This window comes from Saccostrea echinata, unplaced genomic scaffold, assembly GCF_033153115.1.
Source record: "Saccostrea echinata isolate AGI-Se365-2 ecotype Australia unplaced genomic scaffold, CSIRO_AGI_Sech_v1 ptg000018l, whole genome shotgun sequence".
Lineage (NCBI taxonomy): Eukaryota > Metazoa > Mollusca > Bivalvia > Ostreida > Ostreidae > Saccostrea > Saccostrea echinata.
The window spans coordinates 3,033,040-3,177,218 of NW_026889767.1; the positions used below are offsets into that span (position 1 = coordinate 3,033,040).

General features: G+C 33.1%; 4 protein-coding genes, 1 long non-coding RNA gene and 2 pseudogenes across 5 annotated transcripts; 4 read left to right on the forward strand and 3 right to left on the reverse strand.

The window, feature by feature from the left end:
* Positions 1–15,075: 15,075 nt before the first annotated feature.
* On the reverse strand, positions 15,076–15,823 carry LOC133189497 (uncharacterized). The gene is made up of 2 exons (XR_009721486.1): positions 15,582–15,823; positions 15,076–15,142 (listed from the first exon to the last, which is right to left on the reverse strand). It is a non-coding gene; the product is annotated as an uncharacterized LOC133189497 (long non-coding RNA).
* Positions 15,824–17,142: 1,319 nt separating this feature from the next.
* LOC133189442 (serine-rich adhesin for platelets-like) lies at positions 17,143–49,362 on the forward strand. Its single transcript, XM_061324815.1, has 16 exons — positions 17,143–17,324; positions 19,144–19,236; positions 21,362–21,420; positions 22,010–22,069; positions 23,045–23,133; positions 24,892–24,957; positions 25,208–25,522; positions 26,556–26,948; positions 27,150–27,374; positions 32,173–32,292; positions 33,242–33,514; positions 35,105–35,239; positions 36,366–37,577; positions 39,863–39,892; positions 40,031–40,324; positions 48,713–49,362. The coding sequence occupies exons 1-16, from the start codon at positions 17,143–17,145 to the stop codon at positions 49,199–49,201; spliced, it is 4,035 nt and encodes a 1,344-aa protein (XP_061180799.1). The 3' UTR covers positions 49,202–49,362.
* A 2,768-nt stretch (positions 49,363–52,130) lies between these two features.
* LOC133189379 (hepatoma-derived growth factor-related protein 2-like) lies at positions 52,131–71,458 on the reverse strand. The gene is made up of 20 exons (XM_061324760.1): positions 71,145–71,458; positions 68,799–68,875; positions 67,537–67,672; positions 66,559–66,645; positions 66,008–66,058; positions 65,642–65,764; positions 64,305–64,521; positions 63,729–63,804; positions 63,345–63,434; positions 62,745–62,898; positions 61,825–62,166; positions 61,636–61,671; positions 61,225–61,340; positions 59,591–59,664; positions 58,773–58,843; positions 58,158–58,259; positions 57,623–57,724; positions 56,268–56,352; positions 54,356–55,059; positions 52,131–54,013 (listed from the first exon to the last, which is right to left on the reverse strand). The coding sequence occupies exons 1-20, from the start codon at positions 71,223–71,225 to the stop codon at positions 53,747–53,749; spliced, it is 2,991 nt and encodes a 996-aa protein (XP_061180744.1). The 5' UTR covers positions 71,226–71,458; the 3' UTR covers positions 52,131–53,746.
* A 152-nt stretch (positions 71,459–71,610) lies between these two features.
* LOC133189498 (guanosine-3',5'-bis(diphosphate) 3'-pyrophosphohydrolase MESH1-like) lies at positions 71,611–75,081 on the forward strand. The gene is made up of 4 exons (XM_061324855.1): positions 71,611–71,802; positions 73,078–73,133; positions 74,297–74,378; positions 74,722–75,081. Exons 1-4 carry the CDS (start codon positions 71,694–71,696, stop codon positions 75,006–75,008), a joined length of 534 nt encoding a protein of 177 aa, XP_061180839.1. The 5' UTR covers positions 71,611–71,693; the 3' UTR covers positions 75,009–75,081.
* Positions 75,082–83,434: 8,353 nt separating this feature from the next.
* On the reverse strand, positions 83,435–96,035 carry LOC133189391 (AN1-type zinc finger protein 5-like). Its single transcript, XM_061324772.1, has 6 exons — positions 95,896–96,035; positions 93,297–93,368; positions 92,551–92,800; positions 89,582–89,725; positions 87,355–87,447; positions 83,435–85,925 (listed from the first exon to the last, which is right to left on the reverse strand). The coding sequence occupies exons 3-6, from the start codon at positions 92,789–92,791 to the stop codon at positions 85,777–85,779; spliced, it is 627 nt and encodes a 208-aa protein (XP_061180756.1). The 5' UTR covers positions 92,792–92,800; positions 93,297–93,368; positions 95,896–96,035; the 3' UTR covers positions 83,435–85,776.
* A 12,165-nt stretch (positions 96,036–108,200) lies between these two features.
* Positions 108,201–120,140, forward strand: LOC133189394 (tripartite motif-containing protein 2-like; annotated as a pseudogene).
* An 8,928-nt stretch (positions 120,141–129,068) lies between these two features.
* Positions 129,069–131,074, forward strand: LOC133189387 (uncharacterized; annotated as a pseudogene).
* Positions 131,075–144,179: the final 13,105 nt, after the last annotated feature.

Genomic DNA, 144,179 nt, shown 5'->3' on the forward strand with positions numbered 1-144,179 from the left:
ACCTTTGTCTGCAACTGATATTTGTTTTGAAGTTAAGGTCAAGCCTAGGTGATATTTGCATTCACTGAAGGCTGGCATTTTAGAAAACACATGCTTCATTCATTTTTAAATATACATTTAATTGAGTTATTATAGATATGATGTTTTTTACTGCCTTATGTAAATACAAGGATACTATTTACAGATTGTTGGATAATTAGCAGTTGCTGTTGCTTATTCTTTATATATTTTGAAATTTTTTGGAATCAAGTAAAATTCTCATCCCCTAATCTGCACCCTTATATTTCTACCCCTTGGCGGGGCCCTTGCTGACTGGTCAGATTTCTAGTTGTTTTTTATAATTACCAGCAACAGTTAAAACATTTGTATGATATTCTTAACAAGCAGTTAGGAATGTTTTTCTAATGTTTTTTTAATTGGTTTCCCTTGATTCTCTAACTACCAGTTGTTTAGAATATTTTTTAACCTTCCAAGACTATGGCATAAACTTGCAGTGGATACCCTTAACAAATAGTTAATAAAATTAAGATGTATATTTTATATGTATTTTATATGTATATTTTAATTTAGATTTCAGCCCATTCATAGCTTCTCTTTTTTTTTTTATAAACTTTCATATGGTATTCTTAATATTAAGTACACTGTAGTTGTAAAGACCTGTTTTTAATTGTATCTTGATTGTCTTTCCTTGGTTCACCAACAACCGATTGTTAAGAATATTTCTTTTCATTTTATATTATAGTCTTAACATTCAGTTGTTAAGACCGATGTTCTTCCCAAATACTCGTAACTGTAATACATATGAACTTAAGAATGAAATTCTTAACAAATAGTTGTTAAGTTTTTCTTTTACGTTTTCTGAGTTTATTTCCCTTGTTATTCTAACAACCAGTTGTTAAGACTTTTTGTAATGGTTAAGGCTTATTCATGATATCTAAGATATTCTTAACAAGCAGTTGTTAGGGTTGAAAACAATTGTTTTATTTTCAACATTGCTTTCTTATTAACAAGCAGTTGTTAAGAAAATATCATGTACCTATTTCTGGTACTTTTTTTTAATATTGATGACTTTTTTCCTAATATTTCCTGGGTTTCCCAACCTTGGTTCTCTAACAACTAGTTGTTAAGAATATTTCCTTAAAACTTGAATGTGCTATACTTAACCAGTTTTGTTAATTGTCAATTTTTAACCTGGTTTTCTTGCAAATTTTAAAAGGATTTCATGGACCTACTTCTAGCATTCTTAACATGCAGTTGTTAAGACCTTTTTTCTGTTTGTTGATTTGTCTTTCCTTGGATTTCTAACAACCAGTTGTTAAAAATATTTTGTGAAATTCTTCTGGTATTCTTAACAAACAGTTGTTAAAATCTGTAAAGAAGTGTAACAGTTTCATTGTATTTTATTTAACAAGCAATTGAAGGAATGCCCTAAGATTATGTTTCGTGTTCTTAACAAACAGTTGTTAAGACTTGTCATATTTTTTAAACTATTATTTGATTTCCTTAACAAGCATTTGTTAAGAATTGGAAAATAAAATGTTTCAGATATGCATAGACTTCAGTTGTCTTTTTGTACTTAACAACTATACAGATATTTTGGTTATATGAAATGGATCAAGTTAAAATGGAAGGTGATTTAGATTGAATTTCGATGCTCTGCACAGTATTTTTTACAATGATCTTTTTTATCTCTTCAAAAAAACATTAGTGGTATTTTCTAAGACATTCTAGCCTTAACTTGCAGCATTTGAAGATATGTTTAAGACAGGATGCATTGCACCAAAAGTTTTGTCATATAAGTCTTATTTTTTTTTTAATTGTGTAAAATTAAACTTTGAGATGTATGTATACCCAGTAGTTCTTATGATCAGTCTAAAAATAAATTCTGTACAATGCCATGCGTTCTTGTACCTTCACGGATATTTAAACGAAAGGTCATTGAGGAGGAACAAATTTAGAAGAAAACTTTGGATACTCAGGTGAGCATTAGGTCTAATGTTCTGTATTAATCCAATTCTTTTGGTGCAAGGCAACATTTGCTGCATCGGTACCAATAAATTTGTAATTTAAACTGCTTACTGTAAATTTATTATTTTTAGCTTGTACAATATTGACGGAAATTTACTTCTGAACCAACTAGCATAAATTTGATTTAGCACATTTCTTACTGTTCTGTACTATATGTACAAGACATTTAGCATTGTAATTGAATTTGCAGAAGCTGCTTTCTGCCAAGGGCATCAAAAAGAATACACAGCCAAATTTAATAACAGAGTTGCTTTACTGCAGTTGGTAACCTGTAAATATCAAGACTTTTAACTTTACACATTTCAATGCATGATAGATGGCACTAAAAAGACAATTAGATTGTCTTTGATATTGCTTATATCATATTATTGCAACCATGTTGTTCCATTTTAAGAAATCAACATTTGAAGGATATTTTTGTCTTAAGTTCTATTGATTTTAGACTGCTTCATATCTTCCAAAACTTTCCTGACTTCTGAACACCTAGAGTAAGAATTTCATAAAGGTGAATATGAACTTGAATCCTCTACCAAATTGTAAATTTATGATATATGTTACCTGGGTCCAGAGTTCCATTCCTAGTAGTAAGAATAATCTGTTTCTTAGGACAAGCCCTCACTGCTCTATAGGACAATATCATTTTCAAGATGGAATGTTCTATCTACATTCCCAGATACTGAAGAGTTAATGTAGCCTTAAAAACATGTAATAGTCATGCATTTGTCAATGCGCATGACCTATTATTTGATGATTTTGACAGCAGTGAAATGTAGACTATACACATCGATAAATTCTGAAAAAAGAACGTTTAATCCTATAACAACTCCAAAAATGACGTCAGAATCTCGAATGTTTAGCATACTGAAAAGTCGCGTTTTTTTCCACATGAGAACATCGAAAAAGTGCTGTCAAAGGCCTCTTTGAAAAGATATTTCAAAGAAAATTTGCATGGAGGTAGAGTAAGAATGGTACAGTAAATCAGTAATTCCATATTTTATTTTTTTGCTTGGTTAATAAGCACGGTAATTTTATCTTAGGCGTTCATAAAATATTTTTATTTATATGATATAGATGGATTTTCGGTCCATTATATAGCTCTCCCCTATATTAAATAAAACATATTCTATATAAAACTGAAGTGTAACAATGCAGTTTTCCATAAATGTATCTTGAGTGTCAGGACTCTTACCGTTTACGAGTAAGACGTACAAAAGTCTTCCCCCGGACTTGTTTCTGTGCGTATTTTTTCATATCATTTCAACTTCGGCGATCCAAAACTCACTACTGCCTTTGACTTTCGACTCAAAAAAAAAATAAATCTGAGTTTCTTTGCTATGTACAATTTTATTTATTTTCCATGATTTAAAATTTTCGAACATATCGAGTTACGGCTGGGTCAGAACTACACCGGCGCCATTTTGGTTTTTACGAGAAAATATATTCGCTTAGTAGACCTCTCTTGAGCTTTAAACGTTCCCGCAAAATTGGTAAAAACACCTGACGAATTAATGCCAGCAAACTCTGTAACACCGTCCACTATTCTCCTGTTATTGTCAACTTTATGATTTTCTCACAGCAGCCTCTTTTTTACCCAATATTTTGCACGAGATTCGATAATAACATGTTATGTTTGACACACTCTTGAACCATCTCAGAACTATAGGAGCCCCTAAATATAACTTCATATGATAGACTGTAGTCTATGTAAACATTTTTCCAACTGGCAGTTGTGTCCGTTAGCTTGCATCCGAGTAATGAACAAAAGTTGACTTTAGAATTTTACTTCACTGAAATTGTGTCTCTTGTTACGTCATTTTCATGGTCAGTATGCTAGACATTCGAGATTCTGACGTCATTTTCGGAGTTATTACGTAATAAAAATTACAAAGTGACGTCACGATATGTATATTTTTGTGATCTGTCCAATGGTATCAAATTCAGTAATTTCCGTTAAAAGGTTAATATTTTATCAAAAAGTTTTCAGAACTTTTCAAATGCCCCTCGTATATGGGCAAGGATCAGCTATTTGTAAATAATAACGGCCGTCACTTTTGAAATTGAAATCAAGAAGAATATATATTTTTTGCAATTCAGAAAGTTGTATTTATACTTCTGTAATATAAAAGAGAAAGAATGAACAATTTAATCTTTTTATTTTAAGAAATAAAATTAATATTACCGAATTTGTGTAAAATTGTCCAACTTTTGCGCATGCTTATAAGAGATTTCCCAACCTATGTGTCAAAAATGCATTTTTTTTTTAAAAAAACTTAAATTAATACTTTTTTATATATGACTATTCTAAAAGATAGATGTTTACCTTACAATTATAGATAAAAATAATTACAACTAGATGAGATCTCGTTGCGAGCAACGAGTAGGTCTTCCGTCCGATTTTTCGATAAGATGAGATATGATTTTGACTATGATCTTTGTTAAAAGATAATAATATATAGACTTCCCTATCTAGATTTCCTTCTTTTGATTTATATAACATGATCAAAAAGCTATGTGACATGCTTTTGGCCCCTCTGAGCAGCTAGTTTGAGGGGTCAGCCCCTTTTTCTTCATATCAATTGAAAGGTCTTGTGATTTTGAAGACTTTTTGTTCAACAACTATTCAGAAAAATCCTTTCGTTGTGGAGATATGCTGAATGGAAATATCTAGGGGCCACCTCCCCAGGTCCTTAATGGGGCCGTTTGACAAAAATTGAAAGGGTGCATATTGTTTAGAACATTATTCTGACCATCTTTTGTTCAGTATTGCTTATCAAAATATTCTCCCTTTTCGAGATATAAAGCGTCAAAGATTTAGCATTCTGGCCCCTTTTGACCCCTTATTACGTAACATATGATCGGAATTTTATCATATATTGTTGTAAATTGTTAAGATAAGCATCTTTGTTTCAGTAATGTATTACAAATTATTGATCATTAAAGAATTAAAGATGAAAGACTTTTGGCCCCTCTGAGCCCCTAATTGGAGGGGTTAGCCCCTTCTTCTTGATATCAAATGAAAGGTCTTGTGATTTTGAAGACTTTTTGTTCAACAACTATTCAGAGATTTCCTTTCGTTGTGGAGATATACTGAATGGAAATATTTAGGGGCCACCCCTCCAAGTCCTTAATGGGGCCGTTTGACATAAATTGAAAGGATGCATATTGTTTAGAACATTATTCTGACCAACTTTTGTTCAGTATTGCTTTTCAAAATATTCTCCCTTTTCGAGATATAAAGCGTCAAAGATTTAGCATTCTGGCCCCTTTTGACCCCTTATTACGTAACATATGATCAGAATCTTATCATATATTGTTGTAAATCATTAAGATAAACATCTTTGCTTCAGTAATGTATTACAAATTATTGATCGTTAAAGAGTTAACGATGAAGACTTTTGGCCCCTCTGAGCCCCTAATTTGAGGGGTCAGTCCCTTTTTTTTTTATATCAAATAAAAGGTCTTTTGATTTTGAGGACTTTTTGTTCAACAACTATTCAGAGATTTCTTTTCGTTCTGGAGATATACTGAATTGAAATATTTAGGGGCCACCCCTCCAAGTCCTTAATGGGGCCGTTTGACATAAATTGAAAGGATGCATATTGTTTAGAACATTATTCTGACCAACTTTTGTTCAGTATTGCTTTTCAAAATATTCTCCCTTTTCGAGATATAAAGCGTCAAAGATTTAGCATTCTGGCCCCTTTTGACCCCTTATTACGTAACATATGATCAGAATCTTATCATATATTGTTGTAAATCATTAAGATAAACATCTTTGCTTCAGTAATGTATTACAAATTATTGATCGTTAAAGAGTTAACGATGAAGACTTTTGGCCCCTCTGAGCCCCTAATTTGAGGGGTCAGTCCCTTTTTTTTTTATATCAAATAAAAGGTCTTTTGATTTTGAGGACTTTTTGTTCAACAACTATTCAGAGATTTCTTTTCGTTCTGGAGATATACTGAATTGAAATATTTAGGGGCCACCCCTCCAAGTCCTTAATGGGGCCGTTTGACAAAAATTGAAAGGGTGCATATTGTTAAGAACATTATTCTGACCATCTTTTGTTCAGTATTGCTTATCAAAATATTCTCCCTTTTCGAGATATAAAGCATCAAAGATTTAGCATTCTGGCCCCTTTTGGCCCCTTATTACGTAACATAGGATCAAAATTTTAAAACATATAGTTGCAAATTGTTAAGACGAGCATTTTTGCTTCAGTAATTTATAACAAAATATTGATCGTTCAAGAGTTATACATAAAAGACTTTTGGCCCCTCTGAGCCCCTAATTTAAGGGATCAGCCCTTTTTTCTTGATATCAATTGAAAGGTCTTGTGATTTTAAAGACTTTTTGTTAAACAACTATTCAGAAATTTGTTTTCGTTTTCGAGATATGATGAATTGAAATATTTAGGGGCCAGCCCTTCAAGTCCTTAATGGGGCCGTTTTGCAAAAATTGAAAGGGTGCATATTGTTTAGAACATTATTCTGAACATCTTTTGTTCAATATTGCTTTTCAAAATATTCCCCCTTTTTGAGATATAAAGCATCAAAGATTTAGCATTCTGGCCCCTTTTGGCCCCTTATTACGTAACATAGGATCAAAATTTTAAAACATATAGTTGCAAATTGATAAATTAAACATTTTTGCTTCAGTAATTTATAACAAAATATTGATCGTTCAAGAGTTATACGTAAAAGACTTTTGGCCCCTCTGAGCCCCTAATTTGAGGGGTTAGCCCCTTTTTCTTGATATCAAATGAAAGGTCTTGTCATTTTACATATCTTTTGTAGTGTATGTTTTAACAAAATATTTACAGGTAAAAAGATATAAAAGAAAACGTGTCAAATTTTGCGAGATGTTTGTGAGCCTATTTTTCGAGCCCAGGCGAGCTTCAACGCCATTTGAGCTGGAAAGATATAGATGCCCAATTGCACATCTACAATCTTTCCTCTATCTTCACTGAAAATCTTAACTCAATAGCTTTAGTCGTTTAGGAGGAGTTTCCAGGACAAGCCGACCCTCTGAAAATCAGAAAATCGTCAATATCTCACGACCGGATGTGACGTCATCAAAAAACAAAAAAACCTATCAAGATCAATTTAATATCTTTTACATCTGAAAGTTTGGTGTAAATCGGTCTAGCCGTTTCTGAGAAATCGCGTGCACAAAATCGGTTGGAAGAAAAACAATAATAATAATAATAACTAGACTCTTGTTGCCATGGCAACAAAAAAGTCTTCCGTTCTTCTAAATCTGTAAGAATTTGCTTTTTTTCTGTGTAAAAAACATACATATCATATTTACTGTGAAAGAAAAAAAATTACTGGAAAAAAGGTCCTTTCAGTACTTAAGGTACTTTGATTTTCATTATCAATCTTGTATAATACATTTGGCACCTATAAGAGATATACGTATGTCATTAGCAATTTAAAAAAAAATTGTTTGCAATCATTTCTAAGACAAACAAACAGACGAACGAACACCGTACTATCATAAACTTCACTGTGTGTATGTTTTGGCATAATTGTGATGGTGTTATAAAAAAAATATAATGAATTAAGTTAGTATCACATTAAACGTAAAGTCACTGAGTTTTGTAAAGTTATAATATCAAGATTTGACAGCACAACTATAAGACAGATTATTCAATTACAGTAATTCTTCAGCAATCGATTGATTGATTATACGTATGTTGTTCAACGTCCCTCTCCAGAATTTTTCACTCACATGGAGACGCCACCACTCGCCGGTGGAGACTGCAAATTTTTGTCCTATACTTTGGCACTTATCGCAATTGAGCAGAGGGGAATCTTTTTTATGCCAGCACCTTCTGCGACAAGGGACCTCGATTTATACGATCTCATCCAAAGGACCGGTCTCCACGTCCCACAATCGAAGTTCATAATACCGAGATATTTTATTTTTTATTTTATTCTATTTTTTCACAAGTTTGTTGCATCAGATTTACTTAAAGATTATACTTCAAGATCATTTCGAACTCAGGCTACTTAATTGCAGTGCATATAGCGTCAAGTGATTTTGATTGACAGGTCAACACAGGTGCACTTCGTGTGATACTTTTTAAGCTGAAAATATACAGAATGTGACCATGACTGACTATGAAATCAGAAAACATTTAATAAAGAATGGGTGTGACCGATATATAACTAATTTTTGCTCTATGTAAATGGATAGGAGGATCGGGATTAAGAGGGAATCTCTCTCTCTCTCTCTCTCTCTCTCTCTCTCTCTCAGACGTAAATGGAACATTTCATAATGACAAATCTACCATTATAGAATATGAAATTCTGTATACATGTAAATGGTAATTATATTCACATATTCCAGATTTAAATCTAAAACGAATATATAATTCAAATGCCTAGCTGCACGAACGTCTCCAAATATTAATCAAGACGGGGGTGGGGGTGGGGGTGGGGGGAGGCTTCAAAGGAATTAGATAGTTTTATGTTTTATGAATTATAAGGAAAAGTACGGACGTCAGTTGCATGTACATGATTATATATCATTGCATAAAATTGTGTTCATTCAGGTATACTTATCCCACATATCAACAAACCTGTGCAAATTTTTTTTTTCATGGTTTTTTTTTCAAAAGAAACATTCAGCGTACCATTATTTCACACAGAATCGCGTTTTCACATATTTTTTTTTTCACTCTTTGAGTATTTGACAAGAATCCAAGAATCGTCTTTTCACATCTTTTATAATTCCTTGGGTATATAGAGTATAGATCATGTGTCATAAATAATTTAACTTTTTATCAAATATACATGTAATAACCAAATCTAATCTATAGATTGATTTTCTTTCTTTTAAGTGGCAGATATCAATTTATTTATAAAGGCTTTAAAACAGTACTGTATTACAATTTTCTATCGCTCAATTCCTTTTTGAGTGTATGTAATATTTTTTAATATCGAAAATAAAACTCGGAAATCGGGATAATTTCGCATTCAAATCATAGAGAATAATAAATCGTCTGCATTATAGAAGGCTTATAACTATCGTATTCTGAACTTACTATATGAGATAGATAAAATTGCATGCCTGTCCATCACTATAAATGTATATTCAGTGCTTATAATATATTTACTTGAATTAGGTACCTAGCATATATATTAATTTTTTTTTTAGATATATTCATGTTTAAATCAATTAACTGTCAATACAGACTTACACTACACTGGCAACTTTAAACTATACATGCACTGGAAGCGGTAACCAACGTACTCTTACATTTAGAAGAGTGAATATGGAACGTCTAAATATTTTGATATGGAGAGTGGAGAGTATATATGTCTCTGACGTCATCGATACTATTTCCGCCTTTACCTCGAAAGTTCTATTCTCACTTACAAGTCAGAGTTATCTTTCTTTGCCCATTGTTTACACACTAGGTAAATAGGGAAAATGACGGTACCGAAAATCTGCAAAATGTGGAATCTGATTTCAAAACAAATTATATATTTAGTATTTGTAGAAGAACCTCTGTTATACATAATAATATCTTGAAAAAATATTAAAAAACAAAAAAGTTGAAAATTTACTAAACACAAATTCACTTCCGGTTCGGACAGGAAGTACCGGAAACACACGAAAACAACTTCGAAACAAAGAGAATGTCATGATCTAATACTCCTGTAAATTTCACATCTTTACCTCAAACCGTTTCCGAGAAAAATTCCGGACAAAAGTCCATTTAAAAATTGGAAATTCGGCCGTAACTTCGGACCGGAAGTGAATTTTTCAAAAAACGGAATTTTATATAAACTTCATATATTAGCCTACTATCATGTGAAAAATTGTGAAAATCTATCCAACCATCTCTGAGTAATCGCGCTCACAAAATTTGGGAGGAATAATAATAATAATAATAATAATAATAATAAAAAGAAACAATACAATCACTATAAGTCTTCCGTTGTGAACGGAAGACTTAATAATAATAGGGAAAAAGAAACCGAACGAAAACAATAAGGTCTTCCTCATTAGCCCGAGAAAAATAGCCTTGAAAATGTATAACGGACGTTATGTCGGTCAACATGATGGGTTGACTTTAAACATTGAAATGTATGTAACTGTATAGAAAATATACGAATATTTTATGTTAGGTTTAACTTAAAATTATACTCAATAGGTGCTTTCCCATAACGTCTGCGTAAAGGATTTTAAAAATACTAAATTATCGCAAATTTAGCAAAGGTACACAGGTGTCGGTCAAATTTGTAAGGTCCGTAATCTAGGGCGTAAAATGACTTGCATATGCGATATATAGAACCAGTTCGTTTTTTCTATTAGTTTTACCACTCATTTGCAGAATACGTGAATCAAAAGTGACCATGATACAAATCAAAGTACTGTGAGTACTGATAGACGGTGGCATGAATAATTCTGTTTGTTTGTTTGTTTTAATTAAAACGTCCCTCTCGGGAATTTTTCACTCATAATGAGACGCCACCATTGCCATTGGTGGACTGCAAATTTTATATCTATACTCAGCACTCAGGGCCATTGTGCAGTGAGGGATCTGGCCAGCACTTAGTGCGACACGGGACGTCAGTTTAAAGGTCTCATCCGAAGGACCGGTCTCCACGTCCCGCAGTGGGATTCGAACCCGCGACTTAAGGATCGACTCCTTACTCCTTGACTCTAGAGCAAACGCTCTAATTACTGGCCACTGACATGAATGAATTAAATTAAATTAAATGATATGAGAATCTGTAAAATGATATGGAAATTATGAAAGTTTGCATTTCTTCATAATACATGTATTTGATGAGTTATTTTATATTTGCGTCAGTATGATGAGGACATGTATTACCGGTAATTGAAGTTGTTAAACAATTTATTGCATGAAATTTTCTACATTTATTTAGTTTTATTATAAAATAATGTTTGAAGAAAAAAAATGCGCTGAAATGCCAGAAACGAAAGCTTGATCATTTCAATCTTTTTTTCCCATTAATTAATCCTTAAAACAATTCATTTTACCCTAAATGTTGAATTAAGGGAATCAAAGGTTCTAATATATTCATGTGGTGACCGAACATATTTATTTTAAGATAGCTTTCTATACATGCAGGCGCTCTTCCAAGTTAGATGTGCATTTTTTTTTTTAGCAGAAATGTGTTTGAGATATTTGAGGAACAATTATTAAACCTATTGTGAGTTGCAGATATGAGCAAGTATCAGTAAATTCCGAATTCATTGTACCTTCTTTGCATAATTTGAAAATAATCTTATCAGCATACATTTCAGTGATATCAAGTATCAATGAAAAAGTTAAATTTTACAACAAAAAGTGTCATGAAATCGTGGTGCTTTGAAGTTAGAAATTGTGATTTTATAATTTAAAATCTTATACTCAGTGCTTAATTATCAAAGAAAAAGTCTCAGTAAGGCTTATCTGTGGTCCCCGGTTACTCGTCAAATTTCGAACATTTAATAAAATTTTTAAAAATTAAATTTTATCATTAACTAATGTCTTTATTATTTGAATCATCATCTAAGAATGACAAACAATAGATATAGGCAGCATACGAAGCTGCGCGTTGAAGGTAGGGTCCTTTGATTTTCATGAATATCAAAAGAAATCAGTGACAGGTACACACTTCAAAGCTTTCGTTAACACCGAGCACAGGTTTGTTCAGAGTCGAGTTTGAAATATAATGTGTATATTATATGTGTAAAGGTTGAGTGAAAATATCTTTGTTGAACAACCTTGTGCTCTATGTTTTCTAATTAAAAGTATTATGATTTTGAATCTCTTCGTTGACTTCATTTACATGCGATTAACCTCTTTATGACCTGTTTAGAATCATAGCAAGCCACGTGGATTTGTATCATAACGGGTAAATGCCCCCAGTAAACGTGCTAGTTCTCAGTTGAAACGTACTCAGTTTTATGTCGATCAGCATGGACTTGTTTGGTTCATCTTGTTACAGCTTTTATTGCCAAAGTTTTGTTAATAGAAAATTGTTTTGTAGATGATTGTGAATCTTGAACATATAATTCGTCTTTGAACGAAAAATATAATTCCAAGATCTTCTTTTTATAGTATCTAATCTAAATGTCTCCGCCCATTTCCATGTAATAGAGAAACCGTAGTCTGATCGGGGGAAAATGTTCCGGCATTTTTTAGTGCGATAGGTGTTAAAAATAGGCTTGTATTTTTTGATATGTTTAATTATTCATTATAAATACACAATGTTTTAATTAGAAATACGTCGTTATACCCAATGAAAACAATCAAAATACAGTACGCTAATATCTAACCGGTAAACCAAGGGTGTAAAAAGGGACCACACTACTATACTTAAGTAGAATACTCCTTTTGCTAATCTGGAGTAAAATTGAACTCACAATATTTTTTTAAACAAAAACTAACTTTTCTTAAAATATATGGTAAAAAGGGAAATGATGAATCACTTTTGGCGTTGTACGGTAGATTGTGCAACATAAATTATATGCTGAAAGATAATGAAATAGACTTTATTTTTGGATCCCCATTTTTGTCAAATTTCCAGTAATTTACTTATTTTTATAAGGTTGAAAGACTTCAAGAATTGTATAGTAGTTTTACCTTTTTGTTTGATATATATATCCCGAATTCTCATTGGTTGTCCCAAAATAAAATCGATCAAGGTCAGTAAACATGTAAACTGTATTGGTTTAATAATAATTATTTTATTTCCTAAGATGGTAAGGTATAATATGAAACCATTATCCATGAATATTTCCCCCCAGATTTTTTTTTTTACTTTTTATAAATTCTATTGAAATTTAACATTTACACAACGTAAAAAAGGCCGTGTGTACGAACTGACTTTTTTGCATTTGTTTCATGTTCAGCAAACGTTATGTACGAATTGACTTCTGTGGTTTGCATACGAATTGACTCCTTATATACGAATCAGTTTTTGTACGAATTAACATTAAGTCGGCGTAATTTAATGAATATTCATGAGGCGAGAAATATTAATATAACGGCAAATATAAGGAATTAAACTTTGCGCCCATCAACAAAATGTCATTGAAATAACTTGAGAACCATGTGCATTTTATTTTCGAACATCGAAACGACCCCACTTTCATTATTTTGTCTCTGCAAAAATCGCCGCTAGGGTCCCCGTGATTTTACACTGTTGTTTATTCATAGCCCAGACCAGCAGCAATAGCCTGTGGCTATAAATAGCCACCGTCTAAAAAAAGGAGGCAAAGTGGGTGAGTTTGTATTGTCGGTCAACATTTCTTAGTAGATAACAGGCGTCACGCTAATAACTACATAAGATTTATATAATATTTAATGATAAAATGGACAAGCCTTGTTCTCCAATGTGTTGAAATCTATAATTGTTATTTTTTGACACAAAAGTTAAGCATTTTTTTAGAACTATTACCTGATTACGATCATAGAGTTCGGCAGTTATATATTTTGACTAACATAAAATATACGGATGTGACAGTTTGACAGAAAACAATGTCAAACCTTAACTTCTGAAGCACAATGATTCGATTATGTAACATAAAAATTTTATGGACATATTTTTCGCTGTTTTGGTTATTAAAAAAAATTATTTTCTTTTCAGATGCCATGCTACCAGTTCCTTAATGATTTTCTTGGCTGATTGCCTGTTATGATTTGACCATTCTTAATCTGTGCTGATACCAATTTTTTTTCTTATCATGTTATTAAAGATAAAATTTTATCAGTAAACTTCAGTTGTGTGTTAACTGATTAATGAAGAACAAATAATAAATTTACTAAATAAAAATTACAAAGCCCGTAGAGAGTTAAAATGTAACTACCATGAAAAACCGTAACGGACGTTATATTGTAACATCCGTCACAGTGCTTAAAAAATTAATGAAAATACTTGCAGTAGTTTTAATTATTATAGTAATAGCAGAATGTTTGGATGTAGATATTTGACACACAAACTTCATTGCATATATGAAATCATGTGTATTCTTAAGAAAACTTACGAAATGCTTTAAAAATCAGCGTCAAGGTAACCTCCGTAACTAGCAAACCTTAGTTTGTCAATTTGTAAAATCCATTTTTGTCAAAAGGTCAAATATAACATCCGTTTATTAAACAGGATAAAAAATTGTTAAAGGAAGAAGTAATGTACCTTATTCTGCTTTTTTAAAATGAAAAACTAGTTTTATTTCCTCATGTAGTGAAAAAAAACACCGAAAACACGATTTCTTTGCTGAAAGTACTTAAAGAATGATGAAAATGCTACAGCAAGAGAATTTGACGTCACCTCCATCACGATTAATTGTGCCTTATTTATTTTACAGATAGGTCATAAAAAGCTGTCTAATTCATTCCAAGTGGAAGTGTGGTCAGATTCATGCATGTGGTGGTTTTTTAACGTTTCGAGGAGGGCGAAAAAACCTTCAAAATTCGCATTAAGTGTGTCAACATAACGCCCGTCACTTTTTGATCACCTATATTTGGATGCGATTTTCTTAAAAAATAAAAACACAACTATTTTTTTTTTTAATTCGTGAAGGTAGATATAAATATAGATGTTTACTAGAAAAAGTGTAAAAATATTGACACAATTTTTTTCACTGTGACGGCCGTTATTATTTACAAATAGCTGATCCTTGCCCATATATACATAAGAACATATATATATATATAAGTTTTATTTAGGTAAATATTCTTTGCCTTTATCTTCGAAACTTCAGTGACCTGGCAATCCATGCAGTCCGAAAATAACTTCACATTAAAAAAAAAATCATAAATGAATTGAATTTTTTTTTCTTTATACAAAAGGTTGTATGTTAGTTTGCCCTAAAATTTGTTCGCCCTTGACGCCGTTCGTCCTAATTCCCGTTCGCCCAGAGTCCGATCGCCCTAAAACTTGTTCGCAGAGGGTCCGTTCGCCTTATTTATATTGCAGAAAGTTGAATAATGAACCAATGGATTTTTTAAATAGATTATATGTACATTGGTATGTAATAGGGTTCGTTGAATAATTTAAAAACGCAGTTGATCCTTGCTTCATTGTTGTATTTTATTAAATAATAGTAACCATGGTAACAGTAGAGTAGTATAATATAGTAGACCCTGTAATAACAATAACAATTATTAGACAAGCTAAAAATACACATTTAACTCCATTATAGTATATCATCATTATAATAAATCTCATACTTTATAATTCATATTCTCTTTAAATTAAATTGATATAAAAATAATTACCACTTCTTTATCACAGATCAATTTATCATAAAAATAATTCCTTTATTAATTTAGTCATTTAAAAATAAAAAAAATCATAATAATTATCAAAATCATTATCTGATATTAAATAATTCTAAATCAAATAATCTTATGTGATTTCATATTGAACATTAACACAAATACAATTTCATGCATTGGACACAACACACATGAAATTTAATTCAACATAAAATATAGACATGCATGACAAATACTCAAAAATAAGTTCTGTCAACACATACATATAATGGAACAACACATAAACATAAAACACATAAATTACCTTTAATATGGTCAAAAGGTCTGGATTATATACTAGCTGTTACACATGTAGCTGTGACAGTCCTATAAGGAATGCATAACAATGAGTAATCTCCCTTAGCTGCTTTAAAAATCTTTAATAATAATAACTGCTTTATTTAATGAAAAATACCTATGCTTTTAAATTGAAAGAATTATTTAAATTATATGAAACAAAAGATAAAATTCCTAATTTTACTATTAATCACATTACAGTTATACAAGTTAATTATAAAAAATAGTTTTACAACTTTAGACTTATTTATTCATTTCACTCAGTCCTACATATATACAATTTAATCCTTGAATTAAGAGTGAAATGTCTGATAAAATATTTATACTGCTCATATACACAATCTTTCAAACTTGCATTCACCATTCAAACACCTTTTTCACTCACTTTCACTCAAACATACAAAATCACAATCATACATGAAAATAATATAAAGAACAGACCTGAAATTCTGGAATTAAACAATCAAAGAAAATAAACTGCTACTCCCCAAAAATGTATGAAATCAGGAACATCAAGACATCCTCTCAGTTTGAACACAAAGACTGGTATGACCAGTTCTAACCAAAAATACACTGCCCACAAAGAGATTTCCCTCCAAAAACCCCGACCAATGAAATCTCACTGATGGGTCACTTCATAGGTCACTGACCTCTCAAAGTTTATTACAATAAGGGAACTTATATTTATTAATACTAAAGTAATTCCTAAATAATTATATATTCTAAAGTATAATATACCTTAAATAAATAATAAATTCCTGAAATATAAATAAGTGAAATTAAATAAATTTCCTGTAAATAATAATGTCACAATTATTTTGTAGATGATAATACTAAACCTGTCAAATAAACACAAAATCTAAAATACTAAAACTATATACACTTTTCAAATATTTACACTTTACCACAGGTACAACAGACATATGCATGTGGTCACACTATAAATACCAGTCCCATCAAAACCCGACGGACCAACAGAAATTAACATCTCAGTCCTTTAATTGTTTTCAAAGCATAACGCAGATTGTATGATCCCCTAAATTACAGTGACGATATTAAGTATAATTAAACCAATTAAGCATGTAAAGAGCATAAATATCAAATTTGAATTATTTAATTAAGATTACGGTAAATAAAAAAAAGAATACTGTACATAGCAACATTTGAAAAAAAACCCCACCAATTTGTAAAATATTGAATAAAATTAATGATAAATGTTGATATTTACTACATGTATATATACTGAATATATAATAGGGCGAACGAGATATATGGCGAACAAGAATAATGGCGAACCTATACAAAATGTATATGACCTTAAACTATGCGCGAGGGAATATATCAGCGGGGGGGGGGTCTGAAAGCAATTATTTAATTTCACAATTACATATTAATTAATTACCTTGGTTTGAAAAAGTATTTAATTTCACATTGTATAAGCAAGTTAAAATTCGGGTGCTTTAAAAAGACGTGAGGTATCAAATAGTTAGGAAACGAATACCTACGACACCGCTTCATTGTAAACAAGTATGGCGACATGTGAGCGGGAGCCTACAGAGGATTTTTCATTCAGAGGAAAGAGACGTCGTTTAGATGAAGAAGTTTTAAAAATATCAATATGCAAACAGCAGTTTAAAAGATGGTGTAATTTCAAGATTAAAGTCAAATGTACACGCGACTCGGAAGGAATACAAATCCTGCTAGACCATTGGTAATTTGACAAAAGATATATCACAAACAGGTTGGGAACAATCGCCCAAATGGGATATAATAACCCGTCTGGGATAGAATATCCGAAATGAGATATAAATTTACAGTGCAAAAAAATGAAAATTTTTATTTTGGCTATAAATATCATAAATCCGCATCAAAATACTTTAAAAGAAATAACTTGACAAGCAAGTTTTTCTGCAACCCTAAGGGTTGTTAGATTGATCCCCAAGAAGTTTACGAACTTCCGAGGGATCAATCTCTTAAACAGTAGTCATACAGAAAAACTTGTTAACCAAAAGTTATTCCTTTATAAGTATCTTGATGCGGATTTTTGATATTTATAGCCTAGATAAAAATTTTAAATTTTTGCATTGTCAATTTATATCCCATTTGGGATATTATATCCCAAACTGGCTATTATATCCCATTTGGACAATTGGTCCCAACCTGACAAATGTTTGCAAATGAACAGGTCTAGGAAAATCACTATATTTAGCTATATAGCTAAATCTACCTATATAGCTTTATTTACCTATATAATATAGCTTTATTTAGCTATTTCAGAGTAAATTTCTGTTTTAAGAAAGCAGACAAAAAGTCGCATAATGAGGCAGTATTAGTTTTCAACTTTGAAATGGGCTGAAAACAATTCACCAAAAACCCACTTTTAAAAATGTTTCTTATTTTGTGCAATTGCAATCAAAGATCTAAAAGTTTTGGGGCTATGTATAACAGTTAATCTGTGAATAAGCAGCTACTTTAACAAAGAAAAGCAGTTTTGGTCAACAAGATAATTGATAGGTAATAATTCAGCACAATGCAAGGCAATCACACTTAGTCATGCCTCATCGCACTTCCAGTAATGGACAGCTATCCAAACAATAGAGATGCATTTTTTGGTTAAAAAGTGTTTAAAAGAGGTAGTGTTTTTACTATCTATGCCCTAGGTTGTTTTTATCAAACCTTTTTAAAAAAATATCAGCCATAATTTTCATGCGACTTTTTATTTGCTTTTCATAAAACAGAAACTTATTCTAGTAAAATAGCTAAATAAAGCTATATTATATAGGTAAATAAAGCTATATAGGTAAATTAAGCTATATAGCTAAATATAGTGATTTTCCTGGACCTGATGAATGTTTGACTGTCACATTTTATTGATAAATAAATATGCGTTTATATGAAGTAGTTACAACTAAACCAGAACTGGTAATACAATGTACCTAGGCTAGGTTATTTATTCTATATGGTCTGTCATGTTTTAATTTGCAATGTCTGACCCAAGCATATAATTTAAAGTAAATGGTCATGTCACCGGGTTCACAGGTGAGTGAAAGTCAGTCAATATACCGGGTCTTAAAAGCTCAGTGGTTAGAGCACTGGCAAGGTACGCCAGAGGCCCTGGGTTCGAGTCTAGGTTGAGACTTGATTTTTCGCTACCTATGACAGTTAAGCTTACTGCACATGAACTAGCAATATATAGGCAATGTATGATATATTGCATATGATAATATCTTGTTATATTGGCAAAAAGGGACGTACTAAAACACAGGGTTATGAGACAGTCTGTACAAAAGCATATACCAGTGCAATTTTGCTCAGATTGTCTCAAAGAACTCGGGCGTATCTAAAGAAAGGTCTTGAAGGAAAAAATAAATCCCACATGATTCCCACCAAGGAAAATAATTAAGTCCCATCAGTAACTATATATGTACAATATTTATATAGTTTTATCTAAAAACATACCTCTATAGATTATCATTGTTTAACATATGTGTAAACATGGTAAAGGAAAACCATTTTCATTATTTTCTTAGGTACAGGACTTTCCCAGATACGTCTATAGAGAGGGAAAATGGTGCAAAGAGAAAAGGGAGAGAGACCAGGCCTATGTCTACAGCAGGAAACGGGTAAAAAAAAAGAAATCTGGGTAGACCATTTTCTTAAATAATGGTAGGGGTGAAACTCTTTATCATGGTATTTTTTCATGTTTTGATAGGTTGTGCAAAATCTTCAGTTTGGTTTACTTTTTGGTAGGGATGTCAAATCGGTCAATATTTGAAAATCGGTTACTCGGACGATTTTCCGATCGAGTACCCGGGTACTCGGAAAAAGTGTACATGTAAAAGTTTGCTGATTTTATTGAGACCTTTTTACTCCATCGATGTTTTCTTTTGTTTATAATGCAAGTACATTAACATTGAGCCCAGCGAAAACAATTTTTGGTACTTAATTTATGTATCAAACAAACACAAAAGACATAATCAATTAATGCACCAATAATTATTACAAATGCTTTACAGTTCTTGTTTAGCAAGACAATTTAATCAACGGAAGAGAATTAGGACGCAACTTTGTAATGATTAGACTAGTGAGAGAATATCTCTGGGAACGGACGTTGTCATGATGGCTAGTCGTATATTATTTACATTTCGAAATGTTTTGGCTGTGATAACTTTAAAGTATGTTGATTTCTTGATATTTACAACTTCACTTGTTATACATAAATTATCCCACGTTTCCAACTGTTGATGCCCTGGCATACCCATCGTCGCAAGCCACGGGTTTTGTGTCCATTCTATTTCCACAAACCCGTGGCTGCCTCCTACCAAATTCTCTCGTTCTCGCGACTGAATCATTGAATATTTATTAAGTGACGCCAGATTTACCTTGACCAATGAAATCACTCTGTAGCAATTTTGGTATGCTTAAATGTGGCGCCCATAATGCTATGCGTGGCAGATTTATTGCAAAAAAAAGTACGATAGATCCTGAAGAACAGAGGTGAGTAACGAATATTCTAAAATACTTACAAGGTTTTACATTAAAATACAGGGTTTCGAATGTAGACGTTGTGTGAGAACGCTGAATAGCGTTACTCATTAAGAAAGGAAATTCGAACCGAAGTTGATGTACAGCTCGTGGCTCGTGGTTATGGTTACATCCAAATACAAGATAGACTGATCATTTTCATTGGTTCTGACTTGAAGCGTCAGATGTTATTCCATTGGTTGAATGTGTTATTAATATTCATGAGAATGAGAGAAATTTGTAGGAGACAGCCACGGGTTTGTGGAAATAGAATGGACACAAAACCTGTGGCTTGCGACGATGTGGCATACCCCACAAACTAAACAATGATTCCTTAAATATATGCCCCCCCCCTTTCCACCATATACGCTACTATGCACAGCTGACTTTAAACATTTTTTTAAATCATCGGTTATTTAAAATATTACTTCACTTTTGAATTGGTAGAGGTATTTCTATGTATGTCCGTTTTCGCTTCCGTACGCTAATTAGATAATCTGTCATAATTAAATGATGTTCATTGAAAACATTTTATTAAAGCCATCTAAAAATTAGGGTCACAAGAGGTGAGAATGGCTGTGTACAGTGTTAAGTGATTCATTACGTTAATTACTGTTTATTCATGTACACAGCCATAGGCGATAAGGGGTGTAAGTGACGCTAATTACTGTATAGACATGGACAATGCATATTTAAATCACATTTTTTGAGAAGTTTTTAATAAATATATGCGATTTGAAATATGAAAAAAATATACATCTGAGTAACCGAGTACCGATTTTAGTATTCGATACTCGGTCATTCGATCGAGTACCCGGTTAACCGGGTACTCGTTGACATCCCTACTTTCCAGCCAGGATTGTTATTTAGTCAGGTCTGGCATAGAGAAAAGCATGCTACTCAGCATAATTGAATTTTAAAAACATAAAATTTACATGTAGATTAAGTGACTGGATTTAGTGAAACAAAGCAGCAAACAATGTTGATTTTGTTTCTTTCTATCAAAATCTAGCTATTGTATAATAACTGTAAATAACTGTACAGTGACAAAATTATACATATCATATCTTGAAGGAGGTGCATCATTTCACCCCTAAAAAATGAATGTACAAGTGTATATGTACTAGCTAAGTTCTGAGAGCCTAAGGGTCAAATGGAAATTTAGAATGGCCAGGAACTTTGATGTTCTAAAACACAAACTTTTATCTTCTTAATATTATGTAGGACGCTGCCTAACACAGAAACGCAGAACAGTGAAGATGAAGATTGTGTTACATGTACCGGTAAGTAAATGTACTGTATTAATTACGTTACAATGATTAACAAGGGACTCCTGTATTAACAGTAAGTAAGTGGTCAGCATTTGACTTACTGTAAACCAACTTTAATTCACACGCGAGAAATATCCCCAAGTTTCGCGACCTACTTTAACTCGTGAATATTGATCTCCATGAACCATTTATTTTGCTTTGTATTTGTAGAGAATGTTTCCTCAATCACAGAAATTAATCGTTGCGAACTGATTTCAAACTGAAGAATCCTGAATAAAAGACAACGCGAATAATAGTTGGTTTACAGTATATAACCAAAACCTCCTTTGAGTTATCTATATAAGACTATGATAATGTCTCTGATTAATTTGTTTTTCAAACAGTAGTTATAATGGTCAGAGTCTAATATTTTGAAATATGAAGAAAATATTGTCAGGGAAAATTATGCTATTTGGAGTGTTTTGAACAATTACTGAATGTTTTAAATCACAACCATGGTTAAAATTAGAAAATTGTCTGTAATGGCTTCTAGCTTACTGCTTGTAGTTAACCCGTGAACACCGTACATGAAATTTTTCTAAAGTTGTGTTCTCTCTAGCAGGGTTATCACCAACAGAACATGTACAGACAGAGATAGATAGCATACCATTGAAGATGGAGGGTAAGGGTTTAAGGTTCATCGATACTCTAACAATATTTATACATTTATTGTTGAAGATACAAATGTACTAAGCATTTTAGAGATAGTTGACAAAGCGAGACAGCACTTGTTGATATTTCCAATAACTGAGGTAGTTATATCCCAATTTTGACCAAGCTAAGTAATTGAATAATAATTCTCTTCAAGAGAAAAAGATATCAAAGAGCATAGTACAACCATGGTGTTCAACTGTTTGGTGTAGCACAGATGAAGGCAATGGACATAACTCAGAAATGAAAATGTTCAGATACACAAATAAAGAACAACTCCAATTCATATGCTACCAGTTGAAAGGAATTTGAATAATGTTTGTTACATTTTAATTTCCTCACTGGACAATGTTTTTTGAATGCTGATATATCTCAGTGTATTTGTGTCTTACTTAAGCTCTACATGTACTTTGAGACATTTAGACACTCCGATTCATCAATTACTCTAGGGAAGATTTTGTGTTTGGCCGTGATCTGTTTATGTTTTGTTTGAATGCAAATTTAGTATGACTAAAATGAAAAGTGGGGGGGGGGGGTTGCATAGTATACAGTTAAGGTATACATATGTGTATCACTGAGGGAGTTGGCTGAAGGGAACTGGAATCTTGCTAACTCCCTCAAAGATATAATTTTTAACTCTTTATCATACCAATACAACTGGCCTGGGAATTAGCTTTCAAAGCAGGGATTAGCTCACTTGACTAACACACAGGGATTAGTCAATTCATGTTACATCAATAAAAAGTAAAGTCTAGAGGATTCACATTTAAGGATCTAATTTTATGTAGGGAAAAATCAGTAGACATAAATTAAATAGAAATAATGTTTTTTAAACATTTTGGAATTAGGGTCATAAATTTAGTTTGTTGAGAAACTAGACCATAAGAGGCAATCTTGATAGAGGATTACAAATTTTAGTCACTACTTCGACTGGTATCTTTTACAGTGGATGATGATATTGTAACTGAGGAACCAGAAAACACAGAGATTGAACGAGTACTAAGTCCGAGTGTGATGGTCACAGAAGATAATCTGGTACATGTACCTTTACTTCTAATTACATGTGTTTATGTTAAAGCATGAGTAGATATAAGAAAGAAAGTGAATGAAGCATTTCTTTGTTCTGCTAACATGTGTAGAATCATCTTTGTTAATTTTTTGTTCATTATACAATAAGTTCTATAGGGGTCTTCCTTTTGCCTGTCTTAAAACGGAGAATCAAATTCAGATCTAGGCCCTATACAGATTCAGATAGGATAAGTAATGTATTCCATAGCAGTTTCCATTATGCAAATTCAGTATTTATCCCAGATTTTATTTTAAAAATACAGGTTACGGATTGACTCTTTAATATTACGCTTCTGGATTATGTTCTGATTTTTGATTTTTTCTATGTCATATGAACGCTTAGAAATGATAGGGATTCATTTAAGTACTTTAACTCTTTACAACTTACTGAACTGTGACGCAACATACACTTAATGTTCATGTCATAGAAATATGATGTTACCTTTTCCCCGCAAGCACTTTATAGCGAGGTACAAGTTTCTCTAACGTTTAGCGTAAATAATTATGACGTAATATTTTAATAAGATTATAACCTTTCTTATTTTATGAGATTTTAGCAAGTGTAGATTAGAAGGGAATTGGCATTAAATTGAAGATTAAATGTACTTTTGAAAGTGCGTGATTGCGGGGAAACGGTATATGCGTGATTTTGCGTTAGAAATAGGAAACGGTATGTGCGTTAAAATGCGTGACTGCGGTGAAGAGGGTTAAAGACACAGATTAATTGCCAGATTATTTTTTATGTATGAGATATACTGACAAAACAGATAATAATGTAACGGTAAGAAATCAGTCATATCTTAATGTTTTCAGTTGTTCATTAGAAAATTAATCAAGGTATTGCCAACACAAAATTACTGAGGAAAAACTTACCGACAGATTATAAATTACTGAAAAACTGCAGAATAGGGTAAACCCCTTTATGTATTCATACACGTATACTGAAACGCAACAAGCAGTAATCTACAAATATTTGAATTTTTTATCAAATGATTTTCAAAAATGAATACAGTAAGGTAAAACTCGATTTAAAAACATCAGAGATTTGATAAAAATGTTGAATGGTTATCTTTAACTTTAGAAAGTAACACATGACTGTTAAAACACCCCCACCCCGGCCATTCAATTACAGCGTGCAAGACTGCCATGCACAACACTTGATTTTTACTATGCAATAGGTTTATCAATCTCGAGATCTGAGCGAAAAAAAAATATTCTTTGCCATTTTTAAATGTCTGTTTTTCAGATGATGAGGTCGAATTTTCTGTAGCCAAGCACAGTGTAGTAACCCTTGGACTTTCGGTCCAAGGACTATCATTCATGCTAATGATACGTAAGAGACTGTTGGGGTGTGATGTAAGCCTTGGAAAAGAAATGAGAATTTATTTTTCGGAACATTGCTGCATTACTTATGATAAACAGATACAAATCCTTCAAACCCCATATTATTGTCAAATGTTTTGTTAAACATGCAATTTTTGATTTCTATTAAGTGGACTCAAACATAACTTCCGGTAATAGTATGAAAATCATTCAGCCGTTAAATTACCGATATTTACAAAGTTGAAGATGTCCTTACTTTTTAGATACAAAATTATATCCTATATGTAATATTTCCCCCCAAAATAGGATGTTGCATTTCAGTATATATACAATGTAAAAACTCATGTTTGGTATATCAGCTACATAAATGTTTGTACATATATTTATGATTTTTTTTTCTAGAATAAAGAAATCAAAAAAGAAAAAATGTGGACTCAGAAATTCTGTTTTTTGTCAAACTGCAATCAGGTAAGGGATGAATTAATTGTCATTAATTGTGTAGATATATAAGCTGCTAAGATTGTGTAATTGAAGTTATCCAAATATCTGGAGAGAAAGTATTTGGAAACCCAAACTTTCAAAAGAAGATTCAATTATATTGTTGTATGTATCTCATAGGATATCTATTTTATACATGTAGGTTTGAAAAATATAATATCATAGTGACTTTCCAATCAATTTAAGTATGTTTTAATGTTTAGCATCATTATCCTTTCAGCGTGTTGTTCCAAGGCATGCTGAAGTCAAGAAGCTAAATGAAGCTGATCTGGGTAACAAGGTTGTGAATTTTACCATTGACGAAAACCCAGCAACATTCCGAGAATCGGTCTTCAGTGCATGCCCACAACTGAGGGAAGCAGGTGGATTCGAGTTGTTCCGAAGGAAAAGCACGTTTGGTTTAGAGAATATCTCCGAACCTCCTGGTGGGTTTACCACTTCATATTTGATGGAGAGAAATGAGCTTAATGGAATCGTCTGTTATGTTAGGCCAAGGAAGAGTATTTCAGTGAAATCAATTGAGTCTTGTCCAAGGGTGAGCTACATGTACACTAATGGAAAAATGCCAAAATGGATTTAAGTGTTTCTTGATAATTTTTAACATTATTTAATTTCAAAGTGTTTTATCATTTTACACTTTAAGAGCAGAGGTTGATTTTAATTCTTGATGCAATACAGTAAACATATTCAGGGCTCGACATTAACTTTTTCTCTACTTGTCCATTCAGACAAGTGACCAAGATATTTACTTGTCTGAACTTCAACTTCACTTGTCCAATTTATTTTTCAGTAAAGATCTAATACTGTCCACTTGTAAACTAAATTAAAGTCCATTACATGTGATTGATTCGTAATGTTATTGATAAATACAACAAAAACATAAAATCAAAATTTTATCTAGACTTTCTATCCTGACAACAACATAAATGTTCACAAATGAAACTGTCAACATCAAACAGAATCTTAACTTCATAACGTAACTTTCATGCCTTTGCAGTAGTATGCAATTAGTGAACTTCGATCCCGATTGAGTGTGAACTAAAATTACATAGCAATCCATATCGGGATCAAAGTTCGTTTTTATGTACTGCTTCCGTCTTTACCAATGAACTTTCAACATTCGTTCTTTTTATTATTAGAAGACTTCTTTACATTAAAATGCACTTGTCCAATTGGACAAGTGCCCAGCAATATTCACTTGTCCGTATTTTTTTTTCACTGTTACCAGACAAGCAGACAAGCGTTAATGTCGAGTCCTGATATTACAATTGGCTGTAAAACTTTCCTGTTTAGCATCTCGTGTAAAGCACAGCTTCTTCCAAATCATGTATATTTCTAAATGTCTTCCATATATATATATATATATACATATATATATATATATATATATATATATATATATATATATATATATATATATATATATATATATATATATATATATATATATATATCTTTATCAAGCAGATTTAGAAAAAAAATTAACTTGTTTATAAATCTATTTCCACCAAATATTGTACGAACTTAATTCAAAACATCTACAGTGTTTTATTTTCTTCCATTTTCAGAGAATACGGAATGACCTTAATTTTGCTCAAAAAATTCAAGTCCTAGACCTGCTGAAACAAGGCAGAAAGCAGACAGAAGTGGCCAGGCGCATGGGTTGTTCTCAGTCTGTGATTTCCTTAATTGCTTCCAGAGAAAAGGAGATCTACTCACATGGGAATAATTTAAATCCAAGTAGAAAACGCCTGCGACCCGGAAAAGCAGCAGACATGGAGGTTGCCCTTACAAATTGGTTTAAAAGCATTTACACCCCCGGAAAATACATTCCTAATTCTATAATAATGGAGCAGGCGGAACTGGAGGCAAGGAAGCTTGGAAACCTGTCTTTTAATCCTACCTCTGGCTGGCTCAATAGATGGAAACTACGGCATAATATACCCTCGACAGCCATCAAGGTTAGTTAGCACAATATACCCTCGACAGTGATCAAGGTTAACTATTCTTGTTAATAGCCAGAACAATATTAGGAAATTATTTTCAAGTTGTTCTGAAGAAAAAAAAAAGATTAAATATTTATAAATATTCTCATACAGTTGGTATTTATTATATGATAAATCTTTCAATAATTCAACATTTTTTTTTTTAATTTCTGCCAGAAAAAACGAGTAGATGCTCAGAACAAGTCAACCAATGAGGAAGAGGTTTCTGAACAGGAAGTTGAGGAAGAGGAAGTAGCTCCTGAAGACGCTGAAACTGAGGCTGTATCTCAAGATGATGACTCGAGATCTCAGAATGATGACTCAGTATGTCAGCGAGATGGGACCTTATCTCACAATGAGGACTCGAACCCTCATCAAGAGAATGGAATGAAGCAGACAGAAGTGAATAACTTTCTTTGTATTTTAATTTTTGCTTATTATCCCCAACAAAGTCAGCAGGGATATACATGTAGTAACATGCTTATGAGTTTATGAGTTCATGCGAAACCTTTGATCTGCTTTGCGATGCTTTTCTTTTAGCAGTTTTAGACAGATCTTGAAAGAGTATCAGGGCTCGACATTAACTTTTTAGGTCACCTGAGTCACTCAGGTGACCTATTGCTATCTCTTTTCGTCCTTCGTTGTTCGTCTTTTTCAGCTTCTTCTCTGGAACCAGCAAACCAATTTCAACCAATTTTGGCATATAGCATCTATGAGTGAAGGGGAACAAAATTGTGAAATTCGTGGCCCCTGTCCCCCTGGGGCCTGAGGGGTGGGGCCAAAACCATCAAAATTAATGCAATCTTTAAAAATCTTCTTCTTTACTCCAGGACATCATGCAGTTAAACTGTTGGCATGATTGTAATAAGCATTGAGCCCTCTACCAAATTGTGAAATTCATGGCCCCAGGGTCAGGGGTTCTGGTGCCAGGACGGGGCTATATAGATCATATAGTGAAAGTTCATTATTTCTTTGAAAATCTTCTTCTCTACTCCTGGGTATTATTGAAACAAATTGAATACATAGTTATGATAAGCAAGAGTGACTCTACCAAAATTGTGAAATTCATAGCCCCAGGGCCAGGGGTTCTGGTGCTAGGGCGGGGCTATATAGATCATATAGTGAAAGTTCATTATTTCTTTGAAAATCTTCTTCTCTACTCTTGGGTATTATTTAAAAAAATTAAATACAATTAAAAACAAATACATAGTTATGATAAGCAAGGATGCCTCTTCCAAAATTGTGAATTTCATGACCCCTGGATCAGAAGTTCTGATGTTAGGGCGGCCTCTATTTATTATATAGTGAAAATGCATAAATGCTTTAAAAATCTTTTCTGCACCTGGGCATATCAGAGGCAAAAAGAGTAAAAGTTTTAATAAGGAAGGGTATTTTTACCAGATTTTTAGCTCTTCTGAGCCAAAGGCTCGAAGAGCTAATGCTATGGCCATTTGTGCGGTGTGCGTAAACTTTTTAGAATATGGGCCATAACTCAAGAACCCCTTGGCCAATTATTGTCAAATTTGTCACAGGGTATCCTTGGCCCAAGGGCTCCCTTTTATACTAAAACTGGGGTTGTGACCCTTTAACAAGGGGAGATAATTAGGAAAATAGAAACAAAAGTACTGGTTGCTAAAAAATCTTCTTCTCAAGAACCACTGGGCAGATTATCACCAAACTGACACAAAAGGATGAGGATATGTTGTAGATTAAAATTTGCATGGGGATTTACCCTGGGGCAAAGGGCATGGTCTCAAGGTCACTTCAAAGTTGACCAAAAATTACATTTTATTAAAATGTTGATATTTTGCTTACTATAAGGACTAGGATCATCAAATCTTGTCAGTTGGTGCATCTAAGGACCTCATATCATGTTGACTCAAAAGTAGGTCATGGTGACCTACTTTTTAAATTTTGCGGCCATTCTTTTTCAAAATGATTTAGAGGTATATTTTGAACAATTTAAGGCCTATGATCATCAAACTTTGTCAGTTGATGCATCTTGGGTCCTCAAAGTATGTCAACTAAAAAGTAGGTCACCTTGACCTACTTTTTGAATTTTATGGCTAATCATTTTTAAAACAATTAAGGTCATTAATTCGAATACGGGGAGGCTTAGAATCATTAAATCTTGTAAGATGATGCATCTTGGGGCCATAAAACATATTTATTAAAAAGTAGGTCACAGTGACCTACTTTTTGAACTTTGCAGGCATTCGATTTCAAAGCGTTTTAGAGGCATAATTTGGACATTTTAAGTCCTATGATCATAAAACTTTGTAAGTTGATGCATCTTGGGTCTTCAAAAAAGGTCAACTGAAAAGTAGGTCACCGTGACCTACTTTTCAATTTATATGACTATAATTAAATATTTCAGGTAATAATTGGCTTAGAATCATCAAACTTTGTCAGTTGATGCATCTTGGGTCTTCGGAGTAGGTCGACTAAAAAGTATGTCACAGTGACCTCCTTTTGAAAATTTATGGCGTTAATTTAATATTTTGGGTACTAATTAGCTTAGAATCATCAAACTTTGTCAGTTGATGCATCTCGGGTCTTCAGAGTAGATCGACTAAAAAGTAGGTCACCGTGACCTACTTTTGAAAATTTATGGCTTTAATTAAATATTTCGGGTACTAATTGGCTTAGAATCATCAAACTTTGTCAGTTGATGCGTCATGGGTCTTTGGAGTAGGTCGACCAAAAAGTAGGTCACCGTGACATACTTTCGGAAAATTTATGGCTTTAATAAAATATTTTGGGTACTAATTGGCTTAGAATCATAAAACTTTGTCAGTTTATGCGTCATGGGTCCTCGGAGTACAACAACTGAAAAGTAAGTCACGTTGACCTACTTTTGAAAATTTATGGCTTTAATCAAATATTTCGGGTACTAATTGGCTTAGAATCATTAAACTTTGTCAGTTGATGCGTCTTGGGTCCTCGGAGTACAACAACTGAAAAGTAGGTCACGGTGACCTACTTTTGAAGTTTTATGGCTGTATTTAATATTTTCAGGAATTATTTGGCTTAGAATCGTCAAAATTTGTCAGTTGATGCATCTTTGGTCCCCGGAGTAGGTTGACTGAAAAGTAGGTCATTGTGACCTCCTTTTGAAAATTTATGGCTGTAATTAAATATTTTGGGTACTTATTGGCTAGAATCATCAAACTTTGTCAGTCGATGTATCTTTGGTCCTCGGAGTACAGCAACTGAAAAGTAGGTCAAGGTGACCTACTTTTGAAAATTTATGGCTTTAATTAAATATTACAGGTACTAATTGGCTTAGAATCATCAAACTTTGTCAGTTGATGCATCTTGGGTCCTTGGAGTAAAACAATTGAAAAGTAGGTCACTTTGACTTACTTATAAAATTTTATGATTATAATTTTAAAAAATACTTTAGGTATTAATTGGCTTAGAATCATCAAACTTAGTTGATGGGTCCTCAGAGAATGACAAGTGATAAGTAGGTCATCATGACCAACTCTCAGGTACTAATTGGCTTAGAATCATCTTGGGTTCTGAGAGTGTGAATTGGAATTTCAAGGGTTCATGTAAATATACAGGATACTTTGAGGCTTCAAATAGAAGTGATAGGTTGTACAGTTTATCAGAAGAGCGATTCAAGGCCCATGGGCCTCTTGTTGAACATCAAGACCATTTGGTCAAGTGTTCTGGTCCAGGCCAGGGCTCTATTAATTTGTATTCTACTGAGAGGAGTTATTCCCCTTTGCCATTTACTTGTGATAATTAATCACTGTAAATAATGTACTTGAAAGGTTAATAGAATAAGAGAATTATGCAAGAATTTTTATTGTATGATACAAAAATGTACTTTCATAATTTTAATGATCAGGTAGACTTGTAAGTAATAGATAAATAAAAATGAGACGAAAATAACTTGTCTTATTATTATAAATGTTCATCAAAGACCAAGAGAGGCCAATATAAGAGATTTCAATATGGAATTAAAAGAGTAGAGAAGCACTGATAGTTTGTTTATATACTGTCTGGTGAGAGTGATAAATGGGGAACAGATTAGAACCTAATGTATGAACTGTTGATGAATACTAGACTAATTATTTTGTTGATCCTGATCAACCTATTTTTCTTGCTTTTGAGCAACAAAGCTTCACCTTCAGTTCATTTTACACTCTATGGATCCTCTAAATTGTTGTGTTATACTCAGGTGACCGTTGAGGCCCTTGGGCCTCTTGTTTCTCTACTTGTCCATTCGAACAAGTGACCAAGACATTTACTTGTCCGAACTTCAACTTCACTTGTCTGAAATTTTTTCAATAAAGGTCTAATACTGTCGAGAACTAAAATAAAGTCCATTACACATGACATGTGCTTGATTGATTCGTGATGTTATTGATAAATACAACAAACACATAAAACAAAATTTTATCTAGGCTTTCTGTCCTGACAACAACATAAAAGTCCACAAGTGAACCTGTCAACATCAAACAGAATCCAAACTTTGTTAAGATCGTAAGTTCCATGCCTTTTCAGTAGTATGCAATTAGTGAACTTCGATCCTGATCGAATGTGAACTCAATTAATAGCGATCCCTATTGGGATCGAAGTCCGGTTTTTATGTACAGCTTCCGTCTTGAAACTACCGATTAACTTTCAACAGTTGGTTTTTAGAGACTCCTTTACATTAGAATGTATTTGTCCAATCGGACAAGTGCCCAGCAATATTCACTTGTCCGTAATTTTTTTTCACTGGTACCGGACAAGCGTTAATGTCGAGCCCTGAGTATTTTTTTAAAAAAAAATATGATATTAATGTATTAGAGTTTTACACTGTGTTTTTAACCCTTAGTCTTCAATAAATTTCCAAGCACAGCTGTGTTACTATGTAGGAATCTTTTAAAATTTCATCAAAAATTACCTAGTACATGTGTGAAGAAAGCTATTTCAGATTGGGGTAGTAGGGAGGGGGGGGGGGGGGGGGCTAAATCCAGATTTGAGGGGAATTGTCTGTGCATTTATTAAACATCTTGGTGGAAAGAAACTTCTAATTTGAATTATACCAAAAACTAAAATATTAAATTTTATTTATCATTTTGTTTATTTTCACCATGTAACATGAAACTGGCAGAAAATTCTGGGCTATCTTTTCGTGGGCCCATGTAAAAGCAGAAATGAACAGTTTCAGAAATCAGTGTGTTCATTTGTATGTTTTTAGGTTGCAGAGAAAGCAAGTGAGAAAGTCAGAAGTGATGGGATTGTGACAAAGGATTTGCCTGATAAAGGCAAGGAAACCACCACAACAAACAATTCAGTGGAAATTCCTGAGTACCCCAGGGTAAGATGGCATTCCATGTATAAAGGTGATAGCTGTCTATGGTGTAAAGGTGGTTTTAAAGAATATAATGTTTAAATATCTACAGTCAAACCTCATTATCTGAATACTTGTGTTCCCATGCAAATCACCAAATTATGAAACATCTGTATTATTAAAATATCCTTGGTATATCTACTGTAAATATAAAATGCTTCCCCAAATTTCATCTGCAAGATGAAGCATTATCATTATTAGTGTATGGATTGACAAAGGAGTAAGGCTCCACTTTAGGAAGCCTTCTTATATTTAGTGTAAAATCACTTGTTTTCATGGGATCAAATTTTTGTGCTTTATGGGTAAAAATACAGATTTGTGGGGATTTAATATTGTGTGATTGGTAGTCATACACATAGTGTAATTGTAATTTTAAAATTTCATGGAGGACGTGAATTTTTGGGTCTCTTCATACCACAATATCAAGAAAAAGTAAAACTCTTCGAAAATTTATGATTTCAAAGTATATGAAGAATAATCTTGATAGTTAGAATAGTTTTACAAAGATACATGTGTTAAGACTGTAGATATCTAAAAATAAAGGTTATTGATAAGGTAAGAGATATAAACACATTTTCTTGTGATGTGGAATCGTCGTTTGTACACGGGGCACCAAATAACAATTTTCATGAATTTCATGGGCCACTCTTACCGACAAGTTTACATCCTCACAAGTCATAAAATTGTCAGCATATCAGTATATCATACCTTCTGTATGTACACGTTACTGAGGAAATTATTTCCCCTTGAATCTGTATACTTTTGATTGCACAAGAACATTGTCCTCCATGAAATAAAATTATTCCACAGTATTTGCCTAGTTTTCTCTGCTGTATTTATCTAGCTAAGGAAATACAGGCTTTTTTAAAATTTTTAAAATTTTTTATTTAAAATGTATATTATTGTCTTTTAACAGACTCATAAACGTAATGACCTAAGCCTGAAAGATGAAATGCGTGTCATAGAACTTCTAGATCAGAAACTCTCGCAGACAAAAATTGCCAAACAATTAGGATGCTCGCAGTCCCTTATCTCCAGAATCGCTAACAGTAAGGATGAAGTCAGAGCACAGTTTCTGACTTCAGAGAATCTGAATCGGAGAAGGAAAAGGAATGGAAAAGCCCCGGACGTCGAAACTGTACTGTGGGCTTGGTATCAAAGTCTACTGGATCAGGAACCCGGAAAACAGGTCAGAGGTCAAAGGTTAAAGATTTTTCCTTTGTACTGTTTATTGACATGCATTTGCAGGGCTCTCGCACTACTTTGTAGGACGAGGACCGGGACGGTAAAAATTGGGAAAATTTAGGGATCCTTAAGGGAATTTTGGGAAAATCGTAATATATGAAAATCATTATACATTGGGGTTCTTGTGTTTGTTATCAATTAAATGTTCAGTTTTTATATACTCAGTATCTAATTGTATGTTCTTTTAATAATTTTGTGAGAAAATGACTATTGGGAAAATTAACATACTGAATGGGGGGAAAAGGTAAATTTTGTATTTGAATTGGGATTTGAGCCCTTGAATGGCCCCAAATATAGACAATTGAGAGCCCTGATTGATAGGATTATTCCAGAAAGCTTCAAAAAAAGCCCATTCAAATATTGTAAACAAGGGATGCTGTATGCATATTATACCATTTCAAGTTTTTTTCTCTATCTTTTACCTACAGTGTATCATTCAGGAATATACCTTCAATTCACAAATAAGAAAACAAGGCCAAAGAACAAAATACACACTTTATAGTAATAACTTCTTTCAAGGGGGGTTTGACTTCATATATATTTCATAGTTATACATATTCCTTTGCAAGGAAATAAATGCTTAGTATATGCCTTATTTGATAGAGTCTACATTAATGTAGAAAAGAATTGACAGAATTCAGAAGGTTTCATGATCAGAAAATCAATTTTTGGACTACTGATTTGGTGTGTGTGTTTTTCATGGTCCAAATCACTAAAACTTAAGGCAGATTTCAAACAAACAAAAATAAAATTCCTTGGAATGGCCCTACAGGGATTCACATTTGAAAGTATTGTTTATACACAAACTTGCAAATACAGCCAAACTTACAAATACAGTCAAAATATTGCTATTGCACACAAAATATTAAAAGTTTGAACTTCCTTTTATGATTGCTCATAATGGTTTAGTATTAAATAATCAACATTTTGGTTTAAAAGTCTGCAGAACTTTTGCATTTCCAATCATAGTGGCCCATGTACAAAGTACAGGTAAGTCTTTCGTGTCAGATTAATTTAATAGTAAGTCAGTTATTATGATAAAAAATTAAGAATAAAGACAAAGTCCAGAATCAGATGATCTTATGCCATGCAAGGCCGTAGAAAACGGGGAATTTTGCCGATATTTAGTATACTATAGTAATATAGCTACTATATGCTTGTGCCCCCTCGATAATAAATAACGTCTGATGACCTTTTTTATTTGCTTGTCCAACTGAAAATGTATGGTTGTGCCCCCTCAAAGTGAAATTGCTTCCTACGGGCCTGCCATGTATTCCCCTGTCAGCATGGATGATGCTTAGATCTAGGGGTACACATTGCCATACTTGCTTCGAATGCTACCACTAACGTGAGGTTTTTAGAGCAGGTCCATTTCCAAGTAACCGCAAGTCCTATCCAAGCAAAGTTTCATGAATATTGCATATAGGGATGTACACTACCTGAATATTCATTTATCATGAGGTTTTACCTTACTTATAGATAGAATTCGTTGAGATGAACTTCACAAAATCTAATTATCTATGTTTCTTTACAGATAACAAATGGAATGTTAAAGGATCAAGCAAAGAAGTTGGCAGATGAATTTGGAATGCCTTCATTTCCTGCAAGCTCGGGATGGCTTTACAGGTGGAAACACAGACATAACTTAGTGGTTCAGCCTTACAAGAAGGTAGATACAGTTCATATAGAATAAGCAAGCTTTAATTCTTTTCATATGCCATGGGAATGAGCAAATCTTAAAGGGTTTTTATCATGTCTCAAAACTTTTTGATTTGACAAAGTTTACATGCTATTAAAATCATATATTTAAAAATCTTTGCTAGAAAATTAATATTTTTGATGTTTCAGCGATTCAAAGTTTGAATTTCTCAATATGCATATTTTGATCGCCATTGTTACGTGCCATTGCTCTGACGTCATAGGTGTCAATCCAGATCAAGTGAAGTACTTATTGTGTATACAAAAAGGCTCTGAGTCATTTGTTGTGTCTATTAAACCTGTTAGAAAATAATTAAGAGATAATTGGATAATTGACAGCTAGTAAGGTATAATTTATGGATTTAGGATGCACAAATGTGCACAAAAAATGTTTTAGGAAGAAATTTTTTTTCCACATTTCCTGGACTTGGTCGAGAGATGTTCTGAATGCGATGGCATTTATCTTCATTCAGAACAATCGTTTATGCCCGATCGATCAGGATATTTTTTCTGTCCTATTAAATATTTTAAGGAAAGATACCTTTTAAAAAAATAATAAACAACAAACACGCATTTTTTAAAAGTCGCACAGAATCTAGTAGGAACGTTGTGAATTTCGTAATGGCGTACGGCGCCATTAAAGAAGTGTCATTTCTAATACATGATATTCACTGCTGGAACAGATAAAAGATATGCAGGATTTATTTATATATAATTAATTAAAATAATAATGAAGGAGAATTTAAAATTCCCATATTTACAATTTAGTGATAAAAACCCTTTAATCCTTTCATATGGAATATTAAGCAAACTTTGATCTTTTCATATAAAATAGGCAAACCTTAATCCTTCTAAATGGAATAAGCAAGACTTGATCTTTTCATATGGAATTTAAAGTTAACAGTTTTAACCATGTTTGCTTCTGTAGAACATCAAGGCCATGTTAATCAAGTTAGGTTACTGTAAACCAAGTATTATTTTTGTCATCTTTTAATCTTGATTCATCATTTTGCAATCGTTCCGTGACGATTAACTTTCATGACCGAGGAACAATCTACATTAATACACAGCAAAATAAATATTACTTTCATTTACAGACAAAAACAAAATCTCATGAGAAAAATAACTCAACACTGGAAAATCTCAATGACGAGACAGGGAATTCTATAACTGGAGCTTCAGGTCTACAATCAGAGGAAGAAGAAGACCAGGACGATGTGTCGAGTGAACTGCATGGTGAAAACAATAACACTGACAATCAATATCTGTCTCAGAATGTGGAACCCAATGTTGAGCTTCTTGCTACCCAACCTGAAAAAGATACCTCAGGATCATCTGCTGTGAATGTTCCTGACTCCAAAATGAATGAGAAGGTTGAAACACGTCCTCTTTTAGAAGCATCAGAAAAAGATACAAGTGCATCAAATATTCCAGAGAAAAATTCACATGAGAGTGATGTTAGGACTACTACACTGGACAAACAGTTGGAGACGCAGAAGTTGTTGGCGACAGCATTCTTGCATTCACTTAATATACTTGGACCCCAGACTTCTGGTCAAGGCAGTAGCTCACTTTCTCCACAGCTTAGCGGTTCAGCTCAGGAAATGGTTCGGAACATATTGGAACTATGTCAGGGTCCAACTCAAAATCCTTCTACTCCAACTAAAAACCAATCAGAGGAACCTAAATCTGTAGAAAGTTCGGTGGCTCCATCAGGGGTTAATACCAGTATGCCCTCTCCAAAACCATCAACAGTTGTATCAAGTGTTCAAAATTGTAGAGCAAATGAGACAGAAACATGTGGTATTGGACTTAGGACTCCTTCACAGACCCACATGTTGTCAGATTCAACATCTTTGGATGCTGGTATGTCTTCCATTGCACACGAACCATGTTCCTCATCATCAACATCCACAACTGCTTCAAAAACTACATCTAAAGATCAGGCAAACAATTCAGCAATAGCTTTCATGCCACCAGCAGTGTCTGAAATAGCATCATCATCCACCAATACTTCTTGTATTGATGGAACAGTAGGGATCGTATCTTCTACGTCGTCAAAGGCCCCCAAGAAACAAACCTCAACCACTAATGGTTTAAGTACCACATCAAAGTCCAAATCAAAATTGAAGAGTAAATCTACTCCTTTGTCAAATGTGCCGGAGGAGCCTTTGACTCCAAGGTATAGCACTCGTAAAAGGACCACGAATAAAATTGTACAGAAACTTGCCGAGGAGGAGAGCGAACCTGACTTGAATGATGACAGCGATAATGATCCTAACTGGGAGGAAACAGAGAGGAAGAAAAAGGTAAGTCCCTCATAAGCATGTCCTATGTGTGTGTGAGAGAGAGAGATAGAGAGACGGAGCTGCCAACCCTTAAAATTTTGGTGTAAGGCTTACGGATTGAGCGTCTTAAATACACCTTACTATTTCTGTATGCATTCTTCTGATTTCCAGTTCTCTTGTTTTAAAGTCTTAAGTTCCAAAACTTTCATAGCTGATCACTTTACAGTTGTACAAATGTAATAAAAAAAAATCATAGTCCTAACATTGTTTGCTTGTATTGTCATTGTCCACTGCCATACACATTTGCAATCTGAATCTTTTTAAAGTAAACGAAGTGGAGAAATCCATTCACTAATCATATATACATGAGATTTCTCTAGCGATTAAGGGCCTTAGTGACCTCTGAAACTCTATTTTACGATTTTTCTCTTTATGATGCTGGCAGCTCTGGAGAGGGAGAAAGATTGATTATCCCCTTGCAACAAAAATACTGTTTACCTTGTATGCAGGTTTTTTTTTTTGCCCCATTTAATTTTTGACGTTTCACACTTGTAAACAATTTTGATCCCTATTAAATTCACCCATACATACGTGTGTTAACCAAATAACACTTTTCCTCTGAATTTGCCCCCTTTAAATTTGTTCCACTTGAGACGAGGGCAAAATTGGGGGAGGGGGGGAATACTTATAGAGTGGGGGCAAAAATTCTTTGCAGACAGTAAGTACAGATTGTTTCTAAAAATAGCCAAAGTTTAATAGACTCTAGGTTTTATTTTCAAAGATTTTTACTTAATTTTGGAATATATATATAAGGGATGTCAATTTTATTCGGACAGCTTCGTCGAATAGTCGGAGGCTTTAGTCGAACGATAGACTAGTTATACAATATTTGATCTACGCTATCACCATTATACAACAAATTTCTGAATCTTAAACATCTACGTAGTACAATAAATACAGTACATCTATATTTATCCAATTTATTTGATTTCTAAATTAATATAATATTTATTGCACATTTTATCTAAATGCAGGATATCAAATGCTCGCACTTGTCCTTTATTTTCATAACGATAGTACATGTACCTGTTAATTGAAGCCATTTCTACGTGTCGTTTCAGTGACCTATGACTGGTAAACAATTAAAGTGTGTCTCTTATAAAAACAGAGAGAGCTTGCGTTAAATTTTAATTATGATAATTTGTGCAAATAATCAATACAATCTTAAAATGACTGCATGAATTTTAATTTCAAGTAAATGCAATTTACATGTATTTACAATTTTGTAACAGCTGTTTAATTATTCTTTATGAATAGTTGCATTATGTCAGATCTTATGGAATTGCAGGTTGAAACTTTATAATTTGAATCTACAAAACCAAACAATTCTTGAAAGTCCTCTCCATTTACAACAACAAGTGGTTGACAATCCTTGATAATCAAGTTTGTGATAGCAACATTTTTCTTTCTGGGTCTGCTTTTTTTTTTTGGAATTTTTTCGTCGAACTTACTTTAAAAAAGTCTCACTTGAAGACTGTGTTTACTACATGTATGATTGACGGATTCGGCATATGATACATCATATTTGATGTTCCACTGCAGAATACAAGTTTCACATAACCTTGATAACGTACTTTTAACTGTTTTTTCCATCCTGATATCTTTTAAACTATACCAAAAACTGTAGATTTTGGAGGCATATTTGCCGAACATAAATCGACATACAAATAATTTTCTTTGAACAGTTAAACCATACCGAGTTTTACTTACGAAAACACTGAACTGTATATAAATGAAATGGGTGAATCCAAGTTTATTACCTTGAATTTAAAATTTCTTTTAGGTAACACATTTTAACGAATAACCGACTAAAGAAATTTTAGTCGATAGTCGGTATGATCGAACGATAGTCGAGTACTCAAATATTCGTTGACATCCCTAATATATATACAGTCAAACCTTGTTCTCTTGAAATCAAATGGGCTGAGAAAAATCATTAAGATATCCTAGCTAGGATTCGAAATATCCAGGGTACAATACAATGTACTTAAAGAAAAAGTGGTTGGGGCTTCTAAATCACTGTAACATATCCGTAGCATTCGAGATATCGGTGTTTGAGATACCAAGATCAGTGTGTAAATTAAGATTTGAGGTGGTATATCGTTCCACAGTTGCATGTTTAATCTGCCTAGGGTAGTCATTAACTCTAATATAGTTTATATGAAATAATAATTATATACAGAATTTAAGTGATCTTTTGTTAACACATTAAAAAGATGGTTTAATAATTTATTTTATTTATACAGTCATCCCATGGCCACAGAAATCCCAAAGAGGTATGATTTAATTGTTTATTACTGACAAGAAAAAAAAAATTATATTTTTCATTTTTAGTTTCTTCTTCTCATAAACCTTAGATAACAAAAATTTTATGACATTCTGTGTGCTCCAGAGTTCTTGATCTTTTTGCCTAGGACACAGATTTGTCATCAGATTCTGATGACTTCATGGAATCGGAGGAAGACGAGGATGCTTTTGATGAAGATGAAGATTATGAAGATGAAGATTCTGCCCCTTCAAAAGAAGAGCGTTATACTGATGATTTCAAACGAAAAATAATCTTGTTTGCTGAAAGACATGGCAACACCAAAACTGCCATTAGATTTCACGTTTGCGAGGAAATGGTTTGGAAATGGAGAGAAGAGAAGGACACCCTGTTTTCCGTAAAAGGATCTTCATCAAATGATGCTCACACATCTGGGTCACAGGTAAGCGACATTACAGAAAAGTAATTAACGTTATCACATCTAGCTTCTAGGTATCTGTTAAAGCAACATCACAGTATGACAGTTAAGGGTCAGTTGTGATTTCACATGTGTGTTGAGTAATTGGGCATGAAATATGTCATATGTCATGATGTACAAATGTATATTATCTCATGGCCTAGGAAAGGGTGGGGGTGGTGCCCCCCCCCCCCCCCAAATAATTTTGCCGATATATAGATTACAGTAGAAGACATAGCCACCATATGCTTGTGCCCCCCTCAATAATAACATCTGATGCCTTTTTTTTACCTTTTTTTTTCTTTTTTGTGCTTGCCAAGGAATGTTTTATAGTTGATAGTGCCCCAATCTAATTAAAATTACCGTAGATGTTCCGAATCTGCTACCGCTTCTCAAACATCTAACAACATCCCACAAGAAAACATTGATGTAACCATCAATTGTCGCCCGGGAAATAAATAAAGTAAACAATGGAAATGAGTCTTGATCATCAAACCGCTTCGATATGTGTGAAAAAGGCATGCATCTAAATGATGGAGACGATAGTCGAGAATATTTTGAAAACTTATAGTCGGATGAAAATCGAACAAAAACGATACCCTTTTAAACTTTATCAATTCCTCAAGTAAATGTTGGCTGCATAAAATATAATTTGAAACCAGACACATGCATCACCTATTTTCAAAAATTTCTTTCACCTTAAGAATATAAAACACGAGCTGTGTAAAGTACGTTTTTATGCGATAAGTGAAATTCAATGTCCTAAAAAAAGGGACCTGTCGTTTTTTCGATAGTAAATGATAAGCAACTTTATATATTAAATATGAAAAACATATATATTTTTACAGATTCACTTAATGGAAGTAAATATATTGTGTATCTCGTAATTTATAAAGGGAAAGAACATTCTGATTAACAATCTTTTTAATGTTTAGAAAACATTTAATTCTGAATAACTTCTCCCACCTCAATCCCCATATACCAACACTTAAACTTATATGTATAGAGCAGCCCGGTCCTCCGGGCTGCAATTAGGGGTCACGTCAGACCGACCTTTCGATAATGAATAAACATAAAAATTTTGGCCAATCAGATTCAACCTTCTGTATATGATTCTAAAATTAGTTCCACGGCTACATCTTTACATTATTGATGCTCAGTAGATTGTTTTACGTTGAATTAAAGTAATTTTGGTGTAAATTGAACGTATAGTCTGCCAATCTGGCATTCTTACCTGAATAATGCAAACGAAAATGCACAAACTACATGTATACATCTATATATCCCGCACGTCACATTTATATATAGCACGGTCTTTACCATGCATATTTCGTTTACTACAAAACCCCTCAGGTGTTTAGATGTGGCAGTAAAAAAAGAAACGCATCCGAACTATAAGCCAAGATTTCAGAGATGGCGATTTCATTGAGTAATCGAAAGGTCGGTCTGAAATGACCCCTAATGGGATGTTGTTAGATGTTTGAGAAGCGGTAGCAGATTCGGAAAATCTAATTTTAATTAGATTGATAGTGCCCCCCCCCCCCCCCCCCCACTGAAAATGTATGGTTGTGCCCTCCCCTAATTGAAATTGTTTCCTACAGGCCTGTATCTTGAACCCCAAAACTAGAACAGTTATTGTTTCCACTTCAAAAAGAATACGACTAATATTTGTTATTTTCTTTAAGATATTGCCAGGGTCATTACTTGACAACCCTTTGACATTAAGACTTGAGTATTGGACCGTACATAATAAGAGATTGACTTGGGCTGCACTGCACTGTATTTTTTCCGTAATTTTTTGTTTTATCTCAAGGTTTATAAGAACATAACTGGTAATTTCTGAGACAGTATCAGCTTACAGCATTTATTGATGAGGATAAGTCAGATGCATTGCACCAAACCTTTTGTCATCTAAATCTATTTTTTTTTAGCTCACCTGAGCCAAAGGCTCAAGTGAGCTTTTCTGATCAAAATTTGTCCGTTGTCTGTCGTCATTGTCGTTGTTGTTGTAAACTTTTCACATTTTCATCTTCTTCTCAAGAACCACTGGGCCAAATTCAACCAAACTTGCAACAAAGCATCCTTGGGTAAAGGGGATTCAAGTTTCTTCAAATGAAGGGCCACGCCCTCTTTCAAGGGGAGATAATTAGGAATTAGTGAAAAAATAATGGCATCATTTAAAAATCTTCTTCTCAAGAACCACTGGGCCAGGAAAGATGAAACTTATGTGGAAACATCCTCAGGTAGTGTAGATTCAAATTTGTTCAAATCATGACCCCCAGGGGTAGGGTGGGGCCACAATGGGGGATCCAAGTTTTACATAGAAATATATAGGAAAATATCTTTAAAAATCTTCTTCTTAAGAACAGCAAAGCCAAGATTGGTCATATTTATACGGAAGCATCCTCAGGTAGTGTAGATTCAAATTTGTTCAAATCATGACCCCTGGTGGTAGGGTGGGGCCACAATGGGGGATCAAAGTTTTACATAGAAATATATAGGAAAATATCTTTAAAAATCTTCTTCTTAAGAACATCAAAGCCATGATTGGTCATATTTATATGAAAGCATCCTCACATAGTGAAGATTCAAGTTTGTTCAAATCATGACCCCCGGGGGTAGGGTGGGGCCACAATTGGGGATCAAAGTTTTACATAGAAATATATAGGAAAATATCTCTAAAAATCTTCTTCTTAAAAACAGTAAAGCCATGATTGGTCATATTTATATGGAAGCATCCTCAGGTAGTGAAGATTCAAATTTGTTCAAATAATAACCCCCGGGGTTGGGTGGGGCCACAATTGGGGATCAAAGTTTTACATAGAAATATATAGGAAAATATCGTTAAAAATCTTCTTCTTAAGAACAGTAAAGCCATGATTGGTCATATTTATATGGAAGCATCCTCAGATAGTGAAAATTCAAGTTTGTTCAAATCTTTACCCCGGGGATAGGTTGGGGCCACAATGGGTGATCAAAGTTTACAGAGGAATATATAGGAAAAAGTCTTTTTCTCAAGAACAGAAAAGCCATGATTAGTCAAATTGAAATGGAGGCATCTTTGGGTAGTGTAGAATGAAATTTGTTCAAATGAGGGTCCCCGGGGGTAGGGTGGGGCCACAATGGGGGATCCAATTTTTACAAATGAATATATGGGAAAAAAATCTGCTGCTCAAGAACAACAAAGCCATTTGTTATATTGATATGAAAGCATCATCAGGTAGTTTAAAATTCAACATCCCCCTCCCTGTAAACTTTTCAGTACTGTACTGATTTTTGCTTTTTTTCCTAGCCAATGTGCTCAGGTGAGCGATGTGGCCCATGGGCCTCTTGTTTGATTATGTGTTCCTTGGAGATATACCCAGTAGTTCTAGATCTTTTGATTGGTCTAAAGAATAAAACTCTCTAGATGCGTTCTTGTACCTTCACGGACATTTAAGCGAAAGGTCATTGACGAGGAACAATTCAGAAGAAACCTTCGGATTACTCAGGTGAGCATTAGGTCTTGTGTTCAATATAAAGCCTTCCTTAAAAAAAATATTTTTTGGAATTGCCGCCTAAGGGGTTTCAAACTCAGAAGAGAGGGATTTTTTTTTTTCTAATTTGAAGTTAAAATTGTTGATTAAAATCTCATAAACAATGAACACAATATTTTCTGACTTTTTGTAAAAAGTATTTCCCATTAATCAAGAACCCTGTTTTTGCTTAGATCTAATGCATGCTTAGTATTAAGTGTTTTGTTGGTGCCAAGATTTGAATAATTTTTTTTTTTTTTTTGAAATCTTATTTTTGGTCAATAAAATTTTTTAGAGGGGGTCATTTCATTGAGACAGGAGGCAATTCCAAACAAACAATGATTTTATTTTGCCTTAATCCAATCTTTTTTAGCTCACCTGAGCCAAAGGCTAAAGTGAGCTTTTCTGATCAAAATTTGTTCATTGGCTGTCACCGTCATTGTTGTCAATAGAAACTTTACAATTTCATCTTCTCCAGAATCCCTAGGCCAATCTAAACCAAACTTGGTACAAAGTATTATTTTGGTGCCCCAGGCATTATTTGCTGCATCTGGTGCCATAAATTATTTAATTTAAACTTTGCTTGTCGCTTAACATTAGATGGTAATCTTTAAACTTCAAGACCTCAACTTCAGACCTATTATAGTGTCGTTTTGATCCAAGATGGATGACATCAGTAAGACAATTAGACTGACCTTTGATATTGCCCTTATCATATTATTGCAGCCATTTTGTTGCATTATAAGAAAACCAACTTTTGAAGGATCTTTTTGTCTTTTTGTTAAACAATAGTACCTGCTAATTTCATTTGAGTTGATGTCAGAAGTATTTTGTACAAAAGACAAACTGGTCACATATTGTCAATGTTACATGTATTTTGGTATACCTATTGTTTTAAATTCTGGACACTATAAAAGCAAATTGTATGCAAGATGAAATTTGGCTATGTGCCCTTATGTACATGTAAAATGTATCCCCAGGGTTAGGCTAAATAGGCCCTGTTTGAAAATGCTTCATATATTTTCAAAAATTTTCTGGACTCCTGAGCACTTAGATGAAGAGTTTAATGAAGTTTGATTGTGAACTTGTAATCCTCTTCCAAATTTTAAAGTCATGTGTCACCTGGGTCCAGACTTTGGGGCCACGAATGCTGAGTTTTTCTTAAATCTGAGATTTCTCAGTGAATTTGAGTTTTTCTTACCAAACTATGCCAATTATGAAATATTTCCTCAATTTCACACTTGTCTTTTGAGTTTTTTTTATTCTCAGAACTTAGATTTTTCCAGATTTCCATTCCCAGATGCTGCTTTGTTGTCTGTAGCCTGAAAAACTTGTAATATTAATCTATTGTTTCATAATTTTGACAGTAGTGAAGTGTAGTCAAAACTTTTTATTTGTCACTTTTTCTTCTTTTTAGCCACAAATGACAGATGACGAGATAGAAATTGCCATATCGAGATTTAACCCATCATCTCAACGGAGAAGCTTTACCCCGAAATTCAAGCTGGAGGTCATTAAGTATGCCTTACAGCAGGGCAACAGGGCTGCACAACGAAAATTCAATATTGGTGAAGCATCAGTTCGTTATTGGAGGAAGCAGAAGAATAGTCTGGAAAACTGTAAAACAAACAAAAAGAGGCTCACACCTTGTCGAAGCACATGGCCAGATCTGGAAGCCTTGTTGAAAAGTTGGATTTTGGAACAGCGGGAGTGGGGAAATGTTCTCTCTATAAAATTACTATGTCAAAAGGCCTTGGAGTTTGCCGAGATGTTGAAAATTGAGGGATTTCGTGGATCTAGGGCCTGGGTGGTTAGGTTTCTGTCCAGGAACAAAATTTCATTAAGGTACATTAAAATGAGAAGAAGAAAGAAGATAGCTGGAGAAGATGACGAGGAAACTGAATGATGGAGACGTTTTTTACACATGTTTTGGATATGAATTTTCACAAAGATGAAACTTTGGATTTTATCTTGATTGACAATGTTTTGGGGCAAATTACTTGTAAATGTCTATAAAAAAGTCAGTTTTTCATTTTAAAAAGGTAATGAGGGGCTACCACACATTCTGTTTATGATTTAATTGACGTGTTTACTAGATGAAAATACATGAATATTGTGAAATAATATATAATTATGTAATGTCATTTCTGGTATATCAGTCAACACCATTTACTGATCACTTTTGTGTAATATTTGATGTAAAATAAATTCAACAATGTTGGAGGGAGGGTTTTTCTCATGATATATGTAAACTGTGTGCATTCTCCATAATACATGTATAAATGCAAGGTTGTTTTTTTTTTTTTAATTTATGTTTTGATTAAGTTTAATATTGATGACTAGTAAAATCAATTTTAACAATTATTTTAAACGAATCATGTTTTAAAAAGTCAATGGAACTTACTTATTTTGTTTTACGCAAATCATGCTGAAATACCAAATAACATTATATACTGTTAAATGAATTTGTTTTGTATATTTAAAAATATGCATATTTTAATATAACTTTTTTTCACAATAGAAATATTCATATTGATCCCTTTGTTGTTTTTTTTACCCCAAAGTAGATGCACATGCCATCTTGTCTCATGAAATGTGATTATAATGAACAGTAATCAGTTTCCACAGTCCAATTAAACCATTCAAGTTGTAAGCATAGCAAACATGGACCTCTGAAAACATGGGATCAGGTGCCATGGAGGAGTAAGCATCCCCGCTGATTGGTCACATCCACCATGTGCCCTTTGTCATGATTTGATGACAGGAGAAGTCCATGGTTGATTCACTATGAAAATAATGGTCATACAATTTGTATGAGAGACATATGAAAAAGCTATTTCATTTCTGCTTTCGATCAATCTCTTGAGGCAGAGTACCTTAAATATACTGGGTATACAGCATCCTCACAATGTCAAGGTTTTGTGATTTCGGAACTCCACACAAACCCTTGACATAAGTCGTTATTTAAAAGTTGGGCTTGCGGTTACACATGACGTAATGAGTAATTATAAGCTAACCAATGAGAATTAATTCTTCAAATCCGCCGTTATCAAATTGCTCAACTCCAGAGCACATCTTTTGTGATTGTAAGGAGGACAATCTTCAATACCCCGGTGTTACTCATTTAAGAACCCTCTTTACACTGCAAACTAAAGAGTTCTGATTCTATGGTATTTTTCTGAAGTTAGAGTGATCTGCCCTTAGATTTAAATTCTAAAAAAAAAAAAAGAAAAGAAATTTACAGTATTTTAATCAATTTGTAATTAATTCAAGTATTCTTAACATTTTAAAAAATCCAAGATAAATAAATTGAACATGTTATTTACATGTATTGTCTCTATGGAAGTAAACAGCAGTGATTTCTATTCACTGATACTGTGTTGTGTTTGAACATTTTTCCTGGGGGTAAATGCCACGTACCATATAGTGAAAATTAAATAGATAAGCTCAATATTAACACCTTTATGTAATACACGTATATTTTTCCCAATGTCCCAAAAACATTCTGCACGGGTGTAGAGAGGGTTCTTAAAGTTACTAGTCACAAATCCTACAATATTGACACTTTCCATTTTAAAGACGTCATATTTGTTTCCAAAACTTACAGATAATAAAAGCTGTTTTGTGATTGGTTCCAGTCCTAGACCAGGAACAAATGAAATAGTAGCTTTCTAGCCCAACTGTTAAATAGTGACTTAATTATGTCAAGGGTTTGTTTGGAGTTCCGAAATCACAAAACCTTGACATTGTGAGGATGAGTATACTGTGGTGTCGTTTATCTCCTTGGGTGCAAAATCAACTGTTTGTATCATATAAATCAAACTTTTTATCAACAAATATAACTAAAGGGAAGTTTTGACAAACTCATGCAACTGCACTTTAAAGCAAGCAAAGGGTACAAGGTATAATTGCAAATAAACGAAGGTTGTATCTACTGCATCCTTGTTAATGTGCAAGCCAAGGTCGCACCACTTATTTATAGCCTAAAACTCATAAATATCATTGAAGTAAATTATGCAAAGGTAAGTGATATGTTCTGATTATCTTTTTCGAAGATTTTATCAAAATCCACGGTATATCAACATTCCACTTCTTGGGACTTGAGAACATGGTAACGTTCATTTTTTTTCTGCGCATGCGTACAATAATAAGGAAAAATTCCTCTGGCAAGACCAAATAATTTTTTCTCATTAAAAGTGGATTTTTTGAGGATCTGAAACGTGTCTTATGAAACCTTATACTTGAATTGAATTTGTAAATGCAATCTACATTTGGTCGACTGATGCCCTTCATACAGATTGTAAAGCTGTGGTTTTGATTCTGAATTGTTTACGGATTTGTCCGTTTTCCTGATCAAAACAAGGCTAGCTAAGTCTCAAAGCGGGATGCTTACTTCTCCATGGTATCTGATTCCACCTCTGATGTTTTCGGGTGTCTTTGTCCTGATCTCAATTTGTATCGTTTTATTGGATTTAGAGCTTGCATTTTTTTAACGTCCTCATGCCACCAGGATTTACCAATAATTGTTCCACCCCCGCCTCTCTCCCGTTTTTGCAAAAGCGAGGGTACATTTAATTTGATTCGTCTTTCCAACTATCCTTCCGTTCGTCTGTCAGTCTGTCACAATAAGGAGGATTTATTTTCAGTTGGGGCACTACAAAATGAAAATTCCTTGAGAAGCGAAAAAAAAGTCATAAGACTTAATTCTTGAGGGGGCACATCCATGAAAAAGTTCTCTCTTTTTTTCCTGTAGTGTACTATATATCGGCAAAATTATTGGGGTGCATGCCCCTCTCGGTTCTTATTGACCTGTAAGATTATTATCAATATATAATGTGTCAGTTTATTTCTTTTTAAGGCTCAGATGACAGATGAGGAGATAGATAATGCCATATCGAAATTCAAGACCACTCAAAGAAGAAGCTTCACCTCCAAATTCAAACTGGAGGTCGTGGCCTACGCCATACAGACAAACAATATGGCCGCCCAGCGGAAGTACGGTGTAGGTGAAAAACTTATACGTTACTGGAGAAAACAGAGAAGCAATCTTGAAAATAGTAAAAAGAACTTAAGAAAACTTACACCAAGTCGATGTGCTTGGCCTGATCTTGACGCTTTGTTGAAGAGTTGGTTTTTTGAACAGATCGAGTGGGGAAGTGCATTGTCTTTAGAGATCATACGCCAAAAGGCAATTGAGTTTGCAGAGATCTTGAAGATTGATGATTTTAGTGGACATGTAGCTTGGGTGGCTAGGTTTTTGAACAGGAATAAAATTTCACTGAGGCAACTTGAAAAGGAGAGAAAAAATAAAATGTATGGAGAAGGAGAGGATAAAGGGAAGAAATGATTGATACTGCAACCCCCCTACCCCCCCCCCCCCCCACACACACACACACAATTTTTACTAGTATGATACACATGCACAAATAGAAAGAAATACAGTCTTTAAATGAAATTTTAGATTTAAATCAATAACAGCAAAATTTTGGCAAAAATACCAAGCTTAATACTTTTAATACTTGCATCGTTTTACTTGGTCCGGATGAAATAAAGTATCATAGGTATAATGTAATGTTTCTATCAGTTTTGGGGTAAATTTGTGGTCTATAATCATGAATACTGTTTTTTTACTCGATCAGAGATGCTTGCAATTGGTTTAAGAGGAAATTGAGGGGGTTAAATGGTTGCGGACTTTCACTCGATGTATCTCTTTGATACGTGTGTGTAATATCTTGCACTCAAGAATGTTAATATACGCTTGAAATTTCTCAAATTGATCGTTTTGTGAAACGTTGCTTTTAAACTTTTGTAAAATATCATTCTTGTAGAAGTATTGAGGAATCATGTTTAAAACAACAATGTAACATTTTAATTCTATGCAAATCATGTTGAAATTCCAAATAATATTATGCACCGATAGATAATTCTGTTCTTCATATTTTGTATTTAAAAAAAAAATGTATATATTTTATTACTTTCATTTTGTTTTGCAATAAAAGAAACTAATTCAATTTGATCATTTTGGATTTTTTTTTCTAAGTCTTTTATCTGTTTATCACCTGCCTTTTAACGAGGCATGATCTAGGTTTCCCGACTGTCTGTCTGTTTCTGGGTCACATCCAAACCTTAAAACTGTTAGGCCTATATAGGTCGGCATGGCGGCGTTTAGGAATTCTATACAATAATCCTGTCTCTGGATGTTATTTTACACACTGCGAAGCTTCGGGTCATCGAACTTGATCAGTAGATGCGTCTTTGGAGAAAATGATTCGCAACCCAAAAGTGGGACACCCTGGAAATTCAGATCACATCTTGCTCAATGTAAGGCCCAAGATCACCAAACCGTAATTTTTATGGCCGGTCATGAATATGGCGGGGGCATATAGTGTTCCTTGTGTCTGTCTTCCCGCCGTTCTGTCCATCCGTCACATTTTACGCTAAGCTCAGTTTCAAAGTAACTGTTCAAGGTATTTTAACCAAAATTCATACTCTGATATATATCATGACGAAAGCTATTCAACTGTTGCATATTTTTCCTACCTTGACCTTTTTTTTTTACCTTGACCTCACTTTTCCCTATTTTGTGTTAAACTCATATTCAAAGTATATCGATTTTAGATATTTTTATAAAAAAAATTAATATGCTGATGGTAGAAGTTACTCAACTGTATTATAATTTTCTGACCTTGACCTTCCCTATGATCATGTCTCAACAAACATATTTTGCGTTTAGCATATTTCAGAAGAAACTACCCAAAATTATTTCAGAGAAACTTCATATATTAATACATATTGGTGGGGATTATTCAATTTTCTGACCATGACCTTGACTACCTATTTGTCATTTTGCATTTATCTCAATTTCAAAGAAACTATTCAAGATATTTTCATGAAACTTCTTATAGCAGTTAGATATTCAACTGTGTCATAATTTTCTGGTCTTGTTCTTCCCAATGAACTTGACCCCACTATTCCTTATTTTGTATTACAGTTTCAAAGAAACTGTTAAAGGTTATTTTATCTAACTTCATACAAAGATACAAATTGATAAGAGCTATTCAATGTAAATAGTGAAGGCAACAGTGATCAATCTCTTAAATCCAGTGAACAAATCGAATCGTGAATAGGGCAAAAACACGGACCCCTGGAAACATCAGAAATGGGATCAGGTGCCTAGGAGGAGTAAGCATCCCTTGTCGACCAGCCACGCCCACCCTGAACCGTGTGTAATTGTCAGGCTCCGGGGCTATAAAACTTAAATTAACTCACTATTGATCTCAGTCTCGCTTTTCCACCATAAATTCCTTTCGTAAAATTGAGACTGAGATCAAAAGTGAGCTCTTCTAAGTTTTATGGTGCCGGAGCCAGGTATACGGAGTACTCCATAGTCTAATTAAGTATAAAAGCAATGGTCTAAAAACTGGTATGAAATATGTCGGTCAAAATACAACCCAACGATAGGTTGTATGGACAAACATGGCCATTGTAACGACCGTAGAAGTTGAAAAAAGGCTGTCGTGACTTTAAACGGGATTTTTGAAATCCTTGTAACATCAACTTATTCAGTAGCTTTCCTCGTTTTTAAAATTGATCGCAAGCTGTTGTCTATGATATCAGAAAAAGTCTAGTTTTCAATTTATCGTGAGGAATGCTTGTGTAAGGAATAGAAAAGCCATGTTTTGATGTTACTGACTTTTGAACAAAAATTGTGATTTTAAATTTTCTAGAAGTTCTTTGGAGTTTTAGAGAATTCACATTTGATTTACACTACTTCTTGAATATGCTGTGGCACAATACATCTGAAGTTTCTCCTTTGCAACAGTTCAAATTTCTGAGTAAAGGTAAGGACATGGTAGAGCAATCGCTGGACCTGGCTTTTTATGGATTCCTATGAAATTTCATAAACCAGTACAGGTAGGGTAGACTCACTTTCATTGACTGGAGGCATCTTTACACTACGCTTAAGTACAAGCATACAAATAAAGGTGTTTCAGGTAAGGTCATTTGATTCGGGGGTTGGGGGAGTGAAAATAATTCCCCCACCCTCTGAATCTAAAGGTCATCCCTAAGATTGGGATCACAATGAACATTTTAAATTGGCATAATAATGCAAGTGAAATTATTGAAAAGGATCATTTCATCAAACTCAACAATGATGCTTTGTTTGTAATATATCCGAAAAGCTGTATGCTGTAATTTTCCTCAAGAAGGCAAAAGAAATCCTTTTTATTTTAGCTTTTTATTTTTTTTATTCGTATCTTTAAAAGATTTCAGTCAATGCATACATATAAACAGTGATAGTATGTATTTTTAAAATACAAAAAAAGTGATATGAATTATGATTGATAAATGACAATGCATTGAGAATATGATCATAGTTGTTTTTTTCTTTCTAAAAAGAATAATGTTCCTTCATTGGTACTATCAGTCAATTCTTTCATGAAAAATGCTTATATTACTTTTAATAAGCAATACTTAGTACTAATACAAGCTTTAAACTCTTTATGCATAGTAAGAATAATTTTAGATTTCAGAGACAATCACAATTTACAAAGAAAAATATTCTTCATCTTTGCTACACTCTACAAATGATTACAGTAAAACTTGGTTATGAGGAAGTCATTGGCTTCTTATAATCAGGATTCTTTTAATCCAAAATATGTTGACGGCACGACCATTGTGGCGAGTGCAGTTGTTCACTTAATTTTAAGATTCGCCTCTTCAAACTGCACGATACATTTGGAACGTCTAAACTGTGACGTCACATGACGCGTCAAATGTTAGCTACATTTCCATATAAGAAGTTCGAAAAGTGAAAACGTTTAATCTACTATCTGTATGCAATATCCATTATATTAAGGTGAGTTTAATTTTTTGTGAATTTTTAATTGTTGTTACCGCGAGAACGAAGTTAGCAGCAAGAACAACAAGGGTTGCATTGTGGGTCTCAAGGTAACTGCTGAAAAAAATTGTTTGGATCAATGTGCAAAGTCCGAATTTCTCTTCGCCTAGGCATGGCTTTAAGAGCTCGCAGTGATGAGTGGCCTTCGCGCCGCTTGCTGCACTCGCTATAAGAAACATGGTGAAAAGTTGTCAAGGGGATTCCTAAAGAAATCCTTAAAACCAAGATTTCCTTATAACTGAGTTCTTTATAACCAAGTTTTACTGTATTTTCTTTTTTGCTTTTCACTGCTATAAACAGAACTTTAAACCACTTCAAAGAAAAAATTCTTCATAATAGGTATATCTTATCATTAAACTACTATCAAATTTAGAAATGAAATTTGCATCTCTAACCATGCTCTATATACATTTCAAATACAGTATACACGGTTATTTTTGTCTTGTATTTGTTTTTGACTTACTTGCAAACAAATTTTGCTCCACTTTCAATTTGCCACAGTTGTGTAAAAAGGTTTCTACGTCTTGCTTGAATTAGTGATTGTTTGCAAGTGTGAAAGGGCAAAAATAATACTGCATACAGTACTAGAGCTGTACCACTTTAAGGTCTAATTCTTTCAGGAAAACATTTCAGTCTTGACACTTTCTACAAAACACGATGACCATCTGGCTGCAGAGAGCACACATTTGATAAAATTCCTACATTTTAAAACCTGGCCCAAGATATCTGTGACAGTGGGATAAACAAAGCACAGAAATCTGTCACCGAAAAATACCATATGACCAGATAAACTTTTGATGTTTCCCATCCTTCTGAACCCACAAATGATAAGATCTTTTGACCAATGGTGTAGATGGGCTTTATCAACTAACAGCTTAGATGGGCTTTGACATGGGCACGATTCACTGTGGGCAAATGAAACTCTCGCAAGTAGTGTATCAGTACAGAAGATAACCATGAAAATTGTGAAATTTGTGTTCTGGTCATGCATTAAATTCCTAATAAGCTATGAAGTTCGTCATCGTCCATGATTGGTTCCGTATCAGACTCCGCCTCTTTTTCCAGTTTTTTGGCGGGTACGTCTACTTTTTTCACTGAAAGGTCTTTTTTAAGCACCGGCTTCATGATTTCCTCTTCTTCTTTCTCTGGTTTTTCGTCTGTGGGCGACACTGGTCCGTTACTGTCCTCTGTTTCAAGGTTGTTGAGTGTGTTGCTGGCCATTATGGCCTGGATCCTAGCATCAAGGTCTATTCGCTCCTGATGAAAAAAAAATGGAGGTATTTAAGGATCAGTGAAAATGCACATCATCAGGCTAAAACAATCACAGTTTCTGGTTAATTAGGCAGGGGTTCATACTTCCTGGACAAACTCAGGATATTGTTCAAATGTTTTGTATTTTTGTTTTGAAAAATTTCATAATCAGTAAAGTGCTTCATAGTTACCAGTAAAAAGCACTTCTACTTAAAGCGTCCAAGTGATTGTGATGGACACAATGTGGCATCACAGGTCATTGAAACCAAGAAAGCAAAAAAATTTTTAATTAATTTAATTAATTTTTATTGGCAAAAAAATTTTAAATTAATTTTTATCCAATCTTACCTGTTCATCTAATGGATCCTCCTCTTCTTTCTCTGGCGATTGGTTGACATTAGCTTTGGTCTCTTTAGTACTAGATGTTTTCTTGGGGGAAACAACAGGAGAAATGTCCATTGCATCATCTTCTGACCCAGCATCTTGTGAGTCATCATCGATCATTGGTAATGGTAAACTTAAAATATTAGACGTCCTTCTATACGTATTTGTTGGGGGAGAGAAAACAGACTTCTCTGCAACAGGTTCCGTTTTCTTTGATTTATCTGTTATTTCACTTTCCTTTGGTGATGATGTTTTATCTTGTTTTTTGTCACTTTCTGTTAGTTTTTCTTCCTTACTTTCACTTGATTTTACGTCATTAACTTTAACAACACTGTCCGTAGCTGCAATTTCACTGGTTTCACCACTAGGTTTTTCTGAATGATTGGCAGTCTTAGAATCCAATGATAATCCTGGCAACAGAGGTAATTCTGGCCAGCTTTTTAAACTTTTAAAACCGTCTTCTTTATCACTACTGTCTGAGGGCCAGGATTCGAGTTTGGCCACCACCTCCCCTGTTAATTGTTCAATACGCTTAGTGAGCTCTGAGTCACTCGCTGAAGCATCCAAACCACTCTCAGACACACGGTCTAATCCTGGAATAACGTCACTATCCATTCCAAGCCGAGTTTCTACTCCATCTGTTGTGTCATTCATATTGGATGTCACCTCTGAAAAATGTCAAAATTATATAAGTACACATGTACTTGCATGCACACTACACACACATCATCAGATTTATCTACATACACTGTACAGGTACTTGTTTATCGAGGCATGTATTGATTGTGTCAGAAGGCAGAATGTCAAAAGAGAGATGACATGAGCAATACTAAATACTTGAGTACATGTATAACAAATTTTCAATACATTTGTGAACTTTAGATCCTCAATTTTATTAAGGCCCTCAGTATCAAGGGAATGACAGAAACTTCTAAATTAGTTATTCCTTTTTGTGAACACTATGTTGAAAATTAATCTGAACTTTCTCTGAATATCAAATGAATACATTCAAATATAGACGAAAAGGACCTAAAATCTAAACCTTCAATAAGAGTTAGTACAGTGGCACCAGAACCTGAAAATGTCAAATCCATTAGATTTGTCACAGTGATATTGAACAGTCCATATCTTATGTGTAGGAAAATACTGGAGGAGCAGGAATTTTTGTTATGATAAAATTTAATAAATTTGTGCTCTAAAACGATTTTGGTGCTATTGAATTATGTCATTTCAAAAATAACCCTACTGAATATACATGTATAACCAAATAAAAATTTCATTTCGAATTTAATAGACGACTTTCACATTTACAAAGTTATTTCCCTTTGCGGGGTCAATCTGGGGTCAACCGGCACAAGATACTGTTTTCCCTCTATACCATTACCAACTTTATGGGGCAATGTCTTACAAATGAAATCTGTATGGATATGTTTGTTAGGTTTTTTATGTTGCCCCATACTATGGCAATACAAGAACGGATCAAAACTGTCCGATAGCATTTAAAGGTTAAAAATATTTACAGGTAAGTTACAAAGGATATAATGAGAAAAATGAGCATTATGCCGGCAACGGGAGATAACTCTTACGAATGTGAAATTTGTCTATTTCTTTGATAAATGTTATCAATAAAACATGAAATGAAATTCAATTCACAACAAACATAGCAGTTCTCAATGTTGATATCTCAAACTGTTAGACATCTTTAAGTTTTTTTTTTCCCCAAATATAATTCCATAATCAAAAAGTCAAAGATTTCCAAAAGTAAACCCATACTCTATATGCCCAGGATTGACTGTGCACAACAAGTAATGTAAATCATACTGCTATACCAAAATTCAAAAAAAAAATTTCCCATGAGTCTCGTATTCTTACTAACCTGCTGCTCGAGATATCTCATTTTCCTTGTTTTCCCGTTCTTTGGTTTCAGTATTTTTGTGTTTTTTATGATGATGTTCCATTATCTGAAAGCAGAGATTTCAAGATTCAAAACTGCATAACAATGGAAATTTTTTTAAAAAAAATTAAAGTTGTTTTCCCCAACATTTATACTAAATGCCACCCAAAAATTGCATAATCAAGAAAACTTTTGCAATGTCTCAATTTTTGGTTCAATAGAAGAATTAAAGAAAGTTCTGGGGAATGTTTAGCTGTAGTAGTAAAAGAAACATGTACTGTATGTCAGAAACACGTTACTATTCAATTCTAGATGCCAAGGGTTAAGGTTATAATTCCTCCTTTCACCCACATAAAATTTTTTCTTTCACACCTACGATTTTCAAAGAAATCTAATTTCTAATTAAAATGCACACAATTTCTGCATAATTTATGGCCAAAACATGCTTTTGAACTTGAAAATTTTTTTTATTAAAATAAAAGTCATTTATCCCCTTTTATCAGAAGGTCAACCAACCTTAAAGGTGCTTGGACACAGATTTGAAGTTAATATTTTCTCAAATTTTCTGTAAAATTTCATGACTTATATGTTGCTATAGCATTTCATACTAAAATATAATAAAAATCTTATTTCATCTCGAAGTTATTGAAACTTCAAATTTCTGGACGCGTTTGATTGACACATCCTTGCACTTTCAACAAATTTTAATTTTATTCTTAACACTTAAGAAAAGTGGCAACTTTGTTGTGTATTAATGAAAAACATCAAAACTATAATCCAGAAAATTCAGAGTAGAAATGTTCGAAAGCAAAACCCACTCACAGTATTGTCAGTCTGTGCTCAGTGGTGTGTGCAGACTTTAACAATTGAACACACCTGGTGAATCGTAAACATTAACAATAACAGAGCTCGTGCCCTGTTTACAAAAACAGTTTACGTTTCACGGGTGTATTCAATTTGTTAAACTCTGTACACAACACTGAGCACGGGCTGACGATATTAGTGAGAGGGTTTGCTTTCGCACAATTCTACTCTGAATTTTCTGGATTATAGATGTAATGTTTTTCATTAATACACAACAAAATCGCTTCTTTTCTTAAATATTAAGAATAAAGATAAAATTTGTGAAAGTGCACGGATGTGTTAATCAAACGCGTCCAGGAATTCATAGTTCCAACAATTTCCAGATAAAATAAGTTTTTAATTATATTTTCATGTGAAATGCTATTGCAATATATAAGTCGTGATATTATACAGGAAATTTGAGAAAATATTAACTCCAAATCTGTGTCTAAGCACCTTTAAATATATACACAGATGCGTAATACATTACATACTGTATTATGTTCTCCATCTCCCTGCAAGAAGAAGGCCTTGAACTTATGGTAGATAACCTCTGCCTTCAACCGGATCTTTTCACTGCCTTTATATTTCCTAAGCTGTAAAATAAAAATAAAATTCAAAATAAGACCCAAATTAATGCATCTGTAAAAGATCAAATATAGGAACCCAACATACATGTACCTGTAGATGTATATTCTAAATTTAAATGGGACATAAATCACTCAATTTGTATTAAATAGGGGCAAGTTAAATTATTATTTCTTTTTACTTTGAGAATAGTTATGATTCCAATTTTTTAATATTCCTTTTCATTCTGATGAACCATTTGGTTTGGTTTTCACCACTCTGAATGGTTTTCAAGATAACTTCACACCTGTACGGTTTACATTATTGTTTCAACTTTATAATTTTGTTGTTTTCATTATAACTTCTTGATGGTTTTCATCAAGATGAAGATGGTAACTTACATGTACCATTTTGATGGTTTTCATGGTAACTTACTATTTGATGTTATTCATGGTAACTTACCATTTTGATGGTTTTCATGATGTCAGGGTTTTTCTTCAGCATGACCTGATTAACTGGCAGAGCATCCAAATCCTCCATAATGGCCAGACACTTGTCCACATCCTTCAATAACAGCATTGAAAATATTAACAGCTTTTATGCATTCTTGGGGTCTTGACTTCTCAGGGCCTTTATAAACCAGCATGTCAAAATGCTAACTAGAACAATATTTACAACTTTTTAACAATCTAAGCATTTTAACTGTTCAGACTGAAACAGTATTTTTCTGTCTACTTCCAACTAACATGTTGTTTTGTTTAACTACTCTCCGAGGCAAGAAGCAGCTCCTTCAATATATTTCAGTAATTGTAGTGATGATTACCAGCAGGTGTCCACTATGAGCAATGAATGTAGATCACCAAATTTTTATAAAAGAGTCATTTTTTATTTATTAGAGAGACATAATTATCATGAATTTTGGCTATTATTTATATAATCTTTTATAATGATAAAAAATATGTGTGAATTAAATTTTCTGAATTAGACAGCCTCTAATAAGTACATAAAAATACAGCAAACAAAAAAAAATGTTCCGTATGTTATACATCAAGTTAGGTCTGGAGATGTGACACTTACTGTTGATTCTTTCTGAACACACAATTTAATCTCATTGTCCATAGCACTTAATATTCCCTCCGTGTGAATAACTGAAATACAAATAACAAATCTGTTGTGAATAACTGAAATACAAATAACAAATCTGGTTGTGAATAACTGAAATACAAATAACAAATCTGGTGTGAATAACTGAAATACAAATAACACAATCTGGACAGGTGTGAATAACTGAAATACAAATAACAAATCTGGTGTGACTAACTGAAATACAAATAACACAATCTGGTGTGAATAACTGAAATACAATAACACAATCTGGTTTTCACAGACAATAAACTTGTCATGTTCATCAGTGCACAGATTAAGAGAAAAATGGAAAGTACATTTAAATTGTAAAATGATTCACCAGACTGGAAAAATGTACAAAACTAATTAATCTTGACAGTCATTTTTCCTATAATCATTAATGTGAACATTAAACTTTGAAAAACTCTAAAGTTATGATTCTATTAAAGAAACTTAAATCGATCAGCAGCTGCATGTTGATCTATCAGAAATTACTTTTATGTTGTTTTTCTTTTGTTTCATTTTTTTCTTCTTTTTTTTTTTTTTTTTTGAGTCACTAAAATCTACTCAAGAAAATGCCCCCTCTAATATTTTCTTGTAATTGTTGATTGAGGAGTTTTAAAAACACTGTACCACTTTTCTTTTTTCAAGAAATGGAAATTTTGGTGTGTAGAGTGTTTGGACTTTTTAGCCTTAAATGAAAGACACAGACACACACAATTACTTCCTTTAATTCAGCTTTTATCTTCATTATGAAACTTATCACTTACAGCTGATTTTTTCTTTTTTCTTCTGTTCATATTTTTCTTTCTTTTTTCTCTCCTTTTCCTCTTCCCTTTCTTTGCTGCAAAAACAAAAATATAATACTTTTCACACTTATTTTTTTTTTCTTTGAGGTACCTGTGTAGTCTATAAATTTCAAAACATCTGTTTGTTCTGTACTTTATAATTTTATTATCAAAACAAAACTGTACTTTATATCAGTCTAAAGCCAGCTCATCTCCCCTTGTTAAATTATTAATGATCCATAGTAATCAATTTACTAATGATCTTTTTTTCTTCATACAGTGGCTGCAACGTTATTGTTGACAAATCAATCATGTAGAATCGTTCGTGTAACGTGCGAGATTGTGTAAATTTCGTTTTGTAAGTTTTTATCGGAATGTTATTTGTTATACAGGCATTTCACTTGTCTGTTTTCTTTTTTTTTTCAATCCAAATAAAATAAATGAAGCGTGATCTACATAATTGAAAGCAGAACGAACTAATTATCGCTTGGAAATAAGCAATATAGTAAGTCGTACAATATTGTGTTCTCGTCAAATAGCGTGGTTTTTTTTGTGATAAACCATACTTAGATGTTTAAGGATTTTTTCTCTGATGTTAATTATGTTTACCGCTAATCATGGACAAGATTTTTTTTAAAATCAATAGATCAAAAATAGATATTTTTACAAATAAATAAATAAATAAACAAATCTCTATGCTTACATAAATATTTAGTCTGCGAATGTACATGTACACGACATGATTGTCATGGTTTCCTTCATTAGTGTTTATCTCCAGAGCTTACTTTAATCGTGCGTGATCGTGCGTTAAGAAAATAAAAAATAAATCATTTGTAAAACAGTTGTTGGTTTTAGAGATTCACAAAAGGAAATATGGTTATAACTCATAAAATAATTCATTTCCATGCAATTTTTTTTTCAAACTTATCCCTTTCTGTATATTATGAAATCCAATTCAATCAAAACTCACGGTCCACCTACATGTGCATGTACATCTTCTGATAGAATGAAAAAAAAAAAATTTTCTTAAGTCGGAGAATTGTGTAAATAATTATTTGTATTCTAAAATAATAAATCTTACATGTAATTAGTTCCAGAAATATCAATTTCTATTTTTTTTTCATTTTTCAAAGTCGATGAAATAATATCAATAATTATTTGAAATCTAAAATACATATAAGTATTAAGCCTTATTTTCTTTTGAAAATATCAATTCCTAAAGAAATTGAACCATTCTGTGTGAAGAATCGTGTGTTTGCGTTAGCAACTGTGTAAAATCGTGTAACGTGTAGAATCGTGTGCGTGAAGGATCGTTCGTGTAACAGATTTTATTGTGCGTTAATCATGCGGAATCGTTCGTGTTACGTGATCGTTCCTGTAAGTTGTCAACAATAACATTGCAGCCACTGTACGTATGCATATGCAGATGAAAAATGTATGTCTTCATATGACAGTTAATAAGCAACAGATCGAAATCATTTTTCTAATAATACCAATTATTTAAAGAATTCTAGCATTAGTACTACATAAACACATTCCTCTCCCCCCCCCTCCCCCCCAAATTTAAATCACTATTTTGACTGAGGTATACAAGTCAACCTATTGAGTTGACTTACATTTTCCGCTCCCTCTCCCTTTCTCTCTCTTGTTTACGTCGGCGTTCCTCCTCTCTTGCTCGTCTGGCTTCCTCTCTGGCAATTTTAGCTTTCTTCTCATTCTCAACGTCTTCCTTCTATTTGACAAGACAAAAGAGAAACTCCTACTAGAAACATCAAGAAATTCAGCTAGGAACATCAACATTAAGCACGTTCAAAGACAAACTTAAAGTAAATCTGTAAATAACGGTAACACACTTATTACATACAGTGTAGACTTATATTCCCCCAAATCAAACCAAACTGCATAGGTTTGATCTACAGAGGGACAAAAAATATTACTTTGTTTTTCTTTTAAAAAAATCAACTCTCCTACAATTTTGTTATTAACATTTTTCCTTGCATGAATGACAATAGACAAGATATACTCACTGATTTCTCTTTCTCTTTTGGGCTTTCCTCTTTCGGCTGTTTAAAAAAATACAAGTTTTTCAGGTAATAAATCAATATACATGTAAATAAAAACAAATAGAGATCCTTAAATGTCAAAAAGTACATGTAAAAAGAGAAAAAAAATAATTTATTAACATTTACCTCATTCACAAAACAACTAATATTTACCTCATTCACAACATCCTTTTCCACCTTTTCCTCCTCCACCTTGGATTCTTCCTCCTTTCCCTCCTCCTTTTCCTCCACCTTTTCCACCTGCTCCGTTTCCTCTGTATCTGACTCTATCACTGGTTTCTTGGGGGATTTCTCCTCCTTGCTGCTCTCCTCTGTCTTCGCTTCCTCTGTGGATTCACTCTTTTCCTCCTCCATTTCCCCCTCCTCCCCTTCCTTTGGCTTATCCTTCTCTTTCTTTTTATCCTCTTTTTGTTTCTTTGCCTCTGGCTTCTCTGATTTCTTTTTGACATGTTTGGAGGGCTTCGGAGTACTAGACTGATGTTCCTCATCTGTTGTCTAAAACAAAGTGTAAGAAATTGTAATCCTTATCCATGAATTTTCACAAAAATGCTGAAAGAGGATAAGTCTATAATCTAAAACTGTCTTTATCTTACAGTAAAACATATTTCATTGGTATTTCTCCATTTTGCCACTTTCTCACTTCAAAAGACTGGACACAACAAAAAAGGATCAATTAACCTCGATACATGCAGGTGTTGAGAGAAAGGTCTACTTAAAAACCATTGTTTGTTGAGCACTGATACATGCAGGTATTGCCTGAGAAATGTCTACTTAAAAACCACTGCTTGTTGAGCACTGATACATGCAGGTGTTGTGGGAGATGTCTACTTAAAAACCACTGCTTGTTCAGCCCTGATACAGGTGTTGCATGAGAAATGTCTACTTAAAAACCACAGCTTGTTGAGCACTGATACATGCAAGTGTTGTGTGAGAAATGTCTACTTAAAAACCATTGCTTATTGAGCACTAATACCTGCAGGTGTTGTGTGAGAAATGTCTACTTAAAAACCATTGCTTGTTGAGCCCTGATACATGGCCTTGCTTGTTAAGCCCTGATACATGGCTTTGCTTACCTTGTCTTCTTCCTTCTTTTTCCTGGACTTCTTCTTGGGTTTCACCTCCTCCTCCTCTTCTTCTGCATCCTCCTCCTCCTCCCCCTCCTTCTCCGCTGCCAGTCTCTGTTCTGCTCTGATGGCTTTGATTCTCTCCGCCTCCTCTTTCTTCCTCCTGTGCAACGATATCCTTTATTTTGTAATCATTCATTCATCAACTACTTATTAATTGGGGGAGTAGGGAAATGAGGTGTTTCTTAAAGGCATCAAAACAGATGAAGTAAAATAAAATTCATTCTCACCTTTTTTTATTTATTAAATTTTTTTTTACTAATAGCATTCAATTTTAATCAGCAGTCAAATTATAATTTCTCTGAAAATAAAACTGATGTATTCATATTCAATACTTAATTTATTTGGGGATTTAAGGAAATAAGGTATTCTTCAAGGCATAAAAACCCCATAAAATAATATTCACTCTCACCTTTATAGCTTATTGTTTTTTGTTTTTTCACTTATGGCATTCAATTTTAATCAGCAGTCAAATTATATCGCCTCTAAAACTTACACCGATTTCATCATCTTTGGTCATCTGACAGAACTTGTGATACAGAAACTTACTTTTCCTCAGCTTCTTTCAGTTTTTTCTCCATTGCTTTCTTCCTTTCTTCATCTTTTTTCTTCCAACTGCTGACCTCCTCATCAGAATCACTATAGAAACAAATTCTTCCTTATTTAACAAGTAAAAATGTACATACATGTATTTCCTTATTGGTAATACAAAAAATCATGTATTTTGTGTACAATTGTCAAAATTTTGTTGAAATATCAATAAATTTTTTTAGATTTTACATGTGTACACACGGTGCTATTATTTTAAAGATTCTACAGCCAGTTATCAGTGCAATGCTAAAAGCATTGTGTTTCGAAATGTTCTTCAGTTAATTTAAAATGATCAAAGTTACTCAGAAGACAAACACACAGACAAAGTGACCACTGACATACCTGTCACTGCTTATTTCACTGTCACTGGATACAACTTTGTTGGCAGCTTTCTTTTTTCCTCCAGTTGAAGGTCTTCCTGCAATTTAGAATTTCATCCAAAAATTGAACAATCATGTAATATTGACATATATATAATGCACAAATAAAAAAAGGAAACAAATATAGAAATAAGATGTATGTGTCTTTATGAATCACAATTGTTCTTAAAAGTGCCAAAATATAATGTGACAAATTTTGTCCAACTAGATTTTTCTTAATTAGTGGCTCCCGCGTGGCACAGTGGTTAGAGTGTTTGCTCTTGAGTTGCTGCGTAAGGACTTTATTCTTATGTCGTGGGTTCAAATGCACTGTGGGACATGGAGACCGGTCCTTCGGATGAGACCGTATAAACCGAGGTCCCTTGTCGCAGTAGGAGCTGGCACGAAAAAGATACCTCACTGCTCAATGGCCCTGATTGCCGAGTATAGGTAAAAATATAGAGCCCTCCACCGGCAAGTGGTGGCTTCTCCATATGAGTGAAAAATTCTTGAGAGGGACATTAAACAACAAACAAACAGACATAAAATCAACCCCTACCCTTTCTGGGTGTGGTGGTGGACTTCCGTTGCCTGGCAGGTGCTTTCTTTGGTTTCTTCTCCTTTTCCTCCGTTTCCTCTTCACTTTCCTCGGATTTCTCATCTTTTTCTTCTCCACTCTCCTCTGATTCTGCTGCTTTCTTGCTGGCACTCTTTCTCCCTCTTTTCTTTGGAGGTGTTTTCTTTTTTGATTTAGAGCTCTCTTCCAGTTCAAAATCCTATTTGAAAAAAATTACATCAAAACTTTCATATGGTGCTACACTTCTTCAAATCTAGTTTTATCTGCATTTTACAGTGTACCCCTGGTATTTAAAAAATAACAGTTGTCCTTCATATACAGTAAAACACAATTAAACTAAGTGCCACAGACTGACAAGTTTGATTTGTTATAAACGTAATTCTTTATATCCGTTCAGTTCACAAAACATTTTCAAACCACTATGAATGGAAATCACTTCATTATAAGTGTTAATTCATTATAAGCATATTTACTATAACTATGTTTTACTGTACAAGTACCTCATCCTCAGGATTATCTGAGAAGGGACCTGTTCACTATAACTGTGTTTTATTGTAACATTCCTCATCCTCAGGATTATCTGAGAAGGGACCTGTTCACTATAACTGTGTTTTACTGTAACGTACCTCATCCTCATGGTTATCTGAGGAGGACCTGTTCACTATAATTGTGTTTTACTGTAAAGTACCTCGTCCTCAGGGTTATCAGAGGGGGGACCTGTTCACTATAACTGTGTTTAACTGTAAAGTACCTCATCCTCAGGGTTATAAGAGAAGGGACCTGTTCACTATAATTGTGTTTTACTGTAATGTACCTCATCCTCAGGGTTGTCAGAGGGGGGACCTGTTCACTATAACTGTGTTTTACTGTAACGTACCTCATCCTCAGGGTTGTCAGAGGGGGGACCTGTTCACTATAACTGTGTTTTACTGTAACGTACCTCATCCTCAGGGTTATCTGAGGGGGGACCTGTTCACTATAACTGTGTTTTACTGTAAGGTACCTCGTCCTCAGCGTTATCAGAGGGGGGACCTGTTCACTATAACTGTGTTTTACTGTAAAGTACCTCATCCTCAAGGTTATCAGAGGGGGGACCTGTTCACTATAATTGTGTTTTACTGTAATGTACCTCATCCTCAGGGTTATCAGAGGGGGAACCTATTCACTATAACTGTGTTTAACTGTAAAGTACCTAATCCTCAGGGTTATAAGAGGGGGGACCTGTTCACTATAACTGTGTTTTACTGTGCCTGTACCTCATCCTCAGGATTATCACAGGAAGGACCTGTTCACTATAACTGTGTTTTACTGTAACGTACCTCATCCTCAGGGTTATCTGAGGAGGGACCTGACTCCTCTTCTTCCTCCTCATCTAAAAACTCCTCCTCCTCCTCATTCTCCTCCACCACTTTTTCTTTCTTGGCTCTTTTAGCTGGCTTACCCTTTAAAAAAATCATCAATCATGGCAAATATTTTGAACACATAATATGTGAACATTAATGCCATTATACTCCCCAGTAAGAGCCCATTCTGATAAGGTGCCCCTAACTTATTATTCAATTTATTCACACTTGGTAAAACTTTAAGCCCTAGAATCAGTAAAACTACATGTACATGTATATGTTTGTCAAATTTTAAGCTTAACTCTCAGTAAAATACTCATTATTCAGTACAGTAAAACTTACCCCTGTGGTGGCCTTCTTCCTTTTCTGGGCTGGTTTTGGTTTAGCTTGCTTCTACAAGACACAAAGACAACAATTCAGTAACTCATTTTATTTTTGACCTTCACCTTTCCTGTATCTCAAACAAGTATCCTTCTCATCACTACTGTTTCCTCCTAGGCTAGATACATCGAAACATGTTTTCCCATACCATTATATTTCACTTCCCTTTGACACTTTTTTTTTTTTTACTTCTAGTATGCCATTTCTTCCAAAAGATTTACCTTCCTTATTTCTGAAAGACATGTATCACCACCCATAAATATGATTCTAGTTTTCTTTTTAGCGTAATTTTCTCTTTGCTCTGGTTTTTAATGTCAATGACCTAAATCTTCTCAACCCCCACCCCCCCTTCCTTTCCCAGCATGCTCCCTTACTTCGACTTCTTTCTGAAACTTTTTTTAATTTGTTATCCCACAGAATATCTTTCCTTTGATAAGTCTCTTTAACTTTTTTTTTAAAAAGATTTCTGTATTTTTTTTTTCTTTTTGGGGGGTGGGTGGGTGTCTCCTCACCTTTTTCCCCTTCAGTGGTTTTTCATCTTCATCAATGACCATCTCCTCTTCTTCTTCTGCCTCTGGGGATTCTGCCTCAGGTTGCTGCTACAAAAAATGCAACATGCTAATTAAAGTAAAATACACTATACAGCTAAGTGCCAGGGAAAAACAATTCTGTTTTATAAAATGTTATATCTGTTATAAGACATTTTAAAACCATGGGGATGAAAATCATTTCGATGTAGGTGTGAATTTATTAAAAGCCTGTGTTTTACTGTCCCTGTTTTTTTTTTTAATATTTGTAATAAAATAAACAGGCTCAGTAGGAAATACATGTAGTTTTGTACATGTGCTGTATTTTTTAAAAAGTCACAGATCATTTTTTCCCTTTCACAAATAATGTCTGTCATGAACAACAGTTGGCAGCCACGCCAAACACAAGGATTTTCCACTCCACTTTGGGAACAAAGCCTGACCCCTTGGAATTGGAAATTTAACGACATTTGATCGCTTATTAGGAAGTTGTATTGCATGACAATTTTAAGGAAATTAACACAAATGATGAATATGTCTGATCTTTTATTTAACTACCAATCTTAGATTAGGTAGATTAACAGTCTGTCATCAACAGGCCATATTTCTTAAATCTAAGTCATTCCCTTGATTTCAGATGGAAAGCATGCTTGTTTGCATCTAGGTATATTAAATTATTCTGGCCTGGTTAAGTTTATTTTTGTGCATTTGAAAATTGAACTTAGTTCATTTTTTGGGGAAAAAGGGAGGGTTTTTGCAAACGGGAATGGGACCTAAATTTGGTCCTATGGGGGGTGTTGGAAAATCCCTGAAATATAATGTCATTGACAACATATAACAACATCACTGGTGAAAAAATGGGAGTATTCACATCAAGAAAACTTTAAAATCTTTTTTTTGTTATTTTGAATGTTTTGTTAACAGTTTAATGTTACAATAGTTTTTGAAGTTGCAAATGCTTACATTTCCCATGAACACCACAGTTGGGTTGTTTTCAATTTCCCACAATCCTTCATTAAATCCGAGCCTTTTCTGTGGTTTTGCATATTTCTCTTTGAATTTCTCATAGGGGTAAATATCCTTGGGTGCCAGAAATGCTCTGTAAAATAAAATCAATTTAGATGTTAATGCAAAAACACAATTCTTCATTATACTGTACATAGAGAATTATTGCTCCCAGTATTTAGATGAAGCACTAAAAGTTGTATCTAACAGTCGGAGGTGAGACTGAAATCCGTCATTTTTAAAATGACGTTTATTAGTCATAAAATAAAATTTTTATTATGACTTAAACTTGTTATTTTTAAGAAAATGACGAAAAACAGTCATAAAAATTTAGAGTGTTTCTAGAATACCGAGTTACCTCTCTTTGAAAAATGTTAGATCCACCAACCGAAAAAAGGACAAAAAAAAATCGTAAACAAACTTCATTTCTCTAATACAGTTGACTACAATACTGGTTATGTTGACAGTACAAATTTCCCAAGCAAAAATAAGAGTGGAAGAGTTATTTGTCAATTTATTTGCATTGAATAGGAAAGAAGACGAAAATGACGATATACTTTTCTCTACAAGTACGTATTCTTCCAGACGGTGTACTATATGTTTTTATAGGGCTAAAAGCCATGTAAAAATGGCGAATTAGTTCTACCAAAATTTGACATTTTACCGCTAAATAATAACTTTCACCTTCCATGTTGATGTTCTAACGCATGTGGTTGGCAGTATTAGTGACCCGGATGAAATGAAACTTGCGTAAACACTCTTCTTTCAGCGGTGAATTCAAATCTCGCTTTTATTTAACCAGGATAGAAGAATTAAGTTGGAAAAGAAAATATGACGATAGTAAGTCATATTGACAAAAATGACGAAAATACGTAGTTAGTAAATATGACGATTATCCACCATTTTTCAGATATGATGGATTTCAGTCTCACCCCTGACTGTCTAAGATGTGGTAGGAATATCTGTTTGTAAATGCCAGATATTACATGGTATAACATTTAAATTCATGGATAGACTGACAGGTTATATTTTTTGAATTGCATAGTAATTTGTAATAATTTTTTTCCCATGCTAAAGATGATAAAATCACATAATATTTATTTAATTGGAAAATACACTACAATTATTATTGAATTAACATGATTAATATCTGTAGCTTCAGATTAAAACTTAGATCACCACTTCCAATAGCATATTTTATCATGTTTATTTAGATTTACGTTTCATGAGTTCCATAGAAAAAGATAGGAAATTTTCCTTTTGGTGCTTTGTCAATTCCCGGAGGAAGCTTGTCAATCTACAACAGAAGAAAATCATAATTAATTATTATGGCATGAAATACTGGTACTTCAAATTATAATGTCAGATACTGAATGATGTTCATTAGGCCAATAAAAAAATATTATTTGTTTACCGTTACCCAACCAATAGGGCTGTCGTGGTTCCAAAATTTTTCGGGTCGGGTCGGTTCTGTAAATTTTCGGTTCGGTTCCGGGTTTTTCGGGTCGGGTATTTACATCTATTTTAAACCTTAATTTCATGAATTTAACTTGAAAAATCTTTATTTGTTACATTAAATTTACATTGAAAACAAGTCTTAACCATGCGAACGTCTAGACATCGGTGACTTGGCCTACTATTAGCCACAACCTGACCATTCCTGCTCGTTTTGATAATTATCTAATACTTCCGTGACAAGTGTTTTGTCATGGAATGAAGTAGATTTCAGTTGTGATGTTTATTTATCACTGTTATCGTCATCATTCCTTTGTTTTCGACGCCATTTTTTGTATTGAACAGACTCTAATATATAAACCAGACCCGAACCGAAATCCGGAAAAATGGAACCGGAACCGAACAACTTGGACCACGGTTCTCGGTTATTTCGGGTACTCGTGACAGCCCTACCGACCAACCCTAATTTCATGTGCTTACCCCAAATAGTTTAACTTAATTTTTTTTTTCATTGTAAAATCCTGAAAATACATGTCTGTATGTTTCTTTCAAAATTAAGTTAATAGGTCATAAGGTCACTTTAAGTAGCTCTTTTTTAGAAAATTTTGTAAAATGATGATTCTTCTCAATTTTACAGCAAGTGGCTGCTTGTACCGCAAGCTCCAACAACAACATCTGGGCAAAGAGAAAATTCAGACTACTACACATTGATCCATTAGATTTCTAAATTTTCTTAGTAATTAACCTCTGGTCCCACAATCCTTTGCAAATTGCATCTCTGCATCTGCAAACTATATTCTTACCATTAAACAACAAAAGTTCACCAAAAAATAAACTTGCCTTCATATAATAGATATTGCAAATTAGTAGAACAATAGTTATTTCCATTCTTGTGTCTACACGATATATCCAAGTGAGCTTCTGTTTCTGAACAAATCTGTTTCACATTTGGATGTTTTACTAGAAAAAGACGTTAATGGTAATCTAACAACAAAGCTTTATGATAAATGTGACGTCTTTAACTTTTCAATCGTCAACTTCCCTTATTTATGCAGCAATATACCCTTATCACCTGCATATTGGGTGTACATCTCTCTGAATTCAGTTGATTTGATACGCAAGAGCATGTTCTACGTATGAACAATTTCTAAAACGAGGTAAGTTACTAACAAACAATTTGATGAAACAAGAATATCAACAGTCTCGTTTAAAGTCATCATTTCGTAATAGGTTCTCTGGCCGATTCAATGACCTTGTTAGCAAAATTTATACAATCTCTTATTAAGTCATATGCTGACTGACTTTTTCATACCAATTGTTAGGCCATTATTTACACACTAAATTGTTGACGGATTCTTCCTTTATTTACCGATTGTGACAAGGAGCACATGGCGGTATGACCAGTCGGCAGGGGATATTCACTCCTCCTTGGCACCTGATCCCACCTCTGATGTTTTTGGGGGTTCTTGTTTGCTCTGCTCCCGGATTGTATTGTTGTAATGGACTTTGGGCTTGAATACTGTTTGTTATCTCCATATTTCATTAAAATGGTCTTTGATAAAAAATTTGCATTTTCAGACTTTGTTATGGACTAACTACTACTACTAATATTATGTGACATCACAGCCTTGACATCAAATTGTTTTGTGCAGTTTGAAAAGGTGGATCTAAGTTTACATGGTCAGAGTGAACAGGTATCCAGTAATTAATACACAACTGTTCTCGCCCCAACAGTCACACTGTCATCATACTGAGTATACATGATAATTATGAAGGTATTCTGCATTTCAATAGCTTCAATCAAGATATTTTTACTAGTTTATCAATCTATAGACTACATAGCTTATCCAAGAGATGGTGCCTGATCTTAAGAACGTAAATATAAATTCTCCAAGTGAACAGTTATTTCTTGATTAAGAAGGTATTGTCTTTAGCGTATCTTTTATTTTCACAGAACACTGATACCAGCAATATCCTTGGTTGATCACATCTTTACTTTACATTTAATTTAATTAAATGTACATCACAAATGTACGCACATCAACCGCATGGTCGCTAACTGTAGAAGAAATATATGCATTAACACATAAAATTAGCAAGTTGACACTTACCCTAGCTGGCCAATGAGGGTAACCCTTCATTTTGGCAAATATTTTGTCCATTGGTTGGTAATCACTTTTGATGTTAGCCATCTTAAACTTCACTATCGTCAAAAAAATGATAATCAGTGTTCTTAAAAGCCGATGTACTCTACAAACTTAAATGCATAAAACTCACGGTAATGTTTTCACTTGCATTAACACAAGAGAGAGTAAAAAAAGAACGCGTCTAAGCAGTTAAGAGTAATTAACGCCGATTATCGATGAAATATTTTAGGACAAATCTTCACAATGTGAGCCGCCATCATAAATTTTGCGATCACAAATTCACGCGAGACTGTGATTTCTGGCGGGAATTGACTTTTATGACAATTAAGGACGGCAAATGCATTGAAAATCAGACCTTTGAGTTAAATTTCAACAAATAATTACATTAAGTTTATCTTTATGTTATAATTATGCTATCATTTATCTAAATGAAGATTAACGTCATGCCGTAAACCGTCATTGTCGCGAATTTCCTCGGTGATATTTAAACAAACAGGAAAAACAAAATTTATTATGTCAGCAGTTTCAGAAATTATCCGTTGTTCAGATTTTGCAGCAATTAAACACAAAGATCAAAGAAGAAAAGATAAAGAAAAGACACCATACATTAATCATCCAATAGGTGATTTTTTTTTTTAAATACTTCTAAAAGTTTGAGTAACCTTCAGTATATGTTCACAGGGCCCCAAGAATGGGCAATAGATACACAGTTTATATAAGTATGATACAACAAATACTAACTTGAAATCTAAAAATAATTTAAAAAGGAAAAAAATATCTTTCTTACAAACTACAATTTATCTATTTTTTCTTTTCTTTTTTTTTTTTTTTTCTTTTTTTTTACAATATTAATCGCTAAAGAGGGAAGGGAAATGAAGAAAATAATTATCATGTTTACATATAATTTGTAACAAAGAGGGGAGTTTGTTCAGGAAACAAGACTGGGATAACACTTAACATATAGGAGACTAAAGCTTATGAATGTATTTGTTTAACATTTTGTGGCTTATGTAACTGGAGAGGAGAAAAATGTGATGGACCAGACCGGGATTCGAACCCAGGCCCCTAGAATCTCCAGTCAGGTGCTCTACCAGCTGAGCTATTTGGCCACTGGCAATCGAACCTGTCTGGCCGGCACATTCCTCCCTCCTTCAATGTCTTCGGTCCCCAAAGACACCAACCCAGCTAGGCTCTTCCCTTACAGGTCTTTCACCAGTCACTTCCAGGGCATGGCACGGCAACAAATGTAACGGGAGAGGAGAAAAATGTTAGGGACCAGACTGGGGTTCGAACCTGGGCCCCTTGAATCTCCAGTCAGGTGCTCTACCAAGGGAGCTTATATCTGGCCACCAGCAATCGAACCTGTCTGACTGCCACACTTAAAATCATGCACATATATACCAAACAGAAATCCAACTTTTGGTAATATGAGAAACATGTTCAGTTGCTGGTGGCCAGATAGCTCCCTTGGTAGATTAGTACTACCTGTAGAGCACAGGGGGCCAGGCTTGAATCCTGGTCAGGTACACTTTTTTCTTCTTTCTTGTTACATTTGGTGCCAGCTATACATGCTATACTAGGTAATAGATCAGTACCCTATATGTAACATGTGAAAGAATTGTACCTGCTAGGGAAGAGCCTGGGTTGTTTCTTCTCGGGCTAAGACATCTATAAGGAGGGAGGAATGTGACAATCAAACAGTTCGATCTATTTATTGGTCTTTTTAGCATTATGCATTAATTTAACATATTTATAAAAGTTTCATCAAATTACATAAAGAGACTGAAAGAGATTGATAATTATTTCACAGAATGGCAAAATCTCATATATATAGTTTATATGTCCATCTTACTTTATTGGAATGATGTGTACAGGTAATAGGACAATTTTTTTGTAGGTGTGGCCAACATTCTAACTCAAGAAGCCGGTATAACAGATGTAGCAGTTATTCAGGTACTGTGCAATATTAATCATTTCAGGCATCATGCAATATCTATTGTCAAGTACAGTGTAATATTTATTGTAAAGTGCAGTGCAATATCTATTGTCTTGCGCAGTGCAGTACAAAATGACTAATACAGTGCAATATCTATTGTCAGGAACTGTGTAATATCTATTGTCAGGTAAAGTGTAATGTCTTTTGTCAGGTACAGTATTAAATAGTATCTATTGTCAGGTACAGTGCAGTACATTGTATCTATTGACAGGTAGTATGTCTGACTCACTGTAATATCTATTGTCAGGTACAGTGCAATACATGTATCTATTATCTGGTGCAACACAGTAATTGATGTATACTAAAGTGCAATACAATATTTATTATCTAGTATAACGTAAAATATTAGTATTTACATGATTTAAGTACAGTGCCACATAGGTTGGTGTTTACATACTGTACAGTACAATATATGTTTTTTTGTTACTATGGGATACATGTAGATGTATTTATATATGTGTTCAGAACACTGTTAGATGTAAATTTTGTTGTTTTTTTTTTCTACCAAAATAAATTCAGTTACAAATGTGAACTATACACGTATATCTGTACATTTCATTTTTATATCTGCTTTTAGTTAATCACATATGATATACTGTAAAAGACTCTAACTTGCTTTTAATACAGCATGCATATATATAATATGTAATGGATACTTATTAACTTGCTTGGTTTATTGTCCGTATTTTCATGTTACTTTAAAGTCAGATAGTTATAATCTCAATGTAAAACAATATACAGTTGAACTTCGGTATCTCCAACAATGATATCTCGAATACCAAGGATAGCCCCAATCACTTTAATTTTCTCTTTGTATTTTACATTTTTTTTGTTATTTGTTTTTATTTACATTTTATTTTGTATTTGTATTTTACCCTCAATTTCTAGAACCTTTGAGTATCTCAAAGTTTTTGTTAGGATAAGGTTTCACTGAAAAGCATTATACCTGATGATGTGTTATTAAATAATTTTTTTATGATGTGTATTTGTATGGACTTCTCTTGATATATACATGTATTTCATCATGATCATGAATCAGTCTGTTTGCAACAATACAAAAAATAAATTGATAGTGTAAGATGCACATAAGTACCAGCTAAGTTTATGTATTTATCAACAGGCAGCCCTTCTCCATGACACAGTGGAAGATACAAACACCACATTTGAAGAACTTTTGGAAAATTTTGGGGAAGAGGTCACAGGTAAAATTGGGGAGAGAGAGAAAGAGAGAGAGAGAGGGGTGAAAGGGAGAGATGGTTGGAAGGAAGGGTGGATGGGAGGATGTCACCCAGTTTTATTTATTTGGTCCAAAATTCTTCTGAAATCAGTTCATGTAAATGAAATGCTATGGAATTTCCTCTCCAAAAACAAGTTATATGACATTGTAAGAAACATTGACATGCCTGTTACGGAACCAAGGAGATTGTGACGAACCCCCCCCCCCCCCCCAAAAAAAAAATTATCAGATCTGTGACTTGATCTGAAATCTGAAGACTATAATCCAATATACATGCTGAATGTCTGTATTCCTTTGTTAACTTTCAGGTCTTGTTAGAGAAGTAACTGATGATAAAAATCTACCCAAGCTTGAGCGAAAACAGAAACAGATAGACCATGCTCCCCATGCGAGCTACAAAGCTAAGCTGGTCAAGCTGGCTGACAAGCTGTACAACTTACGCGATCTCAATCGGTGTACACCACTCGGATGGCAGGAAAGCCGAGTAACGGAGTATTTCCAGTGGGCCAAAAAAGTCGTGGATGGACTCAGAGGGACGAACCAGGCCATGGAAAACAGCTTGGATGAGTTGTTTAAAGAAAGGAATATTATATAGCCTAAGGGTTGTTGAAATCTGTTTTAATTTTTTCATATTTTACACACATACATGTACCATTGATTTAATTTTCTTTAACATTTTTGAATAATATAGAATGATCTTCTATATGAAAGTTATTCCAAGTTGTATTTAAATAATTATGTTTATTTTAAAAATGTCCTTTTTTATGAAGGAGATGCCAAAAATATTGTTGTATGAATATTGTATAAATAACTATATACATGTAGTAGATAAAATTTACTTTGAATAAGGAATATTAGAGAAAATTTTTTTTTTTTTTTTTTTTACTAAGTGTATGCAGAAATGCAAAATAAAAATGTTAATTTATTTCTCCTTTGACAATCAGCCATTTAACTTATTTTTAATGATCATGGATAGGTATAGTTTATTAGATTTACAAATATTTAAAATCCGAATTGAAATTATCGTAAAAATAAGAGATAGTACATGAATTCAAATACATCTACACAAATATATTAATATTAACATATTCAACAAATTCAACAAAAAAAAAACAAAACAAAAAAACATGAAAATCTCTTGAATAGATAGTTTTCTTTTGACGTAGTTTCTCTCCGAGTTATTTCCCTTGGCTGCCATCTTTGTGGTCAACCTGGTAATTTTTCCTCTTTGTCTTACCAAATTTAAGAGGGTGTAGCAAAAATATTTGGGGAAAAATCTTTATAAAATAAAAAATTATGAAATGAAGGAGGCTTTAACAAATGCATATATTTCAGAAAAATAATGTTTCCTACCCCACAATGACCAGTAAAAAGTTAAAGTTGGTTGGATAATGAAGGAATATGAACATGTTGACCTCCAATATGGCAGCCAACGGGAAATAACTCTTGCTAATTCAGGCCTACTGAAAACTATCTATTGTGGTAATTTTTCTGGGTCGGTTGCAAAAAAACAAAATTTTAATATTCCTGTGGAGCTGGTGAACTCAAAAGTTAAAAGGTCAGAGGGCACAGGTTGAATTCCAAGATTTGACAATTACCTTTTCTATGTTCCTGCTTCAACCTGTAGGCCTTGTCTGAAAAAATAACATGAATTAATACTTGTAAAGTTAGTGTCTGATGTTATTGTGCACTTTTCAATTGTCAATGACTCCTTTCTGTAAAATACTCTACTGAAATCTATGCAGCCCATATTTTTATTTAATTGTATATGTAGCTTTGAATGCTATGGGATTGAGGTTATTTTTGTGTTTTCATATTAGGCCAAATGAAGTTAATATTCAGATTCTCATCCCCAACCACATTTCTCCAATGAAAAAAAATATCTCTTCATTGATTGTTTTTTAGTGGTTGTTTTAAATGTGAAAGAGAAAAAGAAGTCACTATACATGTATATGAAAGACAGGCTACTGGTAAATAAAGAAAAAAATACATGATATTATAAAGAATTTTTGTTGTAGAAATTAAATGTGACCCGTAAAAAAAAAAAAAATTGGTTCACGTATATACATATAAGAATCATCAATAAAAAAAATTAGCATTTGTATGAAAAGAATGTGATATAGATTCTGATATTTTGAAGAACCAAAATATAACATATAATCCCTCCCCCCCCCCCCCCCTTCCTCCCTTGTTTTGTAAACTGGAACAGGAATCTAAAAATTAAGTCAGTTTGACCATGTAATCTTATAATGATCATGCATAAATTCATGATTTTTTGTTGATTTTATGTAATACTTATTATTTTTGTTAATTCTAGTTTTTTGTAGTTTTATTTTTCAAAAGATTTTAAAAAAATGTTGAGTTAAAGACTGATTTTTCCACAAGATGTTGTATTATTAAACTGTTAAGTATGAATCATTAGATTTTTCCCTCTTTCTGTTGATTTAAAAATATATTTAAAAGGGTCATTACACATAGCATGATAATTATTTTAACAAAATTTATTTTTGAATGTCCTAATATAAATTTACTCACTTATGAAGAATACAATACATCAGTATTATTAGTTTTTCACTTGTGCTTAGAAGTAATTAGACCTAGATACGTGTACATACGATGGCCGATAGCGGCCGACAATTTACACTAACGTTATGTGTGTAACATGTACAGCATTTTCACTGAAAACTCACTGACACATTACACCTAAAAGGAAAAGTGTACAAAGTGTACAGTGTCAAAGCAAATTCCGTGTACACTCTACACCAAAGTTATGTGTGTAAAGTGTCAGAAAAACTTTCATGTACACTCTACTCCTAAAGGTGATATCAAGATTCAAAACAGATCCAATGTTTCTTTATCGTGCTGCTCCCTCAAAGTGCCTCTTGATGTTCACATAAAGCTAAGTAATTTTTATTTATATTTTCGCTATAAGGAAATGGCTAAATAAATGCGTCTGTCCAGTAGAAGATATCAAACAGTTCATATAGTTCTGGAAGTGAAAAATCTTGTTTCTAGTAAATATGGATGAAAGGTTATAATACATTTCAAAATATATAAAGTGAATCATTTTCTTTTACTTAGCAGTAATATTCACAATCATTTTCACACAATGTGAAATGAAAACAAGAATTGTTTTATATTGTGTGATAATTATCACTTTCCATTTTTTGACTGGAAAATTTGAATGCTGATGTACCTCTCCTACTGGCAGACTGATCCGTTTTCCAAGCTGTGTCCTAAATAGCATTTTCGATAGTTATTATCATGATCTGATTAAGTACCTGTAATTTAATTGATGACCCTTTTAAACCTATCATAAAATACTAATTTTTGCTCTTTACTGATTATTTACCAAAGAACTTAATTTGCCAGCATTTCCTCAGGCCCCAAAACCATAAAATGAGAATAGACTTAAGTCAAAATTTGATTTTTTAGTATCTTGAATTTGTTTTTTTAATGTTGTTGCCAGATCTATGTGAACTTCAAGAGGTACCTTGCGGGAGCAACACAAAGAAACACGTCTGGTTCTGTTTTGAATCTTGATTTCACCTTTAGATGTAGAGTGTACATGAAAGTTTTTCTGACACTTTACACACATAACTTTGGTGTAGAGTGTACACGGAATTTGCTTTGACACTGTACACTTTGTACACTTTTCCTTTTAGGTGTAATGTGTCAGTGAGTTTTCAGTGAAAATGCTGTACATGTTACACACATAACGTTAGTGTAAGTTGTCGGCTGCTATCGGCCATCGTATGTACATGTATACCGGTACATTTATACTAGTGTTTTCTTACAGTCAGGCCATTCCAAGTTTGTTTGGGTTTTTTTAGCATCCACCCTAAATTCAAAATTTATCTTTCTATCCGGAAAAAACACCCAAACCAAAAGGGAAAAAACACAACAATTTAAGCACAATTCTAGAATTTCTTATCGTCATTTGAGAATTCTCCTCGTATGGTAACTAAGTTCAACTCCTAGTTAATTGAAACAAAACAATATTGCTACACATTTTTTAAAAAAAAGAGAGTTTCTGAGTAAAATAGAGTTTCAAAGATTTGTATTTGTTGATTTTAATTTCTGTTTGTTTTCAATTTTATAACCTCAAAACCAATCTGTCCGCGGACGCTAAACATAGAAAAAAAAAACTTCCAATGGCCTCATGCGTAAAAGAAAAAAAATTCCCCATTTTATTAATGATATGTTAAGCTGAGATACGACTCCATTACAGCTGTGTCTTTGTTATTGTTCAAAATATTTTAAGTCTATTTAATATATAAATGTTGTTGCTTTTTCCTGTTAATTGATATTTTTAAATTTCTTTTTATACTCAGTGTGATATGATATTATTCCTGCAGCACAGAACACTGTGAAATCACTAATTTTCATAGGGGCCTAATTTTTAATGTTTTCATGGTATTGATTTAAGAAATCCCAAATATTCTAAATATATGATATCTCAACAGTTCTTTAACCGCTAAATCATATCCTCATGAACCAATTTTTTTTCCTAAAACCACAAAAATTTGACCCCACAAAAATATGTGATTTTACAGTTACTTATTTAATGATACTTTGTTTTGTGCATGTACATTTGAATAAGCATTGTAACCCCCCCCCCCCCCCCCCCCCCCGACCAAAAGATTTTTATTTCAAAGCCAGTTTATATATTTTGTTTGAAAAGGATTTGTATGTTTCATTTAAAATTTTATTTAGTTTAATGTGTTGAACATAATTCTATCAAACATTGAATTTAAAATTTTTTTTTCTTTGATGAATCCTGTCTTAAACAACAAGATAATTCAATAACTGGATTTAAGGAATAATAACTCTGTATAACATGTATAACTCCTGTTGAAATAATTTAATGATGTAGATAGATGTTAATATTTTAAGACAATGTAAAGTGGAAGATATTTGTATATATAGAAGAATTATATTGTTTTCAAGAAATACTCATTTTCTGGAACAATCCATGACAATTATGGTCATTAAAACGTTTTTTAAAAACATATTTGTTTGAACCATTTTCAATCTCTGCTGTTTTCAGTCTTTCAATGAACTAATCATTTTTGTACTGTCAAAAGGATGTCCAGGTTTAATGGTATTTTCATTCATTATCATAAAAAAATAAATCAGCATGAAATATTTTTAACAAGAGGCCCAATTTTTTAAGGACCCAGAATTGCTCTTCTGATAAATAGCAGAACGCTGTCACTGTGACCTACTTTTGGGTCATTATATCCCGAGGCCCAAAGGTATATCAACTGACAAGATTTGATGACCCAAGGCCTTTTAGTACGTATATTGAAGCAGAAATGATTTGACAATCAAAAGTGATAAAATTTTAGATATAGGTCACTGGGACCTACTTCAAGATTGACACATCCCTGTGACCTAAGGTGCATCAAATCTTTTGATTTGTTGACCTTACAATTGTCAAAGTGCTCAAAATATATGTAGGTTGATTGATTTTAAAAAGTTAAGACATGAAAAACAGAAATTAGGACACCGTGACCTGATTTAAGATCAACACATTGCAATGCAACAAAATGCCTCAACAGACAAAGTTTGATATGATTCGAAGCATCCAAGATATTAAGCTAAAAAGTTTTGGAAAGGAAAAGCTGAAAGTAGGTCACTGTGATGATCCTAAGCTTCATACCATTAGCAGAGTTGTCCTTAAGAACCGGGGAATCCCCCCTTATAATGATGTAATCCCCAGGTTAGTCTGGTATTACCCCTCAACCTCCTGCAATGAGAGGAACCCCAGACCCCTTTCTACTTTTGTAAAGTCCCCTGCTATTTCAATTCTTAGGGAACAACTCTGCATTAGTGTTCATGATATGCATAAAAAAAATTTGAAGATGAAGGACAGTCAGTTACTGTGACCTACATTTGAAGTAGCATATTCTGAGGCCCCAAGATGCATATCAACTGTAAAGATGCCATGATTATAGACCTCTTAGTATTCAAAATAGTTGATGATGAAATACGATCAAATTCAAATAAGTACGTCATTGTGGCCTGTTTTTGGATCAACATATCCAAAGACCTAAAGGCATGTGAACTGACAAGGTGTAATGATCACTAGGCATCTTAATTAGTACCAGGGCTTAAAAAACATTACAATATAATTTTTTTTTAAAAGTGATAAATTTGACCTACTTTTAAATTAATGAATCCCCTGATCCCATACATCAACAATTCATGTTTGGTGAACCTACCGTACATGTGATAGTGTTCAAAATATATAGGTTAAAAATTTTCAAGCCAGGGGAATAATAGAAAGTAATTCGCTGTAACCCATTCTTGAATTTACATATCTCAGGACCCAAAGATTAGCAACTACTTAAGTTTGATATCCCTACAGATAACACTGATCAAAATATATACATTGAAAGATTTTAAAATGATAGCCATAAATTCAGGAAGTAGGTCACCATGACCTACTTTTTAGTTGACAAAATAGGAGGCCTCAGAGATGCATCAACTGACAAATTTTGATGATTTTAACCTCCTAGTATCCAGATCATTTAGCTATACATATATTGTTTTGAAAATGAATAGCCATAAAATTTAAAGAAAGTAGGTCACTGTGACATATTATTTTAGTTGGGTCATCCAATGACCCGTCTTCGCTAGCCAAAGGTTTCTGATCCGCTACTCTCCTCAAATCAAAGGAGAGGAGAGTGGATAAGAAACCCTTGGCTAGCAAAGATGCCAATGATCCCAATATGAATCACCTGACAGAGTTTGATAAAACAATGTCCAATCAAACAATTGTGACCTACTTTGAGTTCACATATCCTGAGGTCCTACATGTTGGGATGATACAACATTTTCTATATTGATATGTATTACGATATTTGAAGCAGGATACGATATGTATCACGATATGTTGAATAATTAGTTATAAAATGTTTTTTTGTATTGAAATGAACACAATATTTCTTCACTTAAATAAGAAAAAATTATTTAAAGAAGTTGTGTATCTGTTGTAAAACAAAATTCTTTTACACAAGTGGTGTTTGTATTATTATGTATTTCATATTAATTTTATATTTTGCATATTTATTTTAAATATTTATTTGCATATTTATTTTATATATTTAACCCAAAATGTTAAGTAAACAAAGAATAAACATGAGTCAGAATTTTTTTTGGGATATTTCTTCATAGGTATCGATATACGTATCATCCTCATATTGAATCAATATTACATGTATTGATATCTCGATATATCGTCCCAGCCCTACTACATGTATTATTTCATTTATAGAATTAAGTCCTTAATTCTGAAACTGATACAGGTATAAATTTGATGATGGGCATACATTCTGCCCTATTACTACTCCGTCTGTTTGTCTACTAGTATACATTCTCAATCTGTTATAATTAGTGCTTGCCATATTCTTACATGGCAGGCTTGAGAAGGAATTTACAGGCAGCATACTGTCTAGATCACCATATTTAACTTGCAAGCTTTATTTGTAATACTTATGGTTTGTCTAGCATGGGCATACCCAGGTCCAATTATTAAAGACAAGTAAATGTATTGGCAAGTTGAAGCAGGAATGAAAGGGAAGTGGAGTGTCTTTCCAAAATGTCACCGATTCTTGGCCGGCCTTTTACAAAATGCATTTGTAACTAGGCAATTACATGTGTCGTTTCATTACTTAAATACTGTAAACCAACTTTTATTCGCGTGCGAGAAATATTTGTGAGTTTCGGGACCTACTTTATCTTGCGAATATTAATCGCCGTGAACCATTTATTTTGCTTTGTATTTGTAGACAATGCTTCCTCAGTCGCGAAAATTAATCTTCGCAGATTGATTTCAAACTGACGAATCGCAAATAAAAGTTGACACGAATAATAGTTGGCTTACAGTAGTAAATACAAGAAATGGTTTATCCAAGACTGCAAGATTGGAAACAGAACCATCGATATAGTGAGACATAACATTTCTTCTCATGAAGTCTTCCAGTAAGCAAAATATCTAAGAAATAAAGCATTAAATCAAGTGTACATGTAGTAATGTAATTAAACTTAATTCCAGGAATCTGAAGTCCGATCCATTTGTTTTCCATTTATACTGAACACCTTCTAGAGTCTCCTTTCTTTTGTTATTTAAATTCTTTTGTTCTAAATCATATATAAAGCGGTGTTTCTTTCATTTGGAGCCTTTCTTTGTTGGTCCAAGGACTGCAAGCTTTTCCCCTCTCCCTCTTTTGGCCATTTAACAGGTAAATTATTTCTAAATTAATTTCCCGTACTTAAAAGTATTGATTTTTGTTATTTTGTTTTCTATTATTATAATAAATTAAAAATTTTCGTTTTATCTTTCTTTTCATTTTTAAGTTATTATAGACAATCTGGAAATGAATCAAAGAACCTGGATTGATCAATTGATAAGGACACAGTCCCTATACTGTATTAAAAAGGGGAAATTTTTGCCCGTTTTATTTTCACCCTACTCACAGGTAGGGTGAATTTAAAATGGGCCAAATCCTAAAAACACAGTATAATTTCTTAAACAGAACTGTGATTGGGCAAAATTTAAAATGGGGTAAAAATATTTGCATGTGTAAAGGGCGAAAATAACCCTGTATACAGTAATACACACAAGTACCTGTTGAAGAATATACACCATCTTAATGAAAATTTAACACTACTAACTGTACCATTTATCCCAGTTTTTCATAAATAATGTTACTTGAGTCATATGATGGCTAGTCAAATCCCTTCTTGGTAATTTAGTTTACTATGAAAGCATTAATTTTCATGGGGATTTCATTTTCATTGCATGAAGAGACCCATAAATTTATGTCCTCCTCGAAATATGAACAACTCTAGACTTCTCCAACCAGGAAATCCAAACCTCATGGACCCCCCCACAAAAATTTGACCCCAGGAAAATATATGATTTTACAGTAACTAGTGAAATAACAATTACCAGCAACAGAGTTCATAGCAAAGAGTCTTATTCACTCTTTGACAATGAAAACATTGAGAATCTGCATCTATAACAAGTTTATTTAAATATTTTCACAGCTCATGATGAAATCGTTCCATGAAATGAAACTAAAAATCTGACGAGGGTTAAATGGATTTTTTCAAAAAGCATTATGTATGATATTGTATAGAAAGTGCATATAACAGTGGTGGCAATGTTATAATGTAGAAGCATGTACACACATATACACATTATTTTTCTTCACTTGAGAAGTTTGAGAGCATAATTTTGTAAGTGAACTTTACTTAAATTGAAAAAAAAATTAACAACAATGCTGAATTTGAAACCCGAATATAGCATATCTTGCTTTGTAAAATAAAAAAAAATTGCCTCGTATTTTAAAACAAAAATATAACAGTCCTAATTCCAGTTTGTATTTGTGTACTTTTGTGCATTACATGACAAATGGGGTGACAAATACATGCATGTCTGTGTATTTCCTTTGTTTGTTTTAATAACCAAATTCAATGCTCTAGAGAAATACTGCAAATGTGTATGGATTTAAAATGACAAAAAAATCACTATGTTATATGGTTAATCAAACAAATCTTTTTTAATAACAATACACATGAATATATTTTTTAATTATAGATATCTAGCATTACTGATACACCATCTGTCATATACATTTATACTCCAATCAAACACAGCTAAACACTATATCACTTAAACATCCTTCAAATGAAATCCAATCACAATTATTCAAATGTCATCTTAACAACCAATCAAAATTATTCTTTCAAATATACCATTCACACTGCCAATCACAACTGTTCTTTCATCAGACACAATGAATCAACCACACACTAAAAATCCCATATCAACCCTACAAATATAATGCTACAAGTGGGAGATATAAACAATCAGGTAGGTGGAATTGCATAAAATCACCAAAAAAAAAAAAAAAAAACCTGAAAAAATATTCATTAAAAAATATTTTTTATTCATATTCGGTACATTTACAATGATTGACATTAAGGAAAGGAGAAAAGTGCACTCTTGAAAAGGTGTGTATGTGTGTGTGAATGTGGAGGGAAAATTATTTAAAAAGATTTTATACAAGGAATATATGAGATATTGTTAATTAAAATTTTAAGTTGACTATAATATCAATAGAAATAAGGAAAAAAAAGGGGGGGGGGGGGGGCAGGATTTCAAGGTAAAGGATGCTTGAAAAGGGTTATAGTGTAATTGAAATTTCACACAAAAAATAAAATTGCAAACTTTACAAGCTCTGTACATGCACTGGTGTAAGAAGCTCCTATGTACAATTACCACTTGTAAAATAATTTTAATTATCTAACTAATCAAACAATTTATTGTCTGATATAATAAAATACAAATGGGGAAAATAACTCACACAATATTACAATAACTGAAATAGGTCATAAAACACTACATATGTTAGATCGACACCATTAATATTGTTTTTCATGAAAGTTTTGATACTCATAAAAAAATTATATTTGAAAAATACTTGGAGAAAGGGGCACAGCTTTGGAAATATTAATGCTTGCCCGTGGGCAAAGTAAGAATCTGCATAATATAAATGACTGCAAGCACTGGGTATGCTCAAGGGCTCTTGTGGGATATAAACATATTTCAATGCATAAATATGAATTTGCTAATTAAAAATGTAAAGACACTCTCTTAGATGAACCCCTATATTACTTAAAACATACACAAAAAAAAAACGAAACAAAAAAAAAAAAACCCTGACTCTATCCCTCAAAATTCCTCATCATATACAACAGTTCAAAGATGTTAACCTTTTCTCCCACAAGTTCTTTATAAAATCACACAATTAGTGGAGTACACATTTGCAAAAAAAAAAAAAAAACGTAAATGCATTTTCATATTTAATAATGTAAATGTTGAAAATGTTGACATGCTATAAATAACTGTGACAAAGACTGATAGTCACACAAAGATTTTTTTTTCTTCTTTAAAATAAGGTGTCCAAAGGGGAAAAAATACTGAAAAAGTATTAGTGCTGAAACAATGTCAAAGAAACATAAACAATATATATATTAATTGTAATAAATACTTTCCAAATTCCACAAAAAAGGGGAAAAAAAGAAATAAACAATCAACAAAGTGTTTTTTTTTCTTCAAGAAGCTAATATCTCAATCCTTTTAAATAAAACTACCAAAAAAAAAAAAAAAATATATATATATATTTCATTTCCTTAAATTCCTCCATTCTGTTAAATCTAATAGAAGCTCTCTTTCTGATGTTTCTATTAATGCAAAACACCCACACAATTTAAAACAAAGAAAAAATTTTTTAGACACAAGGGTCCAAAGAAGACAACAATACGATAACTCCTACGTAATCACGGCATTAAATCTTCTGAATTTTCTCAGCCACGATGACAGGGTTGTGCTTGCGAATCTGCTCTTGTGCGAGTTCCTTGTAGTTAAAGTCACACTCATGTTTGTCCGAATATCTGTGCATACTACAAAACAGCCCTCCACATCGACAGGGAAAACCTGCAAATCCAACGAAAAAAAATCAATGAATTCATCGATTAATCAATCAAGACAGAATGTTAAAAATTTGCGATACTGTGAAACCAATTGCTTATCAAGGTTAGATTATATATGCCACTAGCTGTTCAATCATTATGACACATAGTAAAGAAATCTAAATACTCTCCAAAGACAAATATCTGCTATTTTCCTTATTATCGGCTGCAGCAGTGGCCAATCTATTTGTGGTTGTGTTAGAAAGTGCACATGAGGAAATGAGACGTTATTTCTTTATTAGTTCAGTTAAATAATTCTTAAATGATAACATGTATAAAATCACGAGTAAAATATTTTTAAAAACTTGCTTTAAACTAAGTCTTAATTGTTGTTATTATGTTTCAATTTCATTATCATTTCTCATCAGATAATTGATAATTTATGATTATATAAAAAGAGTTTACAATAGGTACTCCCCAACCTGGGAGTGTGTAAGATATGAAAGCAAATCATTATGATTTTTACAGAGAGTGATGAAGTGGTAAAAGTGCATGGTGAATAAAAATTGAAAAGTTGTTCAACTAGTAAAAATTGTTTTGAATATGCTACAACTGCGAATGACACAAGGATAATTTTTTCTACATTTTGCACCACACCGTGCAGCATAGCCTACTCTGCAGAAATCAATGGGCATTATTATGTGACAAAGATCCAGGGTATCAGCACGTGGTTTATCTTGAGATCTGAATATAAATAGGCCTACTTCATAATTTTAATGACAATAAATTCTTATTATTTATCATTGACTCAATTTGATGAGCAAATGCACTAAAATTTCTATTTATTTTATTTTTTAAAATTATTTATTTATTTTTCTTTGAAGACAGTCTGAAATAAAAATGATCACTCTTTCAGCTTTGAATATCTTGTGCTTTCCTTGCATGGATGCTTTTAAAATTATATTGTGAAATAACTTTGAAATGCTAAATTTTGTTTGCCGCCGATTTGATGCTTTGCATCAATTTTACTTTTTTATTCTGTGCTCATGACCAAATGCTTGATGAAGATTAGACAGAATGATCTTTTGTTATAATTATGATGTCCAAAATTGTTTCAGAGTGATTCTGCAATTTTTCTGCTCCATTGCTAGTATGTATATGGGTGGCATTTTACCTGTTGTGAGGGCCTGTCCTGAGACAGAGATTATTCTAACTCAATGCAGATCAAAATGAACCTTGACATAAATTGTAAACACCTATTCTCCCCCTAAACAATACATATTTTTTGTTTTATTTATCATTATTCCTTTTGGTCACCAATTTATCTAGAAGAGGCATTAAAAAAAAAATCATGAAAATGACCTTGATCACCAAGAGGTTTTGTGAGCTACACACCATTGCAACAGACATACACATACAATCAACACAACAAAGAAATAGAATGTGTATATTACCAGTGAGCCCCACTTTCTTTTTACAGGTGGTGCAACGATTCTTCTTTGATTTCTTATCATCAGGTGATGAGGCAACGTCAGTTACAACCCCTCCTACAATTTATTAATTACTCATTATGATCATGTACATTTAAACATGTTAAAAGTTAAAAATGCATTCTGAATACACAATTGTTGTGTACATAATTATACTTCATTATATTCAATTACATGCACTTTTCTGGCTTTTACTTTAAACATATTTTATTGAACAAATCAATAAGGATTGGGCAACAGGCAAAGCCTATGCATACCCTCTGTCTCCTTGTTTTTGGCTTTTGACTGATTAGCATACATGTATGTAATTTTTTTTTTTTAAATATTAGGAATAAACTTCCACACACAATTAAAACTGTGTATTTCTCTTCAGCATAAAATCCTTTAAACAAAATTGACAGTCACCATAAAAGCACTTACAACATTATTATCTTACCAATAGATTTCCTGTGACTTTCAGTCTGAATGGTATTAATTTGAACAGAACCATATGAACACTTGAAATTTGATTACTAATGAAACACAGGACAATCAAAAACAATGTTATTGTATGATTCAAGCAATAGTTGTCACAAGCAAAATTGCAAATTCTTCCAGAGAAATGACAGAAAAAAAAGAAGATTTTTTTTTCTCTGCAACTGTAGTGCACTTAAATATATCAATAACTTGTGCGTTTTAAGGGGTTTGATTTGAACATATTTTATTGCAATAAATATATACAATGGGATTGGGCACAAGTTCTAAAAACTTAATTCGCCCTCTCCCTACATGTTATATCACAAAAATTCAATCAGACGTGTCCAACAGCATGTACAAAGTAAATTAACTCACAACATAGAAACATATACTGCTAAATTATTATCTATACACATTTTTAGAAAAATCAATTAAATCTGCCTGAATGCTGAATATAAGATTGAACAATAGAGAAGAGATATTCATTTTCAGCAACACTGAGTGAGGTATCCCCCCAGAGTAAAGTATGAGTGTCAACAATATGAACTTTATTAAATCTCAAAAACTTATCGAAGAAATCTTTCCTGGCCTCAGTGTAATTAGGACATGAGAAAAAATAATGATGTGTGTCTTCTACCTTACCACAAGAGCATAATGGACTAGATATTACGTTACACCTATAAAGATCAATGTTTAGCACACAATTGTGTCGGAGTCTAGTGTGCAGTATATTGTAGCGTCTTTTTCCAAAACTGAAATAAGGCGGGGCTATTGTTATTTTTTGTGTGATTTTACTTTTAAAAGCAGATAAGGAGCTCGAGAGTCTGGTGTCTAGCGATAAAGAATTCCTCTCATTTACTACAGTTGGTACAAATGATGATTTGTATGTTTGCAGTCTACAGACGGGTATATTATAATTTTGAGAGTTTCTTGTTGTATACGCGGAAGCATTACATCGCATTTCAGGTATAATTTCACGTAGATAATCAGGAACTAAATTATTATGAATTTTATACATGGTATTCAATCTCTGAATCTTGCGTCTATCAATGAGCGGTTCCCAGCCTGTTTCAAAGTACAAAGAGTCTCTAGATGCAATTAAGGTCAAGCCAGTAACAATCCGTGCTGCATGTAGTTGCAATTTCTCTAATTTTTCAGAGTCGATAGCTAGACACCACCCCATACAACTGAAGCGTATTCGAGCTGAGGGCGGATAAATGAAGTATACATGAGTGAAAGAGTCTTTCGATTTATTTTAAATTTAAGTTTTTTTAATAGACCAATTTTTTTGTATGCATTAGACAGTAAGATTTCAATGTGAGTTGACCAACTTAAGTTATATGAAAAAGTTACCCCTAAATGTTTATGAGTTTGAACATATTCTAATTGGCTATCTTGGAATAGGAGTTTGGGAGGTTCTATGTTTTTTCTTGTGCTAAAAAATACAACCTTAGTTTTGGATGGATTAAATTTTAGTAACCATTTGTTTGACCACTCTTCAAGAGATAAGGGGTGGGTAGCATTTTTCCTTTATTTCAAAGTAAAGGGCTAGAGATCAATTGTAACAGGCCAAGCATCAAGGTTTATAAGTTCTAAAGTATCTCGGTTACATACAATTAAATTTCGATTTTTTTCATTTCTAACTAAAATTTTTATTAAGTGACGCCATCACTTAAGCTCGTGGCCTGTTCTTAGAGAAAACTCCGGGGGGGGGGGGGGGGGGGGGGTTCTTTACCTGTCGCGGTGTCAGCCTTATCTGCTTCCTGTTTATTGGAGCTGGCCCCGGGGATGGGGACAGTAGGGGTAGCCGTCTCTACACTGGGGGTGGTGCTGGCAGCGAGATCCTTGAGGGAGTTGGAGCTACCAGATTCTGGGGTGCCTACAATCACAAGTCTACATCTAAATACCTATCACTAAATCAAAAAAAAACAAAAAAAAAAACACAGTATTTTACTGGTGTCTTTTTATCATTGCATTATTTTGAACTTTTAATAAACTGAAATATTACTTTAACATTTTTTTTTTTAATGTTAAGATATCAAACCCAAATTACATCCTTTATCAACTTTATATATATACATCATATTTAATTATTCCTCTCCTTTCAGTACCTTGTTAAATGACACCGTTAATTACAAATAGATTCAAAATATAACTTACTATAACCTACTATATGCATAAGGATTATAAATACAATTTAATTTGTATGAATATGTACAGAGAACACAAATAGCAAAGCACTGGAAAAGTTAATGCCACAGACAGAACAATGAAAAGGATGTAAATACAGACGCCAGTTCACAAAAGATCAAACTAAGAGGAAAGGGAAGCAAAATACTGGTAGAGTGTGTACCAGTGCACAAAGCAGCACCAAACAGAATTAATGCAAACAAAAGACTTTTAAACAATCAGAGATTTTGAAAAGCATTGACACTAGATGTCAGAATTTTTTTTAGCTAGCGTGGTAACATTTTGACATTATTTGGGTAGAAGCACAAGAATTTGCCTTGAATTATGAATTTAAGGAAGTATGGAAATGAACAGTTGGAGCATTGTTTTACAAAATGATAAGGTAGAAATATTTCTGTATTCTATTAATGCCCTAAGAAATATATAATGTTAAAAAAAAAATGCTGAAACTGAGTTTAAATAACCAAATAGGAAGTCCCTGCGTTCAGAACTGCAGCAGGAAATTGACAACATATTCTGAGTAGCACTAGAATATAGTCGTCTGTTTAACTAAAAATATAAATCTACACAAAGAATGAACAATGAAAAGCAGACATGATCATAGGAAAATGCACAGTTGCTCAATGGGAAAACAGACAAGACAAGGAAAAGCAGACAGTAGAATGATGACAGACAGGGAAATGCAGACAGTTAATCAATGAGAAAATAGACAAAGAAAAGGAGACAGACAATCAAGGAAAAACAGACATAAATAGAAAACAAGAGGCCCATGGGCCACATCGCTCACCTGAGCACACTGGCTAGACTAAGGCACAAATCAGTTCAGTAATGAACGGGGTGGGGGGGGGGGGGGGGGGGGGGGCTTGAATTTTAAACTACCTGATGATGCTTTCATGTCAATATAAAAAATGAATTTGTTGTACTTGAGAAGATTTTAAAAGAATTTTCCCATTTATTCCTTTGTAAAAATTTGATCCCCCATTGTAGCTCCTCCCTATCTCAGGGGTCATCATTTGAACAAACTTGAATCTACACTACCCGAGGATGCTTCCATATCAATAAGACTAACATAGCTTTTCTGTTCTTGAGAAGAATTTTTTTTTTCTATATGTTCTTATGTAAAACTTTCGATCCCCCATTGGGCCCCACCCTACCCCCGGGGGTCATCATTTGAACAAAATTGAATCTACACTACCTGAGGATGCTTCCATATAAATTTGACTCATCATGGATTTGCTGTTCTTGAGAAGAAGATTTTTCCTATATATTTCTATGTAAAATTTTGATCCTCCATTGTGGCCCCGCCCTACCCCCTGGGGTCATGATTTGAACAAACTTGAATCTACACTTCCTGAGGATGCTTCCCTATAAATATGACTCTTCATGGTTTTACTGTTCTTGAGAAGAAGATTTTTAAAGATTTTTCCTATATATTTCTATGTAAAATTTTGATCCTCCATTGTGGCCCCGCCCTACCCCCGGGGGTTATGATTTGAACAAAATTGAATCTACACTTCCTGGGATGCTTCCCTATAAATATGACTCTTCGTGGTTTTACTGTTCTTGAGAAGAAGATTTTTAAAGATTTTTCCTATATATTTCTATGTAAAACTTTGATCCTCCATTGTGGCCCCGCCCTACCCCCGGGGGTCATGATTTGAACAAAATTGAATCTACACTTCCTGAGGATGCTTCCCTATAAATATGACTCTTCATGGCTTTACTGTTCTTGAGAAGAAGATTTTTCCTATATATTTCTATGTAAAACTTTGATCCTCCATTGTGGCCCCGCCCTACCCCCGGGGGTCATGATTTGAACAAAATTGAATCTACACTTCCTGAGGATGCTTCCCTATAAATATGACTCTTCATGGTTTTACTGTTCTTGAGAAGAAGATTTTTAAAGATTTTTCCTATATATTTCTATGTAAAACTTTGATCCTCCATTGTGGCCCCGCCCTACCCCCGGGGGTCATGATTTGAACAAACTTGAATCTACACTACCTGGGGATGCTTCCATATGAGTTTCATCTTTCCTGGCCCTGTGGTTCTTGATAAGAAGATTTTTTAAAGATGCTATTCATTTTTCACTAATTCTTAATTATCTCCCCTTGAAAGAGGGCATGGCCCTTCATTTGAACAAACTTGAATCCCCTTCACCCAAGGATGCTTTGTGGCAAGTTTGGTTGAAATTGGCCCAGTGGTTCTGGAGAAGAAGTCGAAAATGTGAAAAGTTTACAGACAGACGGACAGACGGACTACAGACAAAATGTGATCAGAAAAGCTCACTTGAGCTTTCAGCTCAGGTGAGCTAAAAACGGGAGAACAGACAAGGAAAAGCAGACACTTGAACAATGGGAAAACAGTTAGAACATGGAGAAGCAGACAGTTCATCGATGGGAAAATAGACAAGGAGCAGACAGCCAGGCAGAGAAATGCAGACAGATGATCGATGGGAAAGCCAGGAAAAGCAAGCAGATGATCGATGGGAAAACAGACGAGGTTATACCGTACCTAGAGAAGTGTGAGCTAAGGTTGAGGTCACGTTTCCCACGGAATCCGTCTCACCTGATGCAGTAACCGTGGTAGCCGCTGGACTGAGGCGACCACTAATCGTGGGGGCGTTTTCTTTACGCTTCATCGCATCTTTATAGCACTTGGAGCACATACCCTCAAAGGAGGAGCTACCATAGAAACCACACCCAGCACGACACAGAGGTGATGGGTTCTGATTACCATTCTGTTCCATATCCATTTTTATTATCTGAAATTTTGTTTTTTTTTTCTTTTTAGAGTAAATTCTTGTTAGATAATCAGCAGCATGTGAACTAGTGATCATTTTTGACTCTGTTGTCAGAAGCTGACAATGTAGAAACCGATAAACATTGAAAATTCTTACAAAACAAAAATTTTGTGAGATGGAAGACTGTTTTACATGAAGAGCTACACTTCAAAGAATTTATATAAAATATCTATTTCCCTGAATGATAACACTTTTGATTATTCAAAATCAAAAATTCTATAAGAACTGTATAAATCATGAATGTAGTAACACAGTAATTGCAGAATGTTGGTGAAATTAACACCTGTCCTTGAACCAGGTGACCTATATTTGTCTTTAACCTTGTGACCTGAATCTGTGATCTAAATTTTCACCATCACTGTCAAAAATTACCCTTTCTATATTATATAAAAAAAATCTCACTGACAGTAAGTTTGTGCATTTATACACAATATGTCAATGGATTTCTAATACTTACATTTCTTTTTATCTTGTTTTATATATTAAGTAAAGCCGTTGTGATTAGAAATCACACCAATCTTCAAAGAAACTGAAATGACAAATAATTGAAAATGAAAGTACAAATATGAATGAAAATGAAAGTATTTTTAAAATTAATTTGAAATTCTTAAGGAAAAAAAAATTGAGAAACACAACATCCTCAGTCATGTAATAATCATATAAGTATCAATTTACAATTCACAGACAAATCCTTAATTCTTTCACAATGGTTTTTCTCTTTTTTCTGTGATTCTGAAAAAATATGACCTGTAGGATATATCCATCTTGATCAAATCTGTTGACCTTGAACTTTATTTTGCCAAATTCTGAATTAAGTCCAGTCTCACAAAGAGGATGTTCACTACATGTAGCTGTGTTCAATGTTCAACACGATCTAATTGTGAAGACTGATACTAATGAAATCATGTTTTTCCCCCCTTTTATCATGTTTATATATTACCTCTAGTTATAAAAACAGTAATCATATGGGCTATATTAGGCTGGTATATAATACATTTAGTTGCACATCCTTCTTGTTGACTTCTGCTATATATGGAACTATGTCAGGGCTGGTTAAAACTGGTTCATTGTTTTTGTTTTGTCCAAAACCTGTCTGTTGTTAACTTATCATATTGATACAATTAAATGTTTTATATTATTTGTAAATAAAATGCATACTTCACTGGCAGGCAATAGGTTGCCTTAGCATATTGATATTTGGCACCAGTTTTATTTTCTACTAGTACTGCAACAACAAATGATACATATGCATTGTGTACACAGGCATCCACAATAAGAAGGGATGGGTTTGGATTTGTTGTAATTTCCATTTAATTGAACAAAACAGCACGTAATAAAGATTAATGCCCCACATATGAAAAGGGAAAAGCTATTTTTGTCTAGATCTATTCATGGACACAACATTTATTCCAATTTCCCCTTTGATCACGACTGACAATCATGAAAATGTATGTTATTATCTCAATATTTTACAATTTGTCATATTTCCATTTTTACATTCATTATTTTCATAACAGAAATTTGTTAAATGTATATGTCCATGGACAGGGCTCAACATTAACGCTTGTCCGCTACCAGTGAAAAAAAAAACTATGGACAAGTGAATACTGCTGGGGACTTGTCCAATTAGACAAGTGCATTTTAATGTAAAGAAGTCTCCAATTAATAATAAGAAAAAATGTTGAAAGTTTATCAATAGTTTAAAAGACAGAAGCAATACAAAAAAAAAAAAAAAACGAACTTTGATCCTGATATGGATCACTTTGTAACTGAGTTCACATTCAATCGGGATCGAAGTTCACTAACTGTACTACTGCAAAGGCATGAAACTTACGAAGTTTGGATTCTGTTCGATGTTGACAGTTTCACTTGTGAAACATTTATGTTGTTGTCAGGACAGAAAGTCTAGATAAAATTTTGTTTTGTGGGTCTGTTGTATTTATCAATAGCATCAAAAATCAATCAAGCACATGTAATGGACTTTATTTTAGTTTTCAAGTTGACAGTATTAGATCTTTACTGAAAAAGTTTCGGACAAGTGAAATTGAAGATCAGACAAGTAAATGTCTCGGTCGCTTGTCAGAGTGGACAAGTAGGGAAAAAAAAGTTAATGTAGAGCCCTGATGGATATAATCGATTAATAAAAGATGGATTATAGCATTAGTAGTAGGTGTCAGTTCCTTTCCCTTATCATGCTGTAAATATTTCCAAGCACAACAGTCATATGAACAAAGACATAACAATGTGGCTTATTGAACTTAATAAATGTACCAGCATAAATGCAAGAAGTCCCTAATTTATAGCAAGGGAAGGGTGTCCAGTCATTGCAGGTCTGGATAAATGAACTTGTACATTGACTTGGAGTGAATCATCTTGTTAACCAAGTAAGGGCAAGTAATGATTAATGATTATTTATAGGTCAGTATTTCAAAAGTCTGAACTTTTACAGGCTATGTAAGTAAAATTGTTACTGATATCATATTTTCCATTCCGACACATAATTAAAACTGGGTGAATGTTTTATGTATGTCAATGTGTCAAATAAACACAAGTGATATTCTATGATTGAAGCAGGCCAAAAAGTGAGTCCCAAGACAACTAAATCATAAGACTTTGATAGAAGATATCACTTTTAAACTAGAGAAATGTAAATCTAAACTTATTATGCAGCAGAAGATGCAATCTTCGTAAACACGATGTTCGTCATCAAATTATTGGCCATGATGAAGCAGAATTGAAACTTATAAAACAAAAGGAAATGGTCGATTACTAGACTTATAAAGCAGATTGTTCAGTTAATTCACTCTAGGTATCATTTTACGTTGACTTTCTGTCCATTCATATGATTTTCTGGGACCAAAGTTCATTAGTTCGTAAAATATGACCCACCCTAGATCGTAGTTTGTTTGGTATTTCTGTCAGCAAAATGGCGACCTTGTTCAGAAACACAACAAAATATCGCACAAATCTATGATATACATCCTTCATTTTTAGCAATAATGATCCTAAAAATCATATTTCAATTATCGATTCATCAATTTCCATATTCAACAAACCTGAAGACCTCTAGTTTCTTTGTTTTCTTCCTTATTTCTAGTCTGTACGTGTAACAATTATCCCCTATGACACTATTCCATTATTATAAGTCACATGATCACGATCGCACCGTATCATTGGCTAAACTGTTTACCATATGGAGGCATTCAATTGTGACGTCATAAAAGGGTCTTCTCGATGACGGATTTTCTAAAAATAGATATAGGATGAGTAAGGAATCGCCTTTCTAACGGGATCCTGAAAATACGAGAATGACTACACATTATTGTCAAAACAAACATGAAATGATAAACAAAACCATAATTATTATTATCACGAATCAAACGTTTAATAAACATTTGAAAACTATTCAAGGATAGAATTTTTTTTTACAATTATCTTGCTGATTTTGGGTGCGTTTTTTATGTTAAAAAATAATATCAAGACAGGGACGTATATACGAACGTTATTATATATGTCCCTGATTAAACGCTTACTAAATTATCTGAATTCATAAATTGATGCGGTGTCGTTATTTTCCCCTAAAGTGTCGTTGACTTAAAATAATTTTTTTTCTCAATTCTTCTTTCCATGGAATTGACTTCATCATTTGGACAATTTATACATTTAATTTATTTATTCATTATTTTGGCTTTGTTTTGTTTTTCTTTGCTGTTTATTTTATTTCTTGTTGTTATTGCTTTATTATTCTTTTTTTAAAAAAAATTCTTTTAAAGGTGATTTATGTACATTCCTACACATTTTTATATATTTCAGTGTTACATGTAAGTTAATGATTATGAAAAACGACTCGATCAGTTTCATATTTATGTCAACAAAATATTTTTTTTCATTTGATGGAAGGTTACAGAGTGCAACTATGTAATAAATCAAACTATATGTATACGCTTTTCCATGTAACACCTTATAACTTTTTATTCTCACCCGGAAGTTTTTAATTATGTTTGATCCTGCTTCATGACATTTAGACACGTGTTTATGAAAAAAAAATTGCCCTTGGCCATTCACCATCGAAGCATAGAAAAAAATATATATATAGGTTGACAATTTAAAACAAAATAAAATAAAATAACCCATCAATCTATTTTAATTCCCCGACCTTTTCAATTTTTTATTACAGTGTACACATGGACAGACAAGATGATAATTGTTGAGGTAAAATACTAATGTTGTTAAAAAAAAGCACAAATTTTTATGTTGAGATTTTTATTTCTGGTTTACTTATATAGAAAAAACAATTTAAGATGTTGGGATACCCTAAGGCTTTCCATCACAGATCCAGATCCCACTTACTTAGACGAAAAATACAATCTGATTAAAATCTTGCCGTTTGATCCGCTCAGGTAGATAAGGTGTATTGATCTACGGGAGCGGATTAAAGGATATAAATCTAAGATTAGACAAAATCGAAATTCTTGATAATTATACGACAGATCATGACTACTTAAAAGTGTTTTATTTATGAAATACACATGTATTTAACGGAGAAATAAGATGTATTTCGTAAATAAGATAATTTGACAGTATCCAAGAAGAAACAGAGGCGAAGGTGTGTGGGGGTGGAGTGGGGGTCGGTCGAGTGGATTTGTCCTCCAGTTCGGTGATTAAAATTTTGTTAAAATACACAGAAAGTTCACTCGAGAAATGTAAATTATAAGGATTTACTACATAGTACATTAAAATGTACTACTTTGATGAAGGGGTGGGGTGGGGTGGGGGGTTGGAAGGGACACAGTCGGTGAATTATTTCTTCTAGTTAATTACACCTTAATAGTGAAGAAATTTGACTATCCAAAAAGGTCATTTCATACGGATACCCTATATTTTCGGAATGTATTTACTATTCCAAGTACAAAAGAATGGGAATGGGGGGGGGGGGGTGACAAAGATACTCTCGTAACCACTCCACTTTTAAAACTTCATGGGAGAACTAGCATCCCGCCTGATCATCCGAGAAAAAAAGGAACGATATCATTTTTGACAATATCTGCATAGAGAGTTAAACTTCATCAATGAATTTCTCTAAATTTATTTTGCAATTGAAATTCTTGCATATATATATTTTTTTAATAAATTTATTTCTTCGGTCTTTATAATAAATATAAATGCATTCAAACATATATACAGAAATTTGTTAAAGTAAGAAAACTATGAAATTTGGAAAAGAGCTATTCCGTCGTGCAATGCTCCCGACTCAGTTAAGTACTGGTATCAGTTAAGTACTGGTATCAGTTAAGTACTGGTATCAGTTATAAGTACTTGTATCAGTTAAGTACTGGTATCAGTTAAGTACTGGTACTACTATATGTATTAGCAGATTTCTTTCCTCTTTTGTGGCTTCATCATAGTCGCAAGGAGTCAATCAAATGTCCACACTATACAACATGGGAATTCTGAATAATATAGCTTGACTGATGTGGCCTTAATTGTTGTTTTGTTGGAGATTTAAAAAAAAATGACAAAATCACACCACCTTACCCTAATAATCACAAGGGATATAGTCAAACAATCCAAATGAAACTAGAACCTGTAATCTTTTTTAATTAGTTTTGATTAATTGATCAATTAATTTTTTTTTTACAATTTCGATTTGTCATCTTTAATTTCATTCAGTGTATATAAAAAATCATCTTATTTATGTAGATTTCGAATATACAAGTGTTGTATATAGTGTGAGTATAACAAACTAAATTTATCCTTTAAGATACCCCTATGACCGTATGAACAGTTATGCGGTGACAATTTAGTCATTCTTGATGAAACTTTCCATGCAGGAAAGTCAGCAGATAGACATTTCTTTTATTTTAATTTGTTTCGGTTTTTTGTTGTAAAAAATTGTTTTGTTTTGTTTATAATTTTTTTTAAAATCAAGTTTGTCATAACAACTCATATATCCCTGCTTTCAAAATCTTTTTGCAGTGTACGGGTGAGCTAAGTGCCAAGCTAAAGTGCATGGTCACCCTGATAATTAGATATAGACCAATATGTTTTGAATTTTGTTTTCCTAACAATTATAGTCTGGTATTTAACCCTGGTTTCCCCATCCTGGACAAATGTATGCAGAGAAACTCTTGTTTCTTTCTAAGGCAGGGAGCATTAAGAACGAAATGACATCCTTGTACACTAGAGACTAGTATGGACTCCTATAGTTGAATTATCTCATTGGACATCACCAAGTCTCGTATCGTCCGCGTAAAAAACACATAAGTAAAGTACTCTATCCGGATTGATTTATATTGGGGAAACAAAGGGATCCCTCATGAAGAGAATGTCGGGGGCATAGGTTTGAAATATATAATGGGGGTCATCAACATCTTTATAAACATTTCAATTTGCCTGACCACTCTATTCTTTCAATGACGGTTAGAATTTTGGAAAAAAAAATACATATGATTCAACTTATAGTCCCACTTTAAGTGCTCCATTCCGTAAACCACGAGAATACTGGTTCAGAACAACTAGACACGGCCTTTCTGTATGGTTGCAACAACCAAATAAATAACGTAGGGTATCTTTCAAGCCCAACACTGTGCCAATGTGCATGTGATGGTACCTACTAACAATACACCTAGACGTAGGCGTTGTCATGGATATCGCTCACACAATAAACCAAATACATGATGTCTCTTTTGATTCACTTTTGCCTTAATATGTCAATAAACAATCAAGTCTTCCTCATATTCGCATTAAAGTTTACTCGGTTCCCTTTAAATTTTTGAATGGACTTTCAGAAAAATCTAAAGCAAGTCTGAAGATAATTCTGACTCAACCCGTCGGGTACTTAAATTTGAATTTGCCAACAGGGATGTGAGCATTATAATTAGTAACATTCCTAATCATAAAAAGTTCACTCTTGCATTCCTCCATATTTCAAGTTGACGTCTACACTCTGCATTTCCTACTGATATTCCCAAACTGTTGCTTCCAAACTTTTCAATTATAAACAAAACTTACAGTGCCCAGATATTGAACACCTAAAACAAACCCCCTTAAGTGTCCTTGCTCTTCTTCTTTTAACTTCAGTCCCATTGGACACGTCATTACTGGTGATATTAATATAGTAGAAACTTCTTTTAACTTCAGTCCCATTGGACACGTCATTACTGGTGATATTAATATAGTAGAAACTTCTTTTAACTACAGTCCCATTGGACACGTCATTACTGGTGATATTAATATAGTAGAAACTTCTTTTAACTACAGTCCCATTGGACACGTCATTACTGGTGATATTAATATAGTAGAAATTGAAGACAGCTTAAAAGGTTCTAAATATAGGGAGCCCCGATCTTCCAATTGGCGACAGAATTTCATTTCGATTATGAATTCTGTCGAAGATTATGTCAGACGTTGAGTTAAATATGAAAGGTATGACCCGAACACTTTGTCAGAATGAATGAAGTGTTTTAGAAATATATTAAAGAATCGTATTAGACAGCTAAAAGACAATATACGAGCCATCTATCCTTCGATTCCCTTTTTTCTAAATCAAAGGTGGTAAAAGAATTAGAAAGACTATACATGAACAATATGTTATAGTTCAAACAGACAAGGTTTGTTACAAAATCGTCTTTGTTTGTAAGGCTTATTATTATAACTGTATTTTAGAAGAACTTGGTTTTAATTCTACGTCTGGAAACCTAACTAACACTCACAGTTCACTTTCTAAGGATGAAATTCTTCAAAATCACGTTTCAGTGTTTAATACTTTTAACATTCCAGTCTACCAAGACGAGTTCGATCTACCCTTACCAGACTGGATTCCAAAACTTAATGAAAATACTTACAAACAAACATACATTGCCGGGTCCAGCGAATGCTCCTCCAAGCCCCTGTCTTTACTCCTTACAAAAATATTAACTGCATGCTGTAAAGGAGAAACTTCAGACCTACTGTGCTACAGCATTTTCTAGAAGTGGTGTAAATCAGGGGTGGATTCTCATAAACTCCAAAGAACTTTTATAAATTAAAAAAAAAACAACAACTTATTTATTTAAAAAGGCAATAACATAAAAACTACTTTTCTACACTTTAAACAACCATTCCTCACTATAAATTAAAGACTAGGCTTTTCGACATCATATACAGCTGCTTCTTCAATAAAAATGGAACAGGAAAATTTTTGTTTTTGTGATTGGACATCAACAAAATTACTTTGTAAAAAATCATTTTGATTCTACACACAAGTACTCTGAAGTTGATATTAAAAGGATGCTGGAGTTCATGACTGACATTATTTATGTACTAAGTCTTTGGAGACCAAGTCTTCCAACAAACTGTTGGAATTACAATTGGCGCTAATTGTGCTCCTTTATTAGCCGACCTGTTTTTGTATTTCTATGAATAAGATAATAATAAGAATAATAATAACTTTTGAACGGTTGTGTTAGGGCTTTCATACTTCACATTTGTAATCCTTGTTACAAGACCTTTCTTTGGATACCAACAACTTTGACCTCATGACCTTGACCTACTTTGGAAAACTTTTACCTTGGCCCTAAATTTTGAACGGTTGGAGCTAGGCTTTCCTACGAATACCGACATCTTTGACCCTATCTTTGACCTTAGAGTTTGACCTACTTTTGAAAAAAAATAACCTTGGCCATATATTTTGAACAGTTGGTGCTAAGGCTTTCATATTTCACATATAAATTTCTTGTGAGAAGACCTTTCAATGGGCACCATTAAATTTGACCATTTGACCTTGACCTTGATGTTTGACTTACTTTTGAAAAACTAACCTTCTCCATATCTATTCAGTGGTTGCAGCTGGGGCTTCCATATTTCACATGGATATTCCTCGAGACAAGACTAAGTTGGGTACCAACATTTGATTTGCATTGAGAAAGTTTAACCTTCGTTATAAGTTGCCATACGGGGGCATCAGTGTTTCATAAACACATCTCTTTTTTTTTTCTTTTTTAGTTTTTTTTTAGATCAATCACTGTTTGTTGTCTTCATCTTTTTCATTTAGACAGCTTCTATCGAAATATCAAAAAATATCATACACGCTTGCATATTCTGAAGATTTAAGCAAAAGAACGAGGGCGCTTTTGTTTGGCATTTGGCAGGAATTTGGGTGCACATGAAAAGGGAAAATTTCATTGATGTCACATAAAATTTTAGCATTCTTTTGATGTATCGGGTTCTTGTGAAATAGGAAAGGAAAATTTTTTCCGATATTGTATTTTGGTTTGCTAAAAAGGAACTTGAAAATTGGCTAGATGAGTCATTTGGTACGAAATGTTACACGTTTCTTTAACAATTTTTCTAAACATTTAAATTGCTATCTCTGGGTCGTCTCTCCATGATTTTGAAACGTTATTTGTGTGCATTTTAATTCAAAGAAACTAACAAACATTTATAAAAATGGAGAGAAGACCCAGAGACGAAAAAATCTTTTTCAAAAAATAAAAAAATCCAATGTGTAGCATGCGCTGCTTCATTGTCGTTTAAAACAATGTGCGTGTAGCGGTGATAGCTCAGTAGTACAAGTATGTGTTACCCCTCCAGTGCAATGATACAGAGAAAGTTTTGCTTCGATCCTCGCATGGAGCGTTCAAATTTGTTTTAGCACAAACAATCAATTCTTTTGTCAGTTTAATTTTATGTATTGATTTACTTTAAAAGAGATAAATTCTGGTTCTGGTGCACCGAGAGCGAAAGAAATTCTTCAAACCTACTGATACTTTAATATACACATGTGCTTGTAATTGCATTTACCTATACCATGTCATCTTATGGGTATTTATTATTTATGTGAAGCGTTACTAAGTTATGTGATTTGAAATTTGAAAGAGTATTTAAAAGTAAGTGTAACATTTTACCATTTGTGTAACTTTGTAAAGTATGTCCAGCTGTGGTCAGCCGACCAAATCGTAGACATTTAAACTATAAACGTTCGTTGGCCATAACAACGTATCGATGGCTGATTCACAACTTATAGTTAACTTATAGTTAACCCACAAATAATTCTCTTCCAATGTATGTGTGGTAGTGTATGATACACGGCATCATACTAGCTTGGGCTAGTGGGTTAACTCTTTATTTCGATTGGTAGATCACTGGACTGTGTGCAAAAGGTCCCGGGTTCAATCCCAAGAATAGGCTCATACTTTGTTGCTTTTGCCGCCCATTTGGAACCTCAGCCGAGTGAAAGTAATTGTCTCCAGAACTTCGCCCCACAGGCGATAAAATTGGCAGTCCAAAGAGATAGGAAACATCTCATTCTCTAGAGGGGGACAATTTAGTAGTGTATGACACATGGCATTCTTCTAGCTTGGGTAATGAGTTAAGCCTTCAGTTTAGTTGGTTGAGCACTGGACTGCCATGTAAGAGCTAAGTCCCGGGTTCAATTCTAAACGAAGGCACATTAATCTCTGTTATATACATGTATACATAACGTCTTTCAGCTTGTGACAGCTTTACAACAAGATGTGTTTGTGAAACACCGATGCCCACGTATTGCAACTTATAGCGAAGGTTAAACTTTCTCGAATGCAAATCAAATATGTTGGTACCCAAAGTTAGGTCTTGTCTCGAGGAATACATCTGTCAAACATCAAGGTCAAGGTCAAATGGTCAAATTTAATGGTGCCGAAGGAAAGTTTCCCTTGAAATGATCTGAATGCTTCCTGAACATACCCACGTATTTTAACTTATTGGGATGACAAAAGACATGCAGTCAGAGCCAGATTCTAACAGCAGACTAATAGAACCACAATATTCACATGCTAGACAAGGATGGAGAATAGTAAAACAGGGAAACAAATTTCTGATGACTATGACAAACATAAAGTGGACCAATTCAAACAAAGAAAATCAACCTTGATTTATTCTAAATGTACCTCTGTGTTTCCCTGTGTACAACAATATCTCATTCTCGCAAAGGACATACCATTTCAATTCAAGCGGCCACGTTAGCTTACTGGTAGGGCGCTCGCTTCGTGATCGAGAGGCCCAAGTTCGATTCTCAGTGAATGCACCGCATCAAACCTAAGACGTAAACATAGGTAGTGTCTGTTCCTTTCCAAGCGCCCGGCATTAGAATTGAAAGTCACGGGGGTTTCGGATGTGACCTTAAAAACGAGGTCCCATGTCACGGTAGACTTTTGAACGATAAAGAACCCTCATCACTCAATGTCTCTGAGTGCCAAGTATGGGTCTTAATTTGAAGCCCTTTGCCAATATATGGTGACGTCCCTATATGAGTGAAAATTTTCAAGTGAGACGTATACGTAAAAACAACATACAATCAAATAATCAACCATTTTAACTTTTTTATGTCTATAGTTCAAGGAAAGATGGCATAGGAAACGGCTAAAGAATTATAAAACATATTTCCTCAATCTATTAAGAAATAGTAATTGATTTACAAACTCAGACAGCTAACTTGGATGGAGAATATAAGAAACTAACAACAGCCTTGTCAAAACATTGAAAAGAATGGCGCAGAGAAATTAACATCATTGTCGGAAAAAAAATAGAAACAGAAATCGAGGAAATAAAAACAAAACATATGATCATTGTGAAAAAAAATGATGAAATAAAACAGACACATAGTGTTATTGAACAAACAATGCGATCTGAGTAGAACAGAAGAATCAAATGAAGTGTCCATGACCATGGAATACAACTCAAAAACCACAGAATTACTCAAACTTGGGCATGAAAAGATTCGCAGTATTACCTGTCACAGTTATAAAAGCTGAACAAGAGGATGGAAAACCGATATAAATGTTTTATCATTCAAGGAACAGTTATAAAAACAATCAAAACAAAATCAGCGTCAGACCATTCTAAGTTTTTTCTCTGTTTAGCGTCCGCGTGCGCCTTGGTTTTTGGCACCCCATATTAGAAAAAAACAAACAAAATCAGGAGTCCTAAAATTGATTATTTTGGCCAACATTTTGGAAATTTGTCAAGTTCTTTAAATATTTCTCACTAGTGTGTCTTATTATGTATATTTCAAGCATTTAATACCTTTATTTTTTCCAAACAGAAGATATTTCTATGAGAAAAATAGATTCATGAAATCAAATCCATTGAATGATGTCATTTTTGTTACTGTATAGTCTGTGTTTTATTTTTTGGCTTGTGTGTTGTTTGCGAATAGGTAGGTATAGGTTTTTGAAAGATGGGTGGACGCCAAACAGAGAAAAAACTTGGAATGGCCTCATAACCAAATAATATAGCAGTTAAAAGAGAAGCAGAGCTTTTATAATCCGAAGGACGAGCAAAAATTAAGAAAATAAATAGACACAGAGAGGAGGTGATCAGACTACAGGGCTGGATACCTACTGTGTAACATTCTCTTATGTTATCCCGGTTTCGATGCACAGTGATGATAGATATGTATTATTATAACAGTAACTTGATCAGAAAAGCCATATCACGTCAAGTTGACAAGATCATCAGATGAAACGAGACGCGAAGCGTCGAGTATGATCTGATGATTCGCGCCTGTCAACTAGATGTGATACGGCTCTTCGGATCAAGTTATTGTTATAATGATAAATTTACATATACCCCTTCACAACTATCAAAATATTATAAAAGGAAACTTTTTGGATCAATTACATGACTTTTATCCATCAAACAAACCATTTTGTCATGGAACTTTTTGATGTGCGAGAATAAAAACGTCATTTATCTGCGTACTACGTCATCAGTTTCAGATAGGGGTGATATGAAATCAGAAAACTAGTATGGTGATCCGGAACGTCGGATCACACCGTCACGTGATTGCATAAATTCAAAAGTAAAACTAAGTGACAAACAGTTAGGTATAAAATAAAACACAATAAAACACAATCCAAAACACAAAAGCAATCCAAAGTTGTCCGTTATTCAGCATCTACAGAGAAAAAAAAACAATTCAGTTTGATAATGAGGGTAAACCTCTATATTTAGGAAATGACATGATTAAGAACATCACTGAGAACAGAAACATGGATATTTGTATGGCTGGCTGTGCGGCTCGTGCTGTAGTAGTGGTCGACCAAATTAGGAAACTCTAATTTAGATACACTGGTCCTTCTTCTACTAACCACAGATAAACTAACTAATTTTTTTTTGATAAGGCGCCAGCTGGCGCCTAAATTTTAGAGGCCACTTAGAGGCCTGATACCTTAAAATTTTTAAAGTTCTACTTTTGTTAATTCAGTGTCAGGAAATAGACTATTGTATACATTGATCTACTTAAAGAAGCAAGTTCAGAGATTTGTGGTAGTTAGCTGTCAAAGTTTATGGCAAAGGTTATTATTTTGAAAGTCAGTCGAACTTTAAGGACATAGGATAAAAAATCGTTGTAAATTTGAAAGGTGTTTCACATGTTATACACATAAAAATATGAAAGCCCTGTCTCTTCCCTGTCCCTGTCTCTTCAAGCATGAAACCTTTGACCAAATTACCTTTGCTTATTTTTTATATATAAATTAAACGTATTACAATGATTCTTGAAAAATTGAACACATACCTATAATTCTTTAAAAATATTGCAAAACAACGAATCTTGAAATATGTACAGAAGGGATGTTTATCAATTTTTTTAATACAATCAACAAGTTCAATTTGACTTTCAAAGTGAATATGACTCAACCATGTTGTTGGAATGCATCGATCTCAAACATTTTTTTTCTATCAAATCATAATACATGTAAATTAGGTGTTTTCATCTAATCTGGTGTAATTTAAACCTCATTGGTTATATTTGAAGAAATTCGAGCTCAAAAAATGGCACGAATTGCCCTGCATACCTTCCTCGACCCATGTATGCGATGTGCGCGCAATATTTGTGTTGAGACTCAATAATTATATACACCAATTTTTCTAAAATAAGTCCCAAGCCGAAAATATTTATTAAGAATATTTGTTATTGCATATCAAGTACAGCATTGGCAGATCAAAGTACTAGCGGTATATACATTTGCTTGAATTGCAATAACCTATAGTTCTATTTTTAAAAGTATTTTACGTACATTATTTAAGAGATGAAGTTTATTTTTGAGAATTCATGAAGACATGAACTACATCGTTTCACGCCTTCATATTTCATGAAGTGTCTTAGCGCTTCATGATATATATGCAGGCGTGAAGCGTTGTAGTTCATGTACCTCATGAATTCTCAAAAATTAAATTCATATCTTATATTTACATTATTTTTCTATCGCCCGCGTGGCGCAGTGGTTAGAGCGTCTGCTCTAGATAGAGTGGCGAAGTAAGGAGTTGATCCTTACGTCGAGGGTTCGAATCCCACTGTGGGACGTGGAGACCGGTCCTTCGGATGAGACCGTCTAAACCGAGGTCCCGTGTCGCAGTAGATGCTGGCACGAAAAAGATCCCTCACTGCTCAATGGCCGTAAGTGCTGAGTACATAGGACAAAATTTGCAGATCTCCACCGGCAAGTGGTGGCGTCTCCATATGAGTGAAAAATTCTCGAGAGGGACGTTAAACAACAAACAAACAAACAAACAAACATTATTTTTCTGATTACTTGCCACGTATTTTTGTCATTCAACGAGCATTTTTGAAAAAATAAAGTTTGCACTATATTTTGACTTCAATCGCATCACAATGGAAATATTCTTACTCATCCCACGGTAGTTCATGATAACATGAACTTTTTCTAATTTAAAGAATCTTATGGAAAAACATTTGGAAATGTAAAATATATTTTTATTATTTTACAACATGAAGAGAGATAACTCAAAATGACACCAGACCAGGAAGTATAACTGTATGTTTACCTTAGAACCAGCTACCATGATATGCTCCGACATTCTTTATTGAAAAGGAACTGAAGTTAATTGACTGTCTAAAGGAATCGCTTTTTCCTATTTGAAGTAATTATATAGAGGTAAGTACATGACAGAGGGTGAAATGGATGTATCCTCTGACGCGTTCAGGCTGAAATTGATAAATAAAAAGCTGTATATCCCGAATAAAATAAATCGGTAATGCTATAAAAAACAGCAGTTTATTATGGAGAAGAAATATTAACATGCTCAATTAATGATTACGTATTTAAAATTACTTTCGTTTCCACAGAAAACCAATTAGGTTCCTAGTATCAATAAAATATCACAAGATAATGAAGTTGATGAAGAGTTAAAATAAATAGAAAGTGAAAGTATGTTTTTTGCAAGACATTTTAACAAGAAACTGGAATATAATTCAAAGTAATATTAAATGTGGTTTGTATGCATAGATAACACTCATTTAGCAAACAATATCTACGTCAAAAATTATTGATAAACTCTCTCTTCTGTAAAACTCATTTATCGTTTAAATTTCAGCTTTGACATGGATCCCAGCAAGTGTGCACAAGATGTCATTCGTTGTGACCTTTGTGAGGACGCTATAGTACAAATGTACTGTGATTTCTGTCATGTCAATCTGTGTGTTTCTTGTATAGGAAAACATATTTCTGATGACTATGACAAACATAAAGTGGTCCCATTCCAACAAAGAAAATCCACCTTGATTTATCCTGAATGTACAATACATCAAACAAAACGCTGCGAATTTCACTGTAAAGAATGCCAAACCTCTTTGTGTTCTTTGTGTACAACAATGTCTGAAACACATAAGAAGCATACCGTTTCAACACTTTTTGATATCTTTTGTTCAATGAGAGAAGTCCTTGAAAAAGATATTGAAGAATTAAAAAATGTTATCTCCCCAACCTATGAAGAAATAGCGATTGGCTTAGAAACTCAGATGGCTAACTTGGATGGAGAATATAAAAAACTTACCACAGCAGTGATTCAACATGGAGAGAAATGCCACAGAGAAATTAACATCATTGTTGACAAAATGAAAACAGAAATTGAAGAGTTAAAGATAAAACACATGAGCATTCTGAAAGAACATTGGGATGAAATTAAACAGATACAATATCTTATCAAACAAACATCAGTTAATTTGGAGGAAATTGAAGAATCAAATAGAGTTTTAGAGATCATTGAATACAGCTCTAAAAACAGAGAATTCAGTAAACTTCCTCCCAAGGTTCAAGTTCAACTGCCGACATTCAGTCCCAAAACAATAAATACAAAACAGCTGTACGAGGTGTTTGGATCTTTGGCAACATTTTCCACAACAAAGGAAGAAAATGGATACAAACTCAAGGAATCAAAGACACTCACCAAAGAACTGCTGAAGGAACCAACACTTCTCACTACTATAAATACTGGATATGAAAAACTCTGCAGTATTACCAGCGTCAGTGATGAAGAAATCTGGACAAGTACAAGCAACACCCCTGTTATGAGATGCTTTAACTTACAAGGTTTAATGATGAAAACAATCCAAACAAAATCAGCAACATGGTCAAGTGATATAGCAGTAACAAGAGATGGGGATCTTTTGTACTCTGACTGGGTAGCAAAGACGGTGAATAAAGTAAAAAATAAAGAGACAAAAGAAGTGATCAGCCTGCAAGGATGGATACCTCTCAATCTCTGTGTCACCTCCTCTGGTGATATCCTGGTTACCATGTCCAGTGATGACCAAACACAATCCAAAGTTGTCCGTTATTCAGGCTCTACAGAGATACAAACAATCCAGTTCGATGGTGATGTTATACCTCTATATTCAGGAAGTAACAAAATTAAGTACATTACTGAGAACAGAAACCTGGATATCTGTGTGGCTGATGCAGAGGCTCGTGCTGTAGTAGTGGTCAATCAAACTGGAAAACTCCGATTTAGATACACTGGTAATCCGGATAAATCATTTGAACCTTTTGGAATAACAACAGATAGTCAGAGTCAGATCCTCACAGCAGACTGTAATAACCACTGTATTCATATCCTTGACCAGGATGGACAATTCCTCCGTTATATGGATAAATGTAATCTGAAAAATCCCTTTGGATTATATGTGGGCAAAAATGACGATTTGTTTGTTGCTGAACATTTTAGTGGAAAAGTTAAGAAAATTAAATACCTGAAGTTATAATATCACTCACACACACGCATAAATACCTTTAAAGTATATTTGTAGGAAGAATGGTGGTATTCGAAAGACCATTTGTATCTTTCAATATGTGCTGACATTAACTACAAATATCATGCAACATCTTAGATTGAATTGAATATATTTTTTACCTATAAAACAACATACATCAGGGCAATTTGACCCATAATAATATATATAGTCAATACCCACTATTTTTATAATTAACTTCCTCAGTTCAAACATTTCTACAACTAACTTTCCGGGCTTTACACGATGTGGAAAAGAATCAAATTAGTGGGATGTGAATCTAATCACAAACTGTTCAAACATTTAAGGCTTTATCAAGAATAATATTGCTTTAGGGTCGAAAGGAAAATGTCTTACATTTCAACCACAAAGCAAAGTAATGATGTCTCTTTAGGGCTATAATATGAGGGATTTAACTTTATTTACCTGTTCTATTCTTTTGTCCATTTTGTCAGGACCTTCCTAAAGTGTTGTGAATCTAATCATATACGTTCCAAACCTTCCAAACTTTGTCAAAAGGAAATTTGAATATTAAATTAAAAAGAATAATTCTTACACCTGCAATTCGACCCCCGCCCCCCCCCCCCCAAAAAAAAACAACTTAAAATTCTTGATGTCCCGTATGGGTCAAAAATGATTTGGCATTGACTTGTGTATACTGTAGATTCCTTATTTTTCGCGAGTACTTAATACGCAGTACAGTTAATTAAGGTGCCAAGTGGAAATATCGGCGAATTTTTTAAATAGAAAATACCTTCCTTACAAGGATGGGCGTTTTTTTAAGGACTTTACTATTATCGGACAAATGCAATGTGGTTGAAAACAACATGTTGAGGACGATTAGATTTCTTATTTAGACTTGTCACGTGATGTGGCAGTCACGTGATCATAGCAAATATACCTGAAGTATTGATGTCATCTATAAATTCTAATATTGCAAGGGCATAACCAAGTTAAAATTCTAAGTTTAAGATATAATTATTTTCAACACTCTTTGTAGTTTGTGAAAAATGCTGCGAACCTATATAGATTCTACTATCTAATTGCTAAAATTACATTTGTTAGACCGTATGTTGAACATTTTGCTAGTCATTTTCATTAAATATTGATATAATTAATTCATTTGCAAGATTTCATCAGGTTCGCAGCACTTTTCAAATATCAACATACTTCTTGAATTTTTGTGTAAAAGCTTGTCAAAATTCATTGAGGGTATGCCCTTGCAATATATCGATTTATTACGACCCTTCTATTACCCTTCAATGAATCTGCATACAAATATACGAAAGTATCGCTTGTCTAGGGAATGTAAGGGAAGTATATGAATAAAATCATAAAAGAGACATCGCATCCAAGTTAATGGTCTCTTATGTATCTACAATTTATATTTTATAATTGTATTTTATCATTGTTAAAATATATCTTGATCCGCCTCTCACTGCATACAAACTGCGTCAAATTTTACGATATGATGTCACATTGACAAGTGCATTGCGATCAGTGAATTGTTTATATATTGCTGTGTGGGATTTAACCAACGACAATAATGCATGCACTAGTTAGTATTGATGTAGTTTAAAGCTATTCAACAGTTTAAAATAGCAAATCATTTCATTTTGTGGTATTTTGAAGAACTTATATTTTTGAGTGATGACATAGTAAGCATTTCCCGTATAAATTAGGCCCCGCCTCCTTACTGCAGCCTTAACTGTGCTGCGTATTCAAGTCTTTTTATATTTGAATTGACGTTCATACGTCACGTCGAACCTAGTGTAATATGAGAAGTTCAAGAACATTTATTTATTCTGCTGCTGAATATCGACCTCCTATTGACTTTTGAAAAAAAGAAAAAAAATTAGAGCGTTAATTATTTTAAAAGAATTTTATCAAACGATCTCCAAGTATGTATAACACAACGGTTATCTATCTAAGTTTACTTTCAAGGCTAAATTACTCTAGTTTGACTTGTATAAATTATTAAGTGATAGTTATGGGTCATCAAATTTATAAAAATGAGCTTAACATAACTAAACATTTGAAACACGTAGTTTATCACTTGAAAAAATATAGTGTATCACACAGGATGAAACAGTTTATTTTAGACAAATGAATGAATGTATATAAAGGTGACGGAATGGCAATAATGTACATAGGTATATCAAATGCAAACCATTCTTAACTGTGTAAATAATTATTTGTAAGTGCAAAACATTGTTTATTAGATAGATACAATTTCATAATTTGTTAACTTTGATAATAATTCTAAACAACAGTTAGTTTATTTGATATTTTAGATTATTTGATTATTTGATATAGTTTCATGAAGAGTTAATCAATAATTAATATGCTTTTTATGCTTAACAATGGATAATTTCTGTTAACTACAAACACTTTTATTAGTATTTATACTTTGTTCAGCATTCGTAAAGTACTATTCAAAACAGTTAAATGTAGATTTAATTGTTAAAACTACAATACAAAAAATGTTAACTATAATTTAATCTTCCTAAACTATAGTTTACAATTGATAACTAGGGGCAACTGGGGTAAGTGGACACATTAAAGGTTTAATTGGAGTCTGAAAACTTCTAATCTGAACTAATCTTTCTTATAGTACACTAAACTGATAGTTCACTCTTCTCTCTTTGTAGTGTAAAATATTTCTCAACTTAATTCAAATGGTTTAAAATATATGGGCTTAAAAGTTAAATTTTAAAAAGTGTTCACTAACCCCATAGATTTGGGGTAAATGGACAGTTTTGAAAATTATGAAATATCAGTACACATTGTCTTCGAAGATACAATTACACATCCTTATATTATCGACAAAAAAGTTAAAATTAATGAATTTATTTTTTTTCTTTTTTCAAAATTGAAATTAATTAATTTTCTGAGATCGATCACTAACCGTTATCTTTACCCTTTTTCATTTATGAAAAATTTTGAAATGTATATATGTTTTTCTAACTTTAATGACATAAAATTATCGATATAATTCAGTGACTCTGTGCAGTTTACTTACGGATCGAGTCACAGTTTTCTCCTTTTTTCAATCGAAGTCGTTGACCTTGAATTTTCCCTATCTTTGATGTTAACACATTTGCTTCCTCCTTTACAACGAGAGCTGAACAGGTTTGATAACTCTTGTTTGCTTTAATTTTTATGCATTTTTTTAAAAAAATGTGTCCACATACCCCAAGTGTCCACTTACCCCAATTGCCCCTAAGCTTATATAGTTGAAACCTTTAACATTTTTCATGACATGACATTGTGAAAGGGGTACCTGATTAGGTTTTAATTTATATCCATGGTAAAGGAAAGTGATGCTATTGCATAAACTTATTTTTTTCCTAATACTGCTTCAATTGTGATTTTCACAGATCTCATGGAAAAAGAATTAGTTTCGCTGTCAGATCCGTATTATGCATCTTACAGTATTTGGAGGGAATCTATCTCATCCCCCAAAAAATGGTCTATTCCATGCTATGTAGAATAAAATGTTTAAAAAATATATTGTATAATTTAAGTCTGTTGAATAAGTATGTTACCAACTGGAATTTGTGGCCTATATATAAATGTGTTCATATAAGGAAATCGAGAAGATAGAAGTTGATGGCCTTTTACATTTATTTGACCTTAACAGATTTGTTCTCCTTTTTAAATTTATCTACATATTTTGCTTTCAGTCTACTTGTCTGTTTACCCTTCTATGTACATTTGATACTGGACTCCTTCTGCGTAGATGGGGTCAGGCAATGTTTTTATTATTATGTGAAGATCACTGCCATTGCTATAAGGTCTTAAATGAAGGACAATTTTAAAGTTTTCACAACAGATTTTTTGTTAACATTAACAATTATATGTTTTGCTAGCACATTTATGAAGATGGTTTCAAGTTTAAAGTTTAACAGCCCCTCCTCTGCAATTTTTAGGGTTAATGAATTGTAATGACGTGTGGTTTAAATTTTGTGATAATTTCTTTTAAACAAAGAAATACACGTGTCTGAATTACAAAATCTGAAACATAACCACATCTAAGTGGTGGGTTGAAATTTCTCATTTATGCATGAAATTGATAGGTTACTAGATGGATATCAAAGAATTCGGGAACGCGATTTCTATTAAGAAACATGCTCAGATATATACTTAATGAAACCTCCGACTAGGGTCCCTATTCTAAGATGCCAAAGAGCAAGAGCCTCTTAGGGCCTTTTTTGGCCCTGTAAATTACTGAAAATTCAAAACTGTATAGTTTTAGTCAACAAGGCAATAAATGATAATTGAGCACTTGTGGAATGAATACCTACTAAAAATGACGTGATTTTCTTTCTAGTCAATTCATTATGACATCATGAATTGCGTCATTACTCACATATCCTGAATATTTCTTCAAAAATGGACAAAATATGACGCCATTTTGCAATATATCGTATACAGAACAACCTCCGATCCAAAATTTGTAAATATATTATAAAAGAACTGTTAATGAAGATTATAAAACATATTTTAATTTTTGGATCGAGGGGTGTGCTCATATTTTAATTCTTTGCTGAAGGTTCTCAAAAACACCCGTTTTCTGCAAAATTCAATAACATTGCAATTTCACACAACCTGTTTTTCAGTGCCTAGACTCTTTAAAGGAAATTCTGTTATATAAAATGAAAGCTCTAAGTCTCTACTTTATATTGATGTTGAAAATGGTGCACGGGGTATCAGTCAATAAATTGGTATATCTACAGGGCCATTTTATGCATAAAGTGAACCTAGCTTTTTATAACCTCTCTTTTTAAATTTATGTTTCATTGAAAATGAATTATATATCAGATCTCATGTCATTTCTCCACAAGAGAGAGAGAGAGAGAGAGAGAGAGAGAGAGAGAGAGAGAGAGAGAGAGAGAGAGAGAGAGAGAAAATAGAAGTTTCTAAAATAATGAAAACAAATAATTCATGGAAGATTAACTTTCCTTTGGTTATGCTGCAGTGAAGACCTCTGCAAATTACTAAATAATGGTCATCAACAAAACACAGTTCGTTCAAAGTATACGTCTTTATTCATTGTGAAATATTTGTGTTTTGAGACCCCCCCCCCTTCTGCATATGTGTATAATTAGTTTGTAACCATCATTTGTACATGCATTCTCTTACAGCAATTATATTTGAACTGTAAACATTACCAAGTGTACTATATAAAACGATGTCTGGTAACTCCTATTATTTCATGTTTGGTAAATTCTACGATGTCATGTTTGGTAAATGACCAAGTTTACCACGGTGTGAAATAAGGACTGTAAATTCATGGATACTTAAAAATATGGACTCATATGATTATACCAGCATTTATTATACATGTTTATTACATTTAACTTAAGATCATTGTGTAAATTGATCGTAATTAAAATACCGTTTTTCATGTGCGTCTGTCGACCACGTTGTTTTCCTATTTGGTCATGGCGTACGGAAGATTCTAATTTATAAAGGGGGTTAAGGTTATTTTACTTCGTCCTCGAACGTCATTATTTTATTACTGTTAAATTATACGCGAAATGTATTATATATTTTAATGACACTTACCTTTATTGTTAATCATTATGTATTTGTTATACGGTTCGGCGTCACATATTTCGTATTTTTCATGGTTTGTTCCACTTCGGCGATGTTGATAGTATCGTCTGCCATTTTGGTTTATACTTTCGTTTTTGGTTAGGTTAGGCGCACTGCGCATGTCCGGTAGTTTACCCTATATAAACGTCGCCACGGACGCTGGAGTTTCAGTTTGACTTCGCGGAACGCCTGCTAAGTACCTTTAATAGAACTAGTATGTGACCACTGATATTTTTGGTAATTTTACTACAAATTATTAACGTCTAAGGAATTTTACTATAACTTCCATTGACCAAATTGAACTGTAAAGGAATTCAACAGTTACTGTTATAGTAATGTGACGTCCAACCTGACCAACTGTACTATATCTCACCATTGTCTGATTACCTTGTTATCCAGCCATCTGTATTACCGGTATATTTATTCTGTTATTAAATTATTGTTGAAACTTAAAATATCTTCTGTTGTGCTCTTATTTGCCTCTACAATGTAGTATTATTGACCAACACAGGGATTTACAAGGATTTACTATCATTACAAGGATTGACTAAATTACCAGTATATACCATATATTGGTCATACTGAAATATATCTCCTTCATTGGAGATTTGATCAATTTAGAAGCCTCATACCCCGGACACGTTACATTCATAAAGGAGTTAAAATATTTTTCTTTAAACAGAATTACAAACTAATTAATTTCGTGAAAATATTTTTCTTTAAACAGAATTACAAACTAATTAATTTCGTGAAAATATTTTTCTTTAAACAGAATTACAAACTAATTAATTTCGTGAAAATGTTTTTCTTTAAACAGAACTACAAACTAATTAATTTCGGGAAAAATTAGGAAAGAGTCATTTCCGTTAATTGTCAAGATATGCACATTTGTTACAGTAAAAAAGCAATTTTGATATAAAATTTATTCAGAATGGATAAAATTAATATATCTATAAAAGTAACCGGAAAAAAGATACTGAATACAACAAAACCATCAAAAAAGTTCATGCCTAGTGGCGCCTCCGTCCCGAATGAAATTGTCCGGATAAATGAATCGTCCGGATAAGTGAGACACTTCTCAAAAACCTTTTCAAAGCATATACATATGCACATACTGGTATCAAATATGAAGGCAAAGAAAAAACTTTCATACTTGATTAATTGATTTTATTTTCAATGTTTTTCAAGAAGTAATTAATAAGAAAGAGATATTCAAATGTAATTTACACGGGGAAAAAGGCAATTTTATTTTTTTACACAAGAAATTTTACTCGCATTCTCCTCGGCGTGTGACTGCACGGGCTGACCAAAGCTTGATGTGCTAATGTTTTATTTCGCCATATTTTACAATTATTCAAGCTCATATGGTATGGCAGAACTGTTCAGCATCATCATTGAAAATGTTTAAATATAAACTAACCGCATATATTCATTGCTTGCTTAGGACTGTTAGTAACTGAACATGCAAGCTAACTCAAACACGCGTAATTAGAGCAAATATTGTAAACATTCAAAGGAAACACAGCCATCTTCATGATTATTAATATTCTTATTTCCTATGTAGTTTGTAACACAAGCTTTGATTGGTTACAAAGTTGGATGTAAATTTCTGTACACCCGACTTGAGGCGGGGGTAAAAAACGAGACGTCACAATGCATAGTTTCTCTATGATAAAAAGCAAATAACATGACGTCATGATGCATCGTATAAAGTAGTAAATCTCATCGATAGCTTGAAACACAGTTGATTGGACTTGTTTACAAAAAAATTATTTGGGTACATAGGAAATAAATTCGTTATCCAGGTCCAATCAAGGTTGTACGGAGATTTACCTTCGGCCTCAGGGTGTAAGGAATAAAACCCGGGGTAAATCCCCGTACACCTTTGATTGGACCTGGATAACTAATATTATCTACATACTCTAAGTTTAAGTTTTGATTAAAAAACACCTTGAAAATCGTAATGGGCTTCTACACCTACCACTGGCCTTAATTGTTTGCATTTATCTAGCATCGAAAATGAAGCGTTACGGACTCGTCAGTGAACTGTACTCAAAGGGCGATAGTACAGTTTGTGGACTAACCAACACAGTGTCCACGGTAAAGAGAAATGATAAAGGTTCCTTTGATGTCAACTCAAAAGTAGCTTTAGGCAAGTCGAAAAAACAAACACAACTATAAAATGATGTACTTGTTTATCACATGACATAATTATTTCACTTATTCCATCATAATTTTAATTTATCATAAATATATTTCAACTGTCTTTAGCTATTTAAACATTGATTACGTGTTTTCATAATTAAATCCAATTTATGTAATACAAATTAAAAAGAAAAGTATCAAAATAATTAATTAATTGATAAAGAAATACCTTTTAGTTTTAGCTATCTATGTGGTACATTGTTTGTATGCATTTTAGGGGAGGCGCAGCAAGTAGTTAATATCCAATATTGCTTATCTATTTTTCATGTAATTTATGCAACGATGCAACTAATAGGTAATATATCATTGGTAAATTGCACAGACCAATCACTGATATGGACCTTACATTGGGGAAAAATTCTATCTAGTTTAATGTTTGTCGTTTAATTTTATTTTAACGCGGACCTATCGATCCAATATTGTCTAAAAATGAATGAATGAATGAATGAAAAAATAAATACATATGTAGGTGAATGGCGACAAGTGTTTTTTAAGTGAATAAATCTGGAGTTTTTTTAGCGATAGGCGGGGATGGAATTACATGTATAACGTGGGAGCACTGTAGTTCTAAATTATTTCAGTGTATTTTACATACATTATACTTATTTTACAACATAAAGATAGATAGCTCTTAATGAAACCAGACCAGGAAGTTTAGCTGTACAATGTAAACATTAAACGATTTTTTTGACAACCGTCAGTACTGTCCATATCACAGATCTTTTTATAGTTCATTATGTTTACTGTTCACTTGTTGATTTGTTCAATTGTTAAACTCTCATTGTACTAACATACCCCATGTGAGGGCTTTAGTGAAATAAAAGTTTCAAGTTTCACGTTTCAGGTTTCTGTTTGTTTACCTGACAACCAGGTCGTGATAAGGTCTGCAATTTTGGATCGTTATTTTACAGATACATCATACAGAAAAAAATACTTTATTGACTGTGATAAGAAAGCGATTTATCTGTTTGAACAGAAATAAATATAGAAGTAAGTATATGATAAAGGGTGAAATATATATGTATGCACTAAGTATGTATGCTGACAAAATAAATTCTATAATGTCATAAAAACAAACAGTTTATTCTGGATAAGATATATTGACTTGCTCAAAAAATGAGTACGTTAAAAATTACTATCATTTTTTCACAGAAAACCAACTACACTCCCAAAGTATCACTAACAAATTCCTTGATGTTGAACTTTAAAATAAAATATAGAGAGTTAAAGTATGTGTTCTATAAAAACAGTGTTTAAGCAAGAAAATACAATAAAATTCAATTTAATAATAAATTTGATGAGCCATTAAATTATGTTTGTTTTAATAAATGATATACTTACTGAAAACTGAGTAATTTTCTTGTTTATAAACAATACATATTAACACATGTACATTCAAAATTATAGATAAATCTACTCCTCTGTTATGCTAGTAATTCATTTAATTTTCAGTTTTAACATGGATCCCAGCAACAGTGCCCAAAATGTTATCCGTTATGATCTTTGCGAGGATGCTATAGTGCAGATGTACTGTGATATCTATCATGTCAATCTGTGCATTCCTTGTATACAGGAAAACATATTTTTGACGACTATGAAAAACATAAAGTGGTCCCATTCCAACAAAAAAAAAACCCATCGATCAAAGAACTAATGAAAGTACCAAAACTGACTACCACTATAAATACTGGGTATAAATACCTCCGTAGTGTCACTTGTAATAGCGAGAAAGAACTCTGGACATGTGCATACGATACCAGAGAATTGAAATGCTTTAGCATTCAAGGCTCAATTATCAAAACAATCAAAACTAAATATGTGCCATATGATATAACCTTCAACAGATATGGAGATCTTCTGTACTCTGACGGGAAAGCAAAAACCGTGAATAAAATAAAGAATGGACAGACAGAAGAGGTAATCAGATTTCAGGGATGGAAACCTTTTAGTCTGTGTGTCACCTCCTCTAGTGATCTTCTGGTTACCATGTCCAGTGATGACGAAACACAATCCAAAGTTGTCCGATATTCAGGATCCACAGAGAAACAAACGATCCAATTCGATAATGAGGGTTCAGAAAGGTACAAAGTTATGTACATCACTGAGAACATAAACCTAGATATCTGTGTGGCTGACTGGGAAGCTCATGCTGTAGTAGTGGTCAACCAAACTGGAAAGCTCCGATTTAGATACACTGGCCATCCTTCCACTACCAAGGATAAACCGTTCCAACCCCAAGGAATAACAACAGACAGTCAGAGTCAAATCTTAATAGCAGATTTCTTCAATCACTGCATTTATATTCCTGACTGGGATGGGCAATTCCTTCCTTTCATAGATAACTGTGATCTGAAGACACCCTGTGGAATATTTGTGGACAAAAATGACATGCTGTTTGTTGCTGAGTATGATAGTGGAAACGTTAAGAAAATTCAATATCTGAAGTAAAAAAATCACATCAAAAACTCAAATGGAAATGTCTATAGTAGATGATGCTGAAAGCTTCATCACTTTTCAATTGGTGCTGACAATATCTCACTGAAATATAATATTTTCATTGATATCAATTTGTACAAAAGTGATAGAATCAAATCATGTCAAACTGAACAAATTCTATCAATCTAATACCCCCATTTCTTCTTTTTACGACCCAGTGTCCCTAGATTCAATTTTGCAACAATTTACTTTCCGGCTAATGGCGTGGACGAAATGATTTCAATTTTTAAAAAAAAAATTATTTGGATAAAGTAATATATATTTGTTGCATCTGTAAAACAAAACAAAAAAAAATAAATAAAAAAAAAAAAAATAAATAAATAAATAAATAAATAAATAAATAAAAATAAAAAAAGCTCAAATTCCTCTCATTTCCCTATCTTAGCAATACATGGACGAATTCATTAGCAAACGTGTCGAAAGTTTTCTGTCTATGAATATTAATTTTAAGTAGCTTTATTACATATTGAGTGATAAAAATTTGCATAATCTTCCATCTTGTCTACGAATTCAAAAGACCATTTACAAATTAATCACTTTTTACGCACACAAGTATAAAAGATCAAGACATGGCATATTATTATTTTAACATGCATGTAAAAATTGTTCACAATACCGTTATCTTTCCCTTTGAGAGAAACATTCACTTAAAATGCGCTTATCTCGTCAAAATCCTTTTCATCTTTTTTTCTGCTCTGGGTTCTGTGATAGGACCTTCATCATGTTTGTACTCTACATAAAAGTTCATCTTAATTGACAAAATTCTTCATACCATGGACATTGGTCGTTGACTTTTTGAAAATATAGAAAAATGATGCAGAAAATTGGAGATATCCATGTTTCAGCTTAAACATTCTCGTGTATTTTTGTCCTTGCACTTTTGTGGTTTATCGGGATTGTGCCTTTCGTACTAACTAATTCCTTTACATTCTATATCCCTGAGTAGCTTTTTAAGGTTTGGATAAATCATCACCAGTTTTATTGGTTAGATTTAAAACTTGACGGCAATTTTTTTTTATTTAATGAAGCATTTTTGTAATTATTAAATCAGTGGATCCACTCCTCTGTAATATACTTGCACTGCTAAAAGTGACTTCATATATGAAATAGGAGTTGTTTCTGAATACTAGGCAGTATTGTTATCAAATGGGTAGATTTAACATTCTTTATTAAAAAATGATTAGAACAAATGCATGCAACCTTTTATTTTCGCATTGTCATGTCTTGAACCTTATTTTTGTTACTTATGAAATTTTTATTGACGTCAAAATGATACTTTCTACAGGGTGCTTTTTTGATTGTATGTTTAACGTCCCTTTCGAGAATTTTCCAGTAATATTGAGACCCCACCACTTGCCGATAGAGGGCTGCACATTTTAGACCTATACTCGGCAGGCTTTACTCAGTATTTAACCATTACATATATAATATTCCATTCAGTTACCTAGTACACAATTCTTCGCTCAAATACTGTATATATACTCTGTATACTCTGTATAGTGTAAGCAAGTATATCCAACTCAAAATTTAGTGAAAAGTAGGAACATCAGTGAATATTTAACCAGTTATGAATTAGTGTTTCATTTTTTAAGTTGGGGTGTAAGTGATCAAAATTTCTATTTTTTTTTTTTAGAGTATTCATGAAATAAAGGATTGCATATGCTTCAATAAGAACACTACATGTGACAGAAATATTGCCTGTCTACATAATCTCAGAGGCACGAATGTTGGTGTTATCAAAAAAATATCAGGGGTATTATTTTTTATGTTTTTTTTGTTGTTGTTGAAAAAATGTGTACTACAAACACAACTTGGACATGGAATTTTATTTATACATGTATCTCTCTATTAGTACCTAAAACATCACACTACTGTAAAATATATGTGTTCATTTATTTGACAAAATCAATTATGTGGACAATCATATGAACAGTTTTAAGACTCTACAAAAGAGCAGACATGCATTTCAATTTTTATATATCAATGTAATCATGTACAAAGCACTTGAAGTCCACTTTAAATTCTGTACATTACTTTTTAGATCTACATGGGAGATAACTTAAAAATGTACATGTATGTAATCAATGAATTTGGCACACTTCATCACACAGGTTTTAATGCCACTGTCTGATTTACAGAAGTTGATTATTAGTTCTTGTCCACTCACTATTTTTTCAGATAGAATTTCATCAGCTGGATTTAGGTCCAAAGAGGAGGCCAGCATATCTAAATCATTCTTTATAATATTCTTTTTTGCCATCAATCCCTGGTGGACTTACTGCAGTGTTTACTGTCATTGGCCTGAAAAATATGAGATATTAGGTCATGAGTTAAAAATGTTATCTGATATCAAAGTAAATTAAGTTGATTAGTTTAATTTCTCTTCTTGCATGGATATTAACAAACAATCTTCCAAAGAGAATCTGAATATAAGTTTTGGTTGGAGATTTTTAAATTTCATATAATAAACAAACTCACCCGTGAATTATTTTAACATTCAAACAGACTGCTTAAATAATAAAAGTAAAAAAGATTATAAATTCCAATATCAAAAATGCCAAATGTTAAAAATACAACGTATATACAGTTCTAACCACAGTTTTGTTTACTTTATACAATTACTATTGTCTACATCGCACATACAAATATACAGAATACAAACTTGAAGAGCAAATTGTATTACAACAAGTTTTAAAGCAATTATTTTTTTTTTTTACAGATAAAAGAAAATAAATTGGCACTACATAAAATTAAAAAGTACGAGCGTCAATGAAATAGGGGCACAATTAGTAATTTTGCTTTTTAATGTCAAATTAATGATCACAGTTTCAAACATTAATTTAATTTAGACTTTCTTCTTTAACTCCAGTAAAATTTAAAAGGAGCCATTAGGGCTGAAAAGATTAATCGATAATATTGATTCTGTGTGAGGACGGTACGCATATCAATACGTATGTAAAATTATTTAAATATCGCAAAAAACATTCAGGCGTTTTTCTTTGTTTACTTACATTTTGGGTTTAATATATACGATAAACATGTTAAATAGAAATATTTATTTAAAATGCATACTGGTAAAAATTTACACCACTTGTGTGAAATAAGTTTGTTTTACAACGGATATACAGCTTATTCTTAAATAAATTATTCATAATTGTGATGAAATGTTTTGTTCTTTTCAATACAAAAATAAGACTTCATGACCAATTCAAAATATTTGATACATATCGTATCGTAGCTCAAATATCATGATTGACACATATCAATGTACGTATCAATAATCAGGGCTCTCCCCATTCCCAATTCAAAAAAGGTACCTTTTTTTCCAATTTAATGTTTTAATTTTCCCGATTGGTCACTTCCTCAAATATTAAAGAACATTTAGTAAAATATGTAGTTCCTAAACTTGTTATTCATATTTCTCTATATTACAAAACAGAAATCTAGTTGATTACAACCACCAGAAACTCAATATATAATGAATTTAGTGGATATTGTCTAGTTATGATTTTCCCAAATTTCCTCAAAAGGTCGCTAATTTTCCCAACTTTCACGGCCCCGGCCCCAGTCCCAAAAACTGGTGTGAGAGCCCTGCAATATAAAAAAATTGTATCATCCCAGCCTTAGAACCCTTCCCATCCCAAGATAGTTTTATTTGACTTGGGACAACTTTATTTTTTCCTTACTTTTTCTTGTAGCATTTTATTCAGGTACTTTGTAAGTTACTTTTCTGCCTTTTGAAAAATGTTGTTATAACATATTTGTTTAAAACCTTACGTACAATCTACTCGTAAACCAGACACAGGACAAAAAACAGACACAGGACAGTTACATGATAGGGTACAACCTAACTTCTCCCCTCAAAACTAAGACCGCAAGGATAAATTCCGTAACCATACTTTTGTTTAACAGTTGACTTCTAGATTTGGTAGACTGGCCTTGCCTGTCTGATATGCACGATATACATGAACGTACGAAAGAGACAGGCAATACCAGTCTATAGATTTGGTCACGAGTTGACATACTAGGTTTGAGTGGACTTGGTTATCAGTCGGTCAGGTTATGTATAGACTTGATAACATGTGAATTAACTACAGAAGACTGCATCTGAATCTCTAAAAAAATCATACATTTAATTCTTTCTAAATTGTAAAAATTGACCTTTAAAATCACATGATTTTAAATGCCTGATTCGCTGAGAATTTTGAGTGTTTATTTGTAAATCTGTTTAACATCATCCTTATATAATCTGTTAATTAAAAAAAATCATTGTTTACATACCCTCTGAGTCATGATAGTGTACTGATGATCTGACTTGGAAACGGCTTTTACAACTTAAAACATAATATTTTTGCTGAAATATTCACACGAAACATGATAAATTTTCATCTGGGTTTGTCATAAACTTCATCATGTTCATTGTCCATCACGTTTCCTTGCTCACACGTTGAACACATTGGGGCTCTTCTTCCGAAATCGCTTCAGAAATGGGAAAATCATCGCATCGTTGGGTGCAAGCAATACTTCATAAGAATTATCTGGATTGCAGTGGGCAACTAGCCTTTGTCAAACAACTCTGTTACGATAACTTCGCAAGATTTACTTCCAACTTTCACTGTGTCGCCATTTTTGTTTTCAATTTTACGATTGGAATTTGACAAAGCCAAATTCGTTAAAAATCGCTAAATTTCTTTCGGTAAAAAATGTAAACAGATACAAGAAAGTTATTTAATACAAAATACAAATAAAAATTACAAAAAAAGTTATTTTTTATGGCTTAAAAAAGCAATGCTGAAATTAAATTATCCCCTTCCGCCAGCATTAGAAGGATAATCCTACTTCCGGTAGCATTACTAGCATTGACCTAGTTTTGAACCAGCAAAGGTAGCATCAGGATAAGGATCAGATCAGGATCAGGATCAGGATAACTACATTAAATCAGCAAGCAAAGGAAGCATTCAAATCAGCATTGATGCTGTAACAAAATTAGTTCCCTGCACTGTACACTGGTTCTAATTCTTTTTCTATTAAAGACGGACCATTTAAACCTTTCGAGATAACAACAGATAGTCAGAGTCAGATCCTTACTTTAAACTATCATAATCACTCTATTTACCTCTTTGACAAGGACGGAGAATTCCTCACTTTTATAGATAACTGTAATCTAAAGAATCCAACTGCATTATGTGTAGATAGTATTGTTTAAAGAAGATTCAAAATCTGAAGTAAAAATAACAAGCACATAAATGTCATAAAGTATGTCTATAACAGGTGATATTCAAACAAACTATTATCACCTTTCAATTAATGCTGACATTTCTAAATCACTGAAATGTATTGTCTCAAACTGAATCTTTTTGGTATATTATCAATACAAACAATATTTTATTTCAATTCAACGAAACCTCTTGTAAGTATAGTCAATGCGACAACTTTTTTCATTTTTCAACCTCATGCTCCGGGTTCCAATATTTTACATTTTAACTTTCCAGATGGTTGCGACGTGGACTAAAACCGCGACGTGGACTAAAAAAGGAACTGCAGACCTATCTCTCGTTTCACATTTAACAAGATTTTGAATTAATCATGCATGTGGATACATGACCTCTTAATATGTTTGTTTAGTGACCTTATGTAAAACTCATTATATCTTATTCATTTCGTTAAAGTTTATAGTTGTAAAACATTTGAAATGGGTCATAAAATGACCATTTAAAGTGTGTTTAAATGTTTCAAAAATATTTTCCGTTTTCCATTGAATTCCTTTAGTAAAAAACACAAATTTTACCAATATTGTAGAGTTCGCTTACTCTGTTTTCCCTAACAAATCTTCCTTGAAAATTCAAATAAATACCTATATAAACATGAAAAAATCAAACAAATAATTATGTTAACTTTTAAAAATTCACTAGGAGGTAGGCATCAAAACAATATAATCGTTCACGTGAACAAAGATTAAAGAAAATTGACCAAATATTTAGGGTTCTGTCAAGTAGAATGTTTCACCATAAAAAATTTATCAATTTATCAATCATCATATCAAATTTCTTGATATCCCTTATGGGTTGTAAAATTGTCTCTATAAACTTGCACCCGAGATCTCTTCCATTTAAAATGCGGCATTTGCCTGACCACCGCTTTCATATGCTCTCCCATTTCATGTTAGATTGATTCTTCGACAACGATAAGAAATTCTTAAATGTAAAGGTTAGTGTTGACAAAGGTTGATGTAAGCGATGTTGATTTTAGGATAGGGTGATGTTAAAGATCACTTGATACAATAGATATGGAAGGGCATGCTCCATTGGAGGGGGCATACAAAGAAGGAGGTACGGTTTTGGCTTTATTGTGTCCTAAAAATTCAATGTTTTCAAAAAAGTGTTGAAATTGGCATAAATATGAGTTGAGTATACGCACCCAAGATCTCTTGCCTTCAAGAGACAGCATTTGCCTGACCACCGCTATATAGAAGGCTCTCTAATTTCATGTAAGATTAAGTCTTCCACAACGAAGAAGAGCGAATAGGGTGTGAATCATCATTATGATAAGAATGATAGATGTAAAGGTTAATATAAGCGATGTTGACAAAGGTTGATGTAAGCGATGTTGATTTTAGGATGGGGTGATGTTAAAGATCACTTGATACAATAGAAATAGTACGGCATGCACCATTCGAGGGGGCATAGAATTTTTGAACTCGAAACATAAACTGTGGAATATCTGCCAAATAAATCAATCATTTATCTAAGTAAACTGTAGACATGAAGAATACTGCGTATATATATGCATATATAATTTTTTTATGAATAATATATAATGTGCAATTAATAACATAAACGACAGATGTGTCTAAAAATATGATAAAGCCCTATTCTTGACCAGGAAAAAGTATTGCTATGATCTATATGCATGTATGGAATTAAATTAAATCCGGATAAAATATAAACAATTCATGCAATTTGAAATAATAAATTAAGAGAATTTTTATATAAATAATAATATCAAACACACTTTTACGTAAGATGTATATTCATTTGTATTTAATTGAGTGTAAGCACCCGTAAAATACTTTTAACAATCACAAATAAAACATTGAACTCGTTCATATTTGCGTCATTATTATAAAAGGATTCATCGGGATATAAAATTACTAACCAAGTACTCTTCACACGCATTTATCTCCGTACAAACTAAGTAATGTAAAGCCTGTGCTCATCTACGGATCCAAAACAGGGAGAGTTATGAACACGTTGCACCTCTACAAGACTACAATTCTTCACAAAAAGATGTCTGCGTCACATACTAAACATCAGATGACCAGAAAAGAAACAAGAACCTGTGAAAAGCAAAAAACCAGGACATGGTCACTCAACAAATAACCCGTATTAAGTGGCGATGGATTGGACACACTCTCAGAAAACCATCGGAAAACACTACACGCCACGCGCTTGAGTGGAACCCTCAAAGGCAAACGTCGGTTTGGGCGTCCAAAGTCAACTTGGCTAAGGTATTGCGAAGAGGAAATCAGACAGTGCGGACAGAGCTGGGAAAAACTGAAAAAGGCTGCCCAAAATAGAGTGCACTGAAGGACTGTTTCTGAGGCCCTATGTTCCACCAGGAACGAAAAGGAACCATATATACTCAATTTATTCAGAAGCATTTAGGTACATGTTTGTAATGTACAACAATTAACGTACACGATTTATGTTGTTTTAAAATGAAAAGGATGTCAATTTACCGATCGTTTTACTGCCGGTACTGATAAAGTGCTCATAAACTTCAACAATTACTGACCCATTTTACTGCCCCTCCTTAATAATTTAGACATATGCTGAAATTAACAGATAAGATCCGTTCTTATTGCACTGGCTCTTGGGGAGAGTGCAGTGGTGTGAAAATAGGTGTTATAGTTTAAGTCTAGATAATCTTCTGAAACAATTCCCAGATAATTCCCAAATGTCATTTCCAGACATGCCATGACATTTTTAAAATTTAGATTTGTACAATAATTCTTAGGTTATTCGATATACAAGTATAATGCCTTAATCAGGTTCAAATAAATGTGTGGAATGGTTTGACTAAAATTCAGGTCAAAGTGATCGTGGTATAATGCTACTGAAATTTATTTACTTATTTTGCAATTTTCTACACAAGTTTTCTGTATATAATTGTTATAGAACATAAGAGAGATAACTCTAAATGACATCAAACCAGGAAGTGTACCTGTATATTTACCTCACAACCAGCTCGTGATATTGTCCGCCATTTTCTGGATCCTTCTTTCACAGATACACAAATGAAACTGAAATTATCTGTTATACGGAACCTCTTTACCTGTTTACAGTAATTTAACCATAGACGTAAGTATACAATTATGTAACTATTTAGCACTGCTTAGCAAAAAATTGTAAACTTCTTTTTTACTTAGAGAATGGAAGCGGACGCATCCTGTGACGCATACAAGCTTGAATTATTAAACTAAAGGACTGTTATATATCTGGAAGAGTAAAAAGATATCATGTTGTTTAGAATTCAATAAACCAGTTTTTTTTCTTGAAAGGAACATTACTTTCGTTTTGTCAGAAAACCAATTACATGTACATAATTATGTACATTATATATTCTTAGTGATTTTATCACTTAAAATTACTACTTGTATATTATAATTATATTAAAAGATAAAATAAATAGAGTGAAAGTATGTTTCCCACGAAATTTCAAACAAGAGGTTGCAATATAATTCAAAGTAATATGTAATTAGATGAAACATTAATTCATTTTTTGCATAAAAATGAATACTTACTACATGTATAACATTAATTTTAACATAAAAATATACGTCAAAATTTATATATAAACTCACTTCTCCGTAATGTTAGTATGTTCTATAAATTTTAGTTGGACATGGATCCAAGCCACAGTGCCCAAGATGTCGTCCGTTGTGACCTTTGCGAGGAAGCTATAGTGCAGATGTACTGTGATTTCTGTCATGTCAATTTGTGCATCTCTTGTATAGGAAAACATATCTCAGATGACTATGACAAACATAAAGTGGTCCCATTCCAACAAAGAAAATCAACCTTGATTTATCCTAAATGCACAACACACCAAACAAAAAGCTGTGAATTTTATTGTAAAGATTGCAATATCTCTGTTTGCTCTTTATGTACGACAATTTCTGATACACATAAGAGACATACCATAACAACTCTATTTGAACTCTATAGCTCAAAAAGAGAAGTCATTGCAAATGATACTGAAGAATTAGAAAACATAATTTCTCCAACCTATAAAGAAATAGCAACTGAAATCGAATCTCAGATAGCTAACTTAGATGGAGAATATGAAAATCTGACAACGGTAGTTTTTAAACATGGAGAGGAATGGCACAGAAAAATTAACAGCATCATGGACAAAATGAAAGCAGAAGTTGAAGATATGAAAATCAAACACCTGAACATTTTGAAAACACAATTGGATGAAATTAAACGAATACAGAATCTTATTGAACAAGCACGTCTTAACCTGACTAGAATTGAAGAGTCAAATAAAGTTTCCATGACCATGGAATACAGCTCTAAAATAAAAGAGTTAAGAAATCTTCCTCCAGAAGTTCAAATATCAGTGCCAACATTCAGCCCAAAGGCAATAAATACAGAACAGCTTTACAACTTGTTCGGATATTTGACAGCATTAACCACTACAAAAGATGAAAATGGCTACATACTTAAGAAATCAGAGACATCGACTAAAGAGCTGCTGAAAGAACCACGAATCATCACTTCTATAAATACTGGATATGAAAAACTCCGTAGTATTACCTGTTACAGTGATGAAGAAATATGGACAAGTGCACGCAACACCAGTGATATCAAATGCTTTAACATTCAAGGTTCTATTCTAAAAACAATCAAAACGACGACAGCGAACTGGCCGGATGATATAGCAGTGACCAGAAATGGAAATGTTTTTTACACTGACTGTACAACAAGAAGCGTGAAAACATTCAAGAATGGTCAGACAAAGGAGGTGATCAGACTTATGGGATGGATACCTTTTAATCTCTGTATAACTTCTTCTGGTGATCTCCTGGTTGCAATGTTCAACAATAATGAAACGCAGTCCAAACTTGTCCGTTACTCAGGTTCCATAGAGAAACAAACAATCCAGTTTGATGATGAAAGTAAACCATTATATTCAGGAAATAGCATGGTCAAGTATATCACTGAGAACAAGAATCTAGATATATGTGTGGCTGACTGGGAAGCTAGTGCTGTAGTAGTTGTCAACCAATCTGGAAAACTACGATTTAGATACACTGGCCATCCTTCTGCTACTAAGAATAAATCAATCAAACCTTCTGGGATAACAACAGACAGTCAGAGTCAGATTCTGACTGCAGACTTCAATAACCACTGCATCCACATCCTAGACAAGGATGGACAATTCCTCACTTATATAGAAAATTCTGATCTGAAGAATCCCTTTGGATTATGTGTGAACAAAAATGATGATCTGTTTGTTGCTGAGTATTATACTGGGAATGTTAAGAAAATTAAATATCTAAAATAATACACACACATAGAATATTAAGTATGCTTATAGCTGGCGGTAATAATTTAAAAAACATCATTACCTTTCAAGTGGTAGACAATTACTCAATTATTTGCTTAGTGTAAATATCATATAATGTTATATGTTTAATCGATTAAAATGTTAATATACACGCTTGAAGAATGCTATTGTTGTTTCCAAAGTAGTCTCGTGGTATTTTAAGCAAGTGCAAGCCTACTGCTCTCGCTCAGACAGTGTATCGGGTTGACTGATTTTAAAGTTTCCTAAGTTTTTGAGAGTTCCTATTTTACGGAAACCATCAACCTTTTCTTAGTTTTATGTCACGCTTGAGTAATTCTTGTTTTCTCTTTAATATCTAATTGCTTTTCTTACTTTCACAACATTTTTCATCATTAATTACTATGGCAACCAACATTCATGCTAGCTGCAGGACCGTGCTCTTCGTAACATACAAACTGGATAGACACATAAAAAATATAAGATTCATTTCTTAAATAGGTTAATTTTTGTTAGAAAAATGAAGTTTACTGAACATTTATGCATGTATTTATATGTTGCTAAAGAATATTTATAATATTCAATATTATTGATGAAACATATTTAAAAATATACATGTATATATTATATTTGTGATCTAAATTTTTATTCTATTGTTGTTTGTTCAAGTAAGTAATTGTTGTACATGAGACTTATGAGACTAATGAGCCTCATTTAAGCAAAACTCTAGGTGAGCAAAATAAATCCTCAAGTGTGCAAAAAATGCTCATGTACAGAATCTTCCTCACCTGGGCATTTTTACCTAATTTGCATGTTATATTGCACATGAGCCTTACATGAGCTACTCACGTGAGGAAATCTTGTTATTCCTCACGTGAGATGCCCATGAGCAAATTGTGAGAATAGTTTGGTATGCGGTGCTCTATAAGGAGACAACATGCTCTCTAAACTGAGAAATATGCAGTCACATGAATTTTGTTCAGTGGTGAAATGCAGAGAGAGAGAGAGAGAGAGAGAGAGAGAGAGAGAGAGAGCAATAACAATATATTTAAAAAATCTTATCACTGGGAAATAATTTATGCTTCCAAAATTTATTCGCGAAAAATCTGTACACAAATTGGGAATGATGATTATCATTTCATTCAGGTATAATTTTAGGCATTTCAATTTTTCTAAAAAAAATACACAAGAAACAGGTGACATTCTATGACTTCTTTACCTGTACTTTACATGTACTTGCACACAAGCTTGAAGGACACGCAATTCGTCCATCGTAAGTGGGATAACTTTTCCACTTCGTACAATTGCCAGGCCCAAGCTTTCCCCATAAGCTTTGTATAAGCATAAACATGCTCTACTCAATACACAATTCCATGTGTGATGTACCCGGAAGTTAAAGTTATCGATAAATCTGGCGTTTCACGTGACGAGACTTAGAGTCCTGGGAGCAGTTGTTATTTCATTAATAATTTGAAAAGGTGATATAACCTATTCGAATGAGTGATATCACCTATTCGAATATATGATATCACCAATTCAAATCAAACCGGTGATATCAATTATTCGAATAGGTGACATCATCTATTCGATTAAGTGATATCACCTATTCAATTAGGTGATATCACCAATTCAAAAGCTGAATAGGTGATATCACCAACTGAATAGGTGACATCACTTAATGGCAGTCAATACCAAAACGGCCCCTCATAGTAGATATTAATGACAAAGATAGAGAATTCCTCCCATATATAGATAATTGTGATCTAAAGAATCCCACTGGATTATGTGTAGATAGTAATGACAGTCTCTTTGTTGCTGAATATAATAGTGGGATTGTAAAGAAGATTCAATATCTGAAGTAAAAATAACAACCTTATGAACTTCATAAAGTATGTCTATAGCAGGTGATATTCAAACAAATAATCAAAACGATATGATATGTTGAAGAAAATAAGATAAAGCTATATTCTTGGTTAATGAGGTATACTCCAATAGTTTATAATTCGGAATCAAATTAAAACAATTATTTGATAAATAAATTAATATAGTTCCTATGTATAAATAATAACCTAACACAATTTTACGTAAGATTAATGTGGTAGTGTGTGATTCATGGCTTCCTACTATGCACTGTAAAAACAGTGTTTAGATCCTACGACACGATACAACTAAACGCAAAAGTTTCACTTTCACTTTTTTTTTTACACGTTTAGCTCTAAACATTTCTCATTTCTAAACACGTTTAGACTTCATGTGTTTAGTTGCTAAACATGTTTACCCCCTAAACACATAATTTGTTTCACTCTTCTTTTTTACACGTTTAGCCATAAACACGTCTCATTTCAAAAATGAGACATCAAACTTTCAGTGTTTAGTTGCTTAACATGTTTAGTTTCACAGCATTGGATCCAAAACAATAGTTAATATGATAAACGATCACAAGAAAACAAATATTTTTTTTTAAGAAAAATTATATTTGATAAGTTTTCTAGAAAATCATCAGCATATTTAAGCACTGGTATGTACATTCGGAAAACAAACTTTTTAACTTGAAAGTACCCATGTTATAGGAAAGAAACAGCTGAGAATAACATCACTGAACATTCAAACATGGATTTATTATAAAGAATTTTAAATTAAATTTACATATATGTTTTAACATATACATCTATAATAGTTAATTAATTTCTGTATCAGCTCAGCAAGCAGTTTTTCTTCATATCAGTAAGAAAAAGTTAATCAAATTTATTAACTTCCACCAAGTCCTTCACTAGCAACACATACAGCGTATAATTTATATCCATCCATGACTGTGAGGAAGTAATCCATTTCCATTATGCAAGAATGTTTTGGGGTATTCAAAACTACCTAACAGTAGACTTCACAAAATTCATGCAGTTTCCTCTAGAATGTAAGAAGTGCGGAATAATGTAACAACATATGCACTTGAACTTGAGATGATCCCAGTTACTCTGATACGTGTGTTTTTGCTTTTAAATTCGATCTGGACCATATCCCGTAAGAAAGAAATTTAAACTATAGTAAAAGCTCCTCATTCAAATTTTACATTTATTTGATAGCTATCATTGTGCAATTTTTAGTGAAACGCATTTAACTACTATATACACTTAACAAAACTTTTAAGTGTTCACTCTAATAACAGTATTTATTCAAAAACTACAAGATAGAATGGTATGATATTTTCAAATTATTATAACCAACGAGTCTTCTCAACAATTGTTGAAAGAAAATTAATTATCACCGATGAAAACCAATGTACCGTGACGAAGCGTAAAAACAATAAATCTGTACTTTGCGGCAAGTGTTTTGTGTGATCAGCATCTTTTTGTGACCATTTTCAATTTTTGAAAACTGGTTTAACTAAAAAACACAAAACATTGGCAAAATGACCATTGAGAAAGGAGGGAGAGCCGTTGGAATGTTGTTATACGGATCATCCTTGCACCATGTTTTACTCACTTTTATTTTAGTGTTAATTTGTCCTTGATATTACTTTTAAAAATTAACAACAAGTATAAAAACCCATTTAAACACATTTTTCTATAAGTTCTGCGTCATTTTCATCGCCAACTTGTCACAATTTGAAAGTTTTGGACAAAATTTCATCAAACCGGAAGTGATCTGGATCTCCGTCTGAGGCCAACGTTTCGCATCCCAACTAGTTTGAAAGTTTGTTACATTGTTCTGAAACAATTTTAGAAACATTAAAATAAACGACTTAAATGGTTAGAAAATGATAAGAAATTGGTGCTGGTGGCAGTCTAATATCATCTCAAACAGTCTGAATCATCCTTAAAGAGGTACACTTACGTGCAAAACGCCCAAGAATATTGACCAAAAGGTATCTGTGATGATGCACTGTCAAATTCCCGGATCTGAATTCTATTGAATACATTTGGGATTTTTGTAAGGAATGTCAAAGCACCCCCCCCCCCTTCCACACAATTTCAACGGTTTAGAAAGATCCATGCAGTAGGTGTGGCTGTAGATGGGTCAATATCCTATTCAGGGGTACATGGTATCCATGAGAAAAGAATTTGCCTTGCAGTAATTTAAGCGAGTGGTGGTCTTATTCCTTAGAGATTATTTTATGTGAATTTTCATTTTGAGGGTACATCATGTCCTTGACACGTTGCTTAAAATTCTGACGAGATACTTACACGAAATTTACGCAACATCGAACTGAAATATGCATCATTAACCATGAATTAAAAGAATTATTTATTATATGCATTTGTTTTTTAAAACTTAAAAAATATTAGGTGAACACTTAGAAGTTTGGTTCAGTGTATACTGAAACGCAAAAGAAACGCAACATCCCACTTTAGGGGGAAACATTATATATAGGATACGATTTTGTATCTAAAAAGTAAGGACATCTTCAACTTTGTAAATATCGGTAATTTTACGGTTGAATGATTTTCATACCATAACCGGAAGTTAAGTTTGCATCCGCTGAACAGAAATCAAAAATTGCACTTTTAACAAAATATTTGGCAATAATATGGGGTTTTAAGGGTTTGTATCTGTTTATCATAAGTAATGCAGCAATATTTCAAAACATAAATTCTCCTTTATTTTCCGAAAGGCTTCTTGAAAATGAAGTAAGTATGCATTTCCATTGCTCTAGCTGGAAGATCTCGAAGTAAGGGTGATGGAGAGTTGCAGATGCAAGTATTCACTACATCATGCCTTAACAGTCTCTTACGTATCATTAGCATAAATGACAGTCCTTGACTCTGAAGTCAAAGGGTTACTACACTGCGCTAGGCTAGAGAAAATTCGACCTCATCATCTGAAAAACAGGCATTTTAAAATGGAAAAGAATATTCCTTTCGCTCAGATCTCGAGATTGATGAACCTATTGAATCATAGAAATTAAGCTGCAATTGCTGTGCATGGCAGTCTTGCTCGCAGTAATTGAATGCTCAGGATGAAGGTGTTTAACAGTCATGTGTTACTTTCTAAAGTTAAAAGATAATCGTTTAACATTTTTATCAAATCTCTGATGCTTTTAAATCGAGTTTTACCTTACTGTATTCATTTTTTAAAATCATTAGATAAAAAATTCAAATATTTGTAGAGTACTGCTTGTTGCGTTTCTTTTGCGATTCAGTATAGTACTGATACCGATATAAATATTTTCCATGACATTCTATATATACTCCTTTCTAGCTTTCATGAATGCAAAATAACCGAAGGAAATCTTGATCTACAATTACGTGTGTAACTGCATGTTTATTTACGTTGCTCATCGTGGTCAATTTATGTAAAATAAAAATAGTGAACAGACCTTTTGTCGAGGTAATTTTGCCTTTCAAATGCATTTCCCAATCTCTTCATGGTTATCACTTTGGTTATCATTCACTTCCTTTGATACATCTTCGTTAGCTTACATTGGGATTTTCTTTGTTTCGATAACCGCTCTAGTTAACGTTCAAATATATACGCGTCATTTCCGGGAAGATAACTCTAATACTTCACAGAAAAGTGTTCAATTTCTTAACACTTTTATATCTAAACACGTGTTAAATCTAAACGCGCCTAGATATAACGTATGTTTAGACATACGTTTTTAGTTGTTAAACATAATGTTAAACATGTTTAGGTATAAACACGTAATGGAAGTGTTTATTTTCTTAACGCAGTTTTTACAGTGTATAGTTTGGGCTAGTTAGTTTACCCTTTAGCTCAATCGCTAGAGCACTAGACTGGGATGCCAGAGGGCGCGAGCTCAATCCCAAGCGGAGGAAAAAAAATATGTCTGTGTTACATTAATATAAATTCCTATTTGACTTAAGTGTAAACAACCAAAAAGTATTTATTAATAGTCATGAATTAAACATTGAACTCTTTTAAACACTGTCTCATTCTTTATAAGAGAATTTAATCTTCCATTTGAGAAAAAATCACAAACCAAATAATTAATTTGAAAACATTCAGAAACACGTGTGTGATTTTTACTAGTTATCATACATGATATACGTCGTTTAACCATGATAAACAGAGATAGGGATTTCATTTAAGGATAATTGGTGCAAACAAACTTTTATAAAAAAAAAAAAATCTTGAAAATAACAGGCTAAGTCATGTTTATACAAGTATAAATGCTTAAAGTTTATCCGCATCGATTTTAATTTTTCATTCAAAGTTTCACATTAATGTGATTTAAAGTGGCAAAAAGTTGAATATATTAATAAGGATGGTTGAAGAAAGGTAGAATTTTGAACATTATAGGAAGTTTACAATTTCTTAATATTTTAGAAATGTGTTTATTGTTGACATCATTTACGATCAAAATATGTCCAAAAATATATACCAATTCAGGCAGCTTTTTTTTAAAGTTTGTATCACCTGTCCTTAATACAAAACCCATTTAAAAATTGAATTTATATATCCTAGGGAGTAAAGGAATACATGCATCGAATTCAACAAAACTCGTACATGAACAATTCATGATTACGCCTATAGATTCTCGCAATTCATTTCAGTCAATTCTAGGGATGTCAATTTTGTCAATAATTTATATTCAAATATTCAATGAAAGTATTCGAATATATTCGAATATTCGATAAAATAAATAAAATCTGTTTTATCTTAATTATGCATCATCCTACTCTCATGAAAGGTTTAGCGTAAGTATGCTTATATTGGCAGTAAAATTGTGTGAAGACTTTTGTAGGTGTACAATAAGAAATTCCATTTGATATTTGTCAATGTTTGAAATAAATAATTTATTTAAATGTAGAAAAGTATAATTTTAACAAATGAAACGTGTATTTATAGTAGCTCCAACTGATCGAGGAACCAGTCGTCTTACAAAAGGTAAGATAGTCGTAACGGTATACTGTTCAGATTTCAAAACGGGTAATAAATTACAATTATCTGCCTGATAAGAGATATGATTATAACCTTTGATACACTGTAAACAAATATTTTCATAGACAATTTTCCTAGGTAATTAACTAATTTCCCGATAATGAATATAAAATTCATGATTATGTACAACCCGAGATAATCAAGTAATTTACACATTTATTCTGAAATTAAACCCTTTACAATATTAATAACAGATTAATTCTATCGGACATTCATTCAATGATCAATTAATTTTATTTTGATAAGTATACTCTTTACGCCTTTTAGATATTCCTAGATTTCATTTGTTGTCCTCGTTTCTAGATCCGATCGTATCTAACAAATAAAAACTATGAAAGTACGTTTTGTATTATACATAAAGCATTATTGTACAATTCTTTAACACCCTACTCAAAACAAAATACATGTTATTTAGTAGTTTTATAAGCTAAGAAAGTAGCGAAAGAAATCAGGCGATCGAAATTGATCGCTAGTAAATTAAACAGGGATAATTCCAGCACTGTTCTAATAAAAAATTATTAATCACAGTACTTCTTTTTATGAAATCTGAAAACACCGAATATTCGAATCTTAAATTCGTATTCGAATATCAACTCATCGAATGAATATTCGAATGTTCGAATATTCGTTGCCATCCCTAATCAATTCTTATTGCAATGTTCTTGAAAAATACGCACATGCTTATAATTTGTTAATAATATCAAATAAAAATTATTGAAATTTCTACAAAAGAAAGATACAATGACCTTGTCAGCAAATACAATGTATCTTTGAGTCAAATGCTCACTGACGTTTTTCATACTAATTGTTAGGCCATTATTTACACGCTGAATTGTCGACCGATTTTCCCGTTATTTCCCGATCATAACAAAGATCACACGGCGGGTGTGACCGGACGGCAGGGGATGCTCACTCCTCCATGGCACCTGATTCCACCTCTGATGTTTTGAAGGTCCGTGTATGCTCTGCTCCTATTTTGTATTGTTTAATGGACTTTTGAGCTTGAATATTGTTCGTTATCTCCATATATTTCATTTAATTTACACAAACAACAAATGCATAAGCTTTGTCACAAAGGGGGGAAAGGGTTGGGTCAGCTAAATAAAATATATGACAAGGAAAATCAGAGATTTGATAATTATCCAACAAGGAGTATTCATCTTTATTTTTGGGATATATTAGCGGATCTATACTGCGGTCAGTTAAAAAACCTGGAGGAGGGGTACAAAGATACTCTTGTCTCCCCCCCTCTTCAAAAGTGGTGATGGGGACAGTAGCCCCCTATGACTATGCCTATATATGATCTAACTGCTGATGTCTCTCCATCCCCCGTTTTGAAAACAATTTTGAATCTGTTTCAGCCTATAATCGTACAAGATACAGGCCCGTAGGAAGCAATTTCACTTTGATATATTTTCAGTTGGGGGAGGGGGGCAAGTCAACTACCAAAATTCCTTGACAAGCTAAAAAAAAAGGTCATCAGACGTTATTTTCGGGGGACAGAAGCATATAGTAGCTATGTTTTCTATAGTATTCTATATATCGGCAAAATTACTGGGGGGGGGGCACGGCCCCCTGTCCCCCCCCCCCCCGGTTCCTACGGCCATGCAATAGCAAATACTTGGTACAGGAGCTCTCACTGAATTCGAGTAAAGTGAATATTGATTAGAATTCCCACCCCCTCGAAGTTAATTCAATAACAATATTTTCTCACTTCTTTCTCGGAAACCTTCATATTTTATATCAATATGTATATAAATATATATTTATTTTTACATATCGACATTACTACATTGATTTGATTAAATATCTTTCGTTGATCAATATCTTAAAATAAATATTTTTTAAAGTTGATAATACTTATAGCAATAAAAACAATTAATTAAAAGAAGGTGCCTTAAACTATATATACTGAAACGCAACAAGCAGTACTCTACAAATATTTGAATTTTTTATCTAATGATTTTAAAAAATGAATACAGTAAGGTAAAACTCGATTTAAAAGCATCAGAGATTTGATAAAAATGTTAAACGATTATCTTTTAACTTTAGAAAGTAACACATGACTGTTAAACACCTTCATCCTGAGCATTCAATTACTGCGAGCAAGACTGCCATGCACAGCAATTGCAGCTTAATTTCTATGATTCAATAGCTTCATCAATCTCGAGATCTGAGCGAAAGAAATATTCTTTTCCATTTTAAAATGCCTGTTTTTCAGATGATGAGGTCGAATTTTCTCTAGCCAAGTGCAGTGTAGTATCCCTTGGACTTCCGGTGCAAGGACTGTCAGTCATGCTAATGATAGCCTGTTGAGATGTGATGTGGTGCATATTTGCATCTGCAACTCTTCATCTCTTTTATGTTGAGATTCTCCAGCTAGAGCGATGGAAATGCGTATGCAGTACATGAAGATAATATGGTAACAAGTTTGGCTTTCCAGAAAGCCATAAATGTCATCTCTTTGGCTTCATGAATGTCACAGAATAAACAGTGGAATGTTACATTATTTTTTCAGCTATTACATGCAGTAGTATCGCTTTTGAAAAAAAAAGGGGGGGGGGAAATCGACGACTTATCTGAACAATCTTTGACAAGGGGAAAAAGGGGCTGTCCAAACTCCACATTTTCATTTCTTGAAAGGGAGGATTAAAACTTTTCCAACAAACATATTTTATATTATAGTACATTCCCATGGGATGATTTGACGTACCATACTGCAACAAAAGATGGAAGATGGGGCAAGGACGCGCCTTTGAATTAATATTTTTAATGTTTGGGAAAAACATGGAAGGGGGACGACCCTCCTGTTGCTACATGCCTATATTATTTTACTTGTTGTAAATATGCTTTATTCATTTTGAATATTTTTTGTACAATGTCTGTAAAAAAAAATCTAACCACCGAGAAATATTCGTAAAAATTAGATATAAAACAATTGTTCCGTATGAAGATGGATAAAACCTTAGCGTTTCTTTTGACTTTAGTTTGTAGTCGCCTACTACAACAGCAAAGCAGTTTTAAAGCGCTAACTTAAATTAATCCGAACCTCAATTATAATTTCCAAAGATTTTCCTTATTTTAAACGTATCCTCCGAAGTGACTTGGCTATCGAGCCACTGGGAATATCAAGGAAAACATTGAGACACTCCTGCATCATATCCTTCTGCTGCCAATATGCAGATTCATGTGTTAACGCTATATTATGTTTATATAATATAAGTACATGTACACGTATACGCTTGTGGGAAAATAGCATGCATAGAAAGGTTATAAAATTGAAAAGTTACCATTTAAAATTAAGTATTGGCACACTGAAAAGAACCTCAATCTACCAACATCGATTTTATACGCTGTTTCACGAGACACACATTTTATAATTTTGGCTTTATTTCAAGAATACGAGGAGTGATTTTTTTTTTTTTTTTACTTTTTTCCATTAACAAAAAATGCAAATTAGAATTGCATAAAGAATTAAATTGATAAGTTGCTTTATTTATTAATCCTTAAAAAACCTGAGCCAGGTCAAGAAAATTGTGTTTTTCCTAAAACTTTTCCGCAGGAGTAATTTTAAAGGAAAAAAAGAATAGTGAAGACATCCGAGAAAATACTCATAATGATTCTTTACTATTTTTATTCCAATGCCTGCAGCACTGAGCTACTTAAATCAGAGACATTAATTTATGTTTCTGCTTAAATTGTGCTTTTAGGTAATATTTCTTTTCTTCGAAATTTATTTTTTTGAATAAGTTCTGTTTCATTTTTCATATACGGCAGTAAGTACATATAAAAGTTAAGTTTTTGCCATTGTATATATGCATTTAACGTGAATGTTTTCACTCTTTTCTTTCGTCAGTAAATCTTGGATCCACGCCTTGGCTTATACATTCAATATGCCATGTTTTGTGTATTTTGATCCCCGCGCGCTGACCATCGTTTCTGCTTCTGCCAAGTATTGTCCACAATCAACAAGCTGATTATTATGGCAAATTTGGTGCGCATGATATGACCAAAAATTAAAACTTTAAAAGGTTAATATTAATAATATTTCTTACTTATGGTTAGAAGATGATCACTTGAGACCTAAAGGTGTCAGGTGTATTCGCCGAGACTATCATTCCACTCTTTGATGGTCCAAGGGAAATAGGAAAACTTTTTACGCAATAACCTAGATACAATGTTTATGTGTATTTTGAAGACCACCACCCCAGCAATCCAACCTCTATTATCCTAATGAACCCTGTGTAGTTTTACTTTAAGATGGACCATTTTGTAATAATAAGGCAGAACGCTCAATTTTGTTTACATCTCTATATTTTACGGAAGCGTATTAGGGCCGCAGCAGTATTTTTTATTAATTTGTTATAACAAATTACTAATTTGTTATAACAAATTATTAATTTGTTATAACAAATTACTAATTTGTTATAACAAATTACTAATTTGTTATAACAAATTACTAATTTGTTAAAACAAATTAGTAATTTGTTTTAACAAATTACTAATTTGTTTTAACAAATTACTAATTTGTTTTAACAAATTATCAACTTGTTATAACAAATTATCAATTTATTATAACAAATTAGTAATTTGTTATAACAAATTATCAATTTGTTATAACAAATTAGTAATTTGTTATAACAAATTATCAATTTGTTTTAACAAATTACAAATTTGTTATAACAAATTGACAATTTGTTAAAACAAATTACTAATTTGTTTTAACAAATTATCAATTTGTTTTAACAAATTAATAATTTGTTATAACAAATTATCAATTTGTTATAACAAATTATCAATTTGTTATAACAAATTATCAATTTGTTATAACAAATTATCAATTTGTTATAACAAATTAGTAATTTGTTTTCAGAAATTAATAAAACAAGTTAAAAGTTTGAATTTTTTAACTGCGGGACTGCAATGCGCGTTTGAAAGTTGGGCCGTGACGCCATTTCAATCAGTGGATAGGTAAGTAATAAAGGATTTTTGTACTCTAAAATCTGTTCATAAACTTTGGAAACAGCATGCAGTTTATTTATGAACTGTCTTTTTATTTCATCTAAGCGTAATTTCCACATTTTCTTGGACATTTTCAAACCATAGGCTACTTGTTGAGTTTGTCATTGGGGAAATGTTTTTTTTTTTTAGCGGAGCAGATCTTTTCAACCGGGAAAGACTTCCTCTTAAAAATCAAATTAAAAAGGGGGAGAGAGAGAAGGAGAGTTGTTTACATGGTTTATTTGTTCTTTATCACTATAAGTTTATAAATTTCTGGAAATGGAGATCGAGAGAGAAAGAGAGAGAGAGAAATACGTTTATGTAGACTATAGCCTAACTGTGCTCTTATTATGCATGATTTGCTAGGCCCAGGGTCACAAATATTTAGCCTATTTGTTCTTTAATACTAGAGAGTACATAGTAGCCATCTGCGGTGATATCACTTGGGATTGTTCATTTTGCCTTGCCCGACTCCCGATGGTATTGATTTTTATAGTTGGTAGTGTGGTTTCTGTAAGCCCTTAGCACTAATATGTGGAAAAAAATACGAAGCAACACCAACACTATATCTTTTCTATATATTTGATCATCCATTTTGCAGATCAACATCTAGCAGCAATTATGAGTTATGTTTTTCTCAATCCGAATTTCCTCTATTCCTCTGGTTGTATAAGGTAATACTGAGATGTGTGCTTGTAGATAACCCATCAAATCATTCTGAGATACACATATTATGTACCGATACATGTAGTTCCAGTTATGCATGAATCATGTATCGAATTTAGTGCTGCACTTCAATTTAACTCTTGAGACAGATGGTGGTCTTTGGGTCTGTCATCGTTGTAACGTTGTTTTTATTGTCATTGAAAACTTTGTTTTATTATCAAAATTATTTTAAAAGTTAAATTGGTTTAAAATTTTGACTTATTAAAAGTGCTTGAAGTCAGTATATATGTCCTAAAATTTTCGATTTAATGAATTACTTATATGTTTTTAGAGTATTTCAGACCTTATATCTTATAAAGGTGCATTTAAGATCTTTTCTTTTCTGAAAATTTTTAAAAGTACAAATTTCAGGACGCGTTGGATTGACACATTTCACACTTCATAGAATATAATATCTCTGCATTTTCCTACCCAAGGTTAGCATTGTAGTTGTCCAGCTGTTTGTTTTTCCTCTAAATCTTGAACCTTGCCAATTACTTTTGAATGTCTGGTACTAGTGCTTTCATATTTCACTTGATAACAATTAAGTGGCAAGACCATTTTTAGGATACCAACATTTTTTAATTTCTTGATTTTCTGAATTTGTCCTACTTTTGAAAAACTTTAACCTTGGCCATAATGATTGAGAATGATGACATCAGTGTTTCACATTCACATTTTTTTTTGATTGAGGATTAACATAAAATATTTTGCTTTGCTGGTATTTCCACAAAATACCTCTGCTTCTTTTGGGCCTATTTTCATGTCAACTAAATAAATGCTTAATTTTCTGGTAACTGAATGATGAAATAT

Excerpts from the sequence above, each read along its gene's own strand:
- LOC133189442 (XM_061324815.1), top strand. The coding sequence starts at position 17,143 with ATGGCGACATGTGAGCGGGAGCCTACAGAGGATTTTTCATTCAGAGGA. Across the intron at positions 22,070-23,044 it reads CATACCATTGAAGATGGAGG|TGGATGATGATATTGTAACT; the intron begins GTAAGGGTTTAA and ends TATCTTTTACAG. Across the intron at positions 40,325-48,712 it reads CTCACACATCTGGGTCACAG|GCTCAGATGACAGATGAGGA; the intron begins GTAAGCGACATT and ends TTTCTTTTTAAG.
- LOC133189379 (XM_061324760.1), bottom strand. The coding sequence starts at position 71,225 with ATGGCTAACATCAAAAGTGATTACCAACCAATGGACAAAATATTTGCC. Across the intron at positions 65,765-66,007 it reads GGAAGAAGGCCACCACAGGG|GGTAAGCCAGCTAAAAGAGC; the intron begins GTAAGTTTTACT and ends ATTTTTTTAAAG. Across the intron at positions 62,899-63,344 it reads CTGAAAGAAGCTGAGGAAAA|GAGGAAGAAAGAGGAGGCGG; the intron begins GTAAGTTTCTGT and ends ATCGTTGCACAG.
- LOC133189498 (XM_061324855.1), top strand. The coding sequence starts at position 71,694 with ATGTCAGCAGTTTCAGAAATTATCCGTTGTTCAGATTTTGCAGCAATT. Across the intron at positions 71,803-73,077 it reads ATACATTAATCATCCAATAG|GTGTGGCCAACATTCTAACT; the intron begins GTGATTTTTTTT and ends ATTTTTTTGTAG. Across the intron at positions 73,134-74,296 it reads CAGATGTAGCAGTTATTCAG|GCAGCCCTTCTCCATGACAC; the intron begins GTACTGTGCAAT and ends ATTTATCAACAG.
- LOC133189391 (XM_061324772.1), bottom strand. The coding sequence starts at position 92,791 with ATGGATATGGAACAGAATGGTAATCAGAACCCATCACCTCTGTGTCGT. Across the intron at positions 87,448-89,581 it reads TAAGGCTGACACCGCGACAG|GAGGGGTTGTAACTGACGTT; the intron begins GTAAAGAACCCC and ends AATAAATTGTAG. Across the intron at positions 85,926-87,354 it reads AAAGAAAGTGGGGCTCACTG|GTTTTCCCTGTCGATGTGGA; the intron begins GTAATATACACA and ends TTGGATTTGCAG.